We start from the raw sequence: 144,179 nt of genomic DNA on the forward strand, positions 1-144,179 counted from the left end.
GCACTTAAGGTAGGGGGAGTTCATCTTAATCCTGTCAGAAATTGAGTTGTTTATAGCTTGGCTTCAGTCTTTACATAGGCAAGTGTATATCTTGTTTGGTCTTACTCTTTAGTGCTTAGCTCTTCAGGTCTCCCAACTTAAAGTCTAGGGCATTTACTAGGACCTTCCTTGGCTGGCCCTGGACTCCAGGGTTTCTTCATTTAGCCCATAAGTCTGCCTGTAGTTCTCAACTTCTCAGACTCTAGGCTGCCACTCATAAACCAGCAATGTCTGGTGGGGGAAAGCTATGCTGAATATTGAGTCATTGCAGTGCTTTTCTTGTCCTTGGCACTTTGGCCCCTCAAGGTCTTACCACCTCAGTAGCTTTCCAATTCTTTTGAACAGATTTTATTTCCTTTATCATTCAGAATTTGATATTTTTCTTGGCAGAAGAGTCAACAGATCTGATACAAACTAGTTCCCCTGGCCAGAACAGGGATGGGACAAATGTAGGGAAGTCTGAAGCCACTGTCTTGTGAGCCTACTCATGTGGAACAATCACAGAGCTCACCGTCACTGTCCCTGTCACCTGGGGCCTTCACAGCGCTCCACCCGAGATCAGCATGGATGGATACTGACGGGATGACCAGCAGGATGACAAGAGAGCCTGGTGGGTGAAAGGGGTTCACATAGCCAGAACCTTCTCACCGTTCAGTTCACAGCCTATAGGCCCCTCCTCAGAGCACCCACCCTGGGACCCTCTGTCCAAAGCAGCCCCTGTCCCCAGTCCCTCCCTCATACATGGTCTCCACCATGGCCTGAAACTCTCTTTCTCATTTAGTGGTTTACTTGTTTATTGAGTGCCACCCTCTCCCCACAACCCCACAATTGCTACATGAAAGTGAGGACCTTGACCCTTTTGTTCCCACAGCATGTACCCAGGTGCCTAACACAGTGCCTGAAACACACAGGCCTTCCAATTTCATTTTTTGTATTAATAAGGAAGTACAGGCAGACCCCAGAGATATTGTGGGCTCAGTTCCAGACCACCGCAATAAAGTGAATACCACAATAAAGCAAATCGCACAAATTTTTTGGTTTCCCAGCTCATATAAAAGTTATGTTTACACTATACTGTAGTCCATTAAGTGTGCAATAACCTTGTGTCTAAAAAATGTACATACTTTAAAAATACTTTATTAGGGCCTCCCTGGTGGCGCAAGTGGTTGAGAGTCCGCCTGCCGATGCAGGGGATACGGGTTCGTGCCCCGGTCTGGGAGGATCCCATATGCCGCGGGGCGGCTGGGCCCGTGAGCCATGGCCGCTGAGCCTGCGCGTCCGGAGCCTGCGCGTCCGGAGCCTGTGCTCCGCAGCGGGGGAGGCCACAACAGTGAGAGGCCCGCATACCGAAAAAAAAAAAAAAAAAACTTTATTGGTCAAAATTGCTAATCATCTGAAGCCCTCAGCAAGTTGTAGTAGTAACATCAAAGATCACTGATCACTATAACAGATAAAACAATCATGAAGAAGTTTGAAATATGGTGAGAATTAGCAAAATGTGACACAGAGATAGGAAATGAGCAAATGCTGTTGGAAAAAAAGGGAGTGGATGGAGGTGTCCAAGCAAGGTTGCCACAAACCTTCAATCTGTAAAAAAAGCAATATCGGTGAAGCGCAATGAAATGAAGTGCAATAGAATGAGGTCTGCCTGTAACTAAATGAATGGCCAGACACATTACAAAAAGGCAAGAGTAGAAGGAATGGAGGGCAAATATCCCACAAGAACCATCTCTTCCACACAAGACCTTTGCAAAGAGCAAGTTTCCTCCTTTCCTGGGTCTTGCTCTCTTCCAGCCTCACCCCTCCCTGCATGCAGCCTCCTGCATATCTCCCAGAACTCACCTTCTCCCTCAGAAAACTTCACCCTGCCCAGAAGGAGCTTATCCCTTGGTCCCTTCTTGTGTCTTGGAATCCCAAGCAATGCCTTTGGTGTCCACCAGGCAGGCGGTGGCCTTCTCCGCTCTGTCCTACCTGATGGGGAGGATGGTGGTCGGACTTGAGTCCTAAGAACGAGGGTGGATGGGAGTGTCCCAATCCCAGTTGGGGCTCTCTGTCAGCACAGCTGTTTCTCTTTATTAGGTCACTTAGCGAAGATAAACATTCATTTTCTGTGCCTACATACAGGTCAAAACGCTATGGAGGAAGAGCTGTTTATTTCCCCTCCTAGCATTAGAGGCCAGATCTCTAATTCTCTCCTGTTCTCCACCTCACCTTGCTGGCGCCATTTCAAAAGAAGCCACCCCTGTTGTTAAGTGTGTTTCCAAGGGATGGCACCAGCTTCCCCATATCAGCTCAACCAGCTTCCTTTGACTTTAGTCTTCTGATAACAGGGGGAGAGAGTGTGCTTGTTCATTCCACCATTTACCTAGCCAACATTTCCTCCTACATAATCAACCCTTTGTACCAGGGTGTCCCACCTCTGCCATTCCACTGACATGACAAGGTCATCCTCCACTTTTGACCTTGCTCTCCCGACTTAACCTCACCATGGCTCCCCGTTGCTCTGAAGACAAAATGCAATCCCCTTCATGGGCCTCGTAGGGCCCTTGCGGAGCTGGCCCCTACCTGCATCTTCACCCTCATCCCAGCTCTCCCTTGGCCTCCAGCCCTACCCAACCTCTGTCAGTTCCTCAAAGGCACTGAGTCTGATTTCACTATGAGCCACTGCAAGCAGCATTTCTACTCTGCTCAAACCCTCTTCTCCTTGCCTCAGTTGGCTACTCCTTCTCACCCTTCGGAACTCAGCTTACAGCCTCCTTCTTCACAAAGCATCCCCCTCCCCAGGTGTTAGTTGCTCCTTATGTGCTCCTAGGGCACTGAGGACCATCCTGGAATAAAGTTATTACAAATTATAATCACCCGTTTACAGGTCTAACTCCCCAGCTAGACCCTGGGGGTAAGGACCATGTCTATTTTGCTCTTCGTGTGGTTATTTGCTTGCTTGTGCCTGAATCCCTCCAGACAATGAACTTGATGAGATCAGGCAATGTTTCTGCTGACCATCATATCCCCAATGCACCACAGCATGCCCAGCACATAGTACGTCCAAAGGTGCCCACAGCCCCATGTTATTCTCCACACCATACCACCAACTAACTTTAACTGAATGCTTTCTGTGCACCAGATTTGTGCTAACCATTTGCATGGAGTGTGTAGTTTATGTCTCACAATCACTCCATGAGATAGGAAGTGTTAGCCCCACTTCACAGATGAGGAAGTAGAGGCACAGAAGAGGTTTAGCAGCTCAGACAAAGTCACAACAGAAAAGTCTTAGAGCAGGGAATCAAACCTGGGCAGTGTGGCTCCAGCACTCACGCCTTAACCCCTACTCAAGACTGTCCCGATCACAGCATCTATCCCACTGTGCGGTGGCCAGCCCCCTCCTCCCCACCACGGAGCTTCTCCGCAAGAAAACAATTGAGAAGAGGGAAGAAATGACTGAATGGCTGACTCATTAAAGTAAGCAGCCCTTTTAGTTGTTCAGTTAGCATCATCCACCAGGTGGCAGTCGCACCTCCCAGATAAAATCATCTCTCCCTTTATTTCCCCCCATTTCCAGAAAGAAAGAACTCAATTTTTATATTTACCAAGGAATGAGTAGTCTGAATTCAAACCTCGACTTTTTTCGGTTGAGGTTTTTGAAAATGGTGCTTGGAGAAAGTGCGTTTCTAATCCCTAGGCGCTGTGGAGTGCGTGGCCCCCCGCTGCTCCGCCAGGCTGGTGGAGAAGTTCAGCGCGTGCCTGGGGGGTGCCCTGCATAGAAAGACTGGGAGCCACTGTGCCAGATGTCTTTTCAGCCAGCAGAAGAGATGATTTGCTTCTCCCTCCCCCCACCCCTCATCAAACTGCTGCAGGAACAGAAAAGCAAAAGATGCATATTCCTAGTCGTGAATTCCGTTTGGCCAGCAGCAGGCATGGGGACATACGGTCCCCTGAGGAGATAGCCACAGATGACTGTCAGAAAGGGGCCTTCCCACCTCATCTGCGCCTGAAATGTTGTTCCTTCCTTCTCCACTGGCTCTGCCACACGCTTCTGGCAGCTTCCACCGTGTTCCTGAGAGTGGAATGGGTTTGGGGGCTGAAATGGTTCTTGCTGCCCTGCGAACCCCAGGACTTCAAGAAAGAAAGAAATAAGCCCAGGCCAATTCCATAGCAGGAGGAGGGAGACAAGGGAAAAGGTATACTTTTTTTCTTTTTTTTTTTTTTTTTTTTTGTTGTACGCGGGCCTCTCACTGTTGTGGCCTCTCCCGTTGCGGAGCACAGGCTCCGGACACGCAAGCTCAGTGGCCATGGCTCATGGGCCCAGCCGCTCTGTGGCATGTGGGATCTTCCCGGACCGGGGCACGAACCCGTGTCCCCTGCATCAGCAGGCGGACTCTCAACCACTGTGCCACCAGGGAAGCCCGGTATACTTTATTTTTAAATGAAGAAATTGTGATATGTTTTACATGCTTACATCGAACAAATAAATGCTGTTAACCCCCAAAATACAATGTAACAGAATTATGCTTTTCTCCAAGAAATCCCAGGAGTTACTTTTAAGACTGGATTCTTTGTGTAACAAGCAGAGGAATGGCCCTAAGCTTAAAGGTGTGTGATGGCTCCATTCTGTTCTCCTACTTGTCACTGGATCTCTATGGCCATTGTTTAATGTCAACTGTCTCCATTTTTGGCCCTTTGTGAACGAGAGGATCTTGGGTCCCAGGGGACCTAGCCTAACACTGAGTTTGTTGGGACCAAATGGATGGGAGGACCCCACCCTATGGGGAATTGAGAGAGAATCCTCTAGACCTGGTAGCAGGGAAACTCAGCCCTTTCCCCCTCCCCCGCTGCCTCACCACCACTAAACTAACACACACACACACACACACACACACACACACACACACATCAGCTCTTGGTTTTTCAGCCTGATATCTAAGATTAGTTATCTGTGTCCTCCATCTATCTTGTCTTCCTTTCATATACCCTCTCTGAATCAGAATAACGCTTAATCAGAATTAGAGCCTGTTCAATGTCACTAAGTGCCACTCCTTACTTGTTAAAGCAGGATCTCTTGTGCCCTTTCATACAAGCCAAGCATTTCAATGAGACTTCAGAGGACAGGGAGGGGACTGGGGTAAAGATTGCCCTTTGTAATCAATACCCTCCTTTCTGAAGCTTCTGTGTATCTGGGTAGGATTAGGATGGGCCTTGTTTCCTTCTGCTTTCACAAAGGTTTTGCCTTTGCCGAAGTGTTCCAAGGGAGTGGGGTTAGTACTGCATGGTAAATTGTATCTCCTCCAAAAATAGTGCAGCATGTGGGATTTTGCCAAAACCCAAGTCATTCTCAGATATCTTCCTCACTCCCCACATTTCCTCAAGCCAGTGTCATCCACTGACATCCACTGACATTCACCGTCATCCACCATTATCAGTCACAGAGACCACTGCCATCCCCTCCTAAATGGTTCTTCTGCTCCCACTCTTGCTCCCCTACAATCTATTCTCCATGCAATTGCCAGAGTGATCGCTGATCACTTCCCATCCCTCTGCTGCAGGTACTCTTCAGTGGCTCTCCACCTAATTTAAAATGAAATTCAAAGTTTTTACCCTGGCTAACAAGGCCCTGCCTTATCTGGCCCCTTGACCTCCCTGAGCTTATCTCTTGACCCCTCCATCTTGTCACAGCCTTGATATATCAAGCTCAGTCTTGCCTCAGGACCTTTGTATATGCTGTTCCCTTGCCCAGAATACTTTTCCCTCAGATTTTGGCATGGCTAGTTTTTCTCGTATTATTCAGATCTCAGCTTAAATCTCACCTGTCAGAGATGCCTTCTCTAATCTCCCCAGTTCAAGTAGTCCCTTCCCAGTCCCCACCATATTATCCAGTTTCATTTTTCTCATAACACTAACAGTAATAACATTTTCTTGTTTATATATGTGCTTACTTGGCGATTGTCTGATTTCCTCTTCTGAATATAAATGCCAACAAGATAGGTACTTTCATGGCTTTGCCCCCATAATATTGCCAGAGTATAGAACAGGGCAAAACAGGGCAAACACTTAGATGAATGATTGAATGAATAAGAAAACTCTTTGATACGATTCTCCTTTGCAGATTGCCACCTTTGGCTAACAGAGAGCAAGTTCAAAATTCAGATTAGTGGTTCTGTGAATAATTATAATACCTTATCTTTGTAAGTCATGATCTCCTGAGATCCACCCAACAACTCCCAATGCTGGGTGTGGACATCACGTTTCACTAGGGCTCAGATTACTGAAATGACTCACCAAAATCACATAGACACACACACACACACACACACACACACACACACACACACACACACACAGCTTAGGGCTCAAATCCACGTCTTTGTCCCGAGAATGTAAATGCCAAGAGGACAGAGACTTTATGTGTCTCATCCCCACAGTATCCTCAGAATAATGTGCAAATATTTGTTGACGAAATGAGTGAATAAATGAATGAGCAAACTCCTGGACAGGATTCTCTCTCTGGGACTAAGGCAAATTCTAAAACATAGCAGCTCCCAGCCTCTCGCTGTATCTGTCTGGCCTGTTCTAGCCTCAGGAGAGGCCAGCTCTTTGCTCCTCCCCCTACCTCCACCCGGGGGCCTGGGTCCCCCAGTCTCCAGTCCAGAAGCTGCATCCATAACCCAGCCAGACTCTCTTCTCTCAGCACCCACACTATCCCTGTCCTTGTTGCTCCAAGGCTTCCACAGGGACTTGCTTCTTTCTCCAGCCTCCAGCGTGGTCTGAGAAGATTGTTAGAAGTGCAGAGTCTCAGGCTCCCAGGGGGGCTGAACCAGAACCCACATTTGAGCAATACCCCCAGGTGAACTTGGCTCCCATTAGCACTTGAGGACTCTGAGCTGCCTTTATCGAGCATTCCGATCTCTATTTTGCTTGGGAAATACCTTAGGCTTGGGGCCCCATTGCAGCACAGCCGTCCTCTTAGTGGCAGTTTTGAGAGCCGGCCTGGGAAAGAGAACTAACGTCAGGATCCTGTGCGTCACCCACTAAGCAAACATTTATTAAGCACTTATGATGTGCAAGGCGCGTGACAAGTCCTAAGGACACAATATGATTAAGACAGCATTTGTTTCCCCTACCCAAAAATGCAGGTTCACAAATTATATAGCGTGATAATTATTGTAATAAATGCTACTCAGAAGGAGCGCTTGTGATAACAAATCAAGTGTGATGATGGTGAGTCGGGGCGGGGGGAATCTTTAGAAAGAGTGATTCAGGAAGTTCTCTCGGAGGTGATGTTGAATCCAAGTCCCAAAGGGTGAATGAGGAGCCTGGTCTGTTCTGAGTTGAGTTGAAGCGCGGGAGAAGGCAGAGCAGGGCAGGTGGATAATTTCTCACAGGAGGAAAAAAACGAGCGCGAAGACCCTGCCCGAGGAAAGGGGGCTTGCGCTGGAGGAAGGAGAGAGGTTCCTCCGCTGCGTGGCTGCAGGGCATGATGGAGACGGAGAGAAAAAGGAGAGCAGGTTGAGGTGGCAGCCGGGGCTAGATCACGCTAGGCGCTCGGGCCTGGGGAAGAGTGCGGAGTTTATCTCCAGGGCCAAGGGAAGCTGTTGGAGGGTTTTAGCAAAGCCTGGCAAAGCCAGATTTCTGTTCCACTCTAGCTGCAGGGGGAGAATTGCAGCAGGGTGAGTGTGGCAGCGGGGAGGGGCCGCCAGGAGACGCTGCTGCAGCCCGCGGGGCACTGGGCGTTCACATCACTTGATCCTCACCATCCCCTCCGTACACAGTTGAGTGGGGTAGGGTGTAATATCGCAGAGGGGAAGGGACTTTGCAGAGGTAGTTGCTGTCAGTAATGGCCAGATCTGGGGCTATCATGGTGACGATAATGAGAGTCTCTAATGTTTATAGTTGGGGTGTGTGTGTGTGTGTGTGTGTGTTTATGACTGCCTCATTTAATCCTCACCTCAACCCGATGATGGAGGTATTATTATTTGTTCCTTGCGATGAATGAGACCACAGATACTCAGAGGTTACCTACTGTGGCCAACGTCACTCAGCCAGCGGTGGCAAAGGGACAGAAATCCTGGGCGTCTCACCCCAGAGCCACGTCCTTAACCCTGCTGGTTCCTGTCTTTGGGGTTTGAGCCCAGCTTTGCCTGACTTTAAAACCCATGTGGTCTCTACTATCCCACTCTGTGCCAGGGTTACTTTGCCTACAGTTTGCCGTTCATTAGGGCAAAGGGGAAATAATCGAGGAACTGAAAATCGTATTTTCTCAAAAGCAGTATAATGGAGCTGTCAGCTGAGAGACCCAAGGCCTACTTTCCAGCATCCACTCCTCTTTTCCTGCTTCTTTCCCTAAAGAGAAAGATTCCAGACAACCAGGGTCCCAAGACATAGCCTCTTGGAGTTCATGCTCATGTTGGTAGCACAGACTCAGCCCCTCTGTTGCAGAGTGTGGTAGCCCCATGGGAGGATCCCTGTTCCTAAGATGGGAAGGAAAATAGCAGGAACTGAGCACAGCAGCAGTAGGCACTGGGCCTGGAGTCTCTGCTTTCTCCATCACCATGGCAACTCTGCCAGGCTGGATCTGGTTGAACCGTGAGAATAAGCAGGAGGTGGGAAAGCAGCATCAGAGGGTTCCACCTGCTGCCAGTGACCCTGCCGCCCACTCCTACCCCCCCCCCCCACCTAGTACAGGGACTGGCAATTCGTAAGGGTGTAGATAATAATAATAGCATAACAATTGTCATTATGATGCTACTAGTAACAGGTAAACATATTGAGTACTTACTCTGTGATAACACAGCACTAACTCCTATCAAAAAAAGACATGGCTAGAACCCAACTTTCGAGAATTATGGAGGTCCACTCTTCATATGTAATTCAGAAAAGAAACTATTATGATATAAAACAAGTATAAGGAAAGCCAAAAAAAGATTCCAATTTCCCCCCTTTATGGGGGACTACAGCGTCACTACAAAATTGCCTCGCCCTGGGAGAGAGAGAGATGAGATTGCGATCAGGAGTGTGGGACGCTGTGTCCTGGTTATGGGGCGTATGGGGGTGGAGGGAGGTGCCAGTGGCTTCTGGACACTGAATTGCACCTGACAGTTGCATTCCACTGCCCTTCTCCTCCCATCCTTCCCATTCCCTCCACACCCCCCTTCACCTACCCTCCTCCCCGCCACCTTCTGACACCCGTCGAGGAGGGCTGCTGATCCTGATTTAAGTCGGACTCTTCAGGGCACTACATCTGAGTCCCCACTTGCATCCCTTCCAATTTTAGAATTTTGCATTTGATCCTTGATTTGAATTCTTTGGGTGGCAAATAAAAAGGAAGTTACTGATGACTGTATTCGGCCATGGCCTTAGTATCTCCCTCAGAAGAACCGTTGTACTGCAAATCTATGTTCCAGATTCTAAGTTGGTTCTTCCAGGCTCCACAGTGTCACATCTGTTCAGGAACAGCTGTTCAGGCTGCAGCGATGATCAAAGCTCTACATTCTAGACCTCCGGTGCTCTAAAAATGGCAAACACTTCTTTCTTTCTACATATGTATAAAAATCAGGAACATAAATTCTCTGTAGAAATCTATTTTAACGATTCTGACATCTCAGCCCAGAAGCAAAATATTCAAGTGCTGTTCTGAAATTCAACAGGGCACACCAGTAAGAAAGCCTCTCCCCCGCTCCTTTGGATTTTCAGGACTATTTTTGTTCTGATTACAGAGATGGTGCAGTGTCTCAAAGGGCGAGATTCATGAGGAGGCTTGATTTCTATATAGAACGTGTTGTTCAATTATAGTTCTATAGAAGGAAGTAAAACCCTTTCTCTTTGGTGGGATTTTCCTTGAATCTCAAAGAAAATCTGATATATAGTTGTATACATGTATACCTTATCTGTATCTATCTGTCTGTCTGTCTGCCTACTTACCTACCTACCTATCCACGTAACCATCCATTCTCCATCCGTTCATCCAACCATCTGCCCATCCATCCATCCAGCTAACTAGAGATCCTTCCTTGGCACCCATGTGACGATGATTGGTTGGACCACTTCTTCGTCCCCTGACAACTTAGCGGACAACATAACAACCACGAAGAATAGCCATCACCTTATCGTTAAAGACATCCTTGTCAAACAAAACAAAGGAAAATAATTTTTTGATGGGTCTCTAAAATGGTATGTATCCTTTTGGTATAACGTCTTGGTGATTTCTTAGTCAATGCAGGGCGGGGAATAAAATTTTACTAAAATTTCTTTCTTGTTGGAAACTTACAAGGGGTGAGGAGAAACAGCACCTGGGTGTGAACCCTGATTTTGAAAACTGGTTAACCTTTCTAAATCTTGACCATATTTAAAAGGAGCATGCTAACAGTACCTGCCTCATAGGACTGTGGGCAGAGGCAGAGAGGCACGATGCCTACACCTGGTAAGCACTCCATCAATGTTAGTAGATGTTGTCATTATCATGATTATTATTCTCACTCCCAGAGCTGCTTGTGTTTCTGGGACCTGTGGGTTCACAGTACTAGAGAAAAGGCCCTTCCTTTTTCCTTGTTTCCTGCCCCCCAAACTGATACGTGTCTTTTCCTGGTGGTGAAGTCAAAGAGAAAGGATATGCACTAAGGAGTCTGTAGTCCCTTGACGTGAATAGAAATGACATTTCAACTCCCTTGCCCCTACTCCTGGAAATGTATACCCCAGTCTGGCTGCTGAATCACATACACACATTTAAGGGCGGCCAGTGGGGCAGACAAGAATTGTAGAGGTAAACAGGAGCCCCCCTTGGCCTCACAGATGGAAGAGCTTTGGCCTCCTTACCTGGACTCCCCTACCCACCTATATGACCTTGAGCAAAATCCTTTAACCAAGAACCAGTTCTTGGGGGAGCAAGTGACCTCATGTGTGGACTCCAATCAAAACTCACCTTCTCTCTAGTGAATTGCTTCATCACCCTCTCTCTATACATTCAAATACGAGAGTTTGCACCCGGATTAGGTTTAGGAATGACACTTTTTGTTTTGAAAACAAACCTAACTTAAAAAAAAAAATCCTGTCCATTGCTATTCCAGGGGCCGTGAGGTTTATAGAGGAAGAAGGGATGTGATAGGTGGGGACTGGAGTCCAGGCTTCACCACATACTAGCTGTGTAAGCTTCCAGGTCACCCAGCTGCTCTGGGACAGGACACCGTTCTGTATTCTGTTCAGTGCCTCACGGGTGGAGGGGGGGAATGGAGGTTAACCTGCCAAAGTACGTAGGTGCCTGATGCACCACAGTCGATCAGCAGTCGCTAGCTTCCTCTTCCAGAACCAAACCATCGATCGTCCTCGCGGTCATGAAGCCGTTCCACGTCCCCTCCCCCACCCCACGCAGTTAAACACACAAGGGGCCACTTGTCTTTTCCCTCCAATATGAGAGGTGAATTATGCCTCCATTCGTTCAAATAAGGAGGCTCAAGGCTCAGGTCTTTCCTGGATTCTGTCTAAAACCTTTTATGGTTTCACAGACTTATGTTACTGCCAGTTCCCTTCCTGCTAACAAGTTCTAAATGCCCTCTTGTGTTTAGTGGGGATCCTTCCTGGATATGTTTGGTTCTTCTCTCTTTTGGTGTTGGGAGTAGGGTCGGAGAAGCGTTGAAAATAGTCTCTTTAAAAATGGTGACATCTGCTTTGATCGCAGTGACATTTTGATGGTGTCAAAGCCCTGCTTACTGAAATAGAACTGCAATGAAAAGGATGAAGCGCAGGCTGAGCTTCTGGCATTGTATGCACTGATTCACCACCCTCCGCCTCCCACTTACCCACAAGCAGGTTTTTACCGACGCTTAATCAGATTATCCGCAATAGAAAACACTGCGGGTTTGGGCACACATTGGATTTTGACGCTGCTGTTCATTTTTAACTTCCTTGAAACAAACTGTACTTTGCCAACTCTGGTCACCACAGTGAATCACAGTAAGACAAAACAATGACACCCAATTTGACTAGAAAGAGATTCCAAGTTAAAATACACCAAGACTCAGGAAAGCCAAAATAAAACGTTCTCTAATAAAAGAGACCGAATGGGTACTGCTAGATAAGGGGCTCCTAGTAGGGTAGAAATATTCGTTTTCTGAATTCTTAGTTTATTTGAAGCCTGTGGTCCCTATTCTCAGAGCATGGGGTGTGGGGTGTGGGGTGTATGCTGGGGGAGGTTGGCAAAGGAAATTTTTGAAGGAGGGAAATGATACGCGTTATCAGAAAGGTAGAGAGTGCACCACAGAAGGCAGATTCAGAGCACAGGTTGCTTGGGTGACGTGGTATTTGTGGCACTCGTGAGAAATAAGGGCGGATCTGAGTCAGCAAGGAGCATAATCAAAATAGCATTGCAAGGCGATAGTTTCTGCTGCAGAGTAAACTACTCTTTTTCTCCTGGGGTGGGAGCAGAGGCAGGAGGGAAAAAAGGAGGTGAACTGGAAATGGGACAGGGTTCAGAGGCTAGGCAAGTATGTTGAACCCAAGTTCAATGCAGACCATGGCAACAGCCCAGGATATGACTCAGGCTGGGCAGGAACAGGAGCCCTTGCAGAATGCAATCCAAAGTGGGGTTCTAAGGCTGACACCAGCAAACGTACTAACAAGTAGAGCAGTGCACCCCAAAGTATGTGCCATGGGATCCTGCATTACCGGGAAACAGTGTCTACGGTCAAAGCAACTCAGGGGGAAAACACTTGAAACAAAGCAAATAGGTTTCTTCCCTGTAGAACTTCTCAAAGCCTTAATAAAGTCAATTGCCTATTTTCTAAGAAACAGGATGCTTTATTTTCAATACTAATTTAATGACAGAACTTTTTTTTTTTTTTTGTCCTTTTCTCGTGGTAAGGACTATCTTAATGCTCTGAAGATGAGAATCTGGGAGACAAATATTAAGAGTTTCTTGTTTATTATTCTGTCATTGCATACTTCAGAAAAATAATTACCCTTTCAATGTGTTTAACTCACTTCATTGACACCTTCAATGTTCCTTAATTTTTAAAATCAGGAACTTATTTTCCCAATGACTTTCTTTCTCTCTGACTTTAAGTATTTCTCAAACTTAAAAAAAAAAAAACTTATTTTCCTTCTGAACTGTGTATGAATACAAACCCATTACCAAAAGAAGTTATTAAATAACTTCATTGTTAAGGACCGTTAAGAATGGAGTAAGGAGCTTTCCTTGTTGGGCGGGTTTAGGTAAGCTACCAGTGAATAAAATAAGAAAATGCAGCCCTTCCAACCTCACACAACCTTTCCAGATTCACCATTCCATGACTTAAGACACCAGAAGTACTGCACCTACATATTATTTCAAGATACCATTGTTACATCACTTATAGTTGATATATCACTTGCCTAAAATAAATATTTCCTCAAATAAAGAAACTAAATCTACTCATGTTTTTTTTTTCCCCCCTCTCCTATAGTGCTGAAACCATGCCAGCATGCCCAGGGATACAGCAGAGGTGGCAACCAAATGTCACCCACATCTCCTATGTCCTTGGGGCTTTCTCAGGGGCCCTTCACTGAACTCTGAACTTAAGTTTTGGCTACTGCCAGCCAAAGCTTCTGTGACCTAGTACTCCTGGGGGGTCCTATGCACTGCTGGTTCAGCCTGAACTCTCAGAAACCCCTACAGTTGGAAGAGTTCTATATTGGGAATATTTAGACAACTTAGAAGCAAGAGAACTTCAGAGTCCGTTTTCTAGTCTTAGGAATACTATACCCAAGGTAAGAAAGAGCAGAAATTAAATTTGACAAAACAGGATCTATTCAGTGTTATGTTTTATGCTATAATAAACCCTTAAAAGCTTGAAAATGCACTCTAAAATACAAATGACTAACACATCACAGTATTCAGTAGTCCACATGATTTATGGACGAACCCAAAGATAATACTTTCAATTCACATGCTCTACTGATTATAATCCCAGAGGCCACATCCTGTGATGTCAGGACCTAGGGAGGAACTGGGTGGTTAAAATTCCAGAGAGACTTGCTAACAACCCAGATCTTCTTGTGAGAGTGGCCAGAAATCAAGGTTCTTCACTGACGAAGACCCAAAACGAAACCTCTCAAATACTGACCTTGCCTATTAAGTAAACATGTGTCCCCTTACTTTCATTGGACATTTGGCCTTAAAGCAGATGACTGAACGCTCGGATCCTGGGCTTAGGCCTCACACACATGCTGAAGGCTACAAATGAAAAGACCTCTGCAGGGCAGCGTGTGAACTAACAGTGCAGGCCAAAGACGACCACCACTGACATTTATGGGTTTACATAAGCAAGGCACACTTGCCAGGAGTACTTATATGACCGGACATCTTTTCATTTCAGTTTCTTCTGCTTTGGCCAAAGAATATATTCCTCATATTTTTTTAAATGTTATATCCCCAACCATGGAAGCATAATCTACTTATGTTGAAAATAAATAAGTATATTAAAAGAAAGCTGAGTTAAAAGTTTTATTCATTCAACATCTCACATTACAAATATTTAAAAATTATATGCATACTGGTATAAATAGTCATTTGCAAACTATTTAATAACATTAATTTTCCACTAGCACTTCAACAGATGAACTCTTTTAAAAAAGGAACTGTGTTATATAACTTAAGAGTAGAACATACAAAAATAGGAACTTAACGTGAAAATGACTTTAATAAAAAATGAATTACCCTTATTTAAAATGCTATAATAAATACTACAACCTCCCCATACACAGTAAAAACTATATGGAAATTCAGCCAAGTAGTACAATTAACTGACATACTTAAATAACTTTTCCTTCTGATAATATGAGCAATACACTGGAAAAAAAAATTAGGGATTAGTAAAAACTAGACACCCACTTGCTAAAAGTTTCACTTCCAAAAAATATAACAAAAATCTGATGAAAATTATAAAAACTAATTATACTTTAAATTTTAAAAATATAAAAAATAAAACAGTTGAATACAATATTGTCCCAATTCTTACAATGCTATCAATCACAGTAGCTTTAAAATAAGATAATAAAATAAAGCAAATGACCAAAACCTCTTTTATTCCATTTTTAAAAATAATCTCAAATTTACATTAGTAGAAAGATTGAGTTCTGATTCTTTTCTTTAGAAACACCAGCAAGAAAGAGGATTACTCTTAACAGTAGAAAATGACATTTTTAAATGTCTGTAATTAAAAACAAAGAATTACACTGCAAAGATCTTTCAAAAGTTTGAAATAAGTATTGCACATAACTTGAAGTTAACTTGCCACAATTCATCACATTCAAGTTTTAAATCACCTTTTAACAGAAGATTCAACTCTTCAAAACAAAAAGGGTGAATTATCAAGTCTTTCCAACAGCACTCTCATAAAATGCTAAATTCATTCACTGCAAGTTTTATTTTGCATTCTGCAGAGGTCTGTGTATGGAGAAGTATATATATTTTACCGAAGCTTAGGGACCAGAAGGGGAAGGGAGAGGGTTCCTTTACATAGAAAATAATCAGAAACACTTTATTTTACATTGCAAAAATAACCATGTAATTACTCTGTAACTACATTGTAAGTACATGGCTGGTGCCATGCTAGTGCGCTAGAACTACATGCTTGGTACATTGAAGTGATACCCTAAAATCTGTAAACTAATTACATGTTAATTATGTTTTGAGTTACATGGTAACTCCCAACTACAATCCCATGTAATCTGAAGGACATGTAATCAATAAAGTCCGGAGTAATAGATAATAATTGTTTATGCCCTGTAAATTGAAGTGTAACCAAATAATCTGTAAACACGCTTGTCACACAATCACAAGTAAATATTAGTAGAATAACAATTTCTTACATTAGTCATGCATACTAACATTACACACCTGTCCCACGGCAGGCTATTTTTTTTCTTTATATATAATTTAAAAGAGCAGACATCTCTGAATCAAACACTTAACACCAATTTATTAATATTAAAAATGGCTAAACATTCACCAAAAATGTCTGCATTATGAATAATTTTAAAAACTTAGTAAGAAGCTGTAGACAATTTTGTTATTTTAAATTTCTACCCTATGCTTATGCATTTAATTTTTTTTTAAGGAACTACAGTGTTATCTGTCATTTTCATGCAAATTTTTTTTCATTAATTTGTGACTTTACATAGACTATTTCTTAAATTATAGGTACACCAATAGCTGGTGCTGGGGAAGGATGTTTAAGCAACATGCTTTCTCTTCTCTGCAGACTCTAAAATAGCATTGCCAGTGCACAACATTCATAATTTAAAATGTATGCAGAGCACTGAAATGTATAAAAAGCAGAATATAAGAAAATAAAATTTATTAAAATTATTTATATTAAAAAATGAAGTATATGAAGATCTCTCAGTAATAAAAGTACAAAAAGCTACTCTTTGCAATATGAAAAATTGAGGTATTGCATAAAGAGATATCCCGTCAGTGAAAAGTGTGCCTAAAAATGTTCACTGTTGGAAAAACAAGATATACAAAAGTAGTGCATAACAAATATACATTATGTGCATGACAAAATAAGTTAGCTACAAAAACACTGTACCGAAATTCAGCAGGTCATGTACAAAGGGAAAAATTATTATTCAAAGCTAGTTCTTATTTCTTGTTAGCTCATCACACCTGTTTACTGAGTAGGAACAGCACGATAGCACACCCCAAGCCACCTACAAGCACTGAAAAGAATAAAAAGAGGCAAATGAACATTCCAATTAGAATTATGTCGTTCAGGAGAAAAGAAAAAAAAGTCCCTGACCAGCTACGCAAGAGCACCCTCCATTCACATGACCGCTTTCAATATTTGCAGGGGATTCTTTAAAAGCAGCTCCCTTTCTGTATCTATTAGACAGCAAATGCCTCCATTTTGACCTTTGGAACTTAACAGGTATAGAGTTCATTAAAGCCTGGATTAAAAATAAAGGACTGCTTTTCCAGATCAGTAGGGGTCATCAGCCAGGTGGTTCCACCGCACTCCTGGGGCAAGTCTTTGGTTTTGAAGGATCCAAGATGGTACTGTTAGGTAGCACAACTAGCAAGATTGCCATTAGTTTTTTTTTTTTTTTTTTTAATGTTTTGCACACTGATGATAATCCTTTTCATGGTGGATAGGGCATTTCATAAGAGAATGTCCATAAAAATAAAAGTTACTTCCATGACCAGGGCTTCAAGAGACTATTTTCAATTTACCCCTGAAGCATACTGTTCAACACATCATAACGCCTTTCAAAAGCTAGTTTTATTTATAATAAAGCATGCATTACTTGATGAAGTTGGCACTTCAAACACTGACTATGTCCCATGCTAAGTTCTGAAACTGTAATGTTATTTTATTTTATAGGAAGAGTAAGATAAGCATACGTACCTTTGCACAGATTTACACAGTTACTTAGTTCAACAGTGCAAAACACCTTGCAACTACTTTTTTTTAACTTTTTTTTTTCATTTGCTATGTTACAACTAAATTACAGGATACCCAAAGTAACTTTAAATCTAAAAGTAAGCCAATCAGCAGCCAATTTGAATATTGGTTTTGTCTTCCAGTTTTGGCTACACATGGTAGTCTAACACAAAATCAAAAATGATATCCTTGAGGTATCTCTAGATCTGTTTGTTTTTTTTTTAACGTCAAAATGGAGAGCAAAGGCTGACACCTGATGAGTGTTAGTAAATTAGGATATAGAGTTTATATATAACATCAAAAATAAAATTTATATATTTGTTCTTTAGAAGAGGAAATGCTAGTTTTCCCACCAGTTGTCATTAACTCTAGCTTTGGTAGGTTTCCTGGGGCTGTGACCAGATAAGTAAAAGTTTAAAAATAAATAAGTGCACTCCCCTCAGAAGTAAATGTACCCAATTTTTATATTCTAAGTTTAAAAACCTGTTTAAAAGAAAATAAACCTAGCTCTGCCTACTTTACTATTTTCTTTTTTCTGATGTGGTAGTAACTTTGCGGCATAATGAAATTACATTCCGCCTCTAAACCCTTAAAATTAGTTATAATGCTGCTTCAATCTTGCTCATGCATTTGTGTTTGCTTTAACACGCTCCTTCCTGTTAATAATTGTTAACTTCTTCCACTGCTGTTAAAAGAATAAAAAGGGGACGGAAAAAAAGAGAAAGGCAAAAAATATGAAAGAAAAGAAAGAGAAAGGCAAAAGCACTTCCCTGGGGGAAACCCCGCGTCAGGAGAGATTGATAGTGTTATTGTTATGTGGTTATTTTAATAAAAGTATTCTTATCTATTATTAACAATAATTTAATTAAAAACCCAAAATACTCTATTGTTTCATTTCTCTTTTAATATTTCTCTCTCTCCTCTAAGAAAATGTTGCGGGAAGTTTGGATCCTCTTATCTCCAGCAAAACAAGAGAATGAAACTTCCATGCAACATGATGGCAATACGAAAAAGGAGTTCATACATATTGTTTTCAGTGACACAAGAATCTACAAAACGCCTATATTATAGGTCATTCTTTCCATTAGACTTATTGTTAAGTTACAGACTGCACAAAAGGACATGCCAGCATGAAGAGGTTGAGGAAGGGGGCAGAATTAACAGAAGAGTGCACTTATTCTGAGGCCTGAAAATGAGCACTGTAGTTATCCTTTAGTTCCAGCGGAATGAAATATGTCGAGGACGGTCACCACCTTCCTTCACCAGGGGCTTGTGGAATTCCCTGCCAGCGCGAGAATGAATAGCAGCCCAGCAATATTCACAGTAATACTGCAGACAGGTAACATTAGCACAGAAAAATGGAGCAAATTTTCCCCCACAACGGGCCCCCTGACATTCATCACACAGCTGATCGTCCAAGACATATGGCTTAACTTCCACCTGCAATCAAAAATAAAACAAGGGTGTTTACATTTCTCAGTGAATGGACCGGGCAACTCTTATACCGTGTATGTACATTTCCATCCACTGTCTGAATGAGTCTGTGCCAAGGTATCCCAAAGGAAGGGTCAATAATTCTTTTACTGAAATTAGCTATCATCTTTTAAGGTGGTAAGGCTTTTTATGCCCATTGTTTTACATTTTTGTCTTCTTACCTAAACAGTTTTCAAATGAAAAGCAAGATCCCAGCAGAAAGTTAAGAGTGAAGCCAACTTAACATTTAAGAACATTATGAGGTTAAACCCACAGGAGAGTTTTCATAGACACAAACCGTCACTTTAATTAGTGGATCTGGATTCTTGTCATATGTGGAATTATAATTTACACAAGACCAACTGAGAGATTCCCAGTGCCACAAAATAGCACTTCAATGTACAAATCAGAGGGAAGCTGCCTGACTTCTGCATCACAAGCCTCTGAGCTGTAATAAGGTTTGGGTCATGGTTTCTATTTACAGTGTACACATCTTGGGTTATAATCACAAACCTCAAACTCCAGGAAAACAAGATGCAGCCATAGTACTCATCATCTAAAACCTTGCTTTGTTCTTTGTCAGGAAGAATGGTTTACTTCAGTCTAAAAGTCAGAGGTGAATTTATAAAACTGGGTCTGTTCCAGTGTTCAATAGGCCAATATCATTTGAGCCTCTCAAGCATTAAAAATAACCTGGCTATTAATTCTCCAGTGAGAAAAGAGTTGGTTATTTTTAGTCTTGGAGAGACTCATGACTGAGACTCCCTTACACCAGGCTATGACTACCACTGGTGCGATCCACTTCTGACAAGGAATCCTGAACAAAGGTTAGCCGTGAACAAAAAGAGAAGAGTGATATGGAAGGCAGGAAGAGCAGACGTAATCAGAGGATTAGGCTTCTGGCACCGAGGCCATTCCATAACATCTACAGAATGGCAGGCACACTGGTCAAAGAATTGGATCGTAGAGGAAAACAAATTAAGTCTGAATTTCTAATGGCTAACCTTACAACTCTGAAACCGATGACGGAATGAAGCGATGAGGCGGGAGTGTCCGTTTACTCAGACGTACATATTTTTTAGTGTGAATAAAAAACGAGGAGGCATGTCAACATATACTGCAACTAATCCTGCCCCCTTCCTCCATGTTTCCAGTAGAATCTATACCTTTCGCCTTACTATATTCACAGTATGATGACCACTACCATGGGAAATTTTCAGCTGCCACCGATGTGAAATATACATGAAATGGAACATAAGCAGTAAGTGTAAACCACTAGTGACTTGATAGTTTCTACGTACTGAATTGAGAAAGGCACAATACAGTCAATCAACAAAGACTTTTCTGAGCACAATGCCTTGGAGTGTTGGATATCTAAGTCAGCCCTAATGAAAGTGCCAGTCTGCCATGAAATGAGGAGCTGACACCAGAATGTAAATCAACACATTGCTTTCTTCATCAAGAAGGTCTTTCTATGAAGAAATCTCAACTGAACTATAAACACTGTGCTTATTAATGCAGCAGATTCACATTCTGGTATAAATTCCTATCTCACCACAAACTCCTAACAAACCATTTACCAACTGGCAGTCGGTTCACAAGCCGTATTTTGAGTAGTACTGGTGTAGGATACAGTTCCATCCACCAGAACATAAATCCATGAGGACAGGGACTTCTTGCCCTAGTCACTAAAATGTTTGTTGAATGCATGAAACACAAAGATAAGAAATACGTGAATGCAAAGAAAAAAGACATATAATGGAACACACAGTCTCAAATACAATACATTAAAAAACAGAAGAGTTAACTTTGAGGGTTTTTTCCAGCCTTTTGATTCAGAGGATAAACACAACAAAGAGGAATATAAAGTGTGAAAATAATGCTAATGAACTACTACCTAATTTCAGGCAGTAAAATAGATTACAGATGAAAGGATTCTGAGTTCTTTTACTTAATCTGTTACAATGAAATATTTCTTAGACATGCCGTCCTAGAAATGAATTTACTCAATCATTTGTTACACAGGAAAATAGGGCTTGCTGAGGTATTTTTGATATCAGGTTTAAAAAAAAAACTGTGAGGAGATCTCAAGGGTGTTCATATTTGTATAGTTGATATAACATAGTACAAAGGATTCGGTAAATATGCACTGAATGACTAACTGAATAAGTGAATGGATGGAGGTGATACCTTAGGAAAGATTAAACAGACTCAAGCAAAGTGACTGTAATGTTCTGGTTAGGCTATTCAGAAAACTAAGAGACAGAAGAAATTCATATGAAACTCTTAGATGTATTCCAGAGCATGCATCTAATGGGTCCTACAGGAATAACTATCAGCTGTCAATTTATTGTCACATAAAATTCCCCCACTCCAAGCTTGGTGATGACATAGACGGCCATTTCTAGAACCTCCCAGAATGTAGTCCAGGACTTACCCGTTTATCTATCTCTCCATGCTGCAGCTGCACGAAGCGGGCACTGATAGCAGCTATGTAACTCTGTTGATTAGAGAATGCGACTCGCCCAGCTCCTTTTGGGTATTTCAGCTCAGGGTCGGTATCAATCCCAGCATAGCACACGCCTCCATACAGCCGGTCCATTATCATGGCAAGCTCCACTACATATGGAAGGAGCAAACGGGACATTTGAAATCAGGAAAATTCATCTGGCTCTTACATCAAAAGCAGTTCATGTGGCTGTCATTACAATAATTATTAAAATGAAACTAGCTATTATAACCAGTTGTCCAGGTGTTCATCTTTAACCTACTGTAACTAAGGGCAGGGACTCTGCTGAGTATTTCACATATGTTCACTTTTAATCTACACAACAACCCTATGAAGTAGGGAGTAATTTTCTGGGGAAACTGAAGCACAGAGAGGATGATTAATCTGTGCAAGGTCATGGGTAGTTAAGTGACTGTGCTGTACTTGGCACCCTGGTCTATCTGCTCTACGCCACGATGCACCATATATTTACCAGTTAACAATGTACTGCTTAATATAAGTAATCACTTGAACACTAGAAAGCTGATTGGCAAGCTCTTTGGGTGTCCTTCGAGCATATTTCCAACAAAATCCTTTTTACCTTTCTTTACCGTGTAGCTATTTGCCGATTTTTCACATAGAAGCTTGAAGTAGTGCTTCCCTGGTGGCGCAGTGGTTAACAATCTGCCTGCCAATGCAGGGGACACGGGTTCGAGCCCTGGTCCTGGAAGATCCCACATGCCGCGGAGCAACTAAGCCCGTGCGCCACAACTACTGAGCCCGCACTCTAGAGCCTGCAAGCCACAACTACCAAGCCTGCGTGCCACAACTACTGAAGTCTGTGCGCCTAGAGCCCGTGCTCCACAACAAGAGAAGCCACCGCAGTGAGAAGCCTGTGCACCACAGTGAAGAGTAGCCCCGCTCGCTGCAACTAGAGAAAGCCCGCACGTAGCAACAAAGACCCAACGCGGTCAAAAATAAATAAAAAATCAATCAATTAAAAAAAAAAAGAAACTTGAAGTAATAAATGCATCTTCTTCTCCATGAAATGTTACAGTTTTGAAACTGCATTCATGTTCATTTTATGTTCAACTCACTTATACTATTAAACCTCAAATTACTTGAAGTTGGGGATGAAATTTCTTCTGTAAGCACTGCTCTGACAACACAATACACTGCTGAGAACCCTGCTGTATTTCAGAGCTCAGTAAGCAGCTGTTGAGCACATGGGGACGTGGAAAACAAACAGCGGCCATCTCGATACCTAACCCATCCCTGAAGGGTTCTGTTCTCTCAGATGATGATGAGAGTGATGAGCATTAGCATTACGAGACCGTGCACTAAGCACTAGGCACCCACAATCTCATTTAATCCTCAAAACAACTCTCCATAAAGGACATACTTATAACTCTACTTGACAGATGAGGAAATTGAGAATTAGAGAAATTAATTTGAGCAGGGTTACTCAGCTATTAACTGGAAGCAGAGCACATGAATTCAAGCCCAGACACTTGGATTCCAGAACTCTCACTCCTAGACATGAACTCAAATGCTTATGGAGAATTTATCCTGAAAAATCTGTATATTTCTTATGCTAACGGATAAATAGGGTTTTTTTGTTTGTTTGTTTGTTTGTTTAATCATACCAGCTCGCAATGGTCGGGGAACACCACCAACAAATATAGTTTTTCGTGGGTCAAGAGGCTGTGAACCATCCATCACAAAGTCACTGTCACTGAGATTCCAAGGCCGAATCTGTACCTAGAGAGTGTGCAAACCAAAATGTCTCATTCTCAACACAGACAGTTTATACATAAAGGAAGTTTAAAATTATTGCAGAGTATTTTACTTTTAAAAGCAATAATCCATGTCATTACAAATCAATAAAACTGGAAAACTAGAAAAGACTTACAAGTAGCATATTCCAACCTTTCATTTCACATTTAAGAGTAAACTAACCAAGGTGGAAAGTTCAATTTAATTGCCTATTAAAACCCAAATCACTTAACACTAACATGCCCTTAATTATCTGTAAGTTAATTAACTATTTTACAGCTTATTTGGGCCCCTCTCCTACGCAACACCCTAGTAGCCATATAATTTAAATTTAGCACGGTATTGGATGTTGATTAGTATTCAGTGCTATGTGAACTAGGACTGTGTGTCCAATCCTATGTCCAGGAAATGCAAACTACTCCTGATACTAACAAATCTGTTACATTATTTCAAAAAGCATTTCAAAATAAAAATATTGATGATATCTGCAGTAAGCTTTTTATGATAAAACACTTCAGTGTGTCCATTACAACAACCAAGGATCAAGTACCTCAATTCAATTGTTTGTGTGTATAAACTGTTACCAATGCCCACACCAAAGGCTAAGGGGTTGATAGTGGGGTATTCCCAACAGGTACACCAAACTAAGTCCCAAGGCCAGAAGGTCCCCAATTTAAATACCTAAATTTAGGGACTGGCAGGGAACAAGCAAGTCAAATAGAGTCTAGCCACATAAGAATTCTGGGACAACCCTAAGACACTAAGAGGAGCTCCACAAATCACTGTTTGACCTAAGCGCACTAGCGCCTCCATTCTGAACTGGAGACCCCATCACTAGGTACTGGCTGAGCGATAACAGATTGTGTTGGTTTGCCAGATTTGTCAAAACAGGCTAGTTGCTACTATTCCTAAAGACTAAATTTTATAATAAAGAAAAACTGCTTCAAAAAGAAACAATATGCAATGTATATTTATGTATATACATAATTCATTTTACTTGGCGAGTACCATATGCAAAAAGTTAAGGATAGTACTGGGTAAAATCTTGATCAAAGAGAGGAAGGAGAAAGACAGATCTATTTGTGATTTGAGTTCTATCATTCAGAGGAAATTCAGCTACTTTGTATTTATCAAATGCATTACCAGGTGAAGTCTTTTAATAGAAAGATTCACCAATATTTTAACTAACCAAAAATTCAATGTCAAAATAATGTGCACAAATATACAGAATGTCAATGTTAGGAACCTGACAAAAACAAAACTTTTCATTTCGATTCTACTTACAAACGTTGTCAATTAACACATACATTAAGATGTCTGTGGGTTTTTCAGAGCTAACAAATAGAGGCAAAAATGAGAAGCTATTTTGATGCTAGACTGCACTTACTGGCTTGTCTTTGATAGTGGGACTTGATACACAAAGGTAGAGTTTTCCATCTTCTTCAATACATGCATCAATGAGAGCCTGAACAGAGCTTTCATCTTGAAATAGCAGGAATGCATAGCCTAATAAAAAAATTTTTGAAAGGCTTATATTTTTCCGATTTTTAAAATAATTCTTCAAGGGAAAGGAAGCATAAAACTAATAAGGAAGGGAAAAGGTGTAGAAAAAAACGAAAACAAACAGAAACCCCTAAAAGTTAAATCTCACCCTAAATCGGATAATATCAACATTAAGTTCAGTTTGGTATTATCTTGAAACCTCTTTTAGAGTAAAATTAAATCTGAATTGAAAGTACATACTAAATACAAATTTTAAAGACATATTTGGGAAAATGTAAGTTTAACAATGAAAAGTTGTACAGTGAAGGCAGACATTTATGAAAAGAACATAAGGATAAACTATGCATGTATATTGAATATTGAAAATTACCTTTAGGAGGAAAATAGGATTTGCTCTCTGCTTTATGAGGCCAATCCACAATCAAAGGGCCAAAGCGACGAAAACTAGCTGTGATCTCATCTAATGAACAACAAACCAAAAAAGTAGATTTAAATATTTTTATGTTCATTTTTGGGAAATAGTTTAGAAAAAAAGTTTCCAATCTACTCTTTACAAGAATAGTACACCAAGACCTCCCACATCTCCTTCATCTGGATTCCCCTTACTGTTAACATTTTGTGCGTTTGTCTTCTGCCTCCTCCCCTTCTATCTATGCACGAATCTATCTATCTATCTATCTATCTATCTATCTATCTATCTATCATCTTTTTCTGACATGATGCTCTACTACCCCCAAACATAACTACTGGTACCTGCTCAAAGCAAGGTCACTCCCTTATACTCCCTTATGTACCACCAAACAATGCCGCTTCCAATCAGGAAATCAACATTGATACAACACTCTTTCCCAATTCACAGACTCCATCCCAATTTTAAACTATCGCAATATATCTCTTTTTTCCTTTCTGATCCAGAATCCTACCCAGAACCATGCTACATTTAGATGTCATGTCCCAGGTCATCAGCCTTTTTCAGTTTACAATAGTTCCTCATTCTTTCCTGTCTTTTACATGCTTAGTAGCTTTAAAATATACAGACCATTCTGCAGGATGGCTCTCAACCTGGGTCGGTACTGTTTCCTCATGACCTATGCATTCCAAACAGGAAAACCACCATAATGATGCTATGTCATCCTGTCCTTTCACTAGGTATGTTCATCTTGATCAGCTAGTCAAATTGATACCCGCCTGGTTTCTCCACCAAAAAGAAACCATTTTCCCCTTTGAATTTGATTAGTATTTTGTGGGGGAATATTGTGTTATCCATCAATATCCTGTTCCCTCATTAGACTTGGCATCCATTGAAGACTCCTACCTATATCAACTACCACAATGATTACTGCCAAATGCTGATTACCTATTTCTATCAATCCTTCTACATTTACTAGTTTTCCCTTCTCCCCCATTTATTTAGTCATGTATTTATTTATATCAGATCAGTATGGACCTATTTTATTCAATGGGTTATAATCTGATTCTCTCCTCATTTATTTTGATGTTCAGTTTGTCCTCAAAATTGTCCCTGATTTGGCCAGTGGGGGTTCCTATGTCCTTTTGACCTATCCCCCCATCATCCTTCAAGGGCTTCCATACTTCCTGGCCCAAGAAGATACTCCAGGCTTTCATCTTGTTCTTTCTCTGCCCTACCCTTAGAATTAGCCGTTTCTCCCCCCACCCCCACAAGAAATCCTCGTTCCTTTCAGTGACAAAAGATATTTAGAAACTGAGACTTGGGTAGTCCGTATAGTCATTGCTAGTGGATATTTATTATTTCTAAGTCTTCTCTGAGGACAAAGCTAGGAAATATATGAATATACACACAGCTATATTTACAACTGTTTCTATATCTGTGTACATTTATAAAAATGAGTTCATACTGGTAATTGCAAGTCCACTCCAACATCCCATGTTTCTCTCTAGCCTTCCCCACTTCCCATGTTTGTAAATTCCCTTCTCGTTATGAGAAACCAAGTTCTGATTATCCTCAATATGTTGGCTTCCTTGCTCAATGTAACCCATCTTTCAGCTAGCTGCCCTGGCAGTCTCCTCTACCTTCCACCTCTGCACCCTAGCCCTATTGCCCTGATTTATTGGGCACCGTGCACACTGCTGCCGAGGCCTCTGACAGGCCCCTCCGTGTGTGTACCTACACACGCCCTCCACTTGGCACCCTCTTCCCCCTCACCAACCATCTTCCTTCGACACCAATATCTCTGAGCCTTATGAAGAAGGTAAAGGAAGGGCACGTGGGATGGACAAGGAAGACTTGATCATATTTTCCTATTAATGTAAATGGTACCAGTTATGCTATATTATATATTTGGAGAACTAATGAGTAGACTATAGGAAAATAAATTTCCAGGGAACTTCTAGAAAGAGTAGGTAAGCATATGTAGATAAGACCTGGGAGTAGGGCAGGAACAGAAAAGAGAGACGAGAAACATGTTCAAATTTCAGTCTGGTAGAACTGTTCTCATCTCCTCCAGATTGTGAAAAAGTAGTCTGTTCAAACAGCTATGAGGCCTGTTGCTACGGTACCGTTTAGCTCGTGTGAGATTGATAAATAGGGGAATGATGTCAGTGTAACCTAGACATTATACTGGTTCACAAATGACTTTTCTTAAGCAAGGTGAGCTAGCATAGTGGGAGAACCATAACCTTCAGCAGGAAAGGAAAAAGCCCCCAGCTTGTGTGATGTGCAGGCAGGAGCCCCCTCAGCTCTATTATAAGAAAATTAAGCATGAGCACAGCAACCAAGCCTCTCTGGTCAGAGAGGTGTTCCCCCAACCTTGCAGGGCTCTTATCTCCTGAGAGTTTGCATTCCTCAGCTGCTCAGAGGTCCACTTTCATCTGCATTGCCTCCAAGCTAGCAAGCCAGCATTTCTGCGCTATTGGTTTTGTGCATTTTCAATATTCCTTGAGGCAGCCTCTAACCATACTAAGCTGCTTGCCTGAACTGTCCAAGTTATTTCCAAGGTACTAATTCTCTTTTTGTTAGTGCCTCTGGTACAAAATTCATTAGGTTCTAAGTGATCTGCCTCTAGCCCCCTTTGCCCCATAACTCTGTGATTCTTAGTGCACAATTCTGCAGAGCACAGTATTCTTCAGGAATACGTATTTCACATTTTAATAGAAAGGGCTGCCTGCCTAAATTGCTACCAACTTATCAACATACGTGGTCTTGAGGATAAAGCAAGATGACTAACACAATTCCCATTAATTTTGCTCAGTTTAAACCACCTCCTTTGCCAAATTGGTCAAATTTACCTGCGCCTCTAAGAATTTTAGGAACAATACATTTAAGATTGCTTAGTAATTTTCCTAAAAGATACAGACTAACTAGGCCAGAGAAGGAGCTTATCCCAAGCAAAGTCAGATAAAATTCAGTCTTCTCTTTCTGTATATAAGCATATAATTTCCTCATTGAAGTCCATCCAGGGCTCAGGAGTGTTAAAGATTTGACCTCTAAAGGCTCATAAAACCTAGAATCCATAATGCTAAGGAAAGTGAGGATTCCAGCTGGAGAAAAGAAAAGGTCACACCCAGGAGCTTACTGGAGTGAACAACATCATGATGAGGTGTCCAGCCCAGGATGAACACTTTGAACAGAAGCTATGCCTTCTGACGACAGAACAGAGATTGAGCCAGTCTGGCCTGAAATTTCAGCACAGCTTCCTCCAGGACATTTTATCATAGACACACACACACAAAAAAACCCTGTGTTTATTTCAATCTTTGGCTGTTTTGAAGCCATTTTTATCTCAACCTTCTAAAAGACTGATCATCTTAAGGAAAATGTAGTGGCTCAGTAAGTTTAATCTCAATCTAAATGGGAAGTTATTAAACTCACTATTAGACCTTATAGATTTTTAGAGAAAACTCTTCTATCCTCTGTAACATTTCTTTCCATTTCCATTCAGGAAACCAAGACAAAGTAGATTAGGAACAAAGAGCAAGCAAGGATATATGGTTGCTATATGGTCGCTACTCTGATTTTTGTCAGGGTCACTTAGACCCACAGGTGAGTAAAATACTTCTGGACAATAGTCCTCTATGTCTTTTTGCATGACTGGCTCCTTATTCAGGTCTCAGCTCAAATATCATGTCCTCAAAGAGGAGTTCTTTAACCACCTAATCTCACAAGTCTCCCTTCTGAGACTCCACTATACCACATCAACCTGTTTTCTTTTCAGTACTTATTCTCTAATATTTTCTCACATTTTTTAACTCCCTTCCCCCACTAGAATATCAACTCTATGTGAGCAGGGGCTTTCTATCTTGTTTACTACTCTAAACAATCCTAAGAACAGTGCATAAAATTCAGAAAGCATGTAAATATTTGACAAGTGAAAAAATACTCAGAAAATGATCCAACTCTTAAGATTCCCTACGACTCCAGGCTATATTTTTCAAAAGTTCAGGCTTATTCTAAGATTTTAAACTTTTAAACAATTAACTGTACATTTATAGAGCACTCCTAAAAGGTAGAAAATAGGAAAATGAATAATTGAATTTGGCCAAGGAAGGACACACAGACAAAAATGCAGTTAGCATCTGTGTTTGCCCACAACAGAATCCTTGAGAGGTTTTCCCAATGATGTTTACTCTTTTTGATTTAGTCCAGCCACTTGCTTCAACAGGTTCCCAGAGTCCTGCTCCCTTTCCTTCTGTGAACTAACCTTACATGTTGTGTTAGGAAGACAGGACAAGAGAACAATGCAATCACAACTGAACACCTGGAGCCAGATAAGGCTGTTATTATAACAACAGCAACCATTACCTATGCATTACCTATTATGCGCCACAGTCTGGGCACCATGCTATAAACGGCTCTTTCTAAATATACCTTCATCGATGTCAGGAGGTAATCCGCCCACAAACACCTTGCGAGAATATCGTTCTACTCTTTCTCCATTCTGGTGAGTGAAGCAGTGAGGTGAACCCAGGCCACTATGAAGAGGTTGATCGCCACGGCCATCATCCAAGAATCCATCTTCCATTGGAAACAGTGAAGACTGACCTGGAACAGAAAGCAGGAAAAAAAAAGCTAACAGAAAATGTTCCTTGCCACTGATTATCTTACACAAGAAACAAGGAAAACAGCAGATCCAATAAAACAGCTGCTTTTATTTTTCTCACTGAACAATAAATCACTTAGACATGCTCTTGAATTTCCATCACCTTAAGGTCCCAATTGAGTCAGGGAGAAAGTACATGGTTCAATAGAGGGCTGCTCAACCATCCCACTGGGATCCGGAAACTTGAGTGAGGTGAAAGCACAATAGGAGAGAGCAGTCTTTTGAAAGCAGTTGGCAGCAGACTGCACCACCTTGGCAGGGCCCCATGGCCACTGGCAACCTACACACGTACACTAAGTATTAAATTTGACTATCAGATGCTAGATCACTTAAATTTCTTTAAAACATCATACAATATAGCCTGCCCAATTTGCTCTAAGAATGTCCCTAAAATGAACAAGTTGATTTTTAAAGTGAGCACTCAGTTTACCTTAACTAATGGGATGCCATCAAAATCCACTTGATGCTGTTATCCAATTTTGTTGGCTAGTCTTACAGAATTTAAGATTTATAGGCATGCTAAAGATAAATTTTCTTTTAGTTAAGTAATTATCAGCTGGTACAGGTAGTGTCTAATTCTAAAAACTAGTCATTACGTTTGCTGTCAGAAAATACTATCATTCAGAATATAAAGACAGAAAAGACCAGAGATGCCAATGTGGTTAATATTCTTCCCATACTTCCCTGCCAGTAAAATATGAACGTATAAATCATAAAGCAAAGAGCTACAAAGAACTGTAGAATCTCTCAAGCACTGTTTTGTCACTTTTCAGGCTGCCAATTTACTTCTAGGTACTACATAAGGAATTCGTTAATGGATTCTGCAGAAATATATCTTAAGTGCTCTTCCTTTACTGAAACATTCCAATATCCTTTTGTCACCACACCTGTCTTCCTTTCAACTTTCATTATTAAACACAATTGACAGTATATTTGTTATGAATTTACCCTATAAAACCACAGTTCAAAGAGTTATATAATGAAGATAAAAATGACTCTAAAATTGGAGGTTATTTCTGGATCTTCAAAAGTCACTTATATTTTAAAGCTACATTATTTAACTGTCTAACTTACTTTCTTATAAAAAGGCAAAACTATAGTACAGGAGGCAAAAATAAAGTTTATTCAGGCAGGCACTCTAGGAGATGATTCTCTGAAATTCTCTAAAATGTGTAGAGCTTTCCCCCCCAGCCCAATGTTTGAAATTTATAGGATTAGTCATCTATTTAGTTAGTCTCATTTTAAACAAAATGCAGTATTATGCTCAGTAATAAATAGACAAATAAATAAAAATTTTTGAAAGTAGATTTAAGCTATTCAAGCATAACTGAACCTCCAATATAATCAGGTATTTTGGGACCAGTCATACTATATTTTCCTTTTTAAAGACTCTTAATTTTGTTCTCCTAAGAAATTCCTTTCACAAAGGAAAAAGGGAAACAAATCTTCAGATATAAATAAGGTGAGTTTGAAATTATTTCAATTCAAATCCAAATCCTACCATTCTGACTCCTTCAAATTAGAATGTCTATAATTTTAACTATAACACATAAAGTATGTATTGATCACAGCTATGTTTCATTCCCCCTACCCACTTCCCAACAAGGGTTAGAAATTGAGCAAACTTGGGTCCTCTCCAAATACAACTGATACATTCAAAAGTTAGAAACAATAATGTTACCTCTCCTTCGCCCATATGTCCTTGCTGCATGTCAAATGAGAAAACAAAAAAACAAAAAAACAACCTTTCAAACATTGTCAAAAGAATCAACTGTGATTTCATCTACCAGCTTTAGAAACTGAAAAAAATTGGCTGTATTCCTCATTTCCTGGTAAGCATCTCAAAAAAATATGGAATTTGGATGGTGAGAGGTCAGTTTAATGCATTCCTTCTTTAGGTTCTTCAAGGACACTGTAAAAAGTGTATTGAGCCTCACTTGTTTTAAGGGAAGCTTTCTGCTCTGTCACCCAAGGTCCAAACTAGTATGAAACTAAGGGATATGTAACATGATCTAAACCATCTCCTACCATATTGATCTTAATTTCTCCCAGAATTCCCTGCTAACTAGCCATTCAGTAGATATTTCAATATTTAATTCATGACTTTTTTGCCACTACAGGATAAACAGCAGTTTTATACTATTTCTCAATTATTCCCTAATAAAGGAACTCATAACAAATGAAGTCTTTAGGAAATTTATAAACTTCCTTTTAGCCAGTTTCTTGTCCCTAATCAAATCTTCCACCATGGCCCAAATGTTGAAAAGTAAAAAGTTTGGCATTTTATCACAAAGTAGGTTCCAACCAAGAAGAGAAGAAAAAGAATATAATATAATATAGTATAATACAACATAATATAGACTTATAATTATTATATGTATATACCTGAATACTCAAAAAATGGCAGTATAAATTTCAAATCAGGAAACTTTTGAGAAAATGTCTTCCTTCAAACAAACTGGAACTTGTATGTGCAGTTTGTCCAAATACCCTAATTCTATTCAACAAACATTTCTTGAATGCATGCCTGATCTTGCTAATAAGCACTATGGATGAATTGCACATGGGTCTGACTACATGGAACTTAAAAGGCCAGGTGGCCACATATGCAAATAACGGTAATGTAACCATTACAGCAATAGGCGTGTGAAGTGTTAGGTGCAACAGAAGCAGAGGAGGAGGAGAAACTCGTTCTGATTAAAGAGACAGAGAGGGGAGGGTGTGGCTCTGAGATGGACCTTAAAGAGAAAACAGAGAAAGGGCACTGCAAGACCTGGCAATGGCATGAATAGGGGTGCTGTAATGCTCAAGGAAAGATGCCGAGAACAGCAGCATATGCAACAAGTGAGGTCTCTTGACTGGAAAGGAAGTTTAAACAGGAAGCTGGGATAGGTTTTCCAGTTAGAAATTATAGCACATTCTAAGAGATCACTACATGAACTGGTCAGGGTTTTCATTCTTAGCCCTCTCGATAAATGCTAAGTAAGTACAGCTCAGTTATAACTGAGTTATAGCTTAGAAGTACCATGTACCTATTTTCCAAATGAAATTATGTCTCATACCAAAATAATTTCTATCATTACTAGATAATATTGAATTTCACCAAAGTACTTAGGCAAATGGATTACAACCAGTAAAATCTCCCTCAGCTGTTAGATTTTCACTTTAGTAGTTCTTAAATTTGGGGTGGGGGTGGATGTATTTTCTCACTCAGTGAACCTGACAGAGGTTAGAAAGACAAAGATATCACAGAAGTAGTTGTTTAAGAACATTCTATTCATACAACTGCTTCAAAGACAAGGGAGTTTGGGGAAATTAATGATTTGAATATCTTGGTTCTGTCAATCTTAAAAAGTTGATTGATGCTGCTTGGATTTCTGAGAAAACAGATATTTGAAAAGAGTGGGCTTTTAAAAGCTACAAAATTAACATTAAAAAATCTCATGGCTTCCGCTATTTCGAAAATAAGTAGTTTCGGGAACAGTAAAGGCTATAGATCAAAAGCAAAAATCAAATACTCTTAAAGTCTTCAAACGTGCACTTTCAAACTTTGATTCTGTACCACAAAATTAAGCTGGTTAATATAAAAGAATCATGATTAAATTCCACGATTAAATTCTAAAAACTGTATTTAGAAACATTTTCCCACATTTGGGGAAAACAGGTTACAGGTGTACAATGCTTATAGCTACAAAAACTGCCTAATCAAACAGGCAAATTAATATAAAGTATTACCAAAAAATAAAAACAACGACATTCTGGAGCACAGAAAATGAGAATGTTTAAATTTTTTATTTCCACTTATTATAATGCTATACATTATTTTAATGTAGATTTTGACATATGACATATATACAGGAAAGTAGACAAATCGTAAGTGTACAGTTCAATGAACTTTCCATAACATGAACACACCTATGTAACCAGAACCCAGATATTAACAGAATGGTAAGCGGTGCCACTTCATCTATGTACAAAAGTGGTACTTAAGCACAATTCTCTCACCTATTTCAAATTATACTTGGTGAAACATATTATGATGAAATACTTATAACACAGAGCTTCACCACTTTCCTGAGGAAAATGTCAGATTTCCAATCTCATGATTATCAAGTGTTGCACATTATTTGATGTTTTTCAAATACTGGAGGAAGCGGCGGTTAAAAAAAAATCACTTTAAATATGTTTAAAGAAATCTATATTTTGAAAAACTTCTGGCTAAGTCAGCTAAAATAAACCTTGCTTAGAATTTTCCATGAGTTACCAAAGAGTATACACTGTTCAAAGTTTTCAAAAATGCATACTATTATTGAATAAAAATCTTCTAGTTCCCATCAGAGTTAAGATTAATACTATTTATATGTTTATCTTTTATATTTATTACTTAGTTTTGATTTATATAATTTACTGTTCAGTATTAAAATGATTCAAGAATTTTTAAGTGGGCTGGAAACATTATGGCTATAAATTTTTATAACTTCTGGATGCATGTTGTTATTAGATCTATGATAAATACTTTATTTCCAAAGTGTCTTTACAAGATTGCTTTAAAATGCCCCATATTCATCAGTAAATTCCCTCTAGTAAAATTCCAGTAGTCTGGCATTCCAGACTTGCAAAAAGGTACAGAAAGACTTACTGGGTCTTTTTCAATACACATTATATATATATATATATTTCATTATAAAAATGAAAGTATCATTTACTTATCTCTTTAAAAGTATCTTTTTCTCATGTTATAACATTTGTTAGTCACAAAAGGAATAAATTATCCATAATAGTGATACATTCATAACAAAAAATGCAGCCATTTAAAAGATATGGCACATATTCATGTGTTCATATTAAAGCTCTCTAAAATGTAGTTTGCATGAGGTGCCTAAGTGTGTACTGTATGATTCTTATTACGTGAACTTAAAAATAAAGGAAATATAAATAGATATGTGGGAATATACACAAATGTTTTTTCTAGAAACAGCCACAAGAACCTTTGAGGATAGGGACTGGAATGGGGAAAGAAGGAATGATTCCACTTCTTGTTTTATCCTTTTCTGCACCATTTAAATTTATTACTACTGTGTACACTATATTACTACTGTGTACACTATATTACTATATTTGCTAATGGACCCTTTTGGGTTTTCTTCTTGGTACTTACATTAAAAACAAACAAATGATATATTAAAGAAAAGCATCCTTTCCTACACGAGGGCATCTAATCAACTCTATAAATAATAGGACTTTAGGCCATAAGGAGTAACATATGACTAGCTTTTAGTGGGCAATGAAAGACTGATCCTATTCACACTACCTCTGGCCTTCCTCAGGCTCTTCATCTACCTCTCACTGCCCCCATGTTGAGAAGGCAGATAGCAATGCTACTTGGAAAAACAAGGGGAGAGGGCTCAGATTAAAAGATGTTCTCAAATAACTGACTTTTCCAGTAGGACCCAAAAAAAAAAAAAGTATGTGGGGGAATCAACTTAGTAAGTCAGTTAAAAAGATATAAATTAAAGGCTGGAAGCTAAAAGGAGTTGATCTGTTAACAAAAGAATAAAGGTGGTAGAACCCAAAAGCAGACAATCATCACAAAGACCAAAGCATACAATTCAACAGAGATGCGAAGAATCATTTTAAAGGATTTTATAAATCACCTCCTAATTTATTAATGGGCTCACTGTCACAACATTACTTTAGATATATGCTTAAGAGAATTTCCTATGTCACACTGGCTTCTGTTTATACTAGCCTGCTGGCATTAACAATATTCAAAGAATGTTGATAAGGTATAATAAAGATATGAGAGGATTATTTATAAAGAGCTATCTTACAGAAGGGCAGAGTATGAATGTAATTCTAGTTTCTGTATATCCCTAATCCTCAGTTTCTTATTTATAAAAATTGAGAAATGAATAGAGAATCACAAAAGATACCACATGTATATATGATGGTCAGACAGTCAGACGCTCAGTAAATAATAATTTTCTTCCTCAAAAGTAAACTCGTATGTATAAATTCTTAGATTGGTGTTCAACAGTTACTTTCAGCTTCCCATTACTATTCCAAGGCTAACAACTGTAGAGCATTTTAGAGTTTACAGTCTGCTTTCATATTGTCTTTTTCAAGAAGGGATCTCTCAACATGCTCCTTACTATAGCAACTAGAACCACATGATATACATTTTCAGCAAGTGACTGTAATCTACATTTCTCCTGGGTAAATTTTCCCCTCCCTTTTCATAGATTTCTGTCCCCCACCGCCCGCCCCATCCCCTTTAAGCAAACAATCTTCTCCCTTTCCTTCCCAAGAACTATAATTAAGAGGTGTTGTTCTATGCTAACCTTTAAAAGATCTCTTACTAATCTTCTCTTCTGGGACGAGCAAATATTTTAGCTGGTGCTTCTAAGGGAGAGACATCCGCAGAGGCTAGGAAATACATACATACATGCATCTGTTCGAAACTAATTTACTGGATTGGCCAAAAAGTTCATTCAGTTTTAAGTAAAAATGAAAGACGCATTTTTCATTTTCACAAAGAATTTTATTGAACAACGTGTTCACTGACTGAATGAACTTTTTGGCCAACCCAATATTTTGGGATTCTATAACTTTCCCTGCCACAAGGTTCATTTTTGAAGCAGCTAATCCTAAGGGCTAAAGTAGTGAAATGGGAGGTTAGGGAAAAAAGTACCATGCACGAGCACTTTTATACAGAGGTAGTGGTGGTTAAATATTAGTTTTCTTGGAAAAAATAAAGCTTCAAGTTGGGTAAGAAGAATATTAATCATTTAACCTGATATCTATCTCAGAGCTAAACCAAGACACACCAGAGGAATATAAGGTGAGTCTGGCCTATGCTTAGCACTCCTTTCGGACTTAGCTGAGAAACTGAGTAAGTTTCAGGCTTGCTTATCATAACATAAAATGGATAACTATCTATCCATTATCCACTATCCACTATCCACTATCCACTATCCACTATCTAAAATGGATAACATAACTATCTTCCTACTATGTATAAGATTAACTAGGAAATCGGCATCTGTTACGGGATGAATAGTGTTCCCTCCTCAAAATTCATATGTTGAAGTCCTGACCCCCAGAAGCTCAGAATGTGACTGTATTTAAAACAGGGCCTTTAAAAAGGTGGTTAAGGTTAAATGAGGTCACCGGGGTTGGCCCTGATCCAATATGACTGGTGTCCTTACAAGAGATTAGGACACAGGCTTGCACACAGGGGAAAATCATGTAAAGACAAGGAAAAGACAGCTATCCTACAAGCCAAGGAGAGAGGCCTCAGAAGAAATCAACCTTGCTGACACTTTGATCTCAGACTTCCGGCCTCCAAGACTGGAAATAAATTTCTGTCTAAGCCACTCAGTCTGTGGTACTTGTTAACGGTAGTCCTAGCAAACTAATACCATATCCAAAAAGTAGCTAGAAAATTGTTTTTTTTTAATACATTTAAAATCCAAGGATTTCCCCCAAGAATGCCCCTCAAAAATATCTCTACGATTAATAACAACAAAAATAATTCCCTAGAACATGCAATTATTATTTGTTGAATTATACTGGCAGTGTCTTTTAAAAGTCATGAGTGGTAATATGAAGGTAACTGCATAATCTGAAAACTGATGACTGAGCATAGCCAAGGGGAAAAAAGAAAGCAATCTGAATCTGATCCACTGGATAAGTAAGCTCTTTTTATCTTTGTACATGCAAATTCCAATATTATTCCAATATAAACTGCTGAAGCTAGTAGACTAACTATTCTGAATCTTTTTTTCTTTTTATTTATTTAGGATTTAAACCCCACTTCTTTCCAAAACGCTTTGTGATTGCTTGAAAACTTCAAAACAAGTTATACAATAAAAATCATGTCAAAATTCAAATGTGCAGGTGAGAAAGAGAAGAAACAGCTCTTTCACATTTTTATTCAAACAAAGCAAGAAATGGTTCTCAACTCAACAGAGGCTTGGAAGAAAAAGCTCTGAAAGTTATAGTTGAAACAAAGTAGAGTATCGTTATATAATCACCTTTCTAAAGGTTTTTAAAAGCCTGAGTAGACTATTTAGGTGGACAGGAAAGAACAGCTCCTGATGGTTCCTTAAAGTCTTAAAATTGAATAATGAATATAAAGCAACACAACATATTTGGCTTTTATTTTCAGTTTTAAGAAAAAGCTGAATGGATGTAAGATGCAAAGGGGCTGTATTTAAAAGTAAATAACGTTTCAGATTATCGCTCTTAATAATAGACAAAGAAAGCATGTTCGTTCATAGACAATCATAATCCCTTGTTTTGTGTTTTTTTCCCTTGGAAATCTTTAGCACTAATATTCCCAATCCCCCCAAAATGACACTCTAATTATTTAATTTGACTACATGCCAGGTGCTATGCTAAATGATTGTACATGCACTTAAATCTCCACCACAGTCCTATGAAATGGGTAGCATTTGTGATTTTTAAGTTTATCTTCATTAAACACAATTAATGGATTACACTAGATTTTCAATATGGGGACTCCCAAAACCTGAGCTATACTGAGAACGAAGCTACTAAGGTTCAACATATGAATGAGATCAATTTATCTATAGAAGCAATCCACCATAGAAGATGGTTCATAAATTTGACTGAAGAGAATGGGCAATGCCTAAGCCTAAATCAAGGTGACTAAAGAACTGTCTTAACATCCCTCCACCCCCACCTTGCTTTAATTTCAAGATTTTTAAGCAGTCTTCCAAAACCTGGACTTTGCTATCAGAGAATGGGTCTATCAGTAAATTCTAGCATCTGGTCTACCTAGAAGTTGTACTCCTCATTATGAATGCATAAATTGGCATCTGGTCCTAGTTGGCTTGTTATTAAGAACTAGCACTTGATTAAACCTGACAAAAGCAAGTTCAGGGACCTTGCAAAGCTGAATACTGGATCTGACAGCATGGCAGCCATAACCCCATATTCTGGGTCTTGTCTGAGGAGCCAGCAAGTTTCCCCTCTTTGACATCTCTTTGTTCTTTATCATCCTATCTTTCAGTCTGAGGTAATGTTAACCTCAGTCAGTATACTTCTATAACAAAATTTCCATGTCTACAACAGTAAAAACCATCCAGTCTCCTTCTAGAATCTATGGGCCAATAAAATTTCAAAACATAAACATTCAGAGGGGAAAGTTACCTTTTCTTTGCCAAGTAAGGGTTGTTAAAAAATAATCTATTCTTAAAAGAAAGGATATTAACGGGGCGGGGTGGGGGAGGTAAAAGGAAAGAATCTCATAACAGACTCAAAAAAAATTAAGTGAATTGGGCTTTAAGGAAAACCCACTAGAGAGTGTTTCTTTTTCTCATCTCAACAAAGATGACCCCAGGGGCGACTGATCTAATTTAGCGACTTCATGAAGCAATTGGGACAACAAAGAGTTGATCACTTTGCCTAAGATCACACAACAGTATCTCAAATCTTGGTTCCCTGCAATTTCCAGCACTTGACTCTGGAACTCGTTCCACAGGAAAAGATGAAACCATGCTACAATGGCAAGCCTTATATTACTCCCCCTTATCCTGATGCCACCGTCACCACTGTGTTTGGTTTTCGGTCTACACACATTTACGCTGAAATATTATATTTTGGCATTATTTCTGGCAAATGTAGCATGAAAAGACGAAAGACTAATGAACAAGTGAGGGTTTTACAAACCATATAGTTTCCAGAGGATCTAATGCACCCAGCAACTCTCATAAATCAAATCTCCTTCTAACATTTCTTGGCTCAACAATCTTACATTCTACAGAACACTGATTTTAAACACTAACCAAAAAGAAATCCAGTCATAAAAGCAATTTTTAATTCCTCATTCATACTACATAGCATGGACAAGGAGTAGGATTTTTTGGTTTTGCTTTGTTTTGGGAATGAGCAGAATATAGTTATTTGGTCAAGAATAATTCATAGAAGTGGTGGGACTGAAAATGAGTTTTGGCAAATGGAAGGCATTATGAACACACAAATTTGAAATCCATATTCAACAGTAAAAGAGTGGAAAAGAAGTAAACAACACTTCTGTATTCCACCCAATTATTTTAAACTATAGTACTACAAAAAAGGCAATTTTTAATTCTTTAATTCCTTCTGTGAGTAGATGGCCCCTCCTTCCGTGTGAAATTTAGTTTGCTTCAGAATACGCACATAAAAAGAGAACTCAACAGCACAGTGGTGATCTTTAGAATAGGCAAGGAGAACTTACTGAAGGCACTGCAAAGGCTAATAAAACTTCATTTTTCTTGCTGTCATTAGACAGCAAACAGTGAATGACCTTGTCCTTTGCAGTGTCAAGCCCTGTGGTCTCAGGCTGTTTTGTCTGACTTTCCATCTCTGATTACCTTCCCTTTCTCCTGGAACACTTTTCCAACTACATGGAAATGGTTTTTATGTTGACATTTCAAAGGTCACTCTACAGAAGCTAACATTGGATTAAGCCATTCTTTAAGTGTCATCATGGGAGTCTCATTTATTCTCATTGTCACCAGTTTCAAGACAGCAAATCAGCTGGCTCTCAAAGTTTAAAAAAAGTTCCTGCTCTAATTTGGAGGAATAATAATTATCCATAAAATAGGTGCTAGATTAATAGCAACTTGCATATTCATTACAGAGCAAACTAATGTCATTTCTCCACCTGCTGAAGCTTAACTACTGTATTTTCTACCCAGTACTAACTTGTTACAGTTCTATGAACTTAACTAAGGTGAATCAATTATCACTTACCATTAATAAGCAGAGAGCTATCGGATCCTGGATATGAATAGTTTAGACGACCTGAGGGTAAAAGAAGACCGTTACTAAATTTTATTTTTTTTCACAGATGGTTTAAATGTATTCAACAACAAAGCTGAATTAATTGCTTATAGGTATTTAAAAAGCTATATTATGAGATAAAACTTAGCTGTGCTAATAAACACACAGAGTCAGCTGACATATCAAACAGCATATTCACAAACATTCAAAAAGGGAAAGTTTCAAAGTGGGAAAATAAAATATCCCTTAAATTTAACTATTCGGTTATTCTAATTTCCAAATCCCCATCCAAAGGAAATTTTTATACCATTATGTTCTAATACCAACTCATAATAACAATCTTCATATTTTTTCCCCATAAATGTGCAATTTTTCTTTCATGTGTAGTTTTTCATAGCTTTTTAAAAGTATGTAGTTAGCAGTAGCATTTTTTTATATAATTCATAACAAAATTGCCAGTCTTATGCCTACATGTATAGACACACTAATGGGTTTAAATTCAAATTTCGGGGAATAAGTACAGAAGGTAAAGAGACACATTTCATTGTACTTACACATGAAGAAAATATCAAAGCACATAGCACAATGCCCAGAGGCACAGTAGCATTCAGCAAATGTTGGGTTAATTTCCTTCGAATTTTGAACCTAAAATGGGTACCCAAGATACCCTCAAGAAAAGAGTTTGTGAAAGTCTAAAATTTTGGGAGGATGCTCCACCTTCCAAATTGGTAGCCACAAATAAAGGGCGGGGATGCATTTCTGTTTTGGAAGAGTTTCTACATGCAAGTTGAGGTAGCTAGACCACACACCATGTAACTAGTTCTATGCTATAAGTTACAAAACTCACTATGACAACATTTTCATGTCTCCATATTCCCCATGCCCTTTATGAGAATGGTGGAGAACCCTCAAGTCTTATTCATCTAAGGAATGGATAGGGGAACTTCACTGTTAATTACCCACCACTGTCTAGCACTCTATACATCAGGAATAGAGTGAGAATTTAAAATTGACTCAGAATTACAAACATTCCAATTAGGAAACAGCAGTCTAAACTCTGACCCCACAGAACAACAATAGACTCTCTAAGACAATGAAAAGGTGGGTAAGCAGAGGCTCTCCCAGGCCTGGAGGCTGGGGCAAGCCTTTCAAGATGCCAGGAAGACTCCACCTAGTTCCAGAGAACACTGCGGGAGCCAGAGCTAATATGTGGTCCTATCAATCCACCAGCCACACATTTACAACTCTTTAAAGAGGAACTTTAGACCACAACTATCCTTCAGTCTCTCAAACTCCTACTTCTTTGAAATAGTCTCCACAGAAATAAACTCATGCCATGAAAAGAGAAAACTGTTCTCTGTTGCTAACAGCTTTAATTAATCCACGTGCAAACCTTGGAGTCTCATGTGAAACAACATCTGAACTTACTTTTTCTACCATTTAACACCAAATACAAGGATTTAAAAAATTAAGTTGTTAATTGCTCCACTTCAAATTTCAGCATGTTCCTATTTAGGGAGGAGAGGTAGGGATGAAGACGGGCAAGGAGGAGGTGAAAATTAATTTTGATATTTCAATTTCTTCCTAAAAATTGGCTTCATTATTTAATGCTCATATACACACAGTCAAGTGTCCAAATCCAGTGAATTCCAGCTGAACTGCTTTAACTACAAGCCCAGATCATATGACCTGTCACAAGTATTATCTTTAAAAAAGCATAGACTTGAGATGCTGGAACAAGAACATGACCTTAACTGTTAAAAACTTGGGAGGGAGGGAGGGAGTGCTGTTTCTGAATCACTTGACTCAAAGTAGCAGCTGATTTTCCATGATGGAACATTTGCATTAATTTTGTAGCTGTAAAACCCTCTGGTAAATGAATTAACAGCTATCACTCATACCATTTTTATTTATCATAAAACATTTTTTAAAAAGATGATATAAATTAACACAGAAACAAAAATATTTAACAATATTAACTGAAGTTAAGAAAATGTTTCGCTTTTTCTAAGAAGATACTCTAATTGAGTATCTAATTGAAGATACTCTAACATACCAATTGAAACCAGGGCTGTTCCATATGAACTATAATGCTTCTTACTTGATACTAAGGAAGGATAATTAATGATGAGGATCCAAAAAACAAATTCTCAAACTAGCTGGCCCAGTTTAACAAATCAAGTTCCACCTTATCAGAAACTCACCTTTGGGGTACCTTTTAAGGAGAGAGAGATAAGAATATTTCAACTTGACAGGCACAAAAATATCCCTTAACTCAGTTCTCTCAGAGTCTGCCTCAACACACACCTACTAAAGAGATGCCACTCTCCACCCCCAAGGTAGGTAACCTTTGAGACTTTTTCTGATCCTTAGACTTCTAAATGCAGTAGTTCTAACCTTCAGCTAAGACAATAGAGCAGTGAAGAATCAGTGGCAAAATTCACAGTTAACTCTCAAAGTGATACTTGTTTTTATTTTTTGACCTGTTCTTATGAGTCCTGTCAGGCTGGAATCAGTTCTGGCCTCTGAGTAGTAAAGATACCTGTAATATTTTGTTAAACCAGCAGCAATGCCTTCTACTTCAATTTTAAAATATTAGCAGTGACATTAAAAAACCTTTGAAAAAAACTCTCATAATGCTTCCCTATCCTACCTGCCCTTTCCTTCTATAAATTTTTTTCAGTAATTAAAATATCTAGAGTCATCCACTCATGACACCTATTATGGAGAATATATATCACTTCCTTTCTGGAAATTCTCTGAAAGCTCCCATTATAAGTGCCATGGGACAAGTGCCTTGTCTTCTACAAGCCTTTCACCTTCTCCTTGTACCCCTTTTATTTCTGCTCTAATATTCTCTCTGCTCTACGGATGCTAATTTTCACCGGCATTTTTGCATCTTCTATTCCATGGCTAGATTACTGACAATCCCCTCCCTCCCTCTGAGACAGTGGCCCTCTTTCTTTGTTTCCAATGGAGGATATTTTCAAATCTTTTTTTGTTTGCTTGTTTGTTTTTCAAATTTTTTTCCAGGGCACCTTTCCCAAAAAGGAAACCCCCTTGTTATATTAACTCACCAGATTTTGTTTCTATCTATATTGCAACAGCCAACCTTCTCATGTAATCATTTCAGCTACTGGCTAACTTTCTTATCTCTTTTAAGTAACAGCCCCCTTTAGGAACTAGAGCTTTTTTTTTTTTTTTTCCGGCCACACAGCTTGCGGGATCTCAGTTCCCCAACCAGGGACTGAACCTGGGCCATGGCAGTGAAAGCCCAGAATCCTAACCACTAGGCCACCAGGGAACTCCCAAGAGCTTTTTTTTTTTTTTTTTTTTAAACGTAGGTACCTCGAGTTTCCTGTTTGGGCACCAGGTAAGCATTCAATTAGTTCATTCCACTGAACTTAAAACACCAGCACTTCACAAGTGAATAAAGTGAAGTAAAATAAAAATCCCTGAGATATCTAAATATGAATATAACCCAGTGTTTGTGGGTTTTCTTTCATTGGTTTTTTTGATAACTCATCTATCTATAAACATAACTCAGGTTTGGGCACATTTAGAATTGAATTCCTCAAGGGAGAAAGAAGGCATTTCAGGCAAGTAAACCTATTTAGTGGATAAAATTCAATCTTTGGAGGCTCTTGGTATTGACTGTGTTATAAATGCAAAGAAATACTGCCAGATCAGCAGTCCTAACCTTAAGGGACGCAATGACAGGAAAAGCAGTCATCTCTGGAGGCCAGCTGTGGCATTTGGAGCCAGAAGCCTGGCATACATCATGCAAAAGGCATAGACTATATTTGGTGACATGACTCAACCTAGCCAAATATAGGCAACTGATACAGTGTGACTCTGGGGAACTACACTACCAAATTCTACAGCCTAGAAAAGATTCAGACTCGAACTAGGCAATTCTATGCTAAGCATTTGAGAGGTGGAAAGAACCAATATTTATCAACCAGAATGACTAAGAATTGCTGGGGGGAGGAGGTGCTCAAAAGAACAGGGTGTATTATCATATTCTTTTAAGACACTAACTAAAGTAACCGAGTTAATGAGATGAAAGGAGAAAAGACTAGAAGGAAATACTCTAAAATGTTTCCATTATTTTCAAAATTAGGTAAGGTACGTTGTTTTCTAAAAATTAACCTAGATATTATTGCTACTGATGATTCAGCAGGAAATGATACAATAAATGTTGCCATTTCAAACACAAGCAACGAAAAATATCAAATGGTCTATAGCGCTATTAGGTTTCATGCTATGGCCTTCTCTTTTTCAGTCATGCCAGCATTGTTGGGGTCATGGTACAGGTCAAGGAATGATAACAGGGGATAACTCTGCAAGGTTGTCTAAAATATAGCCATGCAGTCCAAAAAAGTGACAAGAAGCATGAAATTCTGGGTTAGTATTTTTATTGACTCACAGTATAAAAACCTAGATACTCCAACGAAAAAGGAGAGGTTTTCAGTGGACATCGTTAAAAATTTCTCATAGGGAAAGGATAGGCATGGACTTAGGTCCATTTCTAAAACAGATTAAAAGGTTTATGCACACGACACAACACACACACACACACACACACACACACACACACACACACATATACATTATTTGTTATTGTTTAACTAGAGATGCTTCTCCTGATTTTGCTCCTGCTAATTTTATTTAGCTCATATCTAAGTAAGCCAAAGCTACACTGCCATAAATAATTTTTTAAAGGAGGTGCTGTAACTGCCTTTCTGCATCTGCTGTTTTTACCAACACTGCCTGAGACTTGCAGCAAGATGGCGCTGTGGGGGCCTGGATGACGCAAGCAAGGTCCAAGAAATGTGGAATAAATTCAATTTCTGAATACCAGCTTTATACTTACACAAACGCAGAACACGTATCAATATGAACTAATAAAAAGGTGTTCATTATGTTCTATCATTTAATGATACAAGGATAATCATTTTTATAATTTCTTCCAATGACCTAAAAGTAACTCCCCAAATCATAATCAGTAACCTTATTCTACCCCCTGACCTGTCTGTGATACAACTGACTTCCAGTAAAGACGTTTCCACTCAAAATTACGAAGGAGACACTGGCTGGGACTGACATCAACTGATGGGGAGTCTTGCCCCCTCCAAAAGAGCCATTTAAATTACACACACAGTTTAGGCTACACAAAACTGCTCTCCAGGAGAGATGTGACTTTCAGTTTAAAGACTGGGACTTGTAAAAAATACCTGAATTCTCTTGCCTACCTCTCTAGGTTCATCTCTCACACTGCCACTTCCCTTCCCACATGAGGTACTCTGCACGTTCAGAACTACTAGCCCATTGACTTTTACTTCTGGGTCCCTCCCTCTGTCTGGAATGCCTTCCTTTCTCTCTGCCCCCAGTATTTCACCACTCAAGCCTCCGCCGTTCTGTCCAGGTAGCTTCTTTCTTAGGCCTCACATCCTATGGAAAGTCCCTGCCTCAAGCCAGCCACCTGCTCCCCGGTTCAGACAGCCTTATGGGCTCCATACAGCATGCTTTACACTTATTATACTATATATATATATATATATTTTTTTTTTTTTTTTTTTTTTTTTTTGGCGGTACGCGGGCCTCTCATTGTTGTGGCCCCTCCCATTGCAGAGCACAGGCTCCGGACGCGCAGGCTCAGCAGCCATGGCTCACGGGCCCAGCCGCTCCGGGGCATGTGGGATCTTCCCGGACCGGGGCACGAACCCGTGTCCCCTGCATCGGCAGGCGGACTCTCAATCACTGCGCCACCAGGGAAGCCCTATACTATGTTTAAATCACCTATCTCTAAACTCTCTTCCTAGTCTAGGGCAACAAAATCTTTGAGGATAGATTTTGCGTCTTGCATCCCAGAGCTTAGAGCAGAGAAAGGTACTCAATAAATAGCTGTTGAATAAGTGAATAAAACAAAGCTAGCAGCTGGTGGTCTCTCTGCCATGAAACACCCAGTGAAAAGTGTAGAGTTGGACCAATCCCATCTTGTGAGCTAGGTCAAATTACTCAGTTTCTCTGAAGTAAAACAGAGATATTTCTATTTACATGTGACAAATTCGTGAGATAATTTTTGCAGAAAGCCCAGAAAACTCTCCCAGTATAGAGTATGTGCTCAATTAATATTAATTCCTTTTCCCTCACTAACTTATAAATCAAAGATAACCAACAGTTTTCTACTTGTGAGAGAAAGAAAGGAAAGATTCCTCTTAGCCAAATAAGACCCAAACTGGAACCTTGGAGAAGGGAGTGGCTATCTGCGGGATTTTTGGCTTCAGACAAATGAGAGTTTGCTAACGTTCTGAGTTACAAACAAGGATATCACTCTTCTCTGGGGGAGAGAAGAGAAAAAACCTAACTCTTTACTTTTATGATAGCCAAACAGGCAAAGTAGCAGAAGTATCTTAGGAAATGAAAACTTTGAAAATTCAAAGGAACTTAAAAATGTTCCTTTTAACAAAAGCCAAGGAGGATCTCTCTTCTGTACCAATAGCTCAGATCTAATTTTTCAATTGTGATATGATAGCTGAAAACCAGAATATATAGTGGCCAAAAAAAAAGAAGAAAAGAACCTCTATCTTTAAGGTAAGTAAAGTCAATGGGATATGTTTCTACAGATTGAGGAAGGGTTCATAATAAAAGAAGGTTTCATAATAAAAGAAGGTTTGCTTTGACTATAAGTCAGGGCAGGTGCAAAGATGGAAGATCTAAAAGCATCTAAGAATTTCAGGCAGAAGGGAATGTCTAGAGAGACACTAGCAAAGAGCTGACCCAATTAAGGAATTTGAAAGATTTCCTACTGCCAGTAAATCTAACAAGAAACCAGCAAGCAGGAAGGCTATTTTTATCCCTGCCAGAGGCCTTCTGATTCTGGATGCTACATTTAGAGGACAGAGCAACAAGATAACTTGCCTTAAGAGGATGTTATGATACCAGTGATTAATGGTAATATTCTAAGCTTTAAAAAATTAGGCATAGTTTTTATCCACAGTAAACCAGCCAAAGCCAGTTAAAAAAAAAGAAAGATAATATAATGGAAAGAAAAGTGGAAAAACAGACCAATGGATAGTAGAAAAGCTGTAAGTAATCCAGAAACAAAGACAAGGCAGTAAATTAAAATTCTACCTTGCAAAAAGGTTGATTAAAAGAAGCATGTGTTATAAGAGACATATTTTAAAAGAACCAGTGAATAAAAATAAATTGTAGAACTGGCCAGAAGGTAAAGATGATGTTGAGCAATGGCTCTCTGTACTGACATGAAGAAGACCAAGACAAACTTATGAAATCCCTAGGTACTGTAAACTAAGTTGCTTGCAAATGATTGAGAACTTTAGAGATGAGATAAGCCATTCTTAACACTGGTTACTTAAGTCCAAACCCCAAAAAGCAATCAGCAAAGTCAGTAGTTGGCTTTGTGCATACATATCATCAACCCTAATCACTTACTTAATATAAATTCTGCTGACTTTATTGAAACTTCATGAAGAATGCACTTGGGGCTTCCCTGGTGGCACAGTGGTTGAGAGTCCGCCTGCCGATGCAGGGGACACGGGTTCGTGCCCCCGTCCGGGAAGATCCCACATGCCACAGAGCGGCTGGGCCCATGAGCCTGCGCGTCCGGAGCCTGTGCTCCGCAGCGGGAGAGGCCACAACAGTGAGGCCCGTGTACCACAAAAAAAAAAAAAAAAGAATGCACTTGGATTTCATACCTAATCTGATTTCATCTTTTGTTGTCTCAAAAGGCCAGTTCTTATTTTCCTTTATCAATACTAAAGGCACTGAGTCTTCCTCGTATTGATTAGCCCTCAAAACTAAAAAACAGGCTGCTGTTCAAAGATATCTACAAATTATTTGGAGAATAAGTTGCATGAGGCCAAGAGTCTTAATTTCCTGATATATCCCAACAGCCTGAAACAGTGCTTGATATTTATTTGTTTTAAGAACAGCCTCCCACAGCTTCAGACTTTACATATATATCTAAAGTGGTTCTCAAAGTAGAGTGAGGCTGGGGGTGAGGAGGGAGAGAGTCTATCTGAATCACTTCCAGAACACCTATGCTTAAGTCTCATGACAGACCTGGTGAATCAGAATCAGCGAAAAGAATAAGCCAGCTTGGAAAGTCCCCTCAGTGATTCTATTTTGACCTCCACCCTCCAAAAGGCACCCTTCAATAAGAAATCAGCAGGTGTGAGATCTGAATCTTTTACAGAAGATTATGATAAAATACAGATTTTAAATTCTGTCCCCAGTCTCCTACAAAGAAATTAAGAAACCTGAATGCCTGCTCTCTGTCTAAAGTATACTAAGACAAACTTTTTTAATGTTTGTTCCCCTCACAAATGCTACACAATAAATACCTTGAACCAGAAGCCAGAGGCTATGGGTTCCTATCTTGATTCTCTAGGCACCAGTTAGTCGAGTGACTTTACAAAAGCGGTTGTATCTCTCTGAACTGCAGTTTCTGCAACCGTAAATTGGAGATCACAAAACTCACATGGAAGGTTATTATAAGGATTTAAATTAGAGATAATTCTCAGAAGCGGCAAAGAATAAAAGCCAGAGAAATGGTATCAGAAGTAACTGCCCTTTCACTTGAAACTGGTTGTTAACACTGCTTCCTATACAGAATGTCCAGGTCCACCTCAAAAAAGAAATATGTAGCTCAGCATCAAATGTGTCCTGTGGTCTACTACTACTCGGGACATGGAATACACTCAAATGTGTGTGGAGCTGGAATATAAGCAGAAGCTAAAATGTAAGGTACTTCCAAACCATGTGGCTTGAAGAGAGCCATCTCCCCCTCCTAACAAGGGCTACCATGTTACTCCACTCCAGGGTGCACCCCTCCTGTCACAGGGCTCCCTCTGCCCCCTGGCACTGTGCCAGATGTAGCCTGACAAGTCCACGCTCCTAGACATGCCTCAAAAGGCAATAAGATGGCTTCAGATGCCAGAGACAACATTCCAAAATGCTATTTGGTGGAGATGATAATCTAGGATAGGGTAAGCGACTCCTCCTCACTCCTCTTTGTCCTCATCCTCACTATTTCCTCTATTAAATTCCTTTTTTTGTTATGTTCTTTTTTGGTAATGGGGAACATTCGAATGGTAGGAGTTTAAAGCGGAACAATTAGAGAAGTTCTCTACAGCAGTGTTTCATAACCTTCCATGATTATTAAGACCTACTTCAATCATAACACCTGAAACCCTCAAGCCCCATGCCAGTGGATACTACAAGTAAAACAACCACAACAAAAACCCTTAATAATAAAAGGCTACTATGAATTCAGCAACACCTTTAAATATATTTTCATTGTATTACATCAGCATCCACGTGCTTTTGGAAGATAATCATGCAGCACATACATGACAAATCTGTCATCTAACTAGAACGCTTGGTTCTAATAGGTTCCTAGACCCCATCAAGTAATTCCCATGGCTGAAGAGGCCCGTGGTCCACAAATTGAGAACAGAAACATTATATCAAGCCAAGTTTAAACAACTGCTTCCTTGACATAGTATTTTTAGGCCTATCTCAAAAAGAAAAAATGCAGTCTAGAAACAAAGCCTTCACTCAACTGAATAAATTTGATTGATTTCTGGTTATATCCCTTCTTACAAGCTACTCAATATTAAATGCTGACACACCCCAACTCACATGAAATCCATGTTACTTTCAGTCATTCAACTATAAAAACCTTCAACTTTGTCACTGAGAAATACCATGCCAGAGAGGCTGCGTGGAATTGCTGATAGCAACTTAAAGATCACTAGGTTCAATCCCTCCATTTCCTCCTGCAGGTAGAGAAACCAGGATCTAGAGGGAAGTGACTGACTTAAGCCATGTAACTGTTAATGGCAAGACCAGGTCTTAATACACTCCTACATGCTTCTCTTCATTTCTAACAATTTGGGAAAGTCTATTATAAGCTAACAACTTCTGATCTTTTACAATAAAGAGATCAAGTGGCCGATTTAAATATCTCCATTTAATTAACCATGCCAGACATTTATTATTTGGAATACTATAGCCAGTAGAAGTTAGATTTCTTTTCTTTTTTAGATTCTTTATACTAATTAACACTAATTAATCATGGCTGCTCTTCAGAATGAAGATCTGCACTTTAGTGCTGATTTCTCAAGAATTAAAAAAGGGTCCTCTAATTGGTTGATTCCTCCTTCTCTTCCCAATGTATAACAACTGGCATCAGCCCAATTGGATTCCAAAGAGATTATGGAACTGCTTTCCCTTCAGAATTCCACTAATGTTCTTAATTGACTGGTTACCAGGTAATACCCAGAATAAAACAAAGCCTTGCTTTTAGAACAGAGTGTGCTAGTGTGGGACTGAATTCAGACTCAGTCTATCAGACAAGATAATGAAGCCCAGAGGCAGCCTAGCCATCTCCATATCTGGTTCAAAAAGTAGTAACTAGTTTAAAACTAGCTAAAAGGTACTCCTTTTGCAAATTTTTACTGCTGAACAGCAACAAATTCATCAAGTTTTTTCTCTTTCCCCTCCTGTAACTTAGGTAATGAGGATAGTGGCAACATGAGGGGGAAAAACTAAGGAGTAGTGAATAAAGAAATTCACAAATCAGGTATACACAGCTGCTAAGTGAATCAACTGCCTACAATATTCAGGTAGAAATTCCATGCCTGTCAGGAAGAAATAATTTTGTGGCACAATTGTGCGACTATTCTGCTTCCTGCTGTTAAACTGAATGCAAAGAGAATCTTGCATATTTTTATGACAGCTATGAATCAGGTGGCATTGCTTCCACTCCCTTAAAGTCAGCGAATAACATATTCCAGGATTATATAATAGGATTAAAGAAAGTCTTAAGACCTTCACAGACAACTCACCATTGTATTACTCCATAATCAAAAGGGCTTTCATTATGCAGATTATTAGCATATAGGGTTGTTCTAGTAGCTGTCAGGAAATGAAACAGCAAGTCACCTCTCTACAGAATTTTATAATGTAGAAGGAAAAAACAGAAAAATAATAAGTGACACTATCAAAAGGTACAATATATTATTAATTTGGACATGGTGCATGAACAAAACGGATCTCTATAAGTGTTCTGGACCTCCTACGTTTTTACACAGTAGGGAGGTCCATAACATTTGACACTGACAAAATGCTGACAAAATCTGAAAACCTTACTACTTGAATTTATTCAGATTTCATTTCTGAATGGAAAATAATATTGTCTGTCCACATGGTAATATCTATACTTACTAAGTTGTACACAGTACTTAGTGTGAAAATGTACAAGATTACAGAAAAGCACTCACTAACTTGTTACCTGCCTGCTGCTTGTTTTTTGATTTGGTATTTCTAAGTGTTAACTGTCACATATAGTTTATTCCTTTACCAATCCCTGCCCTGAATGTGAGTCTAACAAAATCAAGTTACAACAGCCATAAAGTACGTGAGCCTTAATACAGTTGTAAAGAAAAAAAAAAGAGTTAAAAGCACCTTTGAAAGAAATCGTTAGGCTCTTCAACCTTCTAATAACATAAAAAGTTTACTGTCACTTTCCCCTCTGCCCCCCTTTACCCTCACCTCTCACCCAGGTAAAAGGGGAGTTGCAACAATGTTTTAAGATGCCTACTCAATTTTCCTGGGCTCAAGACTCTTCACGCTCAATGTTCAGGATTAAGATAAGGGACTGCTTGAGTAATTATGGGCCCACATCACGGATGACATAAGACAAATTCCCCCTTTGTGACAACTGCTCTTATGATTTTCGGAACAAATAAGAACAAGGGTCAATATTCTATCACAAACACATGGAGGGCAGAGGACAGAGGAGCACTACCTTGTACTTACCAGTACACGTTATATAAAAAATCGGGCAGATGAGGCTCCTGAGGCACAGGAGCATTTAGTGTGAACCAAATTGGTTTCACTTCGGAGCCTAGAGTAAGGAAGACTTCAATCCAAGGCTACGAGCACATCCGTGTTCACAAACATCACGTTTTGTCCTCCCAGGCATTTCCCTTTCCCCTCCTCCCCTTGAAAAATTTAAAACAAAATAAAACAAAACAAAAAACAACAGCAATCCTCAACGTGGAAAAGTACAGTCACACAGTTTGAAACCGACACCTTTGTAAACTCTGCCTACACTGTGCTGTGAGGAATCAGAAAAATCCTGACCAACAGTAAACCAAAAAGGAGACAGTGGGTCCGAATTACGAATACACCCTGCACCAGTAATACACAGAAAATCATGCCCCAGCGCTTTGCCCCCTTCTTCCTCACAAAGGAAGTTACCTCAACACAGAAGCCCAGGTCCCATCCTATGGCACAACTAAGCCAAGCAAAAGAGAAAGAATGTTTAGGATGTTCCATTTCAGCAGCCAGGAAAGGGAGAGTGGGGAAGGAGAGGAAACCACTTCACTTCTAATAGCCACACGCAAAGTTCAACTGTAGCCAAGTTTATGAACTGTATTCTTTGCTGTGTGCCTTACTCAATTACTCATGAAGCTTCTAGGAGTAAGGCAATTTTCTGCTCCCCAGAGACCTCAGCCACTCCCCTGCTATGCTGCTTTGAATTACTTGGTATCATCCAAGCAGAGCAAGAAAGAACCAGCCGAGTTCAGGAAGGCTCCAGCCAGGTTTGCAGGGCAGCTGCCTGGAAGACTCTGAATCTTTAACACTTGTAATATTTAAAGATCCCCCAATTCACCAGAAGACATTTGATACCACATAATGGTAATGTGCTAAGAAGGAGAAATTTGATTATGAATCCAAGTAAAATTTAGCCGTTTTGCTTTATCCGTGTCTTCTCTATGGTACTTTGTATCACGGCCCATTAAATATCCGTTGAAGAAAAACGTCCATCTAATCCTTTAAAAAGGTGACTGGGGAGTGGGGTGCAGAGCAGTGCATAGTTGTCTCTCTTCAAATTGCCACAGGCAAACTGATTTAAATAGAAAAAGGTTAAATACTGTAAGAGATTACATCTCCCCACAACTATTTCAAATAAATCATTTAAATAATATAGCAACGGAACTTATTCGGTAAAAGTCCCTTTCATTTTTTAGAACTGTATTTACTCTGAATCTCAGATTTATAACTGAATGATATTAAATTTAGTCCTATTGTCAGCAAGTCTCATGGAAGGTTTCCAGAGCTATCTCGGTGTACACAAAGTCAGTATACAATATCTGTTCAAAACATCTGTATCGGTATACAACATCTGTTCTTGAAAATACTGAGCTAAGTGACTGCAATTTGGAGTATAGGAATATTAAAAGAATTGTGGATCGAAGGAAAATTTAAGGTTTTCTTGATATTATTTATGATATCTTTTTAAAGCAGCACTAACTTTATTCCTTCCCCTACTGTAAAGATACAGAATTCAAATAATTATCCCAACAGTCACTCTCTCCCACAGTGACATAAAAAAGCTTATAGAAAATTAACAAAACTGGCTTTGTGTACTAAACTTTCAACTGAGTTTCATGATTTTCTTCTAGAGAGATTATTATAAATGGTTCTGCTTAGCAGCAAAGAAAAGAGGCACAGATGGAATCATCACTTGCCCACTCGTTGAAGCATTTGTTTCAAACAAATTCACAGCCGTGAAAAATAGTTTGGGGAGGGCCCCTAATTTAATGTGTAGATAAGGAAAAAAAAAATTTCAGAAGTATTTTAAAATGCAAGGTCACAGTACCTTCAGCAGTCTGGAATTAAATGCATAGCATTTTTGGAGTAGGTCCAGCTCTTAAAATAAGTTCTTATTAAATTAATGCATGAGGCAAGTGAGGCAGTAAGGTCTTAACACACTCCCACTACTTACTTGACTGACATATGCAATAGGTCTCTCGGGCACAACGGGAATATGTAAAAGACTGGCACTTTAAACAACTTGCATTTCTGAATGCAATCATCATTGCCCAGATGCAAATTAACTATTTAAAATGCCTGAAACTCAGAGGGATTGGGGTAGATACGCTGAGCTTCCCCTTCCAAAAACTGGAAGCAAGATACTTCCTATAACAATATGAAGAGTGGAAGACTCTAATTTCACAGTATTCTGAGAAAAAATAAAATGATATTCTGATTCATAACTTAGTTAATTAATATCTGAAGAACAACTATATAATGTTTTGACAATTTACAGATTGCCTTTGTTCTCTCAATAATTTTGCTGTCTCATTTGGCTTTCTAGTGAAAGGAAGCAAACTGGATATTAAATTGTTTTCATATATATGATTGGAAACACTCAACCACTACTATGAAACTGTGAATTGTTCTACTCTGACATCTGATAATTTTCAAATATTCGTTTTTGTCTCTTTATTCCAGTGCTGTCTCCCTCTGCTTCTATTCCATGAACGACTGCTTCTTGGTTTATACATATATTCCTTTATTCCCTTCACATACAGGAAAGAAAATTTTAAAAGTCTCCTTAATTTTTAGAGGTTTCTCCTACTGTACACTGAATGTAATACCGCTTCATGAATCTTTATTTCACTATGTCCAAACTATGCTTCATAAGGGCTGAAAACAGATGCACTCGCACATGTTTTTAATCTATTTCATGGTGCTCCATTTCTAAACAATAAGTACCAATTTCACAGGCAGGAAAAAACATAAATAACAGTAAGATACAATACTTCCCAAATAATCATCTCAGCATCTACAATAGTAAAAGATTTTCCTGTCCAGGTGAAGAAAATACTTGATAAGCCTAATAATTATAGTAGCAATGCACAAGCTGCCATCTCAGAGATCAAAATTCAAAAATTAGTCTGCAGAGCAGGCTCTTAGCTTGTACGACTGTGTGTGCAGTGAGGAAAATGAAATCGTTCTCTGGGGAAGAACTGTTACAGACTGTCACTGGTGTTAGTTATGGAGAAGGCAATACATAATTTCGTGGATAAAAATACTACATACAGACATGCCAGCTGATCAGTGAAAGGACATGGAGATAAGGCAGAGGGAGGACCCTTTTCTTCTCAAAGAGGTAAACCTCTGTACATGGAGAAAATGACAGTAGCCTTAAAATTCTTAGAAAAACTATTTTTAAATGAACTGTAAAAATATATATATATAAATTATGAAATGAAGGCTAGCTATTCTGTTTGCACATTTCTTTAAAAAAAGGTTACTAAACAAGCCAACTGGAATCAACAGCACATTCATAAAAAATAAACTCAAAAATTATATTTGAAAGTTCCTAGGCATATTAACATCTTGTCTGTTGATGGCAAAAATAAAATAAAATTTTAAACCAACTTCATTAAGGGAGATTTTTTCTTTTTTCCCAAAAGGAAAAGGCAAATTCAATTTGGGTTTGTTTTTTTTTTAATTTAAATAAATAATACAGCCTTAACGACTTCATTCAATTGACAGGTCTTGTATCAATTTTAGGCTTCATTATTTAAACACATACACAAAAACCACATATCTATGAGGAATTGCAAATGAAAATAAAAATAAATGAAGTCATTCATAATATATTTTATAGTTATTTTTAAGATAAAACTAACCCAAATATAAAACCTGCCTCCGTATGATAGTTTTTTAAAAACAATTTTCAAATTAATTTTTTGAAAGGCATATTATTCTATACTAGTCTCATAGAAATAATGCCCGTTTTCTGTTTTATCTGTTTCTAAGGAAGCAGAGCACATGAAGAGGCTATTTATTCATCTTCAAAATGGACAGGCAGTTTTATATACTTACTTTAAAAGGACAATGTGTTAGATTTTTTAAAGATATTCAGCTTTTATTATCACCTTTAAACAAAATTTCACAATAGAACCACTGTTAAAATCAAACATAGTTTTCCTAAAATAGCTGTCTAAATCAGAGGAGAGTTTGACAAAAATAAAGTATTCCCCTGAGCAAAACTGCACTGCAATAGACTACAATGGTATAAAGTTCATCATCTTGGTTTAAAAAAAAAAATCAAGCATAACTGCAGTCTGGCATTTTAGGACCATGAACTCATCTGTGAATTCCTTACTTCTCTTAGAAGGAAAAAATACACAAAGTTCAGTCAATATGCTTAAGTCACCTTGGCACTCATATTGAAACCGGTTTTCTCATTTGATAAGCATGAAAACAGACTTAATAGATGTTTAGTAATACTCGATACCATTTATTGAGTGTCTTCTCAATGAACTGGCGGTATGCTGGATTTTATAGACACACGATATCATTTAATCCTCATAACTACCACAAAACTGTAGTGGCAGAATGGCAATTTATTTATTTATATACATATATTTTTTTGGTACACGGGCCTCTCACTGTTGTGGCCTCTCCCGTTGCGGAGCACAGGCTCCGGACGCGCAGGCTCAGCGGCCATGGCTCACGGGCCCAGCCGCTCCGTGGCATGTGGGATCTTCCTGGACCAGGGCACGAATCCGTGTCCCCTGCATCGGCAGGCGGACTCTCAACCACTGCGCCACCAGGGGAGCCCCAGAGTGGCAATTAAAATCCAGGTCTGTGTGACTCCAAAACCCATGGTCTTTCCATCCTGCCACACTTCCTCTTTTATGTCACAATTTCACAAAACATTTGTGTTCCCACGTTAGGTCAATCAGAGTTAACTTTTTCTGTCACCAGACTTAACTTTTAATTATCTCTACAGAATCAGCCTAAAGAAACCTAATTTAGGTAAAAATTGGTAAGAAAAAATTTAAAAGGGAATATAGAATAAAGGCAGAAGTTTACACAATGAGCCACTTAGCAAACTATAGGAGAAAAAATAAACCAGAGTTGTCCTCGCTGTATCCGATAAACCAAGGAAATGTTGTTAATCCTATTAGAATAATGTGTGCAAACTCTTACATAAATACTAGTTAGAAGCTTACTTCTTAGAAGCATCACATAATAAAGTGTTTATACTGCTGCCATTTGTAAACTGTTTTCTCTGATAAAAGACATAGGCACTTACCATGAAAATGAGTTCTAATTATTATCCCTATTATCTAGTACATAAGAGAAGAGGCTCTCAAAAAAAAAAAAGTTGCTGAGGAAATCAATTAAGGAAAAAAAGTGTCCTTTAGAAACTTTTTCTGTACTTAACTTTTAATTCTGAAACAATCATAGATTCACATCAAGTTACAAAGAGTAGTACAGAGAGATTCTGTGTACCCTTTTTCCAGTGTCCTCAACTGGGAACATCTTACATAACTATAGTACAAAACCAGGAAAGTGAGACTGTATAATTCAGACCACTCAGATTTCTCCTTTAGCTACTTTATTTTAAAGTGTGCAGTTTTTCTGGTGTGAGACAGGGCCTTAGACTCTCCTAAGTTTTCTGATGGGAAAACAAAGGTTCGAAGAGGCTGAAGGACTAGCCAAAGTCAGAGTGCTAAGAAGTGACCAAAAATAAAAGCCAATTCTGAGAGATCCTCTTTCCTCAGAAACAAAGTATGCAATCAGATTAGAGTCCATCAGAATTCCCTGAGGAATTCAGTCAAGACCTTCAAAATAATCCCACTTCAAAGTTAGTTCATCAGATGGACACATATTTTTTCACATATTATTTTTCATCTCTCCAGACATCAAAAAAATTCCTCATAAAAAATTTATTGTTATAGGTTTGCTGAAAAATAGTTTTACTGCATCAGTAATATGATAAACCAAACTCAAAGGAAAACTAGGCCAAGCTGGTTACCACTTGAAGTCACAGGCTCTTTGCCACCTTTGATCCCAGCGCAAAGCTGTGTTGGCACAAAGCAGGCTCAGAAACATTGGATGAATGAATGAATGAATAAGCGAACAAACAAACAACTTGTGACAGGACCAAATATACCAAACAACCCAAATGTCTTAAAAAAAAAAAAAAAAAAAAAAAAAAAACTCTTCAGTCTAGTAAAATGAGATTTTTTGCAGAAAAATATTTTATTTTGTGGGGTAGTTTTCACAAAATCAGAGCTAGAATGGCCCTTAGAGAACATCTAATCTGCTCATTCTCAACTCTGGCTACACATGAACATCACGTGAGACACTAAAAAATATCATAAGCCCCACCCCACACCTGGGATGGGGCCCAGGCACCTGTATTTTTAAAGCTCCCCATTATTAACTCCCTTATCATAAGAGTGGCTCTAAGTCCCCTATTAAAGATGAAGGAATTGAGGCCTAGTCAAACTGCAATATCTTATTCAGGGTAAAAGGACTGAGACCAGAATCCAAGTGGGAATAGCACTATTTTTTTTAACATAATACAGAAAAAGTATTTCAAGAACTACAAAGCTTCATTTTAACTTTGAAACTGTTGGCCATTTTAAAAAACATGAAACTAGGCCAAAAAATCTATCAACACTTGAACTCTTCCTAGTGTATAGGCACTGTCATTGGTGAACAGACATAAAGGTTTTGCGGCACTTAGCAGGTTTTGCCTGAGAGATTAAAAAAAAAAAAATTAGGAGTATGGTTCCCATCTTTCCAGTTAACTGCCCTCCCTTAGCAATTAGTAACTCTGTAGGTAGGTCCCTTAATTGGTATTGTGAAGGGCTTACAGTGGATGCGCATAAAATATGTTTGTTTTTGAACAAAAAGAGGTACATGTATAAAATTGATGGAACTGACTGGATATAAAATATGAATCTATAATATTTGCCATATTGCTCATCATGTTACATAGATAATACACATTTTAAACTATTTACTAAAATCAAATAGTTACATTTGGAAAATTACCTTTAATCGAATCATTTTCAGCTCTCATTATGTCAATGAGTGAACTCTCCAGTGAGTGCATGTCAAAAGTCCTGGGGCGATCCTGTAAACACAAACAGCCACAAACCGCTTTTAAAACAGCATTTAATTATAAAAGAGGATAATAAGCTGTATTTGATGGGACACATCAAAAAGTGGCAATTTTCCTCCCTCTCTGTATAAGGCACATTATTACTACATTTTATTTTTAACACTTCCCAAACACCAACACCACAAAAGTTAGGCACCCAGGGCTCAGCAAAGATTGATTTGATTTCTAATAATAATTTCAATAAAAGCATAACTTTCATGAACAAAGAAAAAACAAACTAATTTTCATATGGTTAAGAATATTAAATAAATGTAAAAATAGAATTCATAATCTTTCTCTGTCACTTAAGATTGCAGTCATGTGGCAAAGCTTCCCAAACTTGTTCCAGCAGTAATCTACTAAGGTGGCATCTACATGTGCTATTCAGAATAGCTATATTTACTTATAAGCCAAGATCTGAAAATAATCATCAAATGTCTGTAAGGCCACTAAGTGGCAAAGTATTCTTGATTTTTTGGCCATTAAAGGAAAGACAAGGTGTGGAGAACACTGCTGGTCTAAACCCCGGCTTAACGAAATGCACTTCATGAGTGGGTGAGGAATCTGAAAATATACATCCACCCCAACTGCTGGGGCATTCTTCAGGATAAAAAGTACTAGAGATAACTAAAATTAAAGTTTAGCTTGATAGTGAAAAGTAGATGGAAAAGTTTTCAAATTAAATACTGAAGTTTTCAAATTAAATACATTAACACATATAAAGACGACAGCAAGGGTATTAAAGAAAAGGGGGCTTCCAAAGCCCTCTTTATTACATTTTCTCTCTCATTACTTTTTAACTCAAAGCTTTGGCTTTGTAAAAGGATTCTCCTCATTTTATCCCTTTTTTTTTTCCCCCACACTTGTTGGGATCTCACTTTTCCACCTTCCAGCTTCTCTAGAACTTTAAGGTTGATAGGTCAAAAGTAGTCCTTCTGATCATCCTGACATTTCTCCTTTGTCCTTCCGTAACACTACTCACCCTATACTATTATTATCCTTCCATGAAATAGGGACCACCCCTCCTGACCCCACCCACCACACAGATATCCAGTAATATTCACTCAACAGTTTTAGGATACAAACTTTTTTTTACTTCTGCAAACTGAGGGGTCCAAGGGCAGTTACACTGAGATATAATCCATATTTAAAGTAGAGAGTATTACAGGTTTTTTCCCTGGGGTGGTGGGGGATGAAGATGGGAGGGGAGTAGATGCCTTAACATGCTCTTCGGCTCCAAACTGGTATGGCTCTTCCAGAATATCTTTCCCACTTTTCCTCCCGATTCTTTCCTCATTGTCCTCATCTTCTCAATACGGTCCATAGAGAGGCAGGAGGACAGGTGGCCAGAATGAGAATGTCTAAGGTTAGTGTTCACAAAAAGGAAAAACTCTTCTGTTTTTATCCTTCCTCATCTCAAGCCCTGAATTAAATCAAAACTTTATTGCACATTCTTCCGGAAGCCAAGTGGATTTGAGGCATAACTGGAGAAACAAGTTAAGACAAAATTCTGCTATCTCTTTCTGCAGTAGCTGGATTTGTCCTCCCTCCAACAATCTATGCACCACACTCAAAATCAGGCCAGCCACTATCTCTTCTCCACAACAAAGCCAGTCTTGGAGACACTAATGCTCAGTGTCTGTTCCCTTGCCTATGTTCTCTGTCAGTTTCCCAAGGGTAGGAAGTACGTCTTAAATCAGAAGTTCCCAACGTTTGTAACTCCCAAAGGGTGATGGTGTATCATCTCCTCAACCCACAGGACTGCCCAGAGGGCCTGATGTGGCAGGAACTCCCTGGCAGATGATTGCTATTTCTATATTATCATTTTCTGTGCGTGCCATGATGTGAAACAGGTTGAGAAGCCTTGTTCCACCTATCTGTGTCGCTGTGCCTCACACAGGGCCTGACAGCCTAGAAAGCCTGCATATGTCTCCTCAATTGAGGAATGAATGAATTCCTTCAAGTAATTTATTTTAAGTGTTGAAAATATTTCTTTTCTCCTATTTCCTTATCTTGAGGTTTGTTTTTATACATCCCCTTTCTGGCTATAGAGTTGTAGGGGGTTTTGGGGGTCAAAATGTAATGGTGGTGGGGAGAGATGGAAGAGGAGACCTCAGCCTTTTTTTTTTTTTTTAACGCAACTAAAGTAGTAAGCAACCTGTGAACTTCCAGAACTTGCATTTTGCCAATCACTGAATGACAAGAGCACCCAAGAGAATCAGTCAATAAAGAATATTATACAGTGTTTTTGTTTGTTTTATGACAGCTGTTTCCAGTAAGTAAAGAAGCCTCCTTTTCACCTATAATTTAGCAAAGCCACTTCATACCGCCCCCCCCCAGCCTATTGCCTAGAATATAAAGATTTTTGCTAAAATAACCACTGACTTCTAATTGGTACAGTACACTAAAACTAAAATCCTAAATGAATATTTAAATTTTCAGTAATGCTTTGTGGGATTAAAAAACAAACAAACAAAAAACCCTCTATCCTTTTTACACTTATACTAGCTTTCCTTTCATTTGTCACGATTCAATACAAGGATGATAAATAAATACCAATATACAAACTCTGATCAACTGGTACTGACTCTCAGATGTAATGTGTTGAGAAGAATTTTCAGGCTCTGAATGGAATTAGAAGAAAACAGTCTCTCAACAGACATTTTTAAGTGCAAGATACAGACCCAATGGCACAAGCACCACATTTTTGACAACCCTGGTCTAATATGTACTCCTCCCCACGATCCAACCTTATTCGCAATTACAATTATTATAAACTACTTTACATTTGTATAACACTTTGTTTCCTATGATGCTACGGTAATTCAGAGTTCCAAGCCACATATTTTGTCAAGTAAACATTCTGTTCTCAGAGAGGGTCCAAAGTTTATCATTCTTGATTACTCCCTCACTGACTTTTTTCTGTCTATTTTAAGTATCTAATTTTACAAAAAGGACCAAAATGTAAATGTCTGTGTCATTAAGAAGTAGGTGGAGGTGTACAGACACAAATAAACCCAAGGAATAAGAACAGCACAAACAATGTTGGTTTTCCTGCCCAAGAACCAAAGTGACAAGTCAAGAGTGCTTTGATTTCTATATTTCATTCTTCGATTTTTCCTTTTTGGCTTGCTAATTGGGCCAAATATCAAAACCACTTACCTATTTTCTAGAATCCATTTCCCAGAAAGTAAACTAACTATAAAATAGAAACCTTGTTAAGTGACAGCTCTTCTTGATTGAACTTGAGCTGATGATCAAAATATGAACATCAGCCTAAATCAGTGGAACCGAGCATTAGGCACTAGGAAGCCTGGAGTGTCATGTGAGCTTGGCATTTTCATCCTCTAGACCCTTTTCCTGATCCAAAAAAGGAAAGAGTTTGATTAGATCTCTAATACTCCTTTCCCAGAAACAAAATACACTTGTATTCTAGCTTTCCGATATCCTAAAATAGTCTGTGCTCCTTCAAGATTTGCAGTTTAAATTATGATGAGTATGGAAGGAATCAAAGATGTGAACAAGAATGACTGATCGGGGCTTCCCTGGTGGCGCAGTGGTTGAGAGTCCGCCTGCCGATGCAGGGGACGCGGGTTCGTGCCCCGGTCCGTGAATATCCCATATGCTGCGGAGCGGCTGGGCCTATGAGCCATGGCCGCTGAGCCTGCGCGTCCGGAGCCTGTGCTCCGCAACGGGAGAGGCCACAACAGTGAGAGGCCCGCGTACCGCAAAAAAAAAAAAAAAAAAAGAATGACATCAAAGTTTATCACTTCTTGCCCACAAAAAGGTGGGCGGTCAATGACTGATTAATAAGAAAATGAACTTTTATAGAGTCTTAAAAGGACAGTCACTGCGTTTTCATTATGCTAAACATAATGCAAAATAACAAGCATTTTCCAAAACTTACTTAAAACAATTTGTTGAAGGGGGATGTCCTGATTTCCAATAAAAGTTCAAAGACTCTACTGTAAAACAAAAAAACACTCTATCTGCTTCAACCCACTGCTGCCAGTTTCTCTTGGCAGACTACAGAAATAAAAAGCAGAAAAGCAGAGCTACCCTTTATTGAGCATCTACTGAGTACCTGACATTATTCTAGGTACTTTTTAAATACTGTCTTAATTAATGTTCAAACCTCCTTTTAAGTTAGATTGTATTATTCTCTTTTTTTTTTTTTTTTTTTTTTTTTGCAGTACGCAGGCCTCTCACTGTTGTGGCCTCTCCCGTTGCGGAGCACAGGCTCCGGACGCGCAGGCTCAGCGGCCATGGCTCATGGGCCCAGCCGCTCCGCGGCATGTGGGATCTTCCCGGACCGGGGCACAAACCCGTGTCCCCTGCATTGGCAGGCGGACTCTCAACCACTGCGCCACCAGGCAAGCCCTATTATTCTCATTTTAATGACAAAAACTAAGACTAGAGAAAATCCACAGTTTACTGCACAGACAGGTTACTGCCTAGTTCAGCAGCTTAGTCAGGATGCAAGTCCAAGTTTCACTCCAAAGGAAATGGGCTGCCTTGGGTAAAGAAATGGTCATGGCAGTCAAAAGACCACACTAGTTAAGATATATATTAGAATAAATGAGATACTCTGTCTGCCATAAGGGTCCTAGGAGCAGGAATGTGCTGGCTAGTACCTGGCAAACAGTAGGCACTCAAATATGACTCAATAAATGAAAGAACAAAATGTATGTATCAGAGTAATATAGGATAATATCGGAGATACTAAAAACATAAGAAGAGATAAAGAAGCTTTATCTTGGACTTCCCTGGTGGCGCAGTGGTTGAGAGTCCGCCTGCCGATGCAGGGGACACGGGTTAGTGCTCCGGTCCGGGAGGATCCCACATGCCACGGAGCGGCTAGGCCCGTGAGCCATGGCTGCTGAGCCTGCACGTCCGGAGCCTGTGCTCCGCAACGGGAAAGGCCACAACAGTGAGAGGCCCGCGTACCGCAAAAAAAAAAAAAAAAAAAAAAAGAAGCTTTATCTTCCTTCTTCCTTTTGAGATGACAGATAGATGTGGTCCACAAATTAAAGACCTAAGACAAATGCATCTCTAGGTTAACTACAGCCAACCACAGGAGCAGAAGTGGTAGTAATAGCAATAATAATAGTACCAGCAGCTAACGTTTAACAAGCTCTAATGCTTTACATGCATAATCTCATTTATTCCTCACAAAAATCCTATACAATTAAGTGTTAAGTTATTATTCCATTTCACAGATGAAAAAAGTGAAGCTTAGCATGATTAAGTAACTTTACCAACGTCAGGTAATGGAGAAGGCAGAATTTGAACCCAGGCCTTCTGACTCTAGAACATGTGAGCTTAATAATCATGAATGAAAAATAAAAGACCACCAATTATTTTCAAGGCTCAGCAAAGCAAACTTGATTACAACGTGTACACCTCTTTTTATTTTGTAAAAATTAACTGTATTAATATATTGAGTTGTAACTTGTTGGTTTCAATTTCTGTCATCTCTACTTCACAGGACAATTTCTAAAGGAAAAACCACACAAGCCACTATGAAAATCAACATTGATAAAAATAACCTTCTGACAAAACAAATTAGTATTTCAAAGAGCAGGACCTGTCCTTTTAACATTCACCTGAATAATCCTGACTGCCACAGCGCAAAGAACTGATGACACATCTTTTTACAACATCCCAGAGTAGCCACAAGAAGCACGTGAACCTGTTGGGTCTATTACAATCAGGATGAACAACCAGATTGCAATTATGCCACAAATCAAAATTATCATTTTGTAGCTTTAAAAAAAAAAATCCAGATGGATAATGTAAGCCAGTGTTTCTCATACTTAAGAGTATATCAGAATCATCTGGAGGTCCTGTCAAAACACAGACTACCGGGGTCAACCCGCCAAGTTTCTCATTCAGTAGGTCTGGGTAGGGTCCAAGAATTCACATTTCTAACAAGTTTCCAAGTGAAGACAGGGACCACACTTTGAGAACCACTGAGTTAAGCAATTCCATTCCACAGGTTAACTTCATTAGATACTTGGGGGTGTGAGTTGTAGCTTACATCCTGTTGACAGCTGTGATGCAGTTCAGCTTAAATATTCTACATCAACCATTTTAAGGTTTCCTTATGAAGAGAAGGGCTTTGCTCTCAAAACCCAAATCAAAGCCCTCTCTTCCAAGCTCTAAGATGCATAAGTTGGAAAAAAGATTACAATTCAGTTCAGTTTCAACAGAACCACCACCCTGACCACTCCATTAATTGTTCCTGTCTTCTTATACTTGAGTTAGTATGTTTTAGCATTACTAGACCTGGTCTAAAACACAAAATGTACTTAATGGAACGTGCCCACATTACTAAGAACCAAAGCCAAAATTCAGCTACTCCCTTTACTCATTGCCTTCATATAAAGTCATACATTACTGTGAGCATCACTTCTCAGACTGCTAGGTATCTGTATCAGCTTATGGAAGTTTCTCTTTCCGGCTTAAACTTTCCCTGGTGAAGAAGGGAAAGGAAAATATTTTGGTTTGAAAGGCAAAGTCTATGCCAGTGTATCAGCTGCCAAAATAAATAGGAAGTTTGAGATGCCAGCAGAGCCCATAATTAATCAAAGGTAACTCTGGGAGTTTTAATCCAAAATTTGCCAAAATGTAAATATTTTTCTTGGGTTAAGTATTTAAGGCCACAGATATCAAAAGTTGGCAATATAGTCAGCTTTCCAGATTCCACTACCAGATGACCCTTCCATCCCTGTGCAGGCACAAGTCCCCTTTTCCCCATATCCCCCTAGCACACCGACAGCCCACATGATATTGACAAGCTCTGTTACAGCTACCCACCCCCTCGGCCGCTGGACTGCGAGCTCCACTCATCTCCACAGCCACAGACTGTAGCAACTGTGCAGCGTCCAGTAAGTCTCTCATCATCGTTACCATCATCATTAAAGTGGCTAACATGTCCCTCCTGGCTCTGTGTTGTGTCTCAGATGAATGATGTATGATTTATGTACATCAGTTCCTCACAACCATCATGTAAAGTGGATACAATTATCAGCCCCATTTTAGGCAAATGAGTTCTGACAAGTCAACTACTTGCCCTCAAAGTCAAGAAGTGAGTGGTGGAGTCTGACTTCAGAGCAGAAGCTCAGAAAAGTGGTCCATTTAAATGAGCTTTGTCATGACCTAGAAATTCCAATCTATCAACACCTGCAAGGTATGAAATCCTTCACTGTATACAGGGTCTGAATGCAGAGAACAAGTGTCAGAGGTTAAAGTGAAAGAGGTAATTACCTGAAGTAGGAGAAACCACATTTAATAGCATCTCATATTTCTTAGCAGGATCCCTCTTCAGTCAGTGCTTTCTTATTATGACCGCTTTATAATGAGGCAAAGAGTCTTCCAGATCTTGGGCTACCAAGTGCTTTCTAATAGAATAATAAACTATAACAAAATGAATCAATGTCTTTGGGGTATTACCCTGACTGGATCAATAGCTCCATTTTCTTCCACGTGAACTGAAGAATCTGATCTCTCCAGAAAGCCTTTGAGAAAATTTTCTTTGATCCCACCTTCACTAAATAAGCCACATTCAAGTTCACCATTAGAAATCCTTAAAGTGGTAAATATTTCTTGTCACCACTTGACTGTATTAAAAACACAACTTGGCATTCTAGACTTGATTAGTCAGTTCCTAAATCAAGAGACCCCTTCCTCTCGTTAACTATTTGTTCATTTTCACCTTGCCTGGCAGAGGGAAATAATTAAAATCTAGTCCAAGACCTGCGTTTAAATCACCACTTAGAAGACAACTGATCTTGACACTGCATTGTCTCTGAACCTTGATTTCATCATGGAAATAAGGATCGCACCTCCCTTATAAAACTGGGGTGCGGGGAAATGAGACAAGGCCCACACCACGCCCACCAGTTAGGAGATCCTCTCAATAAACATTCCCTCTGCCCTTTCTCTCTCTGGTGAAATGGCAAAAGAGCCCGAAACTAACATATTAAATTAGGCATTGTTTGTATCTCAATAATTCAGCTGTTCTGTGCTATTTCCTGTAGCTCATTTTCATAGAGAAACAAAAAAGGGGGAAAAAAAGATATTTCCTACCTAATAAGCTATTCGAGGCAAGAGGTCATTAGTTCAGGAAAGTGGCAAGAGCTACTAAAACTAGGCCCTAAGGAATGAAGTCATTTAGACCCTCTGGCCAGTCCTCTGTCTTTGGCCGCTTACTGGCAGTCAGCAGTCCTCTGCTATACATCTGCTGGGCCTGATCAGGGTCCGGAGTCAGCAGAGAGAACGATCACCCAAATACACAATCTTTATTCTTAAACTGAGGCTTGTATCCTGTAACCCATAACATCCATAACGTCTCTTCTCTTTCATGAGCCTTGACAGCAACGTCAAAAGGCAGCCTGTGGGCCTCCCTGGTGGCGCAGTGGTTGAGAGTCCGCCTGCCGATGCAGGGGACGCGGGTTCGTGCCCCGGTCTGGGAGGATCCCATATGCCGCGGAGCGGCTGGGCCCGTAAGCCATGGCCGCTGGGCCTGCGCGTCCGGAGCCTGTGCTCCGCAACGGGGGAAGCCACAACAGTGAGAGGCCCGCATACCGCAAAAAGAAAAAAAGAAAAAAAAAAAAAAAAGGCAGCCTGTGCCCAGTGTCGGCCTCTGGGCCCTCACAGCTCCCCCCGCCACATCCTTAGCTCTCCAGAGTCTCCGGAGCAGAAGGCACTTCTCAACACGCAGGCACAGAGCAAGAGGTCACCAGACTGTACAGTTCATGAGGAGGAGCATGTCTGCCTTGGTCATGTACTCCTAGCACATGGTCCATTGAAAGCATCAAACATTTGTGGGTTGAAAAAGAGCAAGAGATGAAAAAAAGTGTGATGCAGTCCAAAGGCCTGCAAAAGACCCCAAACCTTTAAATTCCCCTTCGGAAAAACAAAAACACATTAACAAACAAAAACACAACCAAAATGCTCTCAGTCCTGTCCTGTTCTCTCTCCTTTTGGAGATCCTTCCCCCAAGTCCACAGAAGCCTGAACCCAGGAGAAGGCTGAAATGAAGAGAGGAAAACTGAACAATCTCCTCCCAAATTTGTGGTCATCAGCTGATGTTTTGGTGTCTTGTTCGATCTCTCTTTTTTTTTTTTTTTTTCTTGACGGCCATGTGACCACCAGCACCCTTCTTGACCTAGAAGGGAGATGCGGCCAATAGTGGTTTCTTTAGAGATTAGCACCAGGTTGAGTGGTGAAACAGGCTGAGCAGGTACAACAGAAATGTGGGCCTTGCTTCAATTTCTCACTATCTTTCTTTAAAAAACAACTAGAAGATATTTTTGTATGTTTTTAAGGGGGAAAAAAAGACTATCTTTTAGAGACACATACTAAACCATTTACAGATGAAATGATACAGTTCCTGGGAAATGCTTCAGTTCCTGGGAAATGCTTCAAAATAACATGAAAGCAGGAAGAGACAGTTAGGAAGATGGATGAAACAGGACTGTCCAGGAGCTGATCATTGTTGGAAGCCAGGTGACATGTATGTACATGGGAATTTGCTATACACTACTCTATTATTGAATATGTTTAAACTTTTCCATAATAAGAAATGAAAAAGACTTGGGGGGAAAAACTTTATCCAAAGAGGAAACAAACAAACAAACAAAAAAAACAGTTGGTCACTAAATTTTCCAGCAATGTTCAAGAAAATGGGAGCATCATCTGGGCTGATTCCCACTATTAAGTACACTGAGTTTATTAAACAAAATTATAGTTCAGATTATAAAATTCTTCTTTAAACTCAAATTACCATACACCAGTTACACAATGGTTTTCACCTTTTAAGAATCTGTGCTATTTGCAAAATTTGAATTAATATTTCTATTTGATGACTTTCTTATACCAACAGAATCTTTTGGAAGCCAAATATTAGGCACATTTCATTTTACTTCAAAAACACTGGACAAAAGAAATGTGAAACTGAAGGATCAGGAAAGTTGAGGAGCTTGCCTTAGGTCACACAGCTAGTAAGTGGCAGAGCCATCGTTGAAACTCAGATCAACTCAGATCTGACTTCCATATGATAATTAGGAGGTTTTTCTGAGTAGCAACTGTTCTTACATTGTTTGGTTCTTTTTAAGGTTCTTACAGACAGTAAGGCTACAGCAGTTATTTTACTGACTAGCACCAGACGCATTCCTCAAAAACACCTGGGAAAACTATTATTAAAAGTATGTTGCATAACATTTAAATATAAATATGGCTTTAAAATGTATAATACTGAGGAATTAACTATAACTTATTTTAGAGCTAAAAGAAAGCAATGACTGGGATATATCTGGTAAATATGCAGCAAATAGAAATTGCCCAATCTAAATACTCTACAATATGAAAAATCCTTCTTTAGCTTAAGGCTTTAAACTTTAAAAATTCAGTTTGCAAACATGAGGGAGGACCTGTAAGTGACTGATGAAGTTTTTTTTCCTTGACATGTAATGAGACCTAAATTCTGCAACCCACAGGCTAAAGTTTGCCTTTTGTAGTACCATTTTGTCACAGAACTTTAAAAAGCACATGTTGTGTACAGGTGTATATTTATAAATGTGACCATTAATAAAATATTTGGAACTGTCATTTACACACTGTTTCTGTTATACCTAAAGTTGAACCTGTTAGTTTGCCTTGAAGTTTAAACAGCTCATGGATTAAAATGAAATATAACTATTGGGCTAGTTGCTAATTTGTTTACAATGATAAAAAATGCATGTTCAGTATCATTCAAAGATTAGCACAGGTCAGAAATACATTATGAATCAAATCAAAACAATTTTTATGATATCTACCTATGCCTAGTCCATAACATAGCAGGTGCTCAATAAATATATGCTAAATAAATTAATTAAAATATAAAAAACAGAACTTAATTCCAGGATAAAAGCTAAAATATATTCAATTCAAATCTATGGTACCTTTTCCTGTCTTTTAACCAACAAAATCATAAATTCTTCATTAAAGTACAGTCTCCTTCTAAGTGTCCATCGACAGATGAATGGATAAAGAAGATGTGGCACATATATACAATGGAATATTACTCAGCCATAAAAAGAAATGAAATTGCGTTATTTGTAGTGAGGTGGATGGACCTAGAGTCTGTCATACAGAGTGAAGTCAGAAAGAGAAAAACAAATACCGTATGCTAACACATATATGGAATCTAAAACAAAAAAACAAAAAAACCATGGTTCTGAAGAACCTAGGGGCAGGACAGGAATAAAGACGCAGACGTAGAGAATGGACTTGAGGACACAGGGAGGGGGAAGGGTAAGCTGTGACGAAGTGAGAGAGGGGCATGGACTTATATATACCGCCAAATGTAAAACAGATAGCTAGAGGGAAGCAGCTGCATAGCACAGAGATCAGCTTGGTGCTCTGTGACCACCTAGAGGGGTGGGATAGGGAGGGTGGGAGGGAGACACAAGAGACAGGAGATATGGCGATATATGTATATGTATAGCTGATTCACTTTGTTATAAAGCAGAAACTAACACACCATCGTAAAGCAATTATACTCCAATAAAGATGTTAAAAAAAAAAGTACAGTCTCCTTTAATGTATACAAAAACAACCAAATGTTCTAAATTTCTTAAAAATAGGCAAAATCTTTCAAACTACTGAAAGATGCAGGCTGCCAATGCTAATAAATGTTTAGGTATATAAACAATTATAAAACTTCTCTTCAAGAAAACTGATAATTCTGCTAAATGTTTTATCTGTCCTGGGTTGCATCTAGCTTATTTAAAAGTAGTACTCTGAGAAGTGGAGCATATATGATAGGATAAGCAAAACTAAGGACTGCTCAAAATCTTTCATAGATACCCAAGCTTTTTGTAGCTATTTTAATTTCCTGATTTTACTCAATATTAGAGATTTTAATTTTATTTTAAACAAAAAAATGTAAGCTACCTAATAGGGCCACATATTTAAAGTAGCCTACAATAACCCTTCACTGCTAGGTCTGTGTTCTCAAATTTAAGTGACTTGCTCAAGGTCACACAGCTAACTAGAGCTCAGATCAAACTTAAGTCTGTTTGGATCCAGGGCCTGTGCTTCAGTCTACTATATTTTTGGCCTCACACAATAGCCTTTCTCAGTAATTATCCAAGTGTCAGCTTCAGAAACTGATTAAAAATAGAATCTATAGATCCTTTATCTTTCTATTGAGAATTTTCGGAAAACCTGAAAGTGTAACTCCTTCTGTTCCAATATTATACAATATGATGAGAATCTACGCTAACGTTGAAGTAAAAAAATTCTACACTGCTATAAATTTATCATGGTAAAAATATACTTTAATTTCCGCAAGAACAATTTTGTTTGAACAATTAAATACAAAATGACTTTTGTCAGGAAAAATTAAAATGAATGCTCATGTTACAAGCTCCCTGCCTTAAAGAGAAATATATTATCTCATCTGTGACGGGACCAAAAACTGAGGTAAAATACAGTGCTGAAAAAATGTGATAATGGAACCTCAAGCTTATTTTCCATTATAGAAAGAGCAAAAAAGTCGTAAGGAACATAGATTTAGACTGTAAAATTCAAAATAGGCATATGTTAACTTTAAGACTACTTTTCCATTTCTTTCTCGTGAACACCAACAAAAATTATTCTCAAAAGCATAAACTCATGAACTAAATAACATCTTTCTAGTTGCAACTAGCAACAAGCACATTCACTAGGCTTGCAATAACCAGGTTTTTCCTGAAAGATGTTGGAACAGTGTGTTGATCATATTCCATGGCTTCCCTGAAGACACATCAAAAAATAATCAAAAAACTACCCTGCCCAAGTTTCAATTCCATCAGAAAAGCAATTAAACCTAGTTAAAAGGCTTTCTACAAAAAGGTGTAAAATGGTATCTGGTAGCCTTTTCCCAAACTTTTCCAATATTTCAACTCTGCTGGAGCCAGAACCATCCAACCCATACTTTACAGTTAAAAAAAATTACTTTCCCGTCTTCTAATATAGATAAATACAAAGTCAAAGAAAATGTTTCCTACATCCCTCTTGGGACTATATGAGAAAACAAAAAACGTAATAACGTTGCACTTTAGACAATTTTAATATTGATAATTCACCATGACTTTCAGACCTGAAGCGATGCAGTAACTTTCTGTTTTCAGATATAAGATGCCATATATAATTTTGAGGATCAATAAACTGAAAACACAAGGAGAGTTATTAAAGTTAACATAAATTATTTGCCTGGTTAAGACAACTTAACAAATCCATGGTGACCAAGTAAGAGCAAATGCGCTCCAAATCCTAAAATGTCTCCCTATCAATCAAGTTTTAGGACCATCTTTGTAACAGATTTTGTGTCCCCCCTTTCCTTTTTCTTTTCTTTTTTTTTTTTTTTTCTTTTTGGTCTACTTCTTGGTTCTTAGCTAATAGAGATGGGGGCGTAACTGAGCTGAATATAAGAGAGTACTAGGATATATAGCATACAATTCTCCTTTACATTCCTGTAAGGACAGAAGATCTAGGCACCCCTCCAAAGAACTGCTATATTCAAATTCATTATTGGCAGGTGCCCCAATATATTATTTGGTTCGGACATCAGGATTCCAGGATGTGTTTGGCAGGATGGGTAGGATTTTTCTCCCCTTAATGTAAGGGTCAAATCATGCCTTTAGTCACATAAACATGGCCCTTGTTTCCTCATTTTGAAATTAAGACAATAAAACTAAGCCTCATAGGGTTGAGAAATTCTATACACGAAGTGAGATAACATACGTGAAAGCACCTAGCTCAGTACCTAGTATATAGGACGTACTAAAATCAAACAAAAATATATTGATTTGAATATTATTTGTTTAATATTTTAAAGTTGATAAATAAATATATTCTATTATTTTCCACTTTCAAAACTTTATAATCAGCTTTTGATCATCAGGTATCAATGATTCACTGTAAAAATTTTTCTCTCATCTTACAAGCTTCCGGGAGGCATTTACCCCTCCCATCTGTAAAATGTCTATGTGAAAAGACACTGTAGTATAATGGTTAAAAGCCAAATCTCATGTGTGAATAGTAATAATAACAATAATAATAATAATTTCTACTTCATAGGATTGTTGAATGAATTAAATGAGTTAATACATATAAAACACTTAGACTATCATAGGCATGTTAGCTATTATTAAATACATATTAGTTTAGTTGTATCTGAAAACTGGATTTCAGGCATGTTATCTGCATCCACATAATGAAAACTTTAAGCTAAGCAAAAATAACTTAGAAACAAATTTTAATACAAAGAAAATCCCAAAATATAATGCCTGTCATATCAGTTATTTAAAGGATTATTCACATATTTGGAATCTTTGCTCCTGCTCCATAAACATGGATAAAAGACAAGGTTAAGATTGGCCCCAAAAATTAATTTAAAATGTCATCATGAATTTTAATTCACTGTATGTACCCAAACCTGTATTAAACAAATGTAAAAACCATTGATTCATTTCAAATTAAAATAAACCTTGCCCAGTATTAGTTACATTTCAGGTAAATTATTTCCTTTTAATATAATAATTCCATGCTAGCCTTTGATTGAATACCAATATTATAATATAGCCATGTAAATTCTATCCTGTAATTTCTGTGGTAAATTTTAAGATCTCTCTATAACACCTAAGGAATTCTTTCTAAAAGCAATAGAAATTGAATTACTAATCTATAAAATGTCTTTCCTAAAATTAATAGTGTTTAAGGTAATAAATTTAAATAAGATAGCAGTGTTTAGAAGAAAGTATGGACTGTGATTGCAGCAGTTTAAATTTCACAGTAGCTTGCTTTAGAATAATAAGGAACTTAGGAATCACCTAGGTCACCACCATCCCCAATTTTATGAAGAAACTGAGGTCCCCAAATGCTATGACACTGATAGGGCCAAGACCACAACCTAGGTGTCTGGGCTCCCAGTCAAATAAATGTTTCTTCAAATCTTTTCATATCAGATTTAACCAAGTAATTCATATCAACTCAAAACAGTATTTTTTGCCAAAAAATTATTCAAAAGAATAATTCTCTAAAACACACACACAGAACTACATTCATTTAAGTAAGCACCACGGTACTCAGTTTACTAACTTCTTATATTTTCAAAACCCTATTAGGAATTTCTTGTCATAAAGATTCTTTTCAAATCACTTATTTTTATTGTGACTTTCAACTCAACCCAATGCTTGCTCTCAGCTCCCCATCTCCCAACCTCTCTCTTCACTCTCTCACACACAGAAATATATACACTCTCCTAAAAATGGTGGGGATGGTGAACAGAAAGCAACTTAGTTTCTAATCCTACCAAATTTGAGCCAGGTATATTGACTCATCCATCTTCCATCCTCAGCATAACAGACAACAATTCTAAGGGAAGAGTTAGTTTCTAACAGTACCTTTTAGTATCAATCTAGTCTACTATTATTTCATACACCAGCTTAATTTCTAAGAAAACATCTGATTAAAAAAATTTCACATGTTAAACGCATCCCATTAGCTCCATAAAAATATTAATAATGTGCATATACATATGTTTATTCATTTTCTGGAATTTTTATTTTTCCCAAAGCAAACCTTTATCAAAAGTCAGTAAACTGAGAATGGAAAACAAACTATGAGGTCACATAAATTCATTCTGTCACTTTATAAGTAGCAAAATAGAAAAGTATTTTTAATTCTGAGCCAATCTTAACCCAGTTAAAAATGTTGAGAATGCCGTCTTAGATTTTTTCAAATTAGGAATATATAAATAATTCATAAAAGTTACCTTTGCATTAAATTTCCCTTAAATTTATGTTCAAAGGAATATCAAAACCAACTTTTTAAAGATAGACTTCATGGGATTGCCAATGTCTTCAACAGCCTTTCACCTGACCACTAAAGCATGATAATTGCTCTCTTCAGTTTGAGTAAAAACCCTTTCTAAAAACAAAAGCCAACAGCTTTTTTTAAGACCTGGGCAAAAAAATTATTTTAAAAAAATTTTTTTAACTAGATTTCACCAAATATTTTAAGATACATCCTAATCATTATACCTGAATCCTTAGAGAAGGGTTATTTAATTCCTTGGAATGACATAGGGTTCTCTTAGCAAACTTCCCCTCCCTCTGAGCAAATTATTAATTAAAACAGATAATTCTACTTGTGTTGACATCATATATGGAGACATTGCAATTATTTTGAAATCTGTTTGAGCCTTTGCTGAAAGATCTCTAAAACAACCCTCTAGATATAGCACATGTGTATGCGTACACATGTATGTAGCATTTTTTAATCCTTGCTTTTTAACCTAGAGTTTGTACTCTTATCAGCTGTGTGCTCTTGGGCAAGTTATTATATCTTGCTGATACTCAATTTTCTCATCTCTAAATGGGGATAATAATAGAACTTAACTTGCGGGTTTTGTTCTGAGGACTGATTCAATGTTAGCTTAAAACCCATATAAATTTCCTAAACACATATAAATGATCATACCCCCAAAGTACACAAATTTAGTGGGGCATCTGATGTTCAATTAACTATGAAATTCCCTTTATCCTATGTCTATCAACTAGACTGGCTGCTCATTAATTAAAAAACACGAAACAATGTGACTCTTGCAGAATAAGGATACATTGGTGGCAAGAAAGACAAGTGATCTTTGCCTGGGCCTATTTTTAGGAATGGTTTAATTATCTACACCCCCAAGTGTTAACACTGGAAAATAAACAAATGGGTGAAAGGCATCATAAAAGAGTCACTCTGAGATCAACAGTTTCATGGTATGCAAAAATAATTGGGGATGAAGAAAATATTTAGATCATTTCTCTAGCAGTCCTTACTGACACAAGGCAGGCCAGAATTTGCAAAAAGCTTTAACAGGAATTGCCAAATTGATGAATTCAAACTGTTCAGACCGCAGGGTTCAGAGAGGTTTCAGGTTTAAAATATAACCAGTGAGAAAACTATAATTCAATAGCTGGTTTTCAGTGAACCACTACCTTACAGTGGACAAAAATTAATTTGCGAGGTTATATAGTTATGCAAACGGGTAGAAAATGCTCATCAGTTTCCACAATGAAATATATTTATATCTACATTATTTATTCTCACTTAAATAAGTAGGGAAAAACCAACCACGATTCTCTTGTCAGGCTAGAAAGGTATTATAGTTAATAATCATGACATCACTAACTACCTGGTATTCATAATTATGCTAATTTATACGATTATCTAGGGGAAGATAACAATTAGAAATTTACCAAAAAAAAAAAAAAGCTGAATATTTTGTTCCAAATTATACTCCTCTCCTGCCAAAATAATATCTGGTAATTAACTAATTTTCTAAGAAGAGCTCAGATATGAATACAGACAATTCAAACTCTCTTCGTTACATAGATATTACACCCTGCCGTTTCCTTATTTCATCTTAATCTATTAATGGAACATAATCTTACCGGAAAAGGAAAAATGTTGTCAGCCCTGTTCAAGCTATCTTCCATCCAGGATTTAGGAGCAAAGGCAGAGCTGGGGCGAGCATACTTCTGGAGCTGAATATGATTGCTTGCAAAATTTTTCTTCAAAGGCGAGATGGAGTTCAGGGGCGTTATTCCTCCATTCAGCCCTCTGCGGTGATCTCGGCCTTGGGAACCTCCCCAGCCACCATATCCACCACCTCCTGGGCTCCAGGAAGAAGACGGTGTAGGAGAGGGACTCTGGTAGCTGCTCCATGGAGAGGGGGGCTTGTTAAGATTATTCGCCAAATGAGGCAGCTGGTTAAAAGCAGCATTTCTATGTGTGAAAGGTGGGGGATGGGGACTGGCAGGAGACCTCCTTTGCTGCTGATGCTGGCTGTGATGATGCTGGAAATGAGGGTGATGGGGGTGGTGCTGTGAGAGAGGCCCGATCTGAGGAGAGAAACTGCCTCCAAAGCCAGGGCTGACATGATGGGGAAAATTTTGAAACAACAGAGCACCGTTATTAGCCGAAGCAGCCGGGACCCCTCCCTGGTGAAAGAAACTTGCATCTTCATTGATGATTGTAGAGGAGGAAGGTGCTATCGCTGCTGACCAGTTACTGAAACCAGTAAGAGACGACGCGCTAGACGTCAAGGGTTGGGTTGAAGTACCTAGCCCCGTGGCTTCTTGATAATCAAACCCTGTCAACACTGGTGATTCGATTCTTATTTTCTCCTTCCCGTTGCCATTTTCTGAAGAATTGTCCCCTTGATTTTCTTCAGATTTTGCTTTCTCAGTTTCAGGCAGTATTCCAGCTTCCTGACCTGGACTGGGGGAGAGCTGCTGCTTTTCTAAAGGGTCTTGCTGTTCCTGTTGCTGACTTTTTGCCTTTTCTGATCCCAAGATCTCATCCTGAATGTTATGGGTAGCCGGAGCAGGAAAGAGCCAAGCTGACCCGGCACTGCTGCCATTGGCAGCTGTGTTATTATTTATAAAAGCAGCAGGGCTGGGGGTGGCATTTTGGTGATGGTGTGGAGGCTGCAGATGTGGATGGAATCTGACTGGAAAAGCAGATTTATTCCCAGTATTGCTTTGCACTAGCACTCCAAACCCGTAATCCCCCATTTATTATTTTTAGGCTCAGAATCTTATGATAAAAAGAAACAACAACCTGATGTCTCACGCCTTTGTATCCTCTACCCTAAATTTAAGTTGCTTGTTTGAAATGTCTTATTTTTAGCTAGCTCAAAGATCGCAGCTTATCACCCTAAATAGTACAGATTTGGAATTCTGGTCTCTGAAAGAAAAAAGAAAAAAACTAAAAAAAAAAAAAAAATGTCTTAAAACATTGACATGAATCCAACTTATTCTAGGAGGGAATAAAAACGGAGAGGGTAAAAATCAAGTCTTTGGTTAGTAAAATAGGCGCTTTCTTTTTCCAAAGGAAAACGTACATGAATGACAAAAACACAGCTTCTCAAGCATCTATGGATGTAGAAGAATAAGCATTGCGCGGAGTAAAAATATATATATATATATAATTTAACAATCACATATGGTCTTCTTCAGCAGTTTAGATTCACTCACATAAAAATTAGAATAGGGCTAAGGGGAGAATACGTTCTTTTCTTGGCAGCTTGGTTAAAAAAAATCAGGAATAATTTAAGAACATTATATATTATATATTTATATATATAGATTATATTAGGTTATTTGGGGTGGGAGGCGAATTCCTGGTTGCGGGAGAGGAAATCAGCATTGACTAATGGAAAGATGATTGCAGGGAAGTTTCTGCTGTTCCTGGTCCTGTTTCTGATCTTTCACGGGGTGCAGTTTTGGCCTCTGGGGCTGTTCTTGAAGCTCTGGGTGCAGATCTTGCTGCTGTCGCTGTTCCTGGGGCTCCCCCCGGCCTCCCCTCCCCCATGAAATGGGTTGGAAACACCCGTTTCTCCCTCTTGGGGATGTCGCGATCAGGACGGATTAGCGAGACTCGACGAGGAAAAGCTGGCGGCCCCGGGGTGCGGGGACCAAGGGGGCGACCTGGAAGGTCCTGCGGTTTCGGCCTCTACCCCTCTCTGCGGCTCCGGGGTTTTTTTCCCTCATGGGACCCAGGGGCGGTTTGTTCAGTTCTCTCAGTTCGATTCTCCGCAGGGGGGAAAGAAGAGGAAAAATAGGAAAACCCCACCAGCGTAGTTACTCTAAAAGAGAAGGGCCTTCCCCCCTTTGCTCGCTCGCTCTCTTTTTTCCCCCAGATTTTTTTAAAAACTGTAATTTAGAAGGCTTTTGTTTCTCCTCACGGTTGCTGGGCCGTCGTCGCCGCCGCCGTCGCTTTACCCCGGTCCCGCAGTCCCCGCTGTCGTAGTTGGGGACTCCGCCTGGCTCTTCTTCTCTCCTCCTTCCTCCTCTGCTGTCGCCGCTGCCGCCGCCGCCGCCGCCGCTGCCACCGCTGCCACCGCCTCCCGGTGCCCGGGTTCAGCAGCCGCGGCTGAGTCCCTCTCCTCAGGACCGAGCCGAGTGAAATGACAACCAGCTGGAAAGACCGAGAGACACTTCCGGTTCGAAGAGGGAGGGGTGGGTTAGGGAAGACACCCCGCCCACCTGCCGAAAAGCCAATCAGCTGCTAGAATTCAGATTAGGCCACGCCCCTCGGCTCAGGCGCCCTCCCAGGAAGGTCGAAAAGTTATCTCGAGAGACGCCCCTTCCGTCTGCGCCTCGCCCAGTGAGGCCCGGCGCCTGGAACCCGCTCCCCCGACCCAGAGTGAGCGCAACTGGTCGCCATCTTTAGTGTGGGCAAAGGACTCCTGCGCTGTTTATCTCGCCTAACCACGTTCTGCAGGAGGAGTATAGCGGGATGCGTGGAAGAGAACGGATTCCTCTAGCACTTCGGTAAAGAGTCCAGGTGTGGGAGATCTGTGGGGCAACCCCTGAAACCGCGGATGAACGGGAGGACTGCCCATAGTAAACGTGGTTCCCCAGGCATCACGTGCTTTGACCGGAGCTCCTCCCCAGAGGGATCTGGAAGAGGAGGCGGGTTTTCCTGGCAGCTGTGCGGTGCCTGGAGTTGCGTATGTCCTTGTCGTGAATGTAGACCTCACGCGGGACTCTCCCTTCACCTTCCATTCCCCCACCCCCACTACTCCTCTTGGTTTAGGCTCCCGTCTGGTGCAGTCTCAGGCACAAAGATACAGCTGCTGTAAACGTCTGTGGCTGAGCCCTCATTCCCATCCGGCTCTAGTGTACCCTTCCCGCTTACTAGAGGGACATTTCCAAAACGAAAAGCTTGTTAGGGAACTCACCTGCTCAGACCTCTCTGCGACGGCCCACTACCTCCTTGAAAAAGACCAAACTTTTTAGTCTGGCGTTCAAGGCTTTTCCACTCTGGGGGCAGTATATCTTAACACCTCGTCTCCCTCCAACCGCCCCACACCAAGGTGCTACAAATATAATTTCAGCGCCTTTTTACCTTCCCTTTCCTCTCTTCTCCACCTGGTAAACTCCTATTTAGTTTTAGGAATCGGTTCAAAAGCTACCAACTCTGTCTTCCGAGCTCCCTCTTACGAACATCCATGGCCCAGTGTACATCTCATGCTTCTTTATCACCCTCTATTTTAATGGTTGCTTATGTCTCCTGGACCTGTGGTCAACTGTGGGCTCTTTGAGGAGGGAACCTTGTAGATAGGAGTCATCAGTGAATGCATGCTGAAGAAATGAGTGAACAAGCCAACTACAATGAAATCTTTCCTGAATGACAGTCCCTTTTCCAAATCTGCATAATTTCATTCCTTATGCCATTTGGTTTGGGACTCACATCTATCAAACTTTAATCATTTAGGTTGTTCATTTGCTGCTCAAGGGCTCCATGTCTTGTTCATATTTGTACGTTCTCACCACTATGACCACCATCAGGACCTAGATTAATGCCTTGCTCTCAGCACTCACTCTAAAGATGTTGAATAAGTGAGTGTTTTCCTTTAGTAGAAAATGAGAAATGAAACGAAATCAGAGGAGAGCCACAAGTGACTATGGCAAGAGTAGGGAATAAAAAAGGGAGAGGTCAAAGACTTTTAAGAAGAATCTCATGAAAAAAGGTGGCTTCCATTTTATTTCCCTAGCCTTTCCTCAATGGCCCCAACTTCTGCTGCCTGAGTTTATCAATCCTCCCATACTTCCATGTAGAACACCTGTTCGGGACCTTAATCAGTGATTTTTTTGTCTTTCGTTGTGTCATGAACATGAGTCTTGTCTCTGTAACTCTACTTTGAGTTCCTTAAGTGTTAGGGATTGGGTCTGATTCTGCTGTTTATTCCCCACAACTGGACATACCTTGAGACTTAGCTGGTTCAGTTAGGTGTCACTTCCTCCAAAATGATTTCCCTGACTACTCCTTTTTGTAGCATCTTACAGATTCCTCTCATTTACTCACTGCTGGTTGTCAGTGAGTTAGTTTTTTCACGAGCAAAGCTTGTGTCTGATTTATCTGTGTGTCCCCAGTGGCCATGAGAGGGTCTGTCACAGATCAGACTCAGGACATGTTTATTGAATGAATGAATGAATGAATCTTCAATGCCCAGTAGATGGTTGAGAGTCTTTTGGGGCTGCCAATTCTTAGTGACTAAAATGGCTGCCATATTTGAAGGAAAGAGGGCTATCTTTAAAACCAAACAGGTAATTTGAATTCCAGGTCTGCTACTTCCTAGTTGTAGAGCTCTGGGCATCACCTCTACAAGCCCCTGGTTCCTCATAGATAAAATGTGAATGATATTCCTCCCTGGCTAGGAGGTGGTAAATTACATGAGATACAAGTGAAGTGCTGGGTTCATAAGAGGGTTTCAAAAATGTCAGTTCCTTATTAACATATGAAGCGCAGAGAACCACTTCTCAAGTGCCTTTTGCCTAGAAGCTGCATGCATGAGTGAATCCAGGAACCTATGTTGGTTTGTAGAGGGAGGAGACACACCAGAGCCATAGTCAGGGTGCTGCTAGGTCAGCCTGATCTTTTAAGGCTAAATCAAGCATGGGCAGTAGGTTTGGGCTGGGCTGAAGCTAAAATGATCCCTGCAGACATCAGGTTCCTGGCTAGGGATTAGGAGCATGGGAGAAGGAAGCGGGAAGCAATTCTCTTGAGTCAGTTGCCTACAGAGACCCAGGATACCCAGCTCAGGGCTGCCCTCCTTGAAAACATTCTGGCCTCAGAAACTGTCCCAGGTAACCATGACAACAATTCAGCAGCTCTATTTAGGATTTCCAAAGAGATCAACAGTTGCAGATGAGTGCTGGCTTGAACACTTTGCTGGCAGAAGAGAGAGCCTCCCATGAAACATGCTCACTGGGAAGCCTCCAGGTTGCAGAGAAAGCAAGCTCTCCCTGGACGTTAAGGTGCTACCAGATTTTTTTTTTTAATTAAAAAGATTTTTTTAAAAACCCTCCCTCCCTGTCCATTAAGGGCTGACACACCTTCAGAAAAGTTGTAGGCTAGTGAATGGACCCTGCTGGCTACAGCCCAGCCCCCTCTGGGGTTTGAGGTCAACCACACCCCAAAGTCGGAGCCTCCCAGGAAGCAGGGCCCTAATATTTCCTTCATCAGCCTCTCTTAAAGCTTGACAGGCGATATAAATCTCACCTCATAATCACACAGAGTGAACTCTTCCCCACGCTAGCTAATGTCCTCCACCACTGCCCTTGAAGCACACACTGTCTTCTCCCAACAGCACACACCCAAGCTCCCCAGGGGCCTGTCTAATGACTTTAGCAATCAGGGCCACCACCCAACGTTGCCCAGGTTGTGCACTGTGCAACTCCATAAGGCACCACAGACTATGATGTGAATGCCCATCCCCCTGTTGCACAATGCAGTGGCCCTGCTTTGGTTCATTTCCATGAGACACCGAGGCACAATATGGAAATATGACACTCATACACAAAGCCACCAGATACTACCACAAATTACATGAACACATGCTCATCACATGGAGAAATATATAAAGCAGTTGATCTTTTTAGATTTGGTGGCCCAGGAGCTTTCTGTAATGGAACTGAAGGACACCGTGTCCTTAGTGTTGTTTTGGGTGGGGAGCTATAGTGAGAAGACAAGTCCGGGCAAGTACATGGTCCAGTCCCCTAAGAGATTAATACCCAGCAGTTATTTTGCTTAGCAGCGTTCATAAGGATTTTAACGTAGTAGAGGAATATATATGTTACTGAAACGAAAAACATATGATATTAATATTCAAAAGCAGTTCTTGTGAAGGTAGGGGAAGAGAGAAGGATGGAATTACTTTTGCAATAACGTCTTTTCCAAAACTGCCCGAAAGCTCACTACCAGAAGGCAAGCCAGACAGAAAGAGAACCACGTCCTGAAGGCAGGTTTTATTAAACCCACCTCTGATCTTCACCCTGTTTCAGTGTTGGAAAGCAGGCACATTTACTTAGAAAGCACCATTGGTTTTTTTTACAGTTAATTGCTGGGTTACATTTTCTCCTTTTGTTTGTTGTTTTATAACCTGCAAAAGCCCTCTGCATTTTAAATACTATTTTCTTCCTGCTTTCCCACTTAAGGTGTTGTCATGAACATGGAGTCCATAGTTAACAATCCATTTTGGTGGGGAGCGGTGATGTCAGTTCTTCCAACGCAATGTCACTGAACAAAAGGTTTGGAAAGGTCCAGGACAGAGACGTGCTTCACTTGATTTCGCCGTATCCCGGCAAAGCTTTAGGTGAGCTGGAATGGAGGGTTGACCTTCCAAACTGTGACATGTATCACATGGGATGACTTGGATTCTTTTGTGGTTCCAGCCACATATGTGGATGGGCTGTTGACCTAGATTACCCCTGGCTATTTCGATTGGACACACTTCACTTCCCTGTATCAAAACCATGGCCAGGCTGCCAAACAGCCGCCATCTCCCACTCTGTGGCTAGACTAGAGGATCTTCACCTGCGATGCTGGAAAAAGAAGAGCTTTTTGGAGCTTGCAGGGAAGCTGCAGAGTCCAGGGATCTGAGATCTGGGAGTCAGAGACCAAAATTTTAGCCCCAACATAGCCTTGAGCTCACAGGCACTGGTCCAGTTTGTCCAATGATTTCCTTTAAGCCAGAATTTTTACTGCCAAAGGAGTTGCACTTTGGAACCCGTAAGCAATAAAGTTTCAAAGAAAGTCATCTATATAAAAAAACACTAAAGATGGTCCTTTCCTTTTATATCCATATTTCTTGCTCCCCTATTCTTGGAGTATATATATATATATATATATATATATATATATATATATATATATATATATATATATAAAACTAAAGAACAATTATAAGAGTTGATTTGTAAGCATCCAACCTCAAACTTTAGCATGCAGTCCCCACGGGAGCCCATCAAATGCAAATTCCCAGGCCCTGCCCCCACGATATTCTGATTGTTTTCTTATAGTATTTTCTCATAAAGTTATAAGGTACTAAAGATTTTCTCATAATAATGCAAAAGCACAGAAAATCCAAATGAAGGATGCCTTAAAAAAGTGCCTTTCTCACATGAAAGAAGTTTGCAAGAGTCCATATAGCGCTGGTGGGGTAGTTGCAAGAAGTCATCAGAAACCAGGGTTCCTTTTATTTCATTGCTTTTCCCTCCTCAGAATTCAACTTCTACCTAAGATCTAAGATAGTTGATCTAGCTCCAGCTATCACGTCTGTATTCCAGACCAAAGGACATAGAAGAAGATGAAGAATGACACAACCGTTCTTTGAGGGAACTTCAGAAGACATACACGTCACTTTCGTTCTCTTCTCATTGGCCAGAATTTGGCCATATGGGCACACCTAATGGCAAAAGAAGTTGGGAAGTATAGTCTTTATTTCATGCTTTATGTATTAAGCTAAAAATGTATATTCTATTATCAAAGAAGCAAAGGGAGGTGGATATTGGGGGTGGGACATGTAGACCAGAGAGGTTTCATGACTACCTGAGGTCTTATAACCAAGTCAATGCCCTCATTTTGCAGTTGAGGAAACTGAGGCCCAGGGAAGGGCCTTGTCTAAAAAAACTCAGTTATTTTGCCCAGGTATCTTGACTCAAAACTCTTCCCTCTACTAGGTGGTCCTCAAATTTTAGCAAGCATCAGAATAACCTGGAAGACTAGTTAAACCAGAATTTCTGATTGAATAAGTATGGGGTAGCGCCAAGAATTTTCCTTTCTTTCTTTTTTATTTTTTTTGTTATTGCCCTATTACTTTTTTTTTTTTTTATTGGGGTAGAGTTGCTTTATCATATTGTGTTAGTTTCTACTGTACAGCAAAGTGAATCAGCTATACGTATACATATCCCTCTTTTTTGGATTTCCTTCCTGGACTTGCTCACTGAATTTTTCTAAATAGAGAATCTAATAACCTTACTCCATGGCTTAAATACTTTCAAGTGGCTTCCTTATGTATTCAACTCTATTTTTCAAACTTGAGTGATTTTCATTCCACCATCCCAGTTTTTGCCATATGGATGTGGTTCCTGCATTGTCCTTCTTTTAACATTTTTTATAAATTGGTTTATCTTTAAAAAACAAACAAATAAATATGCAGTCAAGACAACTTGATTAGCCACCCGAAATGCTAGAACCAAAAGGTAATTATCACATTTAAAATAATGAAAACAAAATAATGGTATTGAATTGCTCCTAGATCCTGTGAGTATATCACAGGCCCTAAGTCTGAGGCTTTCTTTCTCTTTGTTAAAAAGGAAGATTAAAAGGTTAGAGAGAGATGTTAAAGACTTACTAGCCCAACCTGGAAACGTCGTCTTTACCTAATGAGAAGGGCTGAAAAAGAATGGAAAAGGAGCGAAATTTCTCATTGTGTGATTCAAGATTATATACTGTCTTGTCTGTGTACCACCTACAACTATCTCATATACCCCACTGGGAAGGGACCCATTCTCTGGAAGGCACTGCTGGACTCCTGAATGTGGCACCCCACGCACCTGATGAACTGGCACCTGCCTAACATTTTAGCATCATCTCCTGCCGCTCTCTGAGAGCACTGTTCCAACCATTCTGAAAAACTTGAGGTTCCAAGTACTTGCAATGTCATGAATACTATTTGCTGGAAGTAACGGAATGCATGAGTAAGAGTGACAAACAGTAAGTGGTGATTTTTCTCACACATCAAGAAGTCTAGAGGCGAGCAGTTGCTGATGCTGGCTGGTCAAGTATGACAGTGCTGTGGATTGGAATCTCTGGATGTTCTTGGCCTCACCTTCAGGGTCTTAAGATGTCTGCCACAGCCCCAGTCATCACACCATGACATTCAGAAGCAAGACACAGAGGGCTTCAAAGAGCTGAGAGTTTCTGGTCACGAGCTTTCCTCTGATCAGGGAGGAAAGGTCTACCTCAAACACCCTCCAAGCACACTTCCTGTTACATGTTTTTGCTCAGGATGGGGTCACATGCCTTGATCTCGACGAGACCTGGGCCCACCTTCCCTGAGACCAAAGGACCCCAATGTGAAACAAACAGGATCAGAATTCTGCTAGCGAAGGAGCAGGAAAGTCTTTGGAGGAATCAACAAGTGTGTCCTATGCTCACCACACAACTTTCTTAGGCCTTTCAGTGTATGTCTGTCTGCCAAGAACAGCTATCTCGTTTGCCAGGGGAGCTCAGACTCAAGCACCTTCACTGCCTTCTCTGACCCCCCAGCAGAGGTGGGCATCTTCTCCCAGGTTGGCACAGACACTTGGCCACATAACTGACTATTTATGTAATTGGCTATTTAGATCCACCCACTGGAGTTGCTCCTCCAGGTCAGGCACTTTTCTGTTGTGTAACCCCTAAGCCCGGCATTATGCCCAGCACACAGTAGGCCTTTAATGAGTGTTTGCTGAATTGAGGTTGAATTAATCAGTTTTCTTTCCTCTTGATATACAAGTCATAAGGAAGTCTGAAGTAATAAATGTTAGGTTGACTTTAACAACAAGCCTTGGAAAATTTGGGGAATCTCCTAGTAGTGTACATCAAATTTCTATTGACATAGCATAAAAATTCTACCACACTGCTGATCTTTTGGCAAATCAGTCACTGTAAATCCTGGCAAATGGCTTTATAAACTTAGTAAACCATTTCAGTCTTGTGTAAAACACACTGTACAGGGTAATAGCTTCATTTGGCCAAGTCATCTTAGATGCAGTTCCACGATTGCATAAAGCTAGTCTTTATTGATATACCCTCAATGTTAAACAGCCTGTTAATGAAGTGGATTGCCTTGAAGCCATTGAATAGTGCACATACACACACATACACACACACACAAATTTATCACCACCTGAAAGCAATGGCAGAGGCAGTAATTATATAATATTAACGAGCAATATCACATACAATTGGATGTGCCAGTTTCTAACATAGCTGAGTTGATTCTCAGTAATGGGTTTCTTGAAATGACCTGGCCCCCACAGAAGTACCTTCAGGTTCTACAGCCCATGTAAAATATAATAAATGCATAAATAATTTAGCAAGGGAAATAGGTAGCATTATGGCCGCACTTCTGTGCTGCTCTTATTTAAAAGCCTGGCAGCTTGGTAGTTAGAAACGACTATGTCCAGGGGTGTTGTAATACACTATTTGCTTGGAGTTGAAATGAGGCAGAGAGCACCAGGGCCCTAGCTCATTTCTAATTTAGAGGCAGGTTTTTTTGTTTGTTTTTTTCTTTTAATCCATTTGGCTATTTAAATTCCAAAAATAGAAAGAGGAAGAAGAAACACACTTCAAATTTAGAAGTTTAGAGGCTAGTTGGAGTCCTCTTAGGCAGGCTCTGGGATGTGTTTTTTTAAGCAAGTGAGTTTAAAAATTAGTTTCATTGTGTGTGTGTGTATGTCTTTTTAATCCATATATGGCAATTGATGAGGCAGTGTTCTTCAAATTCTAGTTCTTTTTGTTATCTCAGACACATAATTTTTGCTTCATTGTTGTATGACCTATTTTCTTATTCACCCAACATTATGTGTAAATGGACTCATTTTTTAGAACTTAACTAAATAAGTTGGAAAGAAAAATTCTGTTATCACTCATGTAAATAGAAAAATCAATACACCATGCCATAAATGGATGCTGTCATTTATTTTTTCCTAACCCACACTAAAATAAATGAGTCAAGCAAATGCCTAGTAATAGAAATAAGAGTTCTTCTGTGCCATCTGAAGACATCTCAAAAACCATCGGTGGCACTTTTAGGGAAGCCTGGCTTACTGGTTGAGTAATACGTACCTTTCGAATCAGGCAAGATTGGTTCAAGTCCCACCTCTGACATTTGCCAGCTGAATGACTCATGAGCAAGTATTTTTGTCTCTCTGAGCCACAGTTTCTGCATCTGGAAAACGGGGATAAAAAATTGTTGAGCAGGGGCCTCTCTGGTGGCGCAGTGGTTGAGAGTCCGCCTGCCAATGCAGGGGACATGGGTTCATGCCCCGGTCCAGGAAGATCCCACATGCCGCGGGGCGGCTGGGCCCGTGAGCCATGGTCACTGAGCCTGCGTGTCCAGGGCCTGTGCTCCGCAACGGGAGAGGCCACAACAGTGAGAGGCCCGCGTACAGCAAAAAAAAAAAAAATTGTTGAGCAGTTAGTTGAGAGGATTATATAGGTAATACATGTAAAGCTCTTAGGATGGTGCCTACCTATAGCAAGTGTCCAAGAAATGTCACCTATGATTATTATTCATTTGTGATTGGGGAGATGTGGGTCATCACAGAGAACCAACCACCAACAAATTCAGTCCAGAACAAACAATGTGCTAGGTGTCTACCATATGACAGGCTCTGTGGTAGGCCCTGGGGACATGGAGGTAATTCTTGAGGTGACAGACGTGTACAGAGCTAATGACAGTGGTACATGGGAAGTGCAGTGAGAGGTAGGTTCCCAGGTCATTATGGCAGGCCAGAGGAGGACATGATGAAAGTCGTGTCAGGGAAGAAAAATGAGCAGATCCCCAAATCAGGCCTTTCCTGATAGCTTATGGGGGACATACATCAGTACTAGGAGGTACCAAGTAAATTGGATTTCTGCTGGGGAGGAGAAAGTGCATGAAATTCAGACATATATACAGCAGTGGAGACATACCATTTACTGATGGGCTTAAGTGACATTAATGAATTGGTGAATATCATTTTCAAAACTAAATGGTGGTCAAGCAACTTGTAAATGGAATTTTAATTTTCTTTCCTTTCATAGAGGCCACAGTGATTCACAGATATTTTTTAATTTGGCCAGCCGGATGATTTTTGTGTTTTTTTCATTATTATTATTACTTGGTAATGTAAAAATTATGCAGTTTCATAGGAAAACCCAGATTTGTGTTCTCTCTTTAAAAAAAGTGGAAGATGTAGCCATCTGAATCCATTCCCCACATATGGCAAATTAGGGCTGGCATTGGCTGCTCTTGTAAGATGGGGCATTTGCTCTACAACACTCCCAAGGCGACAGTGCTGCCCTAAGACTCTGGCAAGTGGGGCCCCTGCCCTTGACCCCATGCAACCAAGTGATGTCTGCACTGCCTCGTCTAGACCAGGCTGCTGGGCCCTGGAATTCCCTGGCCACGTGACCCAAGCCTGCTTCCAGAGCCTGCAGAGACCTCTTTCCCAGTTAGTTCTCCCAAGGGCGACTAGCACTGCTAGGGAGTATACCCCATGCCCAAAGTGTGGCCAAGACAAAGCTGGAGGGAGGGAAGGGACTGAAGCTTGAATGTGCAGGCCCTGGTGTCCATCCACCTGTACAGAGTTCCTTGCTGTGGGGGATGGAGTCAGGCATGGGAAGAGAAGAAGAGCAGATGGTGTGTTGAGGGGGGTGGGGAAGCCCTTGGCCTGGGGACCAGTTCTCCCCAACATCTTCAGGTAAGGAACCCTGAGGAGTCTGAGAATTCTACATTGAACTTGGCCTTCCAGGTCATTATAAATGTACATTTGTCAGGGTAGGAGACTAGAAGTTACTCCAATTTGTTAACTCGATTTATAGCTTGTAAAGTATTTAGTGATCTGGTAGATGGACTTCCATTTAAACTTTTTCCCAGGGTCTGCAAAATATGAGGAGTGGGCCTGCTGGTGGATCTCACTCCTTTCTCCCTGCTGCCTGATGCCCATTAGTGCTGAGTTTGTGGTTCCCAATAGACTGTGAGCTTCGTGAGGGTGGGAAGTGTACCTGATGTTTGCACTTTATCCCCTCACCCCTAGCACAGTCCTCGGCTGTGGTACCCAATTCATACTGAATGAGTGACTGTCTAACCTGAGAGCTGATAGTTCAGGTTAGTCCCCTTGGAATTATCTTCTGTCATAGACTTCCACACATCACAGATTATTTTAAATTGTCTCCTTAGCAACTTCATTAATTGCTAGAAATGATTTTGGTTATTTCTGTTTTTCTGATGTAAAATGAATTTATGTACACGGTAACATAATCTGAAAGGTTTTGTAAGAAAAGTAAAAAGAAGAAGGAAAGAACATCACACATCACCCTAATTCCACTGGTAAAGCCATTATTAACATTTTGGTATATTTATTTCAGTCTTTTCCATATGTTTCTTTTCAGAGTTGAGATCCTACCCAGAGATTGATAACAATAAGCTGCCATGTTCCAAAATTTGAGCAGCTCCCTGGCTGCTGTTTGTCACTCCCCGTGATGTGTGTCACTCCCCGCATTTTAAAAGATAAATTGCATAAGAAACTTCTAGATTTCATGGAGAAATATTGAAGTCAGGAGCATTACAAACATTTTCCCAAGAGGTGAATGATGTGGTTCTAAATTTTTGTGCCTGCGAGGGTTTGTGATTTACCCTACTTACCGGTCATTCATCATTTTTATCAACATCATAATCACTGTCAAGGGTCAAATATTTGCCATCTAAGTTTTTACAGCCTTTTTCTGTTAAGCTCGATATGAAGAATGCTGCATACACTTGGCCCTCTCTCTTTCAAAGCCAACAGACTGCCATGCATACATGCTTGTTGTGCTGCCAACAGTCCACAAACACTGATCAGGTGATGCCTAAATACCATGCACCACTGAAATCCTGAGACTATCCAGTGTAACAGGGGAGAGGTGACTAAATTCCAAATTGCAATAAGCATGACAAGCAAATAAATAAGGGTGCCATGGGGACACGGAAGAGAAGCTGCCTTACTCAGCCTGAGCTCCAGGGAGGGCTTCCAAGAAGAGGGGATATTTGAGAGCTGTCTGGAAAGCTGAGCTGGGGGTTGGCAGCTGCAGAAAGGAATCAGGTGTTAGGTTGAGGCCCCTTGAGGGTGTGGCTGGTGCAGAGGAGAGGACCTTAGCAACATTTAATGACTCTGCACTATGTATCAGGGGCCATGCTGGGTCCTCAGAAGACAGAAATGGCTAGGCTAGTGAATGAATACATGAACAGACCTTTGGGTGACATCCTACCTGATAGGATACTTCAGAACTACATCTTGATAATTAAGCCCAAATCCAAGGCATTCTAGAAGATCCCTAATTAAAGTAATTTAAAATGTCCTCTACAATTCGGCAATACCTATTAAAATAAAAAGTGTGGGGCTTCCCTGGTGGCGCAGTGGTTGGGAGTCCGCCTGCCGATGCAGGGGACACGGGTTCGTGCCCCGGTCCGGAAACATCCCACATGCCGCGGAGCGGCTGGGCCCGTGAGCCATGGCCGCTGAGCCTGCGCGTCCGGAGCCTGTGCTCCGCAACGGGAGAGGCCACAGCAGTGAGAGGCCCGCGTACCGCAAAAAACAAAAAACAAAAAAAACAAAAAAAACAAACAAAAAAAAAGTGTGCATATCCTATGACCCAGAAATTCTATTTCTTGGTTCCTACTGTAGAGACAAAACTTGCTTGTGGAAAAGGGTGTATATTGCAGCACTTTTTGTCAAAATGAAAAACAGTTGGGATCAACCCAAATATTTATGCATAGATGAATGGCTGTCAAAACTAGGCTGAATCTATCCCATAGAAATGTATGGAAAGTTAGAAAGAGTAAGGTTGATTTATATATACACAGTAAAGACTATGAGACAGATAGCTGAGGAAAAAAGTTACATAATACCCATACAATATGATATCATTCACGTAAAAAAATTCCACACACAAAAACCACCATGTTTTCTATAGTTACAGAGATATGAGAGTTTTTATTAGTTCATAGATATACATTTTATATAAGCACACAGATAACTAATTAAATGCATTAAGGGCTTTTTAACTGAAAATGGTGGCTGCCTTTGAGAGGTTCAGAGATTGGAGGAAGTGGTGATAAGAGATACAGGCCTTACCTTTTAACTCTTTTTACAAGGAGCGTGTATGCTGTGAATGACTTCTGCAATTAAAGGTTAACTAAAATGGTGAAAATGTTCTTTCAGGGTAAATCAGTACCACTTATTCAGAATCGAACTGAGCAACATGAAACAAGACACTAAAATGTTCCTACCCTATGACCCAGTAATTTTCCTCTTGGGAGTCCAGCCAAAGGAAATAACTCCAGAGAGTTGCAAAGATTTTCATATAAAGGTGTTCAATGCAGTATTATTTATCAGAGTGAAAAAAAAAGGAATCATATGAAATGTCCAGTAATGGGTGAAAGCTTAAATGGTTAGTTTGCATAATGGAATGATGAGTAGCCATCAAAACCTGTTGCAGAAGAATTTTGTTGACTTGTAAAAATGTGACCAAAGTCATATTAATATAAAAAGGTGAAGGTAGAATGATCTCAAATATTGTATAAGCACAAATACACATACATAAGACCCATGGGGGTGGGGAAAGGGACCCAGGAGAGTTATTTGACTGGACCTCATGTTCATCTAAGGTCTCAGATTTAGATTTTTGACATCATCTCTAAATGCAGTTCTATAAATAATCACAGGGATACTCTGAATACTCGCACATAGTCACAGATATACTCTTGCTAATATCATGTGACTCTGATTGTTGCCTGTAAATATTTAAAATACAGCACAGTTTTTTTCCATCCTGCTTTAGCATTTGCTTCACAAATAGAGGAAGCCAGACTGCTCTCACTGGCTGAGAGATCCCGTTCTGCCACAGGTACAGAGGATCAGAAGGAAATACCCCAAACGGGAGTATACAAGCTGGTTGTCTCTTGGCAGTGGGATTTAGATTTTTTTAATGGCGAGTTTTCTGTTTTTCCTAACTTTTCTACAATGAGCATGATAAATTAGGAGTTTAGAGTAACATATACACACTACTGTATATAAAATAGGTAAACAACAAGGACCTACTGTAGAGCACAGGGAACTCTACTCAATATCTTGTAATAACCTGTAATGGAAAAAATCTGAAAAAAATAAATATATGTGTATAACTGAATCACTTTGCTGTACACTTGAAACTAACACAACATTGTAAATTAACTATACTTCAATTTTAAAAAAGTAGCTCCTAGAATAAAAGTTTTGAAAACAAACGGGAGAAAAACAAAACAAAACAAAACAACAGAAGAGGAAGCGTCCTCCTTTAAAACACAAAAGCAGCGCCTGGCTGGAAAATGTGCCACATCAGGATGTCCCCGGGCGGAGTCCTCGGCAGGCTGGCACCAGGGCTGGACAGAAAGAATGCGGCTGGACCCTGCTCCAGTGTGTCACGGGAAGGCCAGCGCGACTCCGGCCCCCGCCCCTCCCCCCCCCCCCCCCCCCCGGTCCTGCTGGGTGAGGCCAAAGCAGTTCCGCAGACCAGAGGCGCAAGAGGATTCGGGTTCAAAGCCGGACCTGGGGTTTCGAGGGCGTGGGGAGATTGTCCCGGCTCCTGATCAACCAGGCGAACCTGTGTCCGTGGCTCTAAATCAGAGTGCGCAAGAGCGGGGAGGAGCAAATTTGCAGGAACAAATGGGACACTCAGGTCTGGCCGATAAATAAATCCCTTTATCAGGGGACTTCAGAGCGGAGGATTTATTTGCATAGCCAACAAGCTGCACACTGGTTGGCAGGCACAATAGGGTGAGAAAGACAAGAATCACTAGATTACAGTGGAATCTCTTATTAATAGATTTGGGCCTTAACTCTTGACAGGTTCAGGGGGTGTGTGTGTGTGTGTGTGTGTGATTGTGTGTTATAGTCAACAAAAGTGAACACTCCTTCCCACTACCCTCCGCCCCCAGGCTTTTACTTCGCACTAACAAAGCGGGTGTAACTGGTTCCATCCGTCAAACAAACACAAGGCCATCAGTTCTTCCCCTGGTGAGGAAATCGCTCCTGCGTCCTCACCGGAGGAACACGTGCTCTGATAGGTCAGGGAGCACACTGAGTGTCTGGTGGTGAACAGCTGGGGCCAGGAGCCAGCCCCCCTCATTAGAGGAAGCTGCTACTATTTCCAGCCTGCCTCTATTCACTGAAAGCAGGTCATTACAAACACAGCGCGTTTTTGCATATTAGCCAAATTAAAAGAATAATATGTTCTCTCCTTTCATGTGCTATACTGATAAATCCCAATTTATGAATGAAACATGCTGATTAGTTAGTTAAAAAATAATTAGTCCCAGAATGTGTTTCGGAGTCGGAGACTTAATGAAAGCACACACCAATACTGTTTCCCAAGTACTCGGTACATGTCCCTGAAAGAAAAATATTCATAAGATGCATTCATGAGAGACTAATGATGAAGTAGCCTGATTTTATTTTTATTTCTTTCTCACCATGTGGGTTAACATTTGGATGTTTGGATGTTTGGTTCCTGACAGGCTGGGTCACTTTAGAAATATGGGTCCAGGTGATGGCTGTTATCCTTGATTGAATATTGATTTTCAGGTTGTCAAGAGAAAGGGTCTCAGCTCAGAAGCTCCATCTTGTTCTGGAGAGAACCTTCCAGCCCTGCTATGGAGCTTTCATTTCTGGATCCAAAGGTTAATTACAGAAAGACTGGCAGTGGAGAACCAGCGGGTAGCATCCAGTGGGGTCCATTAGATTTTCACTGTGTTCCCACAGCTGGGAAAACCAATATTGGGTTTCAGACAAAATCTGAGTGTTTTGGCCACTGGGAATCAGAAGGCTCCAGACACTCCAAGGACATAGGGGCATAAGGATGACCGCCAAGCCAAGGACCTTTAACCCAAATACCAGCTGGCCATTCCTAACCCTGGAGGCTGTACACAGCACAACTGCACCTTACCATATACTACAGCTTGTACTACAATGTATATTATAAAAACCACCCTTGCAAATGCCTTCACTTGCCTATCCGATGTACGTGGTACAGTAAGATGGTTTAGCTTCCATTTTTGGACCAGATCACGGTTTCTTTGATTGAGCCCCAAAAGGAGTATATGTTTGCATTTAGAAACTTTGCTGTGTGGAAATCACACCGAGATGCTTTGGCCATGAGAGGCCTGTAGGAAGAGGGATGAATCAGGCTTCACCCCATAGTTACTTCAGGGCGCAGGCCATCGAGAATTAAAATGTTGTGTGTTTTTTCAAATATGTATAGTGCAATTTACATAAGTCAAACAGTCCTACTCCCCTGCAGGGTATAGGCTAAGGGAATAAGATTTGGTGTCAGATAGGCCTGGCTGTCCAAACTGTTATCATATTTCTCTGAGTTTCCACATGTGTATCTGTAACTTGGGGATAATAATAACTAACACCGATATAACACTTACTATGTGCCAGAGGATTTTAGGTGATATGGCTTCGCTCCTCTAATCTTGGCAATTCATCTCCCTCTGACAGGCAGCAGGGAACATGTAGCAGACTACAATAAATGGCAGCTCCATTATTGTCTTATTGCTGCTCTTCAGTTTCATCCCCTGTGACTACCCATCCCATGGCCTCCATTTCATTCATTCATTCAACAAACATCTCCTGACCACTCTGGGCCTCTAAGGGACCAGAGATAAAAAGGTCTCAATAGTCCCCCTAACTGACTCTGTCTCCTGGCCCCGCTCTTGAAGTTTGTTTGCCTAATGACCAAACCCTCACAACTCAGCTCAGGCATCTCCTCCTCTGTGAAGCTCTCTCTCAATCCACCACGAGCTGATATTCACCCAATTCCATGTAAAGGCTGGAATCTGTTCTGATGGGTTAAGCAACCATTCTGCCTGGTACGTTAGTACCAGTTGTAAAATATCTGGAAAATCCCCCCGACCTCCCGCCCCTTCCCTCCTTTCCTTACTCCACTCTGGGGAGCACTTTCCACAGCACTTTGCATGCATCTCCATCTTTACTTTATTATCCTGCATTTTCATTGTTGGTTTTTCCTCTCCTCGCTCCCCTACCTGACTGTGAGCCCCTGGAGGGCAGGGTGGAGTATCACTCATCTCCAGGGCTGGGGGCCACTAGAAAATATCAATAATGGAGAGGGAGAGGGAGAGGAGAGAGCAAGATGGATAGAAGGTAAGAAACATGGGGGGAAAGGGAACTGGTATATTTTTGGCCCATGTGCTGATCACCATGAAGAAGTGGCCACAGGCTATAAAGCTGTCTTTATAGACACCTCCCCCAGCCATCTGCCCCAAAACTCTGGCACAAGAAATCCCTGCCTTTCCTATAAAAATGTCAGCTCATATGTAAATTGTATATGTGTTGAGTATTATTTGAGTTTTACATTTGGAAGGGAAAAAAAAAATCTCTTGCTCTTGCCTGTGTCTGTTTCATTGTCCGGCCCTTTGAGGCGCTGGTCTGTGAGTGTCTGTGCCAGTGTGTGTGGCTGAGAATGGACGCTTTATGTGCAAAGGAAGTGAGGCTTTTCTTTGGCTGCTTCTCTGAACCCAGCTGCCAGTCACAGGGCTGGCTGCCTCGATCCACTTCAAGGAAGTCTCCCGTCTGTGTTTTAGCTCTGTATTGAGGAGGCTGCTGCCTTTTCAGGCAGGCCTTTAGGATATCCCTTGAGTCAGGAGTGTCCTGGGGCCGTGGAAGGCCCACAGCCCAAGTGCCAGGTAGCACAGGGCAAGGGCACAGAGCCCTGATATGCCTTCTTCCTCGGGAAGCTGTGCTACAGTGGAAAGGAGTCAGGCAGATAGCACCAATGTGGCTCTAAGTCTTCAGCTGAGTGATCTAAGACAAGCTCTCTGACCTCTCAGTTTCCTCATCAGAAAAATGGGGAGAGCAAAATTGCCACCTCGATACAGTTACTGTGAGGAATAGGTGAGGTAATGCATCTGATCACATTTGGTGAACGGAGAGGTTAGATGCACACGTCAATTCATTATTAACAGGAGGTTCAAGTTGAAGTTCTAGCTGAGGCACCAAGGTATGACAGCTGCTGCATTCCACAGGAGGGGCAAGGCCAGCCAAGTGCAGAGTTTACAAAAGAAAATTCCAAACACCAGTCAAACCCTTCTCAAAGCTCTCCACCACTTTGGAAGGTAGAAAAGGGGTGGGCTGTTGAAATTTCGGGAAGGTTTTGTGAAACCTTCTTTGGAGAAGGAGTTTGTGCTTTCACCCTGAGTCTTAGCCCACTGGGACTCTCAGAGAGCTTGTTTTGTGTGCCCTGCCGCTGGAGGACATGGTGGGCCTGGGCCTGACCTGTGCTCAAGGGAGCTACAGTGGCTGGTGGCAGCAGAGAAGGGAAAGAGGGACATGGCCCTACGATGGCAGGCCAGAGCTAGGTGAAAGGGGGGCCAGATATTGGGGACTGGGGGGCTGTCACATTCAGAACCGCAGTAGGAATGTCAGCCTGGGATCCTTGTGAAAGAGATCCTGTCCTGAAGGAAGTGCTGGAAGGGAGAGGCCAAGATGGGGAATGGCCGGGACTGGCCAAATGGAAAGCCTGGACTTGTCATCATGGGTGGTCCAGCAGAGACATCTCCAGAAAACCTAAGTGCGAAACTGTCAACTTCAAACATCTGTCAGACTCAGAGAGGGCAACGCCAGCCTCTGACAAAACCAAACAATTGAGAACTTTCCTATCTCCCTTCCTTTCCTTCTCTATCCGCGTGTGATCCTTGGAGGGACCAGAAACTAGGTTATCATGCTAGTGGGGGAGCAGAAAGACCCAACCCGCAGGATCCTGCTGACGGCAGGCCCTGGTGGAAAGAGGGGAGAAGAAGTACGTAACGAATTGAGGCAGTTGCCCCTGACTTCAAGTGACCACATGACCTTTTATGACCTAACAGTGATTAGAAAACTCACGGGACTGCTCATAATCTCATTCAGGAGTGAGGAACAGATTACTTGCAGTGAATAGGTTTAAAGGGAAACGGGAGACAAAAATCAAGTTGTTTTTAGAAGAATCCTGCTTGTTCAATGTATTGGATACATTATTTTTACTAAGCTAGCACTAAGCATGTGCTAAGTACTGTGCAAAGCACTTTATATTTTCAAAATAACCACAGAGGTAGGTGCTATTATAATGTCCATTTTGCAGGGGAAGAAACTGAGGCTCAGAAAAGTGAGATAATCTGACACAGGTTGCAGGATGGATGGCGAGGGGCCGGGATTGGGAGCCAGGCAGTCAGGCTCTAGACTGCCATCCTGCCTTCCCACTTCTGTGTCTCAGTAGGCAGATCAGACAAGGGCTAAAGTTGTCCAAGTATACGCAGCTAAAAATACTTCAAGGGTTCACAGGAATTTTCACAATCCCTTTGGGGAAGGACTTCAAGGAGACATGTTTTGGTTAGAATGACTTGGTTTTAAATCTCAAGACCCACTCAGCCTAGCTTAAGGAGAAAGCGGGGAGAAGAACATTGTCATAAGGATACAGGGACATATTCTGGAAGCCTGTTCGGCCCTCTCTGCCTCCATCCCTCTCCTTTCTAGTTCTTATTCCTCCTCCTTTTCCCTCTGTACGGTCCTTAATCCTTTTGCAGATTGTGGCTGCCTCAACTCTCGGGTTAAGGGTCCCTCAGTGCCAGGCCTGCAGAGGACAGTTGGCTGAATCCTGATTCCAAGTGCAGAGAAAGATTCAGCTCAATATATATTGTGCCTGGCATAATCTTAGGCACTTGGGATCTAACATTGCATAAAATAGGAAAAAAAGAAACAAAACAAAACAAATGCTGCCTTTGGTGGTGGTGTCCCTTGCAGTGAGATTCTGATTGGTCTCTCTCAGGTCAGCTGACCTCTTCCCCCAGCCCAATCAAATGTGCCCAGGGGTGGGATCACAGAGGCTAGCCTCCGTGGCTGGAATCCCAGCCAAGAGGCTGAGTTGGGTGTGGAACCCAGGGCATCCGGTTCCTGAAGCCAACCCAGCCAGAAGATGTCAACCTGCCTTGGATCTGGTCCTAGCAAGGCTTCAGCCCTCCATAGTGGCAGCTGCCCGCTACTAGGTCCTATTGGCTTTCCCTTTCAGGAGGGCCCCTCCCTCATCAGCCTTGTCCCCAGTCTCTTTCATGCTGGGATTGACACACATGATGTCCCCCTTTTGTGTTGGATGAAGCCAGATCTTATTTTCCTGTTGCTTTTTGCCCATCTGTCCTCTGTGAGTGAAGGCCTTTAAGGAGGAAACAGGGTGGTCTCCCCCTGCCCTGGTGCAGACAGCCGGGGGAGGCAGAGGACAGACTATATACTGGTGCTCTTGTCCCCCCACATGGTCTCCTCTGAGGCAGCGACACTGCTGTGTACAGCTGGGCCTGGCTGCGGGCGCCGGGCTGAACCGGGCCCTGTCAGAGTGCCCTCACCCTTCATTGTCCCGCAGGCAGGGATGGGGATGACCTCCACAGTTAGGGTCCTCCCCTGCTTCCTGTTTGATGGCCACCGTGATCAGCTTGGATAATGCCAGCCACTGCTTTTCAGTTGTCTGGGTTCTGGGCCTCCCGCCTTCCTACCATTTCTACAGCCTTGTTTTTCCCCCTTTCTTTTCTTTTCTTTCTTTATGTTTTTAAAATGTGAGCTACTGCGCATTCAGTAGTGGAATAGATTACATCAGATGCTGTGTTTGCCAGCCTCAGTGCTAAGCTACGCATCTCACTGCTGCAGCAGAGGATGATGCCAACCTCGTTCATATTGGGATGGAATTCACAGGGCAGAATCCCCCCAGACAGGCTTCTGTAGGATCCCTGAGTTTTGTCAGTTGAGAAGCATGGTACTGTCTTCTTGGTGGCTAAGAACTTGAATGTCTGAGTCAGAGCAGACCAGGATTCCATCCTGCCAGAGCCACTTAATATGCATGACCCTACCTGTGTAACTTAACCCTCAGTGCCCCAGTTTCCTCGTGTACAATGAGGTTAATAATGGTTTCCTTGTTGCCTCATTGGAAGTTGAAATCGGGATAACGTATGGAAGGTGCTTAGCATAGTTCCTGACAAGCACGGTAGTGACCAAACACACGGCAGCCATCGTTAATATCTTCGTTACATCCCTTCTCAAGCTCTGTCCCCCAAATAATCCCTATGGCCATAGAAACAGTGTGCTGGAACCAGGCTTTGGAGTCAGACAGACCTGCAGAGCTCTGACAATCACATTTAGCTCCTAATCCTGTGAGGATCAAGTAAGTACATAATCATAATAAGCATATATAAGTGCTTTACACAGCTAACTCATTTCATCCTCACAACAATTCTAGGAGGTAGGTACCATTCTCGTATACACTTCACATATGAGGAGACAGGCATTAACAGGGGCCTTAAGTAACTGGTTCAAGGCCACAAGTTTGTAAATAAATAAGGCAGGGAGTGGGTAAAGTCAGCATGTCTAGTCACTCTGTCAATTCCACTCTCTACCATAGGAGTTCAAAAAACTATGGGGCTTCCCTGGTGGCGCAGTGGTTGAGAGTCCGCCTGCCGATGCAGGGGACACGGGTTCGTGCCCCGGTCCAGGAGGATCCCACATGCCGCGGAGCGGATGGGCCCGTGAGCCATGGCTGCTGAGCCTGTGCGTCCAGAGCCTGTGCTCTGCAACGGGAGAGGCCACAGCAGTGAGAGGCCCACGTACCGCAAAAAAAAAAAAAAAAAAAAAATGTGAATTATATTTCTGCATGTTGCAGATGTAAAATGACAAGGCGACAGAGCAGAATGGATGCTTGAGACAATGTCTGTGTGAATCTGTGAATCATTAGGGAATATAGGCAAGCCGATGATACAACCAAATGAGGTTAAGAGTGCCTACTGTATACCAGGTGTTCTCCTGAGGGTTTGGCGTGTGTAGTTGCAAATTAATTCTGAGAACCACCATGCGTAGATGAATAGGTCCTGGTGGCTCATGTGAATTCTGTCCACGCATACATTTGAGGTTCCTGATCTCAGATGAGGCTTGAAAACCACTTTTCCTTAGAGCTGGGAAGAAAAGTGACTGGCTGGTCCAAACCAAAGAGCAAACAGGACGTGCAAAGATTTGGAAGGGCAACTTCATCATGGCCAAATTTCCAACCTTATTTTCCACATGGGCCAGAAAAATATATGCACAGAGCAAAGTGATCTCCAGGCTGAGAACCTGGAGGTGTCAGTCAGGGGCTAGCAGGAAACAGATGGCATGCTCAAATTAGGCAATTCAAGGAGCGTTTAATAAAAGAGCTATTTACAAAGGTGTGCGGGAGCCACAAAGATAGCCCAGTTCCCTGGGACTGGTAAGAACTGAGTTCTGTCACCTCCCCTAGGCCTGAAGAGAGAGGGGAAAATGTGGTGACCAGAACCGTGAGATGGAGTACTGTGTGGAGAGCTCCACCTGGCAGGACCTGTGGCCTTGGGTAGAGGGACTCAGCCAACCCACAGAGGCCCAGCAAGGCAGAGACAGGGGAATAAATACCCCAGTCTCACCTTCCTCCCATCTTCCCATCTCCTGTTCAGGCTCCCCATTGTTTGAGCCTAACCAGGAACCAGAGGGTAAAGGGCTCCATTGATTGAATCCACCAAGGTCAGCCTCCCTAGGGCAGGCACAGAGCAGGGTGAAAGTGGGTGGAGTATGGGTCTGGATGGGCACAGGGAAGATTTCTGGGACACTGGTTCTCAACTGGAACCACAGAGAGGCCGTTGCCCGCCCTGGGACTGGAGATTCAAAGGCAAAGAGAAGTTTTGGATCTTAGGGATGGTGGCCTTTTCCAGGGAATGTGGAGTTGGTGGCTGGTACCTGACTAGACTCGTGTTGGCCAAACTGGGAGCCTGACATCACCTTCTGTACCTCCACACTTTGGATGGAGTCTCTCAACCAATTCGAATCAAATCGACTATTGAATCTCATTTTTCTTTATGGCTATATGCTCTTAAAAGCCAGAAGTAACCAAAGAGGACTTTGCAAATATACGATGTCTCTGACTACAAACCCATTTGTGTCCTTCACATGTGGCATAAATTTCCCTTTTGTGATGTCTCTCGTGATGATTGTGTGCATATGTCCCACTATTTAAATATAGACCCCACAATGGTATGTTTTATTCACCTCTGTATGCCTGGTACCTGACACGAGACTGACATACTGTAGGATCCCCAAAATATTCGTTAAATCTTTATGTCCCTATAGTCCTCAGCAGATTCCGATTTAACCGGCCTTTATTAAACCCCTACCACGTTCTAAGCACTGTGTCAGGTCATTTTCATATCAGTTCTCTAATTTAATATTCCCAACAGCCCCTGTTATTCTCCCCATTTTTACAAATGAGGAAACTGGGGCTCAGAGAGATGAAAGAGGCAGAACCTGGATTTGAACAGAGTTCCACGTCCCTGGCCTAATGCTCTTTCCTTTCTGCTCAGAAGGTGTCCTTTGATTGGTCACTGAACAGTAACTTCATGCATATTCATGAGCTGACTGCATGAATGAGCTCAGCGGAGGCTATGTGTGTGTATGTGGTTTGTGAAGCTCTGAACATCACTGATGGTGCTGACCTGTTCACAGTGCTCATCCCAGGCTGATGGCTGCTGCCAACTAAAGCTCTCATGGATATCCTCCCTGTAAAGTCTCCCTAAACCCACCCTGCAATATGACCATGAGATCGGATCAGACGGATGCTGCCCCTGAACTCAGCTCCAAGTTGGATGCAGGAACCTGGCTCTCTCAAAATTGGCTTGCTCCCATTGATTCAAAGCACATCTATTTCTGACAGTTTCCACTCTCAAATACTGAAAACATGAAATTGTCAAGTGTCTACCCTTCAGTTGTTCTGCAATGGAGCTGCCAAAATTCTAATTGGCCAATAAAATCCACCTGTCTTAGAAGAGCCCCAAACACAGCCCCACTCACCAAAAAGAGAACAAAAGTTAAAAGCTGGTCCTTGTTATGCATATTCCATATGCCCTGAACTTGCATATAGTTCTCTCAATCCTCATAGCAGCCCTGAAGATAGCACTATTTATTGTTAACTATATTTTATAGGTGATAGGCCTGAGGCTTCCAGATGGTGAGGTGTTTGTCCAAAGTCACGCAGCTAGGAAGTGACAGAGTGCGGACTCAGGGCAGATCTGGACTTCTGTCTCTTGCCCATGGATGAGCCCAGCCCAAGGGAGCTTTCTGCTGCTTTTAAACCTGCTGGCCTCAATCACAGGTAGTATCACCTCGATTCCTGCTCATTACCTTCTGCCCTATTTTACTGAAGATTCAGGGCAGATTTGAATCTGGCCTAGAAAAACATCTTCCTGACCCCTCAGAGAGGGAGAGAGAGAGAGAGAGACACGAAGGAATGTGTTTCTAGGCTGTTCTATAGAACCAAAGGCATTTACATGACAATGCCTGCCAGTCCTCAGGACACTTTAAGTGCCTCTTCCTATGGCCCTTGTCACAGTCTGTCTTGTTGATTTCGGCCCTATCTCCCCTTCTAGGCAGGGAGCTCTTCAAGGGCAGCATCTGCATCTGATCCTTTTGTCTCCTCTCACACTCAAAGTCTCAGTGTCCATCAACATTCACCGAACACTTTCCACATCAGACACTTTCATAACTGTAACCATCTTTCCTGTTTGTGGCAACCCATGTGGAATCGATTGTACGATTAACCCATTTTACAGATGAGGATATTGAGGCTGGGAGTGGGGAAAGAAGTTGCCCAAGGCCACAGAGCTAGTCCAGGGCAGAGCTGGGAGTTGAGCGCCAGCTGTGTAGCCCCACTATCGGTGATCTTTGTGCCACATCAGCAGCTACAGCCGCTGAACAGGTGCTCTGTAAATGTCCTCCTTGAATGACAAAGGAAGGAGGCAAGGAAGGAGAAGAAGGCGGGATAATGAAAACAGTTGAAGATAGCAAAATAAAGAGAAACAACAGAATTTTTCAAAGCAGCATATTGATGGAAGATTAGAGAAATGGCTCTAGGGTCTAACTTCCTTTCTTCTAAGGCCACGAAAAGACAGGCACACCCCCAAGATCAGAGAAAGGAAAGCACGGAAGCAGCTGGAAGTTGAGCTTCCGAGTGGACCTTTCACTGGGCTCTCTGTGGGGTTAGACACGCTCAGAAGGTCCACCTCACAGCATCAGGATAAGCCTCATAGCTCTGTGTCCAAACAGGAAGATTCTTTTCAATGAACTTGAGCAATTTATAGATATGATATACATATACCTACACGTGCAGTGAAGTTAGAGGTCTCTGCCCTTGGAGTTAAGTGACCAAGGATCAAATTCCAGGTCTATCCTTTCCTAGCTGCCCAGCCTTGGATAAAACTTCTTAGGTCTCTTAACCTCAGTTTCCTCGTTTGTAAAATTGGCATGACAAGATTCCTCATTTCACAGGGGGCTAGTAAATCAAACTAAGTAGTGAACATAAGCCCCTAACAGGGGCCTTAGTTAAATGTTTCCCACATCATTCTATCTAATAAATTCTTTTTTTTTTTTTTTTTTTTTTTTTTGCGGTACGCGGGCCTCTCACTGTTGTGGCCTCTCCCATTGCGGAGCACAGGCTCTGGACGCGCAGGCTCAGCGGCCATGGCTCACGGGCCCAGGCACTCCACGGCCTGTGGGATCTTCCTGGACCAGGGCACGAACCCGTGTCCTCTGCATCGGCAGGTGGACTCTCAACCACTGCGCCACCAGAGAAGCCCCTAATAAATTCATTTTAAATGAGGAGAGACAAAGTAGCCCCCACTGCTGCAAGTTCCAGGTCTCCACCTCGGTGAGCACACGGAGACAGTACAGAGCAGAGAGGGTTTCCAGGGACTCTGGAGCCAGACTATTGGGGTTTAAACCTGGCTTCACCATTTGCAAGCCAAGTGACCTGGGACAACTTACTTAACCTCCCTTTGCCTCAGTTTTTTCACCTGTAAAGTGGGAATAATTATAGGACTTCCCTCTTAGAGTTCTTAAGAAACATGTGGTCCCTTGGAACCCTGCCTGGCACACAGCAAGTGTTCAGAAAATGATAGTTATGACAGTATTGTCATTATTATCATTCTGTGCTGAGTGTTTTTCTTATGGCTGTTGCATTGCCCCCTCCCTCACTTCCCTCATATTCCAACTGCGGAGCTGCAGGACCCAAATCTGCAGGCCAGAGAGGCCTTACTTAAGCGAGGAGAGCGCCTCTTCATCTTTCACTGATGTCAGGAGGGCTCCTTATCAATTATTGAACAGTTTTTCCAGGAACCCAATCTAGAGAGTGCAGTGCCCTGGCTGCTGCAGAGCCTGGCTGGCGGGGGCTCCCGGAAGGCTCTGGGCACAGTGGGGATTGTTATCTGCCTGCTCTGTGGGCGGAGGGGTCTGGTGGCTGCTGGAAGGACTCCTGCTGCAGGGTGGGACTCAAAACTCAAGCCTCCCAGCAAGGTCCTTGAGCTTCCCCCAGGCCCCGCCCTCACGGACCCGTTCTAACAGCCCCAAAATAGAAGACCTATTCTGCACCTGGTGTGTTTGAGCCCAGAGCCTGGAAGTCATTCTGAACACCTTCCCCTCCCTTGCTGCTCACTTTCAGGCCATCCGTAAGTTCTGATAATTTTGTTTTTCAGCATGACCCAAATCTGCCCCCTTCTTCCATTCTCGTTACCACATCCTAGTCCAGGCGTGCTGGGGCTCCCACAGCAGCATCTCTCTGGCTTCCCTGATCCCCACCTGCAGCCCCCATCCCCACCCCCAGTGCATGTACATGCATGCATGTGCACTCACACACACACACACACACACACACACACACACACACATACACACACACGGCGGCGGCAGCAGCAACAGCAGTGGCGGCAACGAAAAGTAATGTTTCTAAACTGCAAATCTGGTCATGTCGCCTCCAAGCCTAAACACTTCAGTGTCTCGGTGTTGCTCATAGGAAAATATTCAGCCCTCCATGTGTCCTCAAGGCCTGTGGTTAACCCAACTTCACCCCGAGCCCTTCTTGTCTTCATTCATGACCTTCTGGTCACACTACCCTGTCCCTGTCACAAAGCCTTCGCACCTCCAGGCCCTCCCCCATCCTGTTCTCTCTTCCATATCTGCCTCCTGCTTATCATGCAGTTCTCAGATAATGTCACTTCCGCAGAGAAGCCCTCCCTGACCTCCTGTCTAAAGCAGTGACCCCACACCCTCACCCCTTCTTCCCTCCACAGACCCTGCATATTTCCACCATGAGACTCATCCCAACCACAAAGATTGTAAATTTATCAGCTTCCTTATTTAGAGTCTCCCTCCCCCACTAGAAGGTGAGCCCAAGAAACGCAGATCCTGTCTGTCTTGCTCACAGCTGCATCCTCATGACATCCAATAGCTCCTAGTGCCTGGCAAGTGGGCAGCAAAAATTTATTACATGGGTGCACAGGAGCTAGGCAGTCATGTTGTGTTATGGGGTGAGTGCTGGACTCGTGTCCAGAGCCTTGGGTTTGAGTCCCAGCTCTGTGACCCCTGTGTGCTGTTAAGCCCAGCCTTGGACCCCTCTGAAGCTGCAGTGGAGTCAGGAGACCTGGGGTCTAGCCCAGGCTCTGCCACACGCAGGTTACGTGAGATTGGACAGCTTATCTTATCTTTTTGAGCCTCCGTTTCCTCATCTGTCAAAGGGAGCATACTGTCTACCTCACAGGGGACTTGTCAAGATTCCTTGAAATGGTGTGTGTGGAATCTGGGCAGGTAGAGACTGACACATTCTGGGAATGATGGGAGCGGAGCCTAGGGTCTGTCAAATCCTACAGGCATTCTGCACTGCGTGGGTGAACAGATCCTGTGTTCATGCCAAGGAAGCCACAGCCAGAGGGGTAAAAAGCAACCAGCCCAAAGCCTGGTAGATGATGCCCACTTCAAAAGAGCCAAGCCAAGCCAAAGCACCAACACCCTCCAGACTTCACTGAATTTCCCTTGGGGAATGGGCTTCCAGGGAGCTCAGAGAGACCTTGGGCCCTCAACCATAGACTTTTCTCCTGTAGTGTGAGTGTCCATTGTGCAAACTGGCTATAAACCAATGGATTATTTACAGTATACAATTGGCCTTACCGGGCCCCCTGAGGGAACCACAAGGGTGACAGGTGAATGGCTTTGAAGTTATAACATTTGCTTTGAGAGACTTCGTCATAACACTGGTTGAAAAAGACGATAAAGAGGATAAAAAAATACCTAAGGTACTTTGCCCCGATGTCAGAGCTGGTGGCCATAAGGGGAATAGCACATGATCCAACACAGCAGGAGCTGCGGACATTTAGGTTTTAAGGCTGTGAACACCCAGCTACAGAAACACTTTTACTGCTGGGACTCCTGGAGGAAAAATTATTTGTGTTATTGCGACGCTAAAGCTCTCTAGTCCAAACCCCCTTGTTTTTTTCTGCCATCGGAACAATTTATTTTATAACCATGGCCCTGAACTCGGGGCTGCGCTGGCATTAAAACCAGAAATGGGCCACCAGTGCTTAGCAGGTCTGCTTGCACCTGCTTGCCAGAGCGTTCCTTTTTTTTTTTTTTTCAATCTTTGGAAAAACATTAATGTGGGTAAGGCACTTAACTCAGGACCTGCTATATAGTAAGCGCTCTGTAAACATTATCTGTTATTATTCCTACTCCTGTTTTATTAACAGGAGTGTATATAAAGACACTATGTACTCAACAGCCTCAGATCCTTTTGAGGTGGAATGAGGTGAATGGTAAAGAAATCCTAGGAGTCTCGAGTAGGTTCTAAGTGTGTGGATGGAGTGAATTTGGTTCCATTGCCAGGTGACCCAATATCCATCAGGTAATGCCTGGCTGTCTCTTAAAGTTGACCTAGGTAAGAAGCCCCGGATTGGATGGGAGGAGGAAACTTATATAAAGTAAGAGCCTACCAGGTACCTCCAAATGACCTTATCACATTGAGACCTCATGGCAACACTAGGAGGTAAGCCTTATTTTCCCCAACTTACAGAGACAGAAACTGGGTCTCAGTATATAACTCAGTAACTCACCAGGGGAATAGAGCCAGAAAATGGCCAGGCTGGATTTGAACCCAGATCTTTATGACTCTAAGGACAGCAATCCTCTTCTCTCTGGTATCGGTTCTCAGGTCTCGGCCACTGCTTTAGGAGTCTGCAGCAAGTCTGAACTTGCAAAGTTTGCGTTTGTTGAAAATGTAGCACCCTACATTGCAATTTCTTTCTAAGTGCTCATTCTCCATGTTGCAGGCAGCCCTGCTTCAGACCTCCGACTTCTCTTAGCTGGTCAGACCTCTCATCTGTAATCCAATCCACGATCCTAGCAGAATCCAGTCAAAATAAGTTATCTGCTGTCAGGGCTGCTTAAATATTTCATGGTGGCCTGGATCAAGCTGGAGGACAGATCTCTCTGCTATGGGGGCAGGAGAGGAAGCTAATGGGTCAGCTGCAGGCACCAGATGTCCGGGAGCTGGGGACATGGCTCGTCAGATGAGGCAAGCAGAAAATGGATGCCTCAGGTTAAGCATCTTTTAAGGACAGGGATGCATGTTTATAAGAGGTCAAATTTTTAAATGCCTGCTTTAGATGGACATTGAAACTGGTCTTAAAGAAGAAGCTGCTTTAGTGTTTTTATAAGCATTATATCAGCCCTTGCATGACCTTCTAAGAAACACACACACACACACACACACACACAGAGCCATGAGGCTGGCTGAGCGCGCTAATCGGCAAATGGGTAAACAGAGGCTCACAGAATTTAAATGACGTGTTCTAGGTTACCCTGGACGTAATGGCAACTCAGGGGTCTGATCCCCGTTTTTTCTCTCTCCATCTAAGAGAAGTAACAGGTTATTGAAAAGATCTTGGAATCTGAAAAGAGAGGAAACCAAGGTCCTCTTCCACTCACTGCCTGTGGCCAGATCATTTTCCCAGTCTGAGCTAAAATTTCCATCTTCTGAGGAATTCTTAGGGTCCATTGCCAATGTGACCTTTTTCCCACTGCAGCAGATCAGGTGGGGGGCTACTGGCAGAGAAGACAGGGAGATGGACAATAAAGCCATTCCAATCCTGGGCCCGGCATCTCAGTCTAGGGACCATAGGCATCAATCCTGGGCAGAGAAACCAACTGCAGACCAGGAAGCTACTTATGTGTTGGTTGTCTATTTTTTGAGGTTTCAAGTGCAAAGGGAGAATGCTGATCATTAGGGGGAAATGCCAGAGAGGTTAATCAACTGGAACTTGCCTCTGCAAGCTAGGGAGCCCACGCTGCTAGAGCAACAAGGAAACTGAATCCGAAAGGAGGGAGGAGAAGGGTTCTGAAAGGTGGTGTCTAGCAAGGTGGGAAGTGCCTCGAATTAGAATGCCAGCTCTCCACTTCTCATTCACCTGGAGATGATTTCTTGAGTGCTTACTACATTCCAGGCACTGGGCTAGGTCCTGGAAAGCGAGATGAATAGCCCTCATGTGCCCTATGTTCCAACACAAGGGAGGATGGTGCTGTCCCTAAACAAGAGATGTTTCATGAATTCCAAGGGTTCTGCAGGAAACAGATCAGGACAGGATGGGGTGATTGGCAGGAGGTACATCCAACAGGGAAGTGACGGGGAGTGACCTCAGAGGTGGACCTGAAGGATGGGGCGGAGCCAGCCAGGGGGAGAGGGTCAGGCAAGAGGAAAAGCCTTGAGGCTACGCACACATTTTCAGCTGAAAGTAACGGAAAACCCAACCCAAGGTGGCTTAAACGATAAGGAAGCTTCTGACTTCCCTGACTGGGAGTTCTCAAGTCCAAGGGTGAAAAGCGGGGAACACAGAAGTGTTCAAACACGTCATTAGAATGTGGGGTCTTCTGAGTGTCACTGCTCTGCCAGTCCCAACATCCCAAGGCTGGATCCCCTTTAGGGTCCTAGGATAGCTGCCTGTAGTTCCAGGCACATTCAGACCTGTGTCTAGGAGAGGGAAGAAAACTTCTCGTGGGTCATTTTGAAAAGAGAAGATGATTTCCCGGGGAGACCCCCCCGCCTCCCCGACACACACACAGGACACTTTTTCTTAAACTAAAACTGGCTCACAAGCCCAGCCTCAAACCAATCACAAATGAGAGAAATGGCATTATCCATGATTAGATTGGGCATCTAATTGCGATGGGCTATGATAACCACCACTCACCCCCCTATGGGTGGACATGTCTATCCAAATCAGGATTCTGTTAGCTGTGGTGGGAGGTGGAAAGAGAAGGCAAATGTAGCGAGAGGGAAGTGTCCTAGGAGGAGGGGAGGTCAGGGAGATGGGCATGAGACCCCTGATTCACTTGTGAGCAGGCTATTACTCATCCATGAGAAATGAAGGTGATAATCATATATTTCATAAATAAAGGCACCAGCAATTATAAAGCACACCATTATTTTATGAACTACTAAGAAAGAATCACCACTGTCAAACTATGACATGCTATTAATTGTAAATTATGCTCTGATTTCTCAGATGTTAAAATGGGGAAAAAAAAATAAGTGTGAGTTCAAATCATTGAAATATGGTGATAGCAACCTCCGGGGCAGAGGCAGAACTGGAATTTAAATCCAGGTCCCCTGTTTCTCTTCCTATGTGGTGGTTTGATTTCTGTTTTTCTTCCAGTATGGTGATACAGTTCCTGTAGGGGTTCTTATGGCCACACCTTAAAAGTAGGGCCGACATGTTTGACTCATGATGGGGTGGAAAACACACGCAGCAAAGAGTGGCCCTCTTCTTGGGCCACTCAGCTGTAATGGGACCTTGGACGAGACCCTTGTCCTCCCTGGGTGTGTTTCCTCTTCTGCCTCTCCTCGTGCTGTGAGGATTCGCAGAAGCAATGTGCAGGAGCCTTCTAGCCCATCACCCAACATGTTTGCAGGAGCCCAGTTATTTCCCTTCCTTTCTCTCTTGCAATTGGGTAGACTCAAATATAATTCCCCAGAGATAGAAAGAGCCTTTGCTCTCAATGCCCCTGCCAAGCCCACTGGCCCTAATGTTGCATTTTTGCCTTTGAGTCCACAGTGACCGGAAATGGACATCACCATGGACTCCTCTGGATGGTGGCTGAATCAGCTCTGTCCAACCCACCACGTGCCACCAATGTACTTTCTATTTCAGTCACAGTCACTAAGTGCTTCCATCTAAACCTCTTGAGGCTACAAGGTACCAAATGTTTTGAATTAATTGGCTTCTATTTTCTTCCCGTACGTGTGCCTCGGTGCCTTTTTAGGGCAAGATTGACTAGAGGAATCCTTTCTGAATTCTGGCAGCCCTGATTCAACTTGGAGTTAATTATCTCTTATATGCTATACAATTCCCTCTGTACTTTTTATGACACAGAGTGGAGGCATAACTTATCCAAGTCTATCATTTGAGACTTTTTTTTTACAAAAAGAAAATTATTACGTGTGTGCCTTATAAAAATATTCATTCTGCCATCACTGTACATTTACGAGATGTTTATGGAGGGCGCACCTCTGTGCCAAGCATTGCACTATGTCCCTTATAATTCGTTACCAGGTTAACTACTCACAAGCCTATCAGGTCAGTGCTCTTACCCCCCATCGGCAGAGGAAAAAACTAAGTTCAGAGTGAAGAGGGAGTTCTGCCAGGAGCTGTGTCCCTCCATGAATAATTTTTCCATAACCTCCAATAACTCAGTTTCCTCCCTTTGTCCTCCAGCCATAGGGCTGTTCCCAGCTTCCCTCTGTTGCCTCAGCATCCTTGGTTGTCCCCTATGTGCTGTGAATGGTCTTTCCTCCAGGGCTCTGGCTGGTCCACTTGTCCAAGAGCACGCAGCTGATAGGGAAGGGGTGACTCTGAGATCCCACGTTCTCCCTCTGTCTACCCTCTGCATTATTCTGCCCTCTCTCTCCCTGTTATCCTGAGAACTTATTTTTTGAGGATAAGAAAAAGAGAGCCGTGTTGCATCTTTGAATGTCTCTGTATTTTTGATAGGACATTTAGAGGAAGACAGGCCTTTTTAGTAGCCGGTGAAAAGTGTATGTGTTTCACTTCCAAACTTCCATTCAAATTGAGCCAATTGACATCTATCACCTAGTTCCTTTTGAAAGACTCTTGTTCAGTGGTAGATTCGAAGATAGCTAAGCAGAGCTGTGCTGAGTTTCCCAGGGCTGTCATAACAAAGTACACACACTGGGTACTTAGAACAAAAGAAATTTGTTCTCTCTCAGGTCCAGAGGCCAGAAGTCCTAAGCCATGGCATCAGCAGGGCTGTGCTCCCTCTGAGACTATGGAGGAGTCCTTCCTCGCCTCTTCCCAGCTTTTGGTGGTGGCCAGCAATCTTTGGTGTCCCTTGGCTTGTAGCTGCAGCACTCCAATCTCTGCCTTCTCCCATGTGTCTATGTGTCTCTTCTTCTTCTAAGGCACCAGTCTTATTGGATGAGGGGCCCACCTATTCCAAACTGACCTCATCTTAACTAATTACATCTTCAACAGCCCTATGTCCAAATATGGTCACTTTCTAAGGTTCTGGGGGCAGGGGTCTGGATTTCAACATATCTTTTTGATTGACACAATTTAACTGATAACAGAGCTGTCGCGGAAGACTGGGGGTCAACTTGGTAGGGGTCTGACTGCCACTTGGAGATGGGTTTAGCAAAAAAAATTTAAGAAAAGAAAAAGATCAGGAGCCGCAATAAAATTTAAGGGCAACCTTTTTTTTTTTTTTTTTTTTAATGACCTTAAGCAGTGTTTACACACTTTGGCTTACACCCATTCCTATTGGAGGGGTGATGATGGTGGTGGTGGAGACCCCAAGAGGTGGGCGATTAGACAGATCATTTTCATAGAACTAACAGGACCTGAGGACACATGCAGTGTTGGGTGGGGGTAGTGGAGGGTGACTGGGAGATGACAGTAGGCTTTTTAAAAATCCCCTTTTCTTGTGTTTCAGAGTAACATGTACTGATCTGCACCAGTCAGTGTAATAGGCAAGAGCAGGGGACTGCAAGGGCAGAGGGGACAAGAGAAGCCTGGGGCAAGGGGCAAGGGTCTGGAGGAAGAGAAGCTTTGGAGAGGCTGTCTACAAAAAGGCAAGAATCAGCACCCCTCCCTCCGTCCCCCCCCCTTTCCTTCTTTCTTTTCTTCCATCCATGTTTCTTTCCGGCCTCCTCTCCCTTCCTCAATTGGCTCCCAGTATATCCCACATCATGATCTTGCTAAATAAGGTTAGGCATTAGGCTGCCTGAAAGTCACAGATTAGGATCCAGCCAAGCAGAAGCAGGGGCCACCAAGGAGGGTGTGTGGCGAGGATGCTGTGGGTGTGTAGATGCATCATCTCCAGCAGTGATGGGACACAGCCCAAGCTGTCTGCACTCTGAACAGGCACTTAATGAACAAAGGCAGAAGCACTTCAAGAGCATTATAAAACAACGATTCCCTTTTTATAACTTTATTTTCTGTTTAAAAAGGCTGGAGTTCTGATTGCAGCAGGAACCCTCACTAATAGGAGCCCCTGCCCTACAGAAAGAGAGGGTCCGGGAGGAAACTAAGTCAGGTGAAGAGTCCCACTCTGTGTGCTCTTTTCAAGACTTGTTGTTATCGGAAAAATGGGATTGATCTTCTTTGTGTTTAGCTGTGAGTCGTATTAATGACCAGCTATGTGCTCAGCAAAATAATCATGACCAAGGAGAAATTGTTTCAACATTTGAATTTCCCATATTTAAATTCTGAATTTTTTTAATGATAAAGACTACATGTACATGAGGAAAAATATCTAGACAGTGCCAAGGAGTAAGCACTAAAGCATAGCTTTTCCCTCCATCTCTAATTCCTGGTTCCCCAGAGGCAACCTCTATTATGGGCTTTCTTCAATGAACAATCTTTATAGAGTAAAAAGTCAATGTCTTCTTTGCTGATAGTGTTCTAACTGTTCCAGATGGTTTGCTTTAAAGTAACATAGGAGGTTTTTTTGTTTTGTTTTCTTCTGTTTCTTTTTTCCCCAAAATAAACTTGTTTCTCTGGAGACTAAGCTTTTCTTCTACTAGGTCATACCACCTCAAGATTAACCAACAAGGCTAGGACATGACCAGTGAAACCTGGAAATACCTTGTGAGGTGGGTGTTTTTATTCTCATCTGTAGGTGTAGCTATCCCCATTTTACTGATGAGCAAACTGAGATCCAAAAAGACTAAGTGACTTACCTAAGGTCATAGGAGAAACAAGGTCTGACCACAGGTCTGGTGAGCTCTCTTCACTCTATGGAGCTGCCTTCTCACTTATTCCAAGAAGACTGTTAATCTATTTCAAGGTCAGTGGATTCCCAAATAAATAAATAAGTAAATGATGGAATCAATTGATCACTCAGTTCCCAATCCTACTCCATGTAGGTGATTCAGGAGGTTATGCAGGTAAGGGATGGTGCATTCAAAGATGGCTGCACATTTTTTGCCTCTTTTCCCATCAAGAGTCTATTTCGAATCTGGATTGACGTGTGACTTGCTTTGACTAAGAGAATTCAGCAGAAGTGATCATGAGGCTGGGCTTTAGGAGATTTGCAGCTTTCACTTTCACACCTTTGAAATACTTCCTTTTGGAATCCAGCTGCGCATGCCACATGGAGAGACCATTTAGAGAACAGAGTCATCTGGTCGACAGCCCCAGCTGAGTTCCCAGCTGACAGCCAGGACCAACAACCAACCACAAGAGCAAGCCATCTCAGCTGAGCTGTGCCTCTAGATGAAAGTAGCCGCTGCCAACACCGTGTGGAGCAGAAGAACTGCTCAGCAGAGTAAGTCACGTCCTTCGTCGTATGCTGGCTTACAAACAAACTTCTGATGATTTCATGTGCTGCACTGTACCCTTTTTATAAATTTATCTTCTGTGTAAATAGGCTGGAGCTCTGATTGCAGTAGGAACCCTGACTGATGGGAGCCACTGAAGGCATTTTTGCTAAACAGTGTCAGGATAAGTCTGCATTTTACAAAGACCACTTGGGCTGTGACTCGGAGAACGCCTGGGAGAGGGAGAACACCAGAAGGCAGGGAGACCAGTTAGGAGGTCACTAAGGGTGATGATGATGTCAACTTGGCAGTGGCAGGGAGAAAATAAGCACCTTGGGAAGATACTGAAGATGTAGTCTTTATATGTCTTGGCGATACAGCGGGTAAGAGAGAGGTAGGAGGTAAGGAAGATGTCCAAGTTTCTGACTTGATCAACTGGATGGATGGAAGTTCCAGTTACAGAGATCAAGAACCCTGGAGACAGAAAGGTGAATATTAGTTTCCATCTTTCCTTAGGAGGCAATAGTACTGAGCAGTTGCTGGCTTCAGATCCAAACTCCAGTTTATCCTCCCACCTTAGGAGATCTGAAGCCTGGGTGATTATTCCAATAAGCACGTCTGATTATGACACATTGATACTTAAGACCCTTCATGGCGTCTCCATTCTTTTAAGATGAATCCACAGTCCTCACTGGCTTGCTCCTTCCTCTTCCAGCCTCCTCCTAAACCTTTCTCAGCAAGTTCCAAGATCATGTAGGTCCCACTGTGCACCGTGCTCTTGTCTATTTCCAGACCTTTGCTCCCACGATTCCTCTTGCCTGGATCATCCTTCTCCTCTTCTTTGCTCTGCTGAATCTTTTGTCAAGATTCAGTCATCACCTCCTCCAGCAGCTTTCCCATCTCAGGGTAGGCGTCAATCCTCCAAGGTCCCAGAATACCCTCTGTTTACTTTTGGAGCCGCCCTGCTCAGATTCCATTGTAATGGCCTGTTTATGTGTCTGGCTCTCCCACTGGACTGAGAATTCCCTGAGTATTTGTGTCCTCAGAGCTGGCTCAGAGCTGGGCTAGGACTTTTCCCCTGCATTACCTCATTTCTTAGCTATACTACCATCAGCAGCATTTTTATTATTGTTTTTGCTTCTCCTTTGTAAGGGAGTGCTCTTGGGTAACCCTGTCCAGATGAATTCATAAATGTACTTAAGAAAAAACAAACAACAAGCAAACAGCATTTCAGAATTGAACAACTAAAGAAAGAAGCCCAAAGTTTATACACAACTTCCTGTGGTAGTGGTTTCAACAAGAGGAGAATGAGTCCCCGGCTAATGTTTTACAACTCAAACAAGTCCCAGGGGACATATGGAGAGTCTAAGGCATGTGAAATTGCACAGGAAAATTGGAGAGCTTCAGCAGAAGCCAGCTTCTGGGAGCTAAAGCAGCCTGGCTTGTCCCTACTTCTTTGATCCCAGACCCCTTGCCCAAACTGCTCGCAGGCTGGGGCTTCACACCCACACCATACACCCGGGGGACAATGCCCCAGGCCTCCTGCCTAGGGCTGTGTCTTTGTCTGTAGAGCAGTGCCTGCGAAGAAGTCCTAGAGTCCCCGTACTTTTGGTCCCACGGGAAAACTCAAATTCCCTCCAAATGCTCCCACTGTCCCATCTCTGCCCTGCTTCAAGGACTCTTGGCTGCAGATTTGGGTGGTTGGAGTGGGGAACAGATGCCATCGGATCCTACCATCAGCATTGCAGGCATCAGATCCATGGGGGAGACTGCAAAAGGGCAACTGGGACAAGGCCAATGACACAAACAGGTGCACTGGCCAAGGGTAAGGCGGTAGAGAAAGGTGGGGAGTGAGGAAAATCAGGGTGCCCTGCTCCATCCAAATGCAGCCACTGCTACCCAGCTCCCAGTGACTTTTGCCAGGAGGGAATGTCAGGTTAGGGATGCCAGGTCTTCTCATGTTTCTTCAGCTATACCCAGAAACTGGAATTTTCATGTGGAATCTCTCCCAATGTTAAATATCAAACATGAATTTATAAAATTTTAAAAATCTCTTGCCAAGCAAAGCACAGGCAAGGTGTCCAGTTGGTGACCTCTTTTCTATTGACAGCATGTGTCCAAATTATAATCTGTATCTGAATGTTTTCTACTGCAGGAACTTTCCCAGGTCTGGGTTATTGATAAATCCACAGGTAGAACAAGGCAGTGGAAAGATTTTTGGGAGTCAGAAAAAAAAATGGGTTTGAAACTCAACTTCATAATTTTCTAGGTATGTGGTCTTCACTGAACTTTACTTTTCACATCTGTAAAATGGGTGCAATAATTGTCCCCATTGCAGGCTCTTGGTTACCTGCAAGCAGTCATCTCCTACCCCCACCCCCTGATTGGCTCTTCCTAATAGGAAATAATTTTGTTCAGGCATTGGAGGGGCAGCAGTGAGCTTACTGCACATATTTGAGAAGATTATGCCCATTCTTGGAGATACCTTATGTATCAAGCAAAGCCATAGAGCTCAAGAAGACCTTAGTTTCTTTCGTTCTGTCTTTATTTTCATCTGAAGACATCAGAAAAGGTGTTATTGTCCACCCAAGCCAACTTGATACAGGTCCAGCTTGAACTAATAGTCAGAAATATACCTGGTGGGCTGCTCTCAAAAAATATCCATTATGCAAATGGAAAGGACAGTGAAATTTCCCCTGCGTAACTTCCCATAGAACCTCTCACCTCCAGCATGTTTGAGAAACCTCCATGAAATGTGCAATATGGGACTGGCTTCTGCCTTCAGTACAAAATGTCGGTTCAAACCTTTGTAGTGGAAGGGCTTGAGATCAAGAATTTCCCTGTACAGCTCTTTTCAGAAGCCTCCCACTTGGTGACTTTGGACTTCTCTCATTTACTAAACACCCACCTAATCATGCCCAGAAACCAGTGTAACTATTTACCATTATCTCTCATTATAGTGGAGTCTCTTCAAAGTTTCCCTCCCCAGACCTGCCTCTTGGCTTGCTGTCCCCTTATGACCAGGCTTTTTCTTCTGTTTTCCTTTTCACGTCTCTACTCCTACTTTCTATGAATCCTTTTCCTATTCCCCAAGCCCTGCACATTTTCCCCTTTCAGGCTGTGCTGGTGTTTTCTGCCCAGCTGAAAGGGCTCAAAGGGAGGCAGTGTGGATCAGTAGAAACAGTCTGGCAAAGCCTCCCTTAAGAGGAACCCCTGGGCTTCCCTGGTGGCGCAATGGTTGAGAGTCCGCCTGCCGATGCAGGGGACACGGGTTTGTGCCCCGGTCCGGGAAGATCCCACATGCCGTGGAGCGGCTGGCCCCGTGAGCCATGGCCGCTGAGCCTGCACGTCTGGAGCCTGTGCTCTGCAACGGGAGAGGGCACAACAATGAGAGGCCCGTGCACCGAAAAAATAAATAAATAAATAAATAGAAGAGGAACCCCTGCCCAGTCCTCTCTCAGTGGAGTCAGTGGGTCCAGGGGCGTTTGGTAGCAGCCAGCTTCTCAAACTTTAATGTACATATCCATTGCCTGGTGATCTTGCTAAAAGGCTGATTCTGTCTAGGGTGGGCCTGAGATTCTGCAGGTGCTGTGAATTCTGCTGGTCCCCAGACCACTCTTGGAGCAGCAGGGTTCTAGACCTGCACTGCCAAACAAGGCAGCTGCTAGCTATTGAGTGGCTGTCAAGCATCTGAAATGTGGCTGGACTTAACTGAGACGGGCTGTCTGGAATTCAAAGGCTTAGCACAAAACAAAGGACGTACAATTTCTCGTGAATATTTTTTTACATTTGCTTACATGTTAAAGGGATAGTATTTTGGATATATTGGGTTAAATACAATGGATTACTAAAATTAATTTGCCCTGTTACTTTTTACTTTTTTTTCCTAATGTGAGCTAAGAGTGAACTTTATTTTTTTTAAATAAACTAAATCTATTTATTTATTTATTATTTTTGGCTGCATTGGGTCTTCTTTGCTGCGCACAGGCTTTCTCTAGTCGCGTCAAGCGGGGGCTACTCTTCGTTGCGGTGCACTGGCTTCTCATTGCAATGGCTTCCCTTGTTGTGGAGCACAGGCTCTAGGCACACGGGCTTCAGTAGTTGTAGCAGTGGGATCAGTAGTTGTGGCTCGCAGGCTCTAGAGTGCAGGCTCAGTAGTGGTGGTGCATGGGTTTAGTTGCTCCGCGGCATGTGGGGTCTTCCTGGACCAGGGATCGAACCCGTGTCGCCTGCACTGGCAGGTGGATTCTTAACCACTGCGCCACCAGGCAAGTGCCAGGAGTAAATTTTACATTCCATACGTGGCCAGCACCTGTAGCTCATGTTATATTTCTATCAGATAGCGCTTTTCTAGATCATGCTCCATGCACACATACTGGGGACCATGGAAGCCTTGCCCAAATAGCTAAAAGCCCAATTCCGGGACCTGCATAAACTTCCCCTGTCTGTCCTCCCAAAGGCTGAGCAAGCTGCCTATGTGCAAACCTGAAAGCCTAGTGGAAGTCAAAGAGCAGCTGTTGGAGGTGTAGATGATGTGGCTTGGACATGAGGCTGGGGTACTGTCGGGTGTTTTCCTGCACAAGGCCCATCTCAGGACAGAGATCAGGGTGGGGCAGGGGCCAGGCCTGGGGCTGGGGACCAGCTCTCCTAATGTCATCATACTGAGGCATGTGAGATTTCTCTATTCCATCTTAGCTTCCAGATTGTTAGGCAGATGTATTTTTCAAGGTATGTGAATAGGACATATTTTATTTAACAGTTTATTAGTTTGATTTATAACTTTCAATATTTAGACCTATGATATGTGGACCTCTGTCTGTGTTCTTGCCCTGGGCAAGTAAGGTAATTACCACAGAGCTTCGTACGGGCTGATGAGGGATGTCGAGGGTCTAGTGGGAGCCCAGAGGAGGGCCATGCTCTGCCTGCTTCACAGGGACCTTGAAGAATGTTGAACTTCAGAGGAAAAAATCATAGCTGAAGGACCACTAGTAAGTACAGTGGGAAGAAGTTGAACCCATTTATTTTTCCATGGCAGAAAGGCAGGAGGAATGTCCTGGGCATCTAGCTGCTGAGCTGGGGATCCCGGTGAGCAACACAGCCAACCAGCTTTGCTTGTCTCCACTGCCTTACATTTGCAGCCATTGACCATCTGGTTGCGACACCATCCATCTGCTTCCTTAGGGGAAACAGAAGATTGATTAAGTACCGTGAGGGCCCAGGCTGCGAACTTAGTTCTTTGAAGCCTCCTGACAGCAGCATCACATGCAAGATGCAGGACCACTGGGATTTGAATTCTGGGTTCCCCTCTCTGAGCCTCAGTTTCCTCATCAGTATAAAATGGGCTTGATAATACAGGCAGACCTCAGAGATTTGGGGGGTTTGTTCCCAGACCACCTCAATAAAGCAAATATTGCAATAAAGAAAGTCACATGAATTTTTTTTGTTTCCCAGAGCGTATAAAAGTTAAGTTTACACTATACTGTAGTCTGTTAAATGTGCAATAGCATTATGCCTAAAATAACAATGTACATACGTTAATTAAAAAATACGTTATTGCTAAAAAATGCTAACTGTCATCTGAGCCTTCAGCTAGTTATAGTAGTAACATCGCTGATCATAGATCACCCTAACAAATATAATAATAATGAAAAACTTTGAAATATTGTAAGATTTACCAAAATGTGACACGGTGACACAAAGTGAGGGGATGCGGTTGGAAAAATGGCACTGATAGACTTGCTCAACTCAGGGTTGCCACAAACCTTCAATTTGTAAAACAACACAGTATCGGGCTTCCCTGGTGGCACAGTGGTTGGGAGTCCGCCTGCTGATGCAGGGGACATGGGTTCGTGCCCCGGTCCGGGAAGATCCCACACTCCGTGGAGCGGCTGGGCCCGTGAGCCATGGCCGCTGAGCCTGCGCATCCAGAGCCTGTGCTCCGCAACGGGAGAGGCCACAACAGTGAGAGGCCCGCGTACCGCAAAAACAAAAAACAAACAAACAAAAAACACAGTATCTGCAAAGCGCAATAAAGTGAGGTATGCCTGCAATAGTACCATAAGTGGGTCCTTAAGAAGATGAATTGAGATACTACTTAGAAAGGACCTAAAACAGTTCCTGGCTCTGCCCAAGCACTATACAAACACTGGTTATCACTAAGTCCATCTTACAGATGGGACACCGAGGTGTAGAGCAGTGCGGGAATCTTGTTTAAGGACACCTGGTTCAGTGGCAGAGCTGAGGTTCAGACCCAGCTTTCCTGCGCTTCAAAGCCCATGCTCTGTCCTGCTGTCACGTTGCCTCTCCCATGTGAGCATTTCTCAACCACGAAGATAAATGCGTCTCCTCTTTCATGTGGGGTGCATTCGCTGAGCTGGAGAGAGAAGGCTAAAAATACCACCGGGTGTAAATCTGATCCAGCGAGAAGGGGTGAGTTTGGTTGGGTTGTATGTGGAAGGAAAGGCCCAGCGGACAGAGCATGAGACCTTACAGTGGCTCTACCGTTCCCTTCAACCTCCTCTCCTGCGGCCTCCTTCCGGCTTGCTCCCTGGGCTCCAGCCCCACAAAGCACGTCCCTGATCCTGGAACAAGCCAAGCTGGTGTCCTCCCCAGGACCTCATGCACATGCCCAGACCCAGATCTTCCCAGGGCTGGCTGCTGGCTCAGATGTCATAATCAAAGTGGCCCTTTCCAACCACCTTCCCTAAAGTGGTCTCGGTCACCTCCTCACACCGACCCCTCACTCTGTAGCCCAGAGCCCCTTCATAGGCTGTGTAGCACTTAGCACAATCTGAAATCCCCTTGTCCATCTGCCCCTCTAGAATGGGAGCCCAGAGACTGCAGGCACTGTACTCATCTTGCCCACTGCTGCGTCTCTAGAGCCTGCAATATGCCTGATGCCTATTCATGTTCAAAAATATTTTTTGAATAAACAAATGTGCACCTGTAGGAATGAATGAAACCTCAATTCTGGTCTTGATTGTGCCACTCACTTGCTGTGTGATCTCAGGAAAGTCCCAAGACCTCTCTGAGTCTCAGTTATAAAATGAGAGGGTTGTACTAGATTAGGAAGTTCAAAGGTTACTTTGTGGGTAATACTGGGACCCAATAGGAAGTGGATCAAATGTGCCCATTCTGGAGCCCAGGGAGTGGCCAAGAGGCTGTGACAGATGTGCAGGCCAGAGAGAAATGAGTCACCCAGGCTTATCAGAAGATAGCATGTAAAGATCACAAACCGTCTCAGGTGGCCAACTGTCACCAGGGACCCAAGCCGACTCTAGACTATAGACTTATATATGCTGTGGTTGAAACTTCTCTGTCTCTCTGTCTCGCTCTCCCTCTCTCTCTCTCTCTCTCTCTCTCTCTCTCTCTCACACACACACACACACATACACATGCACACACACAAAACCCCTTCCCCCATCAATCTGCTTCATTATCATCTGGGTTTACAAGATTATGTGATAACGGCAGATTTTTAAAATTTTAATATTTTGATAAATTATTTTCCCAATAACAATTTATATATATCTGATTGACCCCCTTCTATGTGCATATTACAATAACACACACAATATTATATATGTACAATAATACTATACAATACAATAATACCATAAAGTAGAAATTTATAAATAGAGACCAAATCAAGATTACGGAAAGAGATTTTAACAGATTCAGACCAGGAAGGAAGTTAGAACATAAACAAGCAAACAGAGGATTCTAGGCTTGAGGGTTTTTTTTTTCTTTGTTTGTTTCTTTTTTGTGGTACGCGGGCCTCTCACCGTTGTGGCCTCTCCCGTTGTGGAGCACAGGCTCCGGACGCGCAGGCACAGCGGCCATGGCTCACGGGACCAGCCGCTCCGCAGCATGTGGGATCTTCCCGGACCGGGGCATGAACCCATGTCCCCTGCATAGGCAGGCGGACTCTCAACCACTGCGCCACTAGGGAAGCCCCAAGCCTTGAGTTTTGAAATCAATTTTTCCTCTTGGTAGAAAAATGAATAAAAAGAGCTACAATTTATTGAGTACTTTTTATGTGCCCAGCACTATGCTAAGCAAGTGACATACATGAGCTCAGTTCTCCCCCAGACCTCAGAGGATGGATTATCATCCCATCGACGGATGGGCTTAGTGGGTTCTCACACCTTGCCAGAGATCAGACAGCTCTTAAGACTAGTCCTTTTGACCCCAGTTTTCTGCCCCAGAGCACGAGACTCTTCCTCTCTGGGGAGTCTGTGACGTTTGCTGAGGATATGGGTATTGGTCACAAAGCCAATTTTATTTCATATCAAACCCCAAAGGAAGACTCTTACAGGAGATTTCATCCCAAGATGAATGCACAACAATGTCCGCTTCAGTTTCAGAGGGAGAAACTGATCAGTCCACAAAGATCCCACCAAGATCCACCAGATTGCTGTAATGTGGTGATGTATTATGTATAAAAAATAAAATGTTCATCATAAGGTGGCAAATATGCTGCCCTCACAATTGCTTACAGGAGACAGAGGGGGACAAGCCCCGGGCAGCCAAGCTGTTCAATTTTCCTTGATTTTGCCCATATTGCACCATAATGCCATCCTTATTAGAAGACAAATACTAAAAAGGACAAATCCTGTTGTTTGGAGAAAACATCCCCAGAGCACTCTTCATCCACACTCTTACTTAAGTGTAAGCCTGGGTTCTGGAGTGTGAAAGAATCGAGTTCAGGTTCTGGCTGTGCCCTCACTAGATTCCTTTGGCCAGTTATCTACCTCCCCTAATAATAACAGCTCTGACCCCATAGGATTATTGTGCAGGTAAAGAGTGAGATGCTGGCAGTTTTGTCCCAGGTCTGGCACACAGAAAGTGCCTCATAGATGGGAGTTATAATTATTCAGTAGCTTGGATTACAGCCCATCCCTGGACCAGTCACGCCGGCCAGAGGGATGTTGTACTCTCCTTGGCCTGGCTTGGGTCACAGAGTTACACTCTGAGAGATGATATTGATTGCAGCGTGGGCATGGACTAGGGGTTGCAGGCAGGAAAGCGTGGGAAGCAGTGCTTAGGAGCCTATTGCAGGGATCAAGGCCAGAGATGGTCGTGGTTTGAAAGAGGGTGGTGACTGTGGTGCCAGAGTTGGGGTCCAGGCATTGTGTTCCTGGCAAGCTGTGGGCAGTGAGTGATGCGTTCTCCCAGCTGTTCTAGTAGCTCTGCTTCTTCCTATCCGTGTGCATAGGGACAGAGGATGCCAGAGGGACCAAGGTGTGGCAGCACATACCATGGGCACGTCTGCAAGGCTGAGTAACAGGCCATCCTTCCTATATCAGGTCAGGCCACCAGATAATGCCTTCCTTTGACCTTGGATTTCTATAACAAGGAACCCCAGTGGAGGAAGGGCTTGCTGCAAAGCCAGAAGCAAGCTCAAGAGCACACCACCAGTCATGTAACCACGGGTGACAGGCAGTCCTTAGGCATGGGGAGTTGGGAACTGTCTTCCCCATGCCTCTACTGCTCATCCTTGATTGCAAGCGAGTCCCTGGGTTTCAAAACAGGAAGTAGCCCAACTTGGGTCGCTGTTCTTCCTGGCAGCTTCCCTTCTCAGTAGCCCCTCCTTCAGACAGAGGCGAGGCAGCTGTTCCACAAACAGTGAGACCACACCCTTCGTGGAGCTCTGGGGCTGGAGACATGAATGGCCCTGGACGGGGGACCCTGGGAAGCATGGCAGAGCTTCGGCATGGCTCGCTGCCGCTCTACGAGGCACGCTTGGGATTAATCAAGCAAGAACCGCATGAGAGGGAAAGGGACATGATAGCCATTGAGAGCTAGCCATGTGCCAGGGGTTGGGTTAGGTTGTTTTATCTTGGAGATGGCTTTCAGTGACCCTGAGAGGTGGGCATTGTATCTCTCATGGGATAAGCTCAGAGTTAGTAAGTGGTGCAGCCAGGACTCACATCTCTGTCAGACTCCAAAAGTCTGTACTTTCTTAGTCAGTCACCTGGTCGTCTTCACGTCCACAGTGAACCCATGACTCCACTCAGTTGGAGAAGCATTCAGACCAGTCAGAGACTGCCAGCATCTACTGCCAGCCTCGTAGTTGTGTATACACATACACAGATATGCATGCACTTTGCACATTGTAGAAGGTAATGAAAAAGTTAGGGTTTATCATTATGAGCATCTCTCCTATTTATCATACTGATTCCCCTCTTAAATTAGAACAGTCTAATTTCCTTGAAGTCAGGAAGCACCTCTATCTGTTTCATCTTGTTCACCCAAAGGATGGTACCCCATTAATATCTCACACGTGGCAGGTGCTGGCTGTGTTATGCTTAAAAGGAAATGAATTGAATTATATGTTTTATCTGTGCTTTGCAGTTCTTCGGAATTTAAAAGGCAGCCGGTAGTCCACAAATTTTACTGCTTTGTCAATGGTAAAGAGCTTTTCAAAAGGGAACATTTTCTTTAAACTCCAAAGGGGTTGGTAAACATGGGTTTGAAGGAGTATAAGAGCACGATATTCCAGCTCATTTCTCAGAAGGGGTCTCATGTCTCACACGTACGCAGTTGTGCTGTGTCCAAGACTCTTATTATGCTTTTAAGTTTGGCTTTGATGAGAGCCTGACCAACACCCAAAGGCCTCTCCAGCCTAAACTAAGGCTTGTCTTGCCAGAAACCAAAGTTCCCAGCCATTAATCAATGTCTGGTCCCTATCAGGCTGAGAATAGACCACTTGCCTGTAAAGATGTTCAAGGAAACTGCCAGTGGCTTCCGGGAATAGGTGGTATGAGTGGGAAAAACATAAGTTATCAGGGGGGTGGGGTTGAGTGGATAGACAATGAGGGACTGTTGTCAATGGTTTTATCCAGGTAGAGTATGATTTTACGAAAAATTAAAATAAAATAAAAGGAATAAAGTAAGGTCAGTGTCACTTCCTAGTTCATTCTGGGTTGGACTTCAAACACTGATTATTTGTGTTCAGTCTTATCTATGAGGCAAGATGTGATTGCAACTGAAGTACATTGATTAACCCAAAATAACTTTCCCTCAATTTGCTGGATGCTCGAGAATACTCTGGAGACCTCGCTTTTGTTTTGAGTTAGCCATTTGGGAGCTTGGCGCTGATCCTTGCGCAACCATTCAAACTGAGTGAACCAGAAAAATGTCAGGAACTGCACAAGGACATATAGCATAGTTTAATTAGCTTAGAGAGAGGGTGGGTCCCCCCCCCTTCTCCCTAAACATCACTCAAGCAAATTGTTTTTTTTATGGTACTTGTTAAAATAATTTCATGGTTGCAGTTTTGTTCTCATGCTAACTGAGCAGGGCCGCGTGGGTTATTAAAAAGGGTAGTCAGCCTGGCAAAGTTGGGTGCATTCTCTTTGCTTTTAAACAACAGAGGGGTTTAATCACCTGGCTTGTGCAATGGCATATGAAAGAACCCAATCTTGAATGTCAGCGCAAGGCTGAAGCGCCTGTTAATAATAGTCACTAGCTAGGAAATTCTTCTGCTGACTTTTATCAGGAATTTTCCATAGTAAGCGAGGCTGCCCACGGCAAGCCAGCCTGTGGGATTTTCATTCCATCACGTACATTTTTCTGTTCATCGTGGTAAGGAGAACATTACTTACTGGAACATGTGACCAGAGTTATGCTCTCTGGGAATGGAAACCTTCCTCTTCCTCCTCCTCGGGACAATTCCTCAAAGAGATTGGAAAACTGTTCTCTTTAAAGGAAGACAAGCCACCCTGGTTTCAAAATATTGGTCTGCTGCATTCATTCCAAGCCCCCAAGTCACTCTGTGTCACTCTATCTCATCATACACATCTTGCAGTCATCAGGGCAATCAGGGCCGCCCTCCCACCTTATGTGGGAACCAGGTTCAGAATTGATGGCTCAGAAATATCACTCCCCTGCTGAAGAAACTTCCATGGCTCCCCAGGGACCGTGGGATAAAATTCGGACTTTTAAAGCCTGATAATTCAAGGTCCTTCATAATCTAGCCACAAACCATTGCTGGCTTCTTTTCGCTTTCGCCATGCTGCCCCAGCTAGATCCCAGCCACTGTGAGTGGCTCTTTTCGGCTCCCTTAACAAAGGCTCTTCCCAACCTCACACCCATTAGGGTAGCTACTATAAAAAAATAAAATACATAAAAACAGAAAATAACAAGTGTTGGCTAGGATGTGGAAATATTGGAACCCTTGTGCACTGTCAGTGAAAATGTAAAATGGCAAAGCTGCTGTGGAAAACAGTACAGCAGTTCCTCCAAAAATTAAAAATAGAATTATCATGTGATGCAGTAATTCCATTTCTATGTATATACCCAAAAGAACTGCAACCAAGATTTCAAAGAGATATTTGTACATCCACGTTCACAGCAGCATTATTTACGATAGCTAAAACATGGAAGCATCCCAAGTGTCCAGAAATGGATGAATGGATAAGCAAAATGTGATATATACATGTTATGGAATATTATTCAGCCTTAAAAAGGAAGGAGATTCCACAATGTGCTACAGCACAGATGAAACTTGAAGACATCACGCTAAGTGAAATAAGCCGGTCACAAAAAAATAAATACTGTACTTCGGTGAGGTACTTGGAAAAGTCAAAACCCTAGCGACAGAAAGCAGGATGTGGTGACCAAGAGCTGAGGGGAGAGGGGAATGGAGAGCTATTGTTTAATGATATAGAATTTCAGCTTTAAAAAATGAAAAGACGTATGGGGAATGGATGGTGGTGACGGTTGCACAACACTATGAACGTATTTAATGCCACTGAATTGTACACTGAAAACCGGTTAAGATGGTACATTTTATTTTATGAGAATTTTACCACAATTTAAAAAGAGAAAAAGAATGTCCTTCTCCATGTCTATTGGACAAAATCCTTTTCATCTTTCATCTGTTGAGGCAAACTCAAATAACATCTCTGGCAGGGCCTTAAAGGCTGTGCAGTGCAGACGGTGAGGCTGTCTCAACAGCACTTTTTTTTTTTTGCGGTACTCGGGCCTCTCATGTTGTGGCCTCTCCCGTTGCGGAGCACAGGCTCTGGATGCACAGGCCCAGTGGCCATGGCTCACGGGCCCAGCCGCTCCGCAGCATGTGGGATCTTCCCAGACCGAGGCACAAACCCGTGTCCCCTGCATCGGCAGGCAGACTCTCAACCACTGCGCCACCAGGGAAGCCCCCCAACAGCACTTTTTAGACCTATCTCCGACTGAAGCATTTATAGAAGAGTGTGTGGGGGTTTGTGTGTGTGTGTGTGTGTGTGTGTGTGTGTGTGTAATATAACACTGTCTTTTAAGCCATTTACCCGTCAGAGAAGCTGGTGACTCCCTAGAGCTTTGCTATTCCAAGTGAAGTTTGCAGCTTCACGTGAGAGTTTATTAGAAATGCAGAACCTCAGGCCCCATCCCAGATCTACTGAATCAGAGTCTGCATTTTTACCAAAGCTTCAGATAAATCATTTATGCATTAAAGTTTGAGAAGCCTTGGTCTCCAGGGCCCAACTTCATGAGGGTCATCTTTCATTCTTCCATTGTACATGGTTACACAACAGAATCAGTATGGAACTCTTTAAGCATCACATACACCTAGGCCTCACCTGATTCAGTAGGTCTGGGGTAAGTAAGCCCTGAGCAAGTATAGATTTTTAAATTTCACGGGTGATTAAGGTGCACGGGTAGGGTAGAGAACCATTGGCTTAGCCCAGTGGTCCTTAAACTTGAGTGTTGTATCAGAATTACCTGAAAGGCTCCTTAATTCAGGTTGCTGCGTCCCACCCCAGAATTTCTGATGGAGTAGATTGGGGTGGGTCTCAGAATTTGCACTTCTAACAAGTTTCCCAGTGACGCTGCTGCTTATGGGGATCACACTGAGATCCATAGGCCTAACACATAGGAAATATTTGCTGGATGTATAAATAGAAAGGACAATTAGAAAAAAATTTAGATTCAAAAAATGTCCAGTGTTTTAGTTATCAGTGGTTGTACAACTAGCCATCCCCAAACGTAGGGGCTTAAAGCAACATGTATTATATTTCAAAATCCTGTGGGTTGACTGGGCTCAGCTGGGTGGTTCTTTTCCTCCACCTGGTGTAACTGAGGGCACTCATGACCTGCCTTCCACTGGAATCTTGGCTGAGCTACGCTGCTCAAGGCAGCCTCTCACCCTCAGGGCCTCTCTCCAGGCCTTGGCTTCATACCCTTCACTAGTCTGGCTGAAGCTCCTTTAGAGCATGCAGCTGGCTTCCAAGAGGGAGAAGGCAGAAGCTGTCAGTCTTCTTTTTAAGGCCTGAGTTTGCAAACCCCAGAACACCACTTTTGCCATATTCTGTTGGGTATTATAAACTAAGCCTCAAGGCCAGCTTCTATTCAAGGGGAGGAAAACTAGGTCTCCATCTCTTAATGGGAGGAGCAGCAAAGAAGTTGTAGCCATCACGAACCCCCTGTATCTAGTTTTTTACAGAGGACAAATTAAGAGACTGAAAGAGAAGTACATAAAATCCCATTAATCTGTCAGTTGGTCAGACCAGCAACGTCTATCCCAGGCATCTCTTGCACTCCACGCTGGATGTCCAAGGCTGGGAATTCAGTGGTGGGTGTCAGCTTTGCTCAGCATTCCTGCTCAGGCAAGCTCTCCTTGTGATCTCGTTGTTTTTGGACCCAGGCTATTCTCCTGTATCATCTATTATGACAAAGATGGAAGGGGCTTGGGAGAATCGGTCTGTGGGTATAAAACCACACTTCACCGAGGGTTCTATAGGACTCAGATACTGAGGTAGTGAAAGCTCCTAATTAGTTCAATGAAACACTGATGAATCTCTTAACCTTTGATCATCAGATGGCAAAAAAATAAAAAAAATTTGGGGAATGAATGAAAACTTGAATGACTCTGCCCACGATCCATTCAAGTGGGAGTTGTTATTAGTAAAAATATTACTTTGGTTTTTCTTCCTTGAATAACCATCCTTTCTGGACAGTCTACAGAGCCCTGTCTCAGGGGCATTATCACATCATCATTCATCAGGTGGTACAATTAGCCTCATGCTGCCCATGAGGAAGCTGAGTTTCTAAGAATGGAAGTTGCCCAAGATCATGATAACTAAATAGCTGCTGGAGTTCAAACCCAGGACTCCTAGCCACGAACCCTCTCCATGACTCTGTTTCAGGAAATTCCTTCCAGGAAAGAACTTAATTGAACATCCTGTTGTCAACTTAACATACCAGGAGGGAATACAGTACAATTTCGATCTCTGTTACTTAAAGTGCATACTCAAATCAGCAGGATCACCATCCTGTGAGGGCTTCTTGGAAATGCTAAATCTTAGGTCTCAACCCAAAAGCTACACTTTAACAAGGCCTTTAAGTGATTTTGTGTCCCCCAAAGTTTGAGAGGCACGGTTTTGGAGTCAGAAAGGCTGGGGTGAAATCCTGCCTTGGTTACTCACTAGTTGCGTGACTTGGGCAAGTAATTCTCTAAGCCGCAGTCTCTTTATTTATAAAATAGTAATTTTAAAGAGCACCTTCCCTCCCAGCATTATTGTGAAAATTCTATAAGTTAATGCACAGAAAGTGCTCTGCAGACTTCCTTGTTCATAGTAAGTGCTCAGTAAGTGTGAGCTACTATTATTGTTAAAAATAATCACCTTCCCCATCAGCCAGCCAGACGGCTCATGACTCCTTGCTGTGAAAAGCAAAATTCTCCACCCATATTCAGAAACTGCAAAAGAAAGAAGAGACAGAGACTTTGCCCTTGAGATGCTCTCGGTGCAATGAGAAAGGGAGGGCAGCTGCATCGAAAAACAGACAAGCAAACTTCTCCCACAGAAACATCCCCATGGAGCCCGCACCCTCGCAGCCTAGATGGGCTGTTTGATGAAGTGCCACAGGGAAGAGGCATGGTTCTGGAGCTTGTTAACTAACTGATGAGTCAGGGGCGACAGCCACTGAAGCGTGAAGGTGGAAATACACAAACGAGGCTCAGCATAGCCAGGGCTGCCAGGGCACACGTCCCCTCCCTCGTCCCCCCACCGATGAGAGCGCAGAGGGGTGGCAGGCCGGAGGCAAGTCTGGAAGGGACGGGGGTAGTGTGGGGTCAGGGCTGGTCCTACCTGGGGCAACACAGGACACGGGGGCCTGAGGGGCTGACTCAGCCAGGACCTATAGGGGAATGCTGGGCTGCAAGTCCTGGGGACAAGTACATTGATTTCAAACGCAGAATGGATAACGGCAGGATAGATGTCAGCAGTCAGGAGTCTCCAGGTACGTGTTCTATAAGCACGAGGAGCCAGAGAGGGCGAAAGTGAGGGTCAGGGTCCTGAGGGCTGCCTTGAATCATGATCATCATAACAGTAACAACTGACATCATCATAATAATATAATAATAACATACATCAAGGGCTTAGTGCATGTCAGCAGTTCCTCTGTGTTACTTCATCCTCACAAGTATATGCAATCAATACTTTCTTAAACAAATGAGAGGACCAAGAAGAAGAGATGGTAAACTACTTGCCCACAGTCACACAGGCAAGGAAGTGGAAGAGCCAGGCCATTGGGCTCTCAGAACTGGCCCTCTTAACTGTTAAACTAGACTGGATATCAGCTGGTCTTTGATGCTATTTTCGGGGGTGGGTGTGGGGTTGATGTGTGAGTTGGGTCTACCTGGCTTAAGGAGCCTAGGGGGAGAAAAATTAGGATAACTTATGACACTGCCTTTGGAGGGGGTGGCCACCCTAGAGGTGAGGTCACTCCTAATTTAACTTTATCTTAAGTTTCAGTCCACATGGGGCAGATATGGTAAGTGCCCATCTGGGTGACACACAGAGCCAGGCTCTGGGAGACACAGCTGGGTCCGGCACTGTCCTGGCCCTGAGGAGCTCAGGGTCTCATAGCTTCCTGTTGCAGTAACGTGTGTCAGAGAGGTGCAAACTACAGAGAAGCAGGGGAGGATGCTGTGGCTGTAAACTTTCTTCTCAGCCAATGAAACCTAGATGGTGGAAGGGTTGGCACTATTCTTCCTGCTTCTAAGTTCCTCCATGTCCTGGGTCTTTTTGAGTCTTTCCCCCAAACCCAATTCGGTTTTTGTTTTTTGTTTTTTTATAGATTTTAAGCTATCTAGTTTTATTTGTTTGTTTTAATTAATTTATTTATTTTTTGCTGCATTGGGTCTTCGTTGTTGCGCGCGGGTTTTCTCTAGTTGCGGCGAGCGGGGGCTACTCTTCGTCGCGGTGCACAGGCTTCTCATTGCGGTGGCTTCTCTTGTTGCGGCGCACGGGCTCTAGGCACGCGGGCTTCAGTAGTTGTGGCTCACGGGCTCTAGAGTGCAGGCTCAGTAGTTGTGGTGCACGGGCTTAGTTGCTCCGCGCATGTGGGGTCTTCCCGGACCAGGGCTCAAACCCGTGTCCCTTGCATTGGCAGGCGGATTCTTAATCACTGTGCCACCAGGGAAGTCCCCAATTCGGTTTTAATTTGCTTTACCTCCTCACCTTCCCTGATTTCTCCACACACCTCCTCAAGTCTCCTTATTTATGAAGTTCACAGTTGTGGTCCCCAAATAGGAAGATGCTTTGGCAAAATCCCAAATTATACAGCATGTGGTTAGAAATTGAAACTGTGTGCCTCAGATTGGACTTGAACCTATGCAGCTGGGACTCGAACCCAGCCAAAACCTACAGTCTTCCAACTGAGATCACACACCTGGTTTCAGGACTTAACGAAGCTCAGGTTCTTGATGTCTCATTGCAGAAAGAATTCAGTGAGAGACAAAGTGATAAGTAAGAAGTGGATTTATTTAGAGAGAAACACACTCCACAGACAGAGTGTGGGCCATTTCAGAAAGTAAGAAAGGCACCAGGGTGGGTAATTTCATAGTGGGAGGAGTATTCTAGCTATTTCAGGAAGGGGCGGGGAATTCCAGGAATTGGGCCACCACCCACTTTTTGATCCTCATGGGCAGTCTTGGAACTGTCATGGCGCCTGTGGGTGTGTCATTTAGCTTGCTATTGTGTTACAGTGAGCCTATACTGAGGCTCAAGGTCTAGTGGAAGTTGACTTGTCCACCATCTTAGACCCATTTGGTTCTGATCAGTTTATGTCATGTCCTCCAGCTATGTCATTCTTTCAAAAGTTGTGCCCTGCCTCCTTCCCTCCTGTTTCAAAATGACCCCAGTGGGCCAAAACAAGCCATGAGCAAGTCTCTCCTGTAGAGATTGGCTAGGACCATTCAGCTGAAGAGGCAAAATGCCCTACACATCAGTGGAAAGAGACTTGGTCTTGGCTTGGAAGATCTTTGTGTAAATCCCAGCTCTGACACCAATTAGCAGTGGGATCCTGGGTAGTGACCTGCCCTCTTTAAACCTGCGTTTCCCCTTCCTGTGCAAAATCCCTGACTTGCCCCTATTGCCCTGCATGATCTAGGTCCTGCTAACCTCTCCAGTCTTACTTCTCACAACTCCCCATTAGGATACTTTTGGCTACAAGTAACAAATGAGCAGTCACTTAATTCACAAGGATGTATATTGTTTACTTGGCAAGAAGTCTGGGGGGACATGCTTCCAGAGTTGCTTCAGCAGCAGCTCAAGATCCAGATATTGGTTCCATGTCTCCCCAATCCTCTTGGCCTTCCCCTTATTATCACAAGATGGCTGCCACAGCTCCAGGCATTACACTCACAAATAAGAGTGAGGAGCTCTCTCTCTCTCTCTTTTTTTTTTTCAAAGATTTATTTATTATTTATTTATTTTTAATTTATTTTTGGCTGTGTTGAGTCTTAGTTGTGGCCTGCGGAATCTTCATTGAGGCATGTGGGCTCTTCGTTGTAGTGGGCAGGCTTCTCTCTAGTTGTGGCGTGGGGGTTTTCTCTTCTCTAGTTGTGACATGCAGGCTCCAGGGCTCACGGGCTCTGTAGTTGTGGCGTGTGGGGTCCAGAGCACGTGGGCTCTGTAGTTTGCAGCATGCAGGCTCTCTAGTTGAGGCATGTGAGCTCAGTAGTTGTGACGTGCAGGCTCAGTTGCCCTGCGGCATGTGGGATTCTATTTCCCTGTCCAGGGATTGAACCCGCTTCCCCTGCATTGTAAGGTGGATTCTTTACCACTGGACCACCAGGGAAGTCCCTACAGTGAGGAGCTCTCTTCATTGGCTTCTTTGCTTTAATCTGAAATTTCCAAGGAAATGTCTCCTGACATCTTTTTTGTATGATACTGTGTCACATGGCCTTCTCTAGCTGCAAGGGAGGCTGGTAAATCATATACCTTGCTCTCTCTCTGTAGTGTAAAGCTGGTAAGAGAGAAGTAGATTGCAAATATATGTTGAGTAGCCAAACAATGTTATCTGCTATATTCCTAACCAAAATCTTGTCCCTCTAATGCACCAATTCACTCAGTGTTCCCCCAGAAGAGCATATAATTTCAGCTTCTATGTCATTGCATATGATGGTTCCCTCTGCCTGGAATGCATTTCGTCACCTTCTTCATCTGGTAAACCCTCACTTACCTTCCAAGATTCAGTTGTGCAACAACTTCCTTTAACATCACTTCCACTCTAAAGTCTGGGTTCAACAGACCTCGCCTCTGTGAACATAAAGCTTTTCTGATTGATTTCTACATCCTAGAGTCTAGCATATTACCTAACAGAAAACAGGTACCCATTAAATGTTTATTGACTGAATAAATGAGGATTATAATGACCACCTCATAGTTATTATGAAGTTAAAAATGAGATAATTTATGAAAAAAGTTTTCATACTTTATTTCATAAAAATAATGCATATTATTTTAATGCATTGTAATTGATGTAATAAGTAATATCAGCTAGCATTCACTGAGTCCTTATTTTACGCCTGCCACTATTCTAAAGATCTTACACACCTAACTCATCTAGTCCTAACAAAAACCCTATGAAGCAGGTTGATTAGTTAGCATAAGCTAGATCTTGCTGAAGTAACAAATAATACTTACATCTCAGTGGTTTAAACACCAAAAGTTTATTTCTCACCCATACTAAATGTCCATTGTAAGTTGAGGGGATCTCTATTCATTTCAAGAATTTGGAAACCCAACCGACCATCCTCTAATTACAACATCCAGGGCACATGGCCTCCGTGGTCTAAGTGGCAGAGAAAGAGAGCATGGAAAACCAACCCCAGCTCTAAATGCTTCTGTCTAGAAGTGATACACATCACTTCCACCTACATTTCATTGCTAAGGGCAAGTCCCCTGGTCACGCCTAAGTGCAAGACAGCGTGTGTAACTGAAGGAGTTGGTGAGAGCTGGTAGCGACTACCACATAGACACTACCTTTAATTAACAGATGGAGAAACTGAAGCAGAGAAAGGAGGTAATTTGTCCAAGATCAAGCAGCTGGTAAATGGTTGATCCAGGATTCAAACTTGGCTTTTGTGAATTAGAGCAGAGGTTAGCAAACTTCTATCAAGGGTCAGATTGTGACTATTTTAGGCTTTGCAGGCCACACAATCTCCGTTACAGGGACTCATTTCTGCCGTTGCAGTGCAAAAACAACCACAAACAATATGTAAATGAACGGCATAGAGGTATTCCGATGAAACTTCATTTGGAAAAATACAGGGTGGGCCTGATTTGGCCTGTGGCTGGCCATGGTTTGCTGACCCTTAAGTGAGAATTCTGGCTCATGACCTCAAGGTTACCCTGAGCTCTGAAGACTGTGAAATGATGAACAAATGTGAGATATCATAACCATTTGCTACCAAATATCTGCTGCATTCCTCCCTAGCCGGCCAGAGTCCAATGACTTCACACACTTTAATGGGTCACTGAGCTTTCATCCAGCCAAGGTTAAAGGTAACCAGCTTCCCTTTGGGGGCTGGCTAATTATTACTGTACAAGTTTAAAGGGAATGACAGACACAGGTAATTTTCTTACTGAAAATGAGGACAGGAACCATACCAAGGACCAAGCAAGCCAGTATTAAACCCCCATTAGCTGCATGGGGTCATTCCTAATGGCACATTCACCGATGGGACAATTGTTCTGCTGGCCTGTGCTAACCAGCAATTGAAATCAATGGGAGGCTCTGGGCACAGAAGCAGGTTTTTTTCTGGGCCACCTAACACAGACCTTGTTTTTCCAGCTGACACTCTGCCTGTGTCAGCTAATTCCCGCTTTGGAAAATGCATTCCAGGGCTCATAAAGACTTTAAAGTCACACTATTTTCTCACCATGTTATTAAAACCCAAATGGCTTTGCTTCTTCCTAATATGACCAGATTTCCTGGCTAGCTTAGAAAAAAGGCCCGATTGTCACAGAATCTGGGTTTCCAATTGGAAAGACAAAGCTCAAGGTTTATTTGTGGATTAACTGTTTCTAAATGATTCAAGCACTGCGTTGGGAAAAGAAGAACATGGAGGCGGCAGTTTTACGAAAATGCACGTGTGTTTGAAAATCTGTAAGTCAGGATTCAACTCCACGGCTCACTTACTGCCTGCGGGAACCTGGGCAGGTTACTTCACCTCACTGAGCCTCAGTTTCCATGTTTGTAACTTGGCAATAATGAGACCAGTTTCTCAGTGTTGTCCTGAGGGTGGCAACAGGGTGTCAGTGCCCAGGAGGCCCTCCCAGAATGGCAGCTCCCATGGAAGCAGGAAGGTCCTGGGTCTGGCCAAGCCAGAAATAGCTGAGAACTGGCTCTGGAAAACTGGCAGAATCCACCCCAAACTGGGCTTCCCGGTGCTAATTGGAAATTAATCAGGAGAAACAATCACCAACAATTAGGAGAATGAGCTAATGGAACCTGCCCACCCCAAGCCCTGCTCATTCTGGGATGGCAACCGGTCCTCCCCCGGGCCAGTCGGCAGCTGCCTCGAGGAAGGCAGGCTGCATTGGGGCAGAGGGCGAGCGTGCCTTATTTCAGTGGGGCTGTCTTCATCTCCACCCTCAGTTCTCACAGATGCTGTGCTTAGCTCACCAGAGAGGGCAGCCAGGGCCATCCCTCAGAGGCCTGGGGAGGCCTGTGTATGTCCCCAACAGGGCAGGTCACCAAGGAGCAGGGAAGGGCCAGATGTTGCCCTGGGCCCCAGCTCTCCCATGGCTGAGCTACAGGCGGGGGTTCAGACTAGAAGCTTTAGAAACATGGATGGGCTTTGGGGGCTCAGCTCTACTTTATATACCCCATTTTCAGATAAGAAAACTGAGGTCCAGAGAGAGTTAGTGATTTGCCTAAGGTCAGGCAGTAGGGTTGTAGCCATGCTAGAAACTGAACTCAAATCTCTTCCTACTGACCTACCTGCCTTGAAATCCCTTTAGAGATGAGACAGGTACCAGGGTTAGGTTGAAGAGGTTGGGACTGTGTTTAAAGAGAAGGGAACAGTGTGAGGTCAAGAAAACAGATTTCAACAAAATCTTGTAATAATCTATAATGGAAAAGAATCTGAAAAAGAATATGTAGACACATACATATGTGTATATACATATGTATGTATGTATATGTATATATAACCAAATCACTTTGCTGTGCACTTAAAACTAACACAGCATTGTAAATTAACTACACTTCAATTTTTTAAAAAAAGATTGCATAATGAATGAATAAATAATGAATAAACACTGACCAGATTCAAAAAAAAGAAAACAGATTTCTAAAATTCTGAGCTAGGTAAAAGGAAAAATATTTCCTCATGATGATACCCACATTGGAGCAAGGGACCCTCTTAATCCCGTCACCCTCAGATTGTATTCAAGTCAAGCTAACACCCAGTGAGAAGGGTTAGCTGATGAACTAGAAGACTGAGCACAAACACTATTTTTGCCCAATTTGCTCTGTGGAAAATTTTCTCATCCTTGCCCTGCCATTTCCTGGCTATGTGTCCTTGGGCAAGTCACTTCCCCTCTCTGAGTTCCAAATTCCCCACCTGCAAAACTGGAGTGGTGCTAGAATTGACTATCTCTTGTAAGCTGCAAAGCATTGGACAAACATAAAGCTTTGGCCAAGAGGCTTTTATTTCTTTGTAAAGCAGATTGACGCAGAGAATTCCCAGCTGGTAGCTGGTGTCTCCATTCCTTTAAAAAGGGTAGAGAAAAATGCCAAGCAGCCATCCTGCAGAGCCTAGAAGCTCCTTCCTGTTTTAACAGCCTCCCTGTAAACTGTCCAGGGGGTGACCGGCTCTCCTCCACGGAAATCTGCAGTAAATTGCATTCCAGGCCGGCTCACCAATCATCAGCCATGCGATCCTGTTTATCCTGCCCCAGACTGGAATTTGGCCTCTTACGAAACCCCAGCTCACAAAAAGGAGAACAGGTTGGACCAAAACTGCATAGCCAGTGAAGGAAGCTTTCCAGAAGGCTAGGGGATGTTTATTAAACAGACACGGACCAGGACCCACCCATCAGGTCTCAGCCCCAGAGTCCCTGCTGACCTTTCTGTTGACACTGATTTGAGAGTTTGAGGTGTGATCTGACCACCCCCCCCCCCGAAAGGACAACTCCCCAGTTCAGATCATCGCCTAGCCCCAGGTCTTTACTGTCAATGACGGCAGCACCGCCTTAAATTATTTGCTGGTCACCTTCGGTGGGGGCAGGGATTGTGTAATCCTTACAATCTCTCTAGAAGGGTTTTATAGAAGTGGAAGTTGGGCTTCTGATTCATTGAGTCATTTGCCCAAGGTCACTGAGCCAGGAGGGCAGTGCAGACAGGGCAGCTGCTGTTTGTGGGTGCTGGCGTGCTTCTCTGCTTCGTGGGGTAACAGATCCAGCTGCCTGTCCACCTGAGCTGGGCACGAGACCCAGGCTAATCCAATCATAAGACCACATCCTCCTGGAAAAATGAGAGAGGAGCATGTGACCAAGCAGGACCAAACAGACACTGTTTTAAGCACTTTACATCTCTGAACAACTTTACGCCTCGTAACAATGCAATGATACTGATTCCCATTTTATAGGTGAATAAACTGAGACCCAGAAAGTTAAGTAAAACAGCTGACCTTAAGTGGAAGAGCTGAGAATCAAATAGAGCAGTCTGATGCCAAAGCCCATACTCTTAACCACTAGGCTGGCCTGAGCCTGAATATATCTGGAGTGGACTTGGGCTGTGTGGCCCACCATCAGTTGGCTTCTCTTTCACTTCCACTGCACTGCTTCTCAGGGCTTTTGTTTTTTGTGAGACCTTCCAATCCCTCCTCCACTCTGCTTCTAGGTATCGTTCTAAACAATCTAATCCTGTCATCCTGCCTCTCACAGCTTCTGAATCATTCTCTGTCTCCTACAGACTCAAGTCCAAGCACTTAGCCTGCCACTGGGTCTTCTCTGCCTCCCCTGATAGCTCGACTACATACACACACACACACACACACACACACACACACACACCCTTGCAGGTAGGCCAAACCACCTACAGTTTCTGCAAAGTGTTGACTTTTCTTCCTAGGGCAGCACTTTCCGTACATGTAATGGGAGCCACATATGCAATTTAAAATTTTCTAATTGCCACATTAAGAAAACTAAAAAGAAAGCAGTAAAAATAATTTTAGCAGCATATTTAATATATTCAAAATATTAACATTTCAGCATGTAATCAATATAAAACAAATTATTAATGAGTTTCTCATTTTTGTTCTAAATGTTCACAATCTGGTATGTATTTTAGACTTATGGCACATCTCAGTTTGTACTAGACACATGTTTCTAGTGGCTACCGAATTGGACAGTGCAGCTGTAGAGAAAGGCTTCCCAAATGTTTTCAAGTCACAGCACATGTCGGAAACGATCATTCTTGTACGTCGCCTGGAGTAAATAGCTGACCATGATTAAGGCCAGAGGCAATAGGCCAGGTATCCCAGTGTTCCCCCACCCTGCCAAACCCCCTTAAGGGCTGGACCATATGCGTATCAGGGAAAGGCATCTTGTCTGGGGGTTTCAGCCCCATTTCCCCTTGAAGCTGAAGCTGGATGCCCTTGTCTTCAGGATCCTGCTGAGGATGAGGGATCAATTTCTGGGCACACACATCTCTAGCCGCGATATACGGGCTGGGAAGCTCTGTGCTGGAACTGCCAAGCTTTTGTTGCCTTTCTTCCTTCACTTCTTTGCACCACTTCACTGCCTTCTGCTAAGCACCACAGCCTGCCCTGTGGCTTCATAAGCAGCAAGTTAGGCCAGTGGTTCTCAAAGTGCAGTTCTCGGGCTGGCAGCATCAGCATCACCTGAATCTTGGCAGAGATGAAAATTCTTGGATCCAACTAGCCCAGACCTACTGAATCAGAAGTTCTAGGGGTGGAACCCAGCCGTCTGTGTTTAAGAAGCCCTCTAAGTGACTCCGATGCTCTCTAGGCACAAAAGTAATAATAATAATATCAACAACAATACTTTCCATTCACTGAGTGCTTTTTGTGGCCATTCACTTACTAAATGAAGTACAGGCAATCCTATGGTGCCATAACCAGCCCCATGTTACAGAAGAGGAAACTGAGGCATAGAGATGAGTGACTTGGCCAGGCCACACAGCTATTTCACATCCATGGACTGGAAAATGACTTTTTTGTTTGTTTGTTTTGTTTTTACAAAATATCAGCTGATGACAAGCAGTTAAGTTAGGTGAGTAGATTTTAGTAGAAATTTAGGGGTCAAAGGAAGGAAGATTAGCTCAAAGCATACAGCCTTCCACCATCTTTCTGGCGCTTAAGTCATCTCTTCCCTTCTGTTATGGCCGGCATGCTTTATCCCCCCAAATCCATGTGTCGAAACCCTAACTTCCAATGGGATAGTATTAGGAGGTGGGGTTGGGAGGTGATTAGGTCATGAGGGTGGAGTCCCATGATGGGATTAGTGCCTTTATAGGAAGAGGAAGAGAGCTATTCCTTTCTCTCTGCTCTGTGCCATAGGAGGACATAGAAAGAAGACGGCAGACCAAGAAGAGGATCTACATCAGAACCTAACAATGCCGGCACCTTGATATGGACTTCTCAGCCTCCAGAACTGTGAGAAATAAATGTTTGCCATTTAAGCCACCTAGTCAATGGTATTCCATTATAGGAGTCAAGCTGTCTGAGACATCTTCCCATCTATCTCCGTGACTTTCTCCCTCCTTCCTAGAATTCCTAAAATTCAGAATTCTAAATTCTTTTCCCTTTGTTATCTAAAGTAGTTCAGCATCTTCTCCCAAATATGGGTGGCATGAAATAACAGTTGGTGTCAGGGTTGATGGAGCCTTTGTAAGACATACATCTTCTGTGGTCTTTTTTTTTTTTTTTTTTTAACTTTTATTGGAGTACAGTTGATTTACAATGTTGTGTTAGTTTCAGGTGTACAGCAAAGTGATTCAGTTATACATATACACATATTCATTCTTCTTATTCAGATTCTTTTTCAACGTAGGTTATTATAGCATATTGAGTAGAATTCCCTGTGCTATACAGTAGGTCCTTTTTGGTTATCTATTTTTATATATAATAGTGTATGTATGTTAATCCCTCTTCTGTATTCTTCTTGGTGTCCATTCTGCTGTGGACTGCCTACTTCAGTCTGGTCCCTGGATTGGTGCCTGCCAAGGGTAACTGTTCTCACTGGCCTTTGGGGCATTGGGTGGCCACTATCGCTGAAGTCCGTGGTCCAGCTATTTGCCTCTGGTCTTAAAGCCCATTTACACTAGCCCTTCTCTGTGTCTCAGTGTCCCTTGCTGGGGCCCCTGGGAACTTGCCAAAACCTCGCACACCTCATGCCGCCTCAGGTTCATTTATCCAGCTGCCCGCTTCTGTCCCTGCACTGTTGGGACATATGCTGCTGGCCCTGACAGGTGGACATGACCTTGTGTAGGGTCCCCCTTCAGCTGTGCAGCCGGCTCACCGTGCCCAGGAAAAGCAAGTCACAAGCACGCGTCCTCCCCCACCCCATCCCCTGTTCTCAGCATCCTCCCTCCCACCTAGATGTGTCTACCAAGTCCTCCTTTGGAGGCCCTCTCTGACCTGGGAAAACCAGACACACATCCTTCTGGCCTCTTCATCTCAGCATCTTCTTCTCCATGGAACAATCACACGGGAGCAGAAGAAGCAGGCCTCCCGTTCCTTGCCTCCTTCAGCTCAGGACTTCATGGCAATCTCACCTTCTCCTCTATCCTGGGGTGGCCTTCACACTGCTCCTTCCCTGAGGCCATGATAGATGGAGCAGGCAGACAACAGCAACACTTCCAACAACTTGCCAATCAATAGTGGAAGATCTGCAAATATTATCCTGCATTCAACTGCTTTTCCAAACATTTCCCAGGGCTCAGCAGAACAAAAGGTTGCTATTCAACAGTCACCACCTTCCTGAGAAGGCAGTCAGTGTTAGAAATGACAATTTTTTCATACATTGTGATGATTACATACAGGAGTGATGATTACCGTGTTAATGATTCATTTAGTCCGCCATGGAAGAGAGGGAAAATACAAGCAATGCAATTAAGAAACGCACTTGGCGTTGCCTTATAAGCCACCTTCTCCTCCTCTGCCTCACTGAGGCATGGCAGAAACCTGCCTCTCAAACCCAGTCCCCGCAGTCACAATTCCCTGCGCTCTCCTTCCCTTAGATCTACCCAAGATACTCGTTTGCATTCAATTTCCCCCACCGAACAACTCATCGCAGAAATGGAAACAAAAACAACATTGAAGTACCAACTTTACCTATTCTGACAAAACACATAAAGTGATGATTATATTCAGTGCATGAACCCGTTGACAACAACTTGGCAGTGAGCTGCCGGAGCTATTAAACAATGTTCATCCCCTTTGACCTAAAATTTATCCTACAGATCTAATTCCTGAAAGGAAAAACTGTCACACCCATGTTCATTGTGGTGATATCTCTAATAGCTCCAAATTGGTAACCTCAGAACCAGATGACAGGGGAAAGGTGAGGGAAAATACAGTCCTTTGAAGCAGTGTAATATTATGCAGTCATTAAAAGTGACGGGAAGATTAGGTAGCAACATCAAAAGTGCTTGTAATTTAATGTTCAGCATAAAAAGGCAGAATACCAAATTGTCTCCCTGCAAGTTCTCCCAGACCCCCCGACAGCCCGCGTTAACCAGATCCTGATCAGTCTGGTCTTTCCTCCCTAGCTTCCTGTCTAGCCCTGTTCAGGCCTCATGGAAGTTCTCATTTTCTGTCTACATGTCCACCTCTGGCCCTACATGATGCATTTTAGGAGGAAAGGCACTCTGTTTTCTCTCTCCTGCTGCCTGACCTTAAAAAATGCTGAATAAATGTTTATTGAATTAAAGAGTCAATGACAGTAACTGACTACATTTATTGAGCACTTACTATGTGGCAGGCATTGTGATCAGCATTTCCCATGCATTATGTCATGTTATTTTATTCTGAGATAATCTTTTGAAGTTGATACTATTATTATCCCCATTGTACAGATGTGAGATTGGAGTTCAGAGAAGTTGTCACACGTTCAAGGCCATGCATTTGATAAGGAAAGGAGACAGGACTTGAATCCAGCTCTGTCTGATTTCTGAGCCAGTGTTCTATTTATTTTAAGATACACAAGTGTGTATCTGTGTGTGTGTGTATCTATATCATCATAGCATCCACAGAGAACATGGGAAGAAAATCTGGATGATTTACTTGGCTGGCAAGTAGTGAGATTGGGGGTAATTTTTTTTTCTGTTTTGTGTACCATTTCTTTAAATGTTAAGGTGGCCTGAAAAGAGAGGAATACACTGAAGTTTCCAAGCCCTTATAGGGTTGAGTCTGGGTAACCTGAATATCTTAAAGGGAGATACCATGTTGGTTATTTAACTCCTTTTCTGCTGTCAGGGCCCAGGAGACATTCAGCTGCAAAGAGCCAGTCATGTGTAAGACCCAGGCCTGCCATGGGAGTCAGGAGTAGAAAGCATCACTGCCCTGTGGCATGCTGCTGAGCGAGTCTGGCTCGCCTGCCCACGGCACAGGGGCAAGTATTTGCTCACCGCCCCTGCTACTCTGCTCTTGCCACCTTTGGTGGGAGCTGCCCAGCTGATGTTTCGGGGCACATCTCATCACTGGGGTGTGAGTGCTGGGTGGAGGCAGGGATGGAAGCACACTCCATGCCACCCTATTCATGGAAGTCCCAAGGGCTGGAAGGCTGATGCTACCTCTAACGGAATTGAGACAATTCAAAGAAGATATTCATCATAGTGCTTTAAGCTTGCATCTCATTACTGTACCACTCTGCCTGTGTGTCATGAGTTAATATATCTAATAAATCCTGTAATTATCTTGTGAATAGCATAATTATATTGCTTTGGAATTTTTTTCAGTGTTGAAAGCATACATTTGGCAAATGCAAATGTTTAAAATATATCTCAATTTTCCTAAATTTTGTTTCAGGGTATCTTCATTTTTAAAAAAATTTACTCAGAAATACTGAAAAAATTGAAGTGGCCCAGGACTGTTTTATTTTCTGAGAAGTCCAGGCCCCTGGTGTCTGAATTCGTATGGTTTAGAGAAGCTTGTAGCTCTTAGTGCATTTGGGACCATTCAGGGTGCTTGCAAACGGATCCTATTCTTCATGTTGAAAATAAAATACGAGAAATAG

The 144,179-nt window shown here is 42.1% G+C and overlaps 1 protein-coding gene across 1 annotated transcript; it reads right to left on the reverse strand.

The window, feature by feature from the left end:
* Positions 1 to 15,011: 15,011 nt before the first annotated feature.
* On the reverse strand, positions 15,012 to 79,344 carry CPEB4 (cytoplasmic polyadenylation element binding protein 4). The gene is made up of 9 exons (XM_060094930.1): positions 76,830 to 79,344; positions 59,244 to 59,325; positions 40,524 to 40,574; positions 29,531 to 29,704; positions 25,055 to 25,144; positions 24,569 to 24,687; positions 23,052 to 23,166; positions 21,355 to 21,536; positions 15,012 to 18,884 (listed from the first exon to the last, which is right to left on the reverse strand). Exons 1-9 carry the CDS (start codon positions 77,952 to 77,954, stop codon positions 18,657 to 18,659), a joined length of 2,166 nt encoding a protein of 721 aa, XP_059950913.1. The 5' UTR covers positions 77,955 to 79,344; the 3' UTR covers positions 15,012 to 18,656.
* Positions 79,345 to 144,179: the final 64,835 nt, after the last annotated feature.

Source organism: Mesoplodon densirostris, chromosome 3 (assembly GCF_025265405.1).
Source record: "Mesoplodon densirostris isolate mMesDen1 chromosome 3, mMesDen1 primary haplotype, whole genome shotgun sequence".
NCBI lineage: Eukaryota > Metazoa > Chordata > Mammalia > Artiodactyla > Ziphiidae > Mesoplodon > Mesoplodon densirostris.

Bases quoted from the DNA above. Each gene is read 5' to 3' on its own strand.
- CPEB4 (XM_060094930.1), bottom strand. From the start codon at position 77,954: ATGGGGGATTACGGGTTTGGAGTGCTAGTGCAAAGCAATACTGGGAAT. The intron at 59,326-76,829 runs GTAAGATTATGT...TTGTGTTTACAG, and splicing joins ACAACATTTTTCCTTTTCCG to GATCGCCCCAGGACTTTTGA. The intron at 24,688-25,054 runs GTAATTTTCAAT...TTTTTTTATTAG, and splicing joins ATCCTATTTTCCTCCTAAAG to GCTATGCATTCCTGCTATTT.